Source organism: Haemorhous mexicanus, chromosome 10 (genome assembly GCF_027477595.1).
Source record: "Haemorhous mexicanus isolate bHaeMex1 chromosome 10, bHaeMex1.pri, whole genome shotgun sequence".
Lineage (NCBI taxonomy): Eukaryota > Metazoa > Chordata > Aves > Passeriformes > Fringillidae > Haemorhous > Haemorhous mexicanus.
Genome location: NC_082350.1, coordinates 19,628,446 through 19,743,572, shown reverse-complemented (window position 1 = coordinate 19,743,572; position 115,127 = coordinate 19,628,446). Strand labels below are relative to the sequence as shown.

The 115,127-nt window shown below is 39.8% G+C and overlaps 1 protein-coding gene across 8 annotated transcripts; it reads right to left on the bottom strand.

Moving 5' to 3' along the window:
• Positions 1 to 7,156: 7,156 nt before the first annotated feature.
• PEX5L (peroxisomal biogenesis factor 5 like) lies at positions 7,157 to 106,646 on the bottom strand. 8 transcript variants are annotated; one of them, XM_059855718.1, is made up of 16 exons: positions 106,279 to 106,646; positions 44,312 to 44,377; positions 42,387 to 42,491; positions 30,361 to 30,472; positions 28,346 to 28,555; positions 27,152 to 27,278; positions 26,546 to 26,642; positions 26,044 to 26,118; positions 20,409 to 20,504; positions 13,917 to 14,033; positions 12,853 to 12,996; positions 11,941 to 12,011; positions 10,953 to 11,150; positions 9,446 to 9,611; positions 8,904 to 9,061; positions 7,157 to 8,281 (listed from the first exon to the last, which is right to left on the bottom strand). In XM_059855718.1, the coding sequence occupies exons 1-16, from the start codon at positions 106,297 to 106,299 to the stop codon at positions 8,077 to 8,079; spliced, it is 1,968 nt and encodes a 655-aa protein (XP_059711701.1). In that variant the 5' UTR covers positions 106,300 to 106,646; the 3' UTR covers positions 7,157 to 8,076. The 8 variants fall into 8 exon arrangements, with proteins under 8 accessions (XP_059711701.1, XP_059711703.1, XP_059711706.1 ...); XM_059855720.1 differs by lacking the exon at positions 26,044 to 26,118; XM_059855723.1 differs by lacking the exon at positions 28,346 to 28,555.
• Positions 106,647 to 115,127: the final 8,481 nt, after the last annotated feature.

Below are 115,127 nucleotides of genomic sequence, written 5' to 3'. Positions count from 1 at the left end.
TGTGTGGAATAGTGCTGTCATTTCACTCCAAATTTCTGCTTTATCATGGTCTGTAATTCCTCATACTCAGAAATTTCTTCTGCTGCTCAGTAAAGGAGTCTGCTTTTCTCACATGTAAGGACTTTACATGGAAATGTGACTTTTGGGACTCTGGTAGATGCAATAGGCTGCAAAAGAAGACTGAGAGATGACGACTTTTTATAGGATCACGGGACCAGCAACTGGAGGAGAGGTAAGAGGTAAATCTGCTGCCCTCAGTGACACTTCTTGACACAGAAGTAGAGGACATGTGCCATGCTGAGTGATAAGAAATGTAGAGATAGTTCAGCTTCTGAAGTCTAAACTTAATGATCTGTTTTGGTTTCTCTTCTATCACAGATGTCCTTTGTGACCATGGCAACTCAAGCCACGCTGTTCACACCACTTGTGGCAACTGGAAGAGGTGGGAGAGTGGCTTTCTGTAGAAGCTAACCAGCTCTGTTCAGAGTTTCCAGGAATTTCCTGTATGGGATTTGTGCCTGCTAGCTGTTGCAGGCTGTTTGTGGGAGGCAGTGTTGGATACCTGGCAAGTTCCCACCCCCTGCTCCCCCTCACTGAAGTGGAAGTTGCACCTTTGTGTCCCTCAGGTGTACTACAAGCCTAATCCAAATAAGGGCAGCACTGACAGCCTGTAAAATTATTGAAATGCTGTAAAATTATTGAAAACAGTTACTGCATGCCTGACAGCTGTTTGGAGTGGGTGATTATGTTTTCAGATGTCTTTAGCAGTGATTTTTGAGCAGTTTTGTGCGAGGATTTGGTACTGATCCTTTTCTCCCACTGTCTTTGGCTTTAGGACAGCAGTGCTGTGTTCCTGATCTGGAGCACATTCCCAGAGGATTTTCCTGCTGCTGCTTTGTCAGTGCATTTGGGCAAAAAGAACTAAACTAGCCTTAACAACTCCCAGCAAAGCACACCAGTGTCAAGAGCCCGCAGTTAACTTCATCCTAACCTAAGGGTTAGTGTGGTTTTCGTGTCTGTTCCCTTTTGTTCCTTGATGGAAGGTTCTGGTCAAAGCCATAGGTTTTAGCCAGTTGTTTTTTTCTGACAGAGCTTTCCTCCTGCAGGCAAACCATGGCTGTGTGTTTTGTTTGTTTTTCTGGAGCAGCCCCCATGTCCATGGAGAGAGTCCTGCTTTTTCATGTGCTGTCACTGTCCCAGCCCCTCCTTGGCTGTCAGCTTTTCTGTCCACAGCAGCACACAGGAACTTCTATGCCTCGTGTCTGTGCTTATGTTGGTGTCTCACAGCAAAAGCACAGAGTGGGAATGACATCAGCCTTGTCAGCACTTTCACCTCAGCCCATGGAGGACAGAACTGCAAAATGCTGAGAGCCAGCTCCTATGGTGGTATGTGGGAAATTGCTTGAGTAGTGATTTCAGTCACTGCATGTTGGCTTTGCTTTTCATAAAGGTTGTTTTGGGATGCTATTACTTCTGTTTTAGTTATTGCACAGTCTTCAGGAAGAATTCTTATCTACTTTTTTCCCATTTTCCTCATATGGGCTGGATGTGCAGAACCCTTTGGGCCAGGCCTCAGCTGGTATAAATTCCAGTTGTAAGTATAATTGAGCAACATGTCCAAATAAAAATCAATTCTAAAAATAACTCTGCCTCAGAGAAACAATGAATTTAGGGAAAATGATAACAAAAGCATATTCTGGACTTAACTATTAAGCAGAAAAGCATGTCCAGTTGGTAAACAATAGAACAGAATACCTCATTGAAAAAATCCTTTCAGTTGGAGACTTAGATCCCTCCTTTCAGTTTAAGTAATTGAAGTCAAGACCCTTTCAAGTTGAAAAGACATTTTGAAATATTTGAAGCCACAGACAAAGTTTATTTTTAAAACATATTTAAAAATTGCACAGTTATAAATACAATTAATAAATACAATTTAATATGTGGAAAAGAACCCAAGGAAGGCATGCTTCCATTACAGTACAAAAATACTACATTAAGTGTGGTGCTTTGCAAATAGTCATCTATGACCTTAATAAATTGAACACATCCAGTATGCACATCATTCTTTTTTGAGGAAATAGATTATTTTAAACAGCAGTGCAGGGAAACACCAAATTAAAGCATCAGTAAACTATAGTCTGTGTTTAATACTGTACACAGCTGATAATGCACTAAGCATACAGAGGCAGAGTTACCTGTAGTAAGAAACTGACCTTGTACCCCGTGTGTTCTTACATTCAGATTCTGAATCTGGGTCAGTGTGAGCCTTTGTAAGGGAATGTAAACATTCAGGTGTGGGGCTGAGCTCCCACCTGGGCAGTGCTGCCAGCCCTGCCCTGCACTTCCCCACGGACACCAGGGAGCTCTGCAAGGCTGTGCAGCAGCAGGGCTCTTCAGATGGCCCAGGTGAAAGAATCTGCCAGCCCCAGAATCACTTCTTTCCTCTATGTTGGCTTAAAAATAAAGCCAAAAGAACTGATGCAAGATTGCAAAGGTTTTCAAACAGTTTACAGCATATAGAAGAAGCCACACAGAATGCCTCTCAAAACTATATAGTTTTATTTTGCCTTAGATATGTTATACTCTGATATATAAAATATATTTATAAATTTTTTTTATTTTTCTGAATTTACAATAGCTTACTGATATTAAAAAGGCTATTTAAATTAAAGGTTCAGCCAATGTCAATGGCATTCTGTAAATGTAGAAGGGGAAAAGAGATCAAAGCACATCAAGTCTTGACCATGCAAGCTTGCTCAATGGGCTGTCACATATTGCAAGCATTTGTAAAGTTACAGCATATTTTAGGAAAATTTAGATTCCTTCTGTCTCTTTACCTTGTCTAATGTCTGTTACTTTGTGGGCTGAGGCTCTGAAACTTCCCATGGATTCTCTGACATACCTGTTTTTCATTTTTCCTACCTTTGTCCAAAGTGTCAGTGATCTCTTCATGCATGGCACTCCTGTTCTCTGATTTATTCCACCAGTCCAAAAATCAGTAGAACCATAATGAAGGAATCTGATTCTAGCCTAGGTAAGGTTTGAATAGTAGATAATACTCTATTGCATATCCACCATTTTTTTTCACAACGTGCAGTGCATTTTGTCTTACCATTTTTGTGAATACTTGGAATATTATTAACATTTATTACATAGATTCACTGTACAGACTGCTAAGCTGACAACACTGGTGACCAGAAATCACATTTTTTCAACTGTGCAGGTAATTCATGCGAAAATAACTAATATGTCTCGTTTTGCAAATGCAAGTTTGGGCACAAGAGATCTACAACCAATTTATGCTCTGCTCCATTTCTCACTGGCTCCAGCAGACAGTGATTTAGGCCTCAGGCTCTGGCTGTGCCAGTGAGGACAGCAGCTGTTCTTTCTGCCATGGAGGCCCGTGCTCTGTGGCTATTCCTAGGATACCTGGCTGCTCTGTGGTTGAGACTAGAGATGAAAATGTGAAAATCCAAACAACCCAGCTGCACTGTGAAAGCTGTGCAGATTTAGCTCTTTAATTCTTGAGAGGGTCCTGCTCTCAGGACTGAAAAGCAGGACTAAAACATGTCTGCAAAAGCTGTTATACAGATGTCTGTTATTAATTAAACACTTGGAGCAAACATGAGACCCTCAACACAAAGTGAATTCTAAGGATGGGATTTTAAAAGGGCTCTGTGTTTGGTCTGGCCTGTTCCAGGTAATATGAACAGCTCAGATTTGAGTCTGGCAGATGCAAAGGACTTGTAAAATGTTCCACAGATGATATGAATCAATAGTTTAAGAATACCCTATGAGTGAGCCTTCTGCATGCATTCTCTAAACACATGCTCAGGTAGCATTGCTGCATGCTGGGGGTTAATATTGCATAGTGGTTACTGGTTAATGCAGTTGCATGCAATATTGTCACATGAGGTTTTGTGTCATTTGAACCTCCCCCTCAATATTTTTACAAGTGCTGTGATTTGTCACATCATAACACCACTAGCTGTAGGTATGTTTATGTGTGTGCCTAAAAGTCAGATTGGTTCTTCAAGCTGACAGAAAGCAGTCTGTGGCCACAAGGCTCCTGTGGTCATCCCAGCTTAAAGAGGTCAGCAGCCATGAGCCTTTTGCCTTCATGGCAAAGCCTCACTCCCTCCACAGTCCCTGGGATTGCAGTGCCTGTTCAGCACTGCAGTGCTACCAGAGCCAGCCCTCTCCTGCAACACCTGCATGTGAAGTGATCATGCAGAGTGCTGAGCACTCCTGTACAGACTCCAGCCTTACAGCTTCAGCTGCTTGATGGATCAGCCTTCTAGGTCATAACTATTCCTAAAGCTTTGCAGAGGACAAGGACAGTCCCCAGGTGGGGTCAGGAAAGCTTTTTTTTTAATTGCATGAAATATAAAATAGAAAAAAAAAAGGTTCAAAAACTTGGAATCAGTTGCCTGGCAGTGATAAATCACCTCTGGAAAAAGAGAGGAGTAACGAGAAAGGGAAACAGGAGTAGGACATGGTGATACACCATTGCAGCACTCTAATTGGGCCTCACCTCATAGATGCTCTACAGCATCCTGAAATGTCTGAGTCTTCCTCTGCTGAAATCAGTAGTTTCTGTGTGAAACTGCTTCCCTAGACCTGAGCAGCCTTGTGTTTGTGTCACCTTCCTGCCCAGGGGAGGGCTGACCTGGCCCCTGCAGTGTGAGGCAGTGATTCCCCCCTGCTCCCAGGAATGCTGTTCCCCATCTTCCTTCCTTCCCTGCACACCTGGGCAAGTCAGGGATGGCAGGAGGCTCTGACTTGGTCGAGCTCCCAGGGAGTGCTGAGAACAGGACCCAGATTTGCTGTCTCTCACTCTCAGGCTCAATCTGCTACTGTTCAGCACCCGCCTTATTTATCTTTATCCCACCTCATGCTTGCTTAGAAGCACAAGTAGATGAATTTTCTATTCAGGTTGTTAATATGCTGCAGCCTCCTCACATGTTTCCTCTTGCTGTTTCAGGCAAATATACAAACTTGTCCTGAATATTTAAGGAAAGCCAAGAGGAGGTCAGCTCAAAGCAGTATCTAATCCTGTCTGCTGCACTGACAGTGCTTGGCAGAGGGGGCTAAAAGAGAATGATAAAGCCCAGGATCCTTAGGAAGTGCCCAGAAGTCCCAAGAGTTGCTGGGCCTGACCTGTTAGAGTGAGGTGAGCTCAGTCTCCAGCCACTCCCCACACTGACCAGTCCAGAGCTGTGTGACACGTGCCCTGTCCTCTATCAGCTGCCCTGCTTTAGCCTCTGTCAGTGGCACATGGCTGAGTGGCCATAGGCTAGCTGCAGCAGGAGAGAGCAGCTGGGATCATCTCCAAGGCTGTGCAGCTCTCTGGACAGGCTCTGGAGCCATGTCCTGTACAGCAGAGCTGAGATGGGCTGGGGGCTGAGCCTGCCTGGGAGGGCAGAGTGCAGCCCTGGTGAGTTGTCTCAAGGTTACACACACAGCTCCTGCCAGTGCCATGGGTGTGGACATGTGTCAGCAGATAAATGTAGTTTTCAGCAGTGCATCCCAGGATAAACCAAAAGCTACCTGCTTAGTCTGTTCTTTTTGGAGAAGCTTGGACTTGCATAACAGTTTTCTAATGACTTCTGTGGTACTCATCCACAGGCTGGAGGAGATGTTTAGTGAACTGCCACAAGACTCAAATACCCCTTGTCATTCTGATTCTGAGAAACGCTTTTTTGTTGTTGTTGTTGTTAATTTCAAAGATACAAAAATAAAGTCCCTGAACGGCTAATTCCTCTGCATAAGCACTGATTATCCTACACCCCAGCACAAAGGATATCCTAGAAGAACTTGTGTGATGGCAGGGCATCAAGCAAAACCTAAGCACATATGCCTTTGCTTTACAGCCTCTTCTCAAAGCTGCCTCCCTTCTCTCTTATCACTTCCCAGATTCAATTGCACTGCACCTTCTGCTCTGCCTTATCAATAAAGAGCTGTCATCACACATCGCTGTCAAAGCAAAAGAGCAAACTGTTGTCAGCAGATATGCACACAGCAGCCCACTTAGCCAAAGTGACATTCCCAGGCAGTCCCATCCTTCGAGAAAGCTGCAGGAATCAGTTATGAAACACCTGATGGGTAAACAGGAATAGATGTGTAAACAAGGAATTAGTACAGCACTCTTAAACATTTTTGGTAGCTGTTTAGTCATCTCTGCTCAGTGGGACAGAGTGAGGGATAAGCCTTTTAATTTTCTAATGACAATTATTTTTATTTAACAACCTATAGATGGTGATTAGAGGCAGTGATTACACTGTTTTACATGGAATTTTCCCTTAAGTGGTGGCTCAAAATAACAGACAGCTGCAAGAAAGTTTAGGTTTCTACTGGTGAAACTGTCCAACTCCCACAGAGCATCTTTCTCTGTGATCTGTGCAGTTGGATTTCTTTTTTTATCCCTCTGAGCTGGATTTTTCATCGAATGTTGTTTATAGGAAATGTGCTATTTGTCCCACTTTAACACATTCCCATAGCTACTCTGCAAATTGAATTCCTGACCACAGATCAACACATCTAATAACACTTTTTATCTTTTGCTATTCAGGAAGAATATTTAAAATATCAGCAACTGAAAATCACCTCCTAAAAATTTCTCTTCCTTCTTTGATTGACACATTCACCCTGAGCTAAATGTGTTTGATTGTAGCTGAATCAATCCATTCATCAGGGATTGGTACTGCCCCAACCCTGCTCCCCATTCATCCAGCCAGGGAAAATGAAGAGTGTGTTTATACACACATTTGTGAGCAGCTACACATACTGGTGTTATCTAAGGATTTTCACTGGTATCATGGAGGTCGTGGAGAATTCTGCTGCTGTTTGCCATAACAGCAGGATCAAGCCTTGCTCTCAATCCTAAAGCATTGTACAGACCAATTTCTTTAGGGAAAGTTTTCCCTTGAGCATGGTCTGCAGGCAGTAACTCCTAAGAATATTTTTCTTCATTTGCAACGAAGGTCTGTAGCTTGTTATGTTCTGAAATGACATCATTTGCATACAACATGTATGTGCATGCACATGCATGTATATGTGCAGTACCTGATGGATGCATATAATAATCTTTCTAGCTGTTAATGCAGTTTATACTGTATTTGCATTTTTGAACATAAAAATATTGAAAACCCTCTCATTACATTTCAGGGAATTATATTTGGTCCTCTCTGCCAAGAAGGCCGTCCTGTACATTCCATTGTTGGTGACTAAAAGAAAAGCATAGCACTATTTTACAAAAAAAAGATTAAAGTGCATTAAGTACACAGAAAGGTGCAGACCCTGCCATGAGCTCCTTCAGGCTGCCCCAGATCAAGGACAGCTGGTTTGAACAGTAACAACTCCAGTGCAAATTGCCTCTTCTGCTGGCAACACCTGGCTTCCCCAATTGTACCTGGCCTCATCCCATAGCCCTGCATGGACTGTGTTCCTCCTGACATTGCACATGGCTTATGAGCCTGCAGAACTGGGCTCAAATTAATCCAGGTACCTTTGGAAGCAAAACATTGATTGCCAGCTAATAAATACATTCAAAACCAAACACATCCCTCTTACATGCATCTATTTTCAGAGCTGTGATAAAGATGGACCTTGGGAAGATTTTTCATCAAAGAAACCAAAGGATAAGGAATCCCCACTGTGGGGCAAAGTGGTGTCAGCATAGTGCAATGAGCTACTAAGCAGGTTCCTTGGATGCACTGCTTGCCATTCTAAGGTGCAATAACCATTATCTAGGTTTCTTCTTAAGATACTTTTCTTTTTTCAGCTGTATGTATATAGAGAGATATAGCTTGCATGGGATGGAGATTCTTCAGAAATTGCTATTTCATCTAGTTCAGGGCTTTGTCCGATTAGCCACAGCTCATTTCAACCCTTTGACTTCAAATTTATTTACACTACTTTTGTGCTTTTGAACTTTCCCTTTATGGATAATGTCTGAAGGAATTCCCCTACTGATCTACAGTCATGATCTTTCGGAAAATGTGGTCATTTGGGGATGAGTAATAAAAAAGTTCTCTGTTTCCTAATACAATTTCATCAATTTGTGAATCCTTTTTATTACGGCTCTAGATTAAAAGCTCTTAAGAGAATGTCTAGATCACCCACATTGGCAGCTTGAAATAGTTCTGGCTGGTCCATCATAGACAGAGCAATCCGAAGTGCTGCCCAAATATTGCCTGATAGGGCAGGGTGGGGAACGTGCTGCTGATTCCTGCTTTTTCTTTGCAAACTGAGAGCGGTGAGGAAGTTGCTGACAGCCTCTCTGTAGGGAAGAAGAAAAAGAAAAAAGAAACAAGCATTATAATTTGCTTAACAACTACAGGCAAACCTTCTGAAGTTCCATGCCAGGTTAAATACACAATTTTACAATGTAAAATAATACAATGTGTTGTTCTTGCTTGATTTTCATCAAGCTGGGGGGCATGGCTAGGAGTAACACAAAACTCAGTCTACCCAAACGTTTGGGGGTACTGTCTTCATTGCAGGAAAGCTCCCCTTCATCTTCCCTGTCTCAACCTGACAGTTAGGACCCTGGAGTATCACCTTCATTCCTGAAGGATGTTTTTGATGGCATGAGCTACTTGAAGCAGTTTAACTCAAGTTTCCCTTTAAAACAGGCTCTTACGTTTTCTTTTACAAAGGCTCTTAAGAGCAGGACTATTTTAAGTGCAAGAACAATCCCACTGATTGTAAGAGTACTTGCACTTAGAGCTACAAAACTGCTTTTTAGCCCTTTGCAAAAAGTTATGACAACATTTTACAATAGTTGGGATTATGTAGCTATATTCTGATTACTTTTTTTTTAGATGCCTCCAGCTTGAGAACGAATCTCCACACGGCAGTTGTGATGCCAGACTTTTTGTTCACACATCTTTTATGCTCACCTGTATGCCCCTAGGTTGATGCAGCTTATCCCCAGGTTGTACCTGGACCTGATGAAGCCAGGCTGGATTTCCAGAGCTCGTGTGTAGGCTTCCACAGCTTCTTCACTGCGGTCCCCGTTTGCCAAGGTTGCCCCGAGGCGGTTCCACAAGGTATAGTCCTGGGGAGAAAATGACTTTTCTACTGCAGGTGTCCAAAACCAGACATAATGTCTCATTTTTGCTTGCAAAGGAAAGAGGACTGCATAAAACAGTAGTATTGTATGTTAATTGACAAGGAATGTGAGGTTCTGACTCGTGATCAAAGGCAACTTTATCTATTTAATACCATTAATCAGCACACAGGTAGGAATTGGACATGCATAAATCTGCTTCTAAACAGAAAAATGACGATGTTAATTACGTCTTGTAATTAACATTTCTATTTTGGGTCTTAACATTTTAATGGCAGAAGTGGCATGTCATTAATAATAGCCTGATCCAGACAGGAAAGAGGAAATGGCCTGTAAAGCTAAATTTAAAAAATGTAAAAGTTTAAAATGTACCTCTGGTCGAACAGTTAAAGCAGCACTAAATGCATCTATTGCTCTGTTAAATTCTCCATTCAGGTGAAAAAGAACCCCAAGTCCTGTCTGCAGGTCGGGGTCTATCATATCACCATTCTGGTGAGCAGCCTCCAGGTACAAATCCTTTACTTCTTCAAGTAATGAGCTAGACAAGGGAGAAAAATAACTTAAAGATCCATCATTCAGTTATTTACAAATATTTCAATGTTGATTGCATAGCCTGAAATTAAAATCTTAGCCTGAAATTAAAATCTTTGTAGTAGATTTATCAGAAGTGTTATATTCCTAAAAATTGTGAATGAGCTTCTTCATCATGGCAAAGGTTTACTTCAGGGTAAACTGTTGTAAACTCAGGTCTGAAATAAAACAAGTTCATCTATGAAATGAGGTTGAAATACAGCTGCAAACCCAAGTGGAATGACAGGAAGGTTTATTAAAACTATTCAAATTAAATGAGTTTCTCAGACATAAAACAGTTCTTTACTGGCAAAAATAGTAGTATTTTTAAGAGGAATAGATAAGGGACTAGCCAAGACCCTTGAAGAAAGATGCCAAAACATGAGACTTCTGTGCCCACTGTAGCTTCCTAAAACCTTTGCACTGACAGCACCAGATGTCAGCAGGATGAAGCCAAAGTAGAATAACACACTTAGCAATCAAGCAGAACCTGCATATTTTATTTTTACTCATATGAAATTATCTTGTCAACCCAGGACTTGTAAGTGATGAGGGTAAAACATAAGGCTTGTCTTCAAAATGACAAGCAGTGAGATAGCCTGAGTGGTTTGGTTCTCTAAATCATGTTTATGCCTTTAATTACTTTATTATGCATCTCACAGTCCAGAGGTACTTGTTTATTGTCCTCATGAAATCATGATGAAGGGCTGCCAAATCATGATTTTTTTGTTATTTAAGATGGCCAAGATAAATCAAATGGTTGTGCTGTCTCTTGGTAAGAACCACAACAGCTTTTAAACAAGCAGGTGCCACCTCCCAGTATTCTCAGAGAACTCATGTTGCACTGCAAATGATTCATTCCTGGATTCTGTTGGGCTGGGATATGGGAAAACAGCAGGAACAGTGAACAGCAGGAAAAACACACACATATAGAGCTGGATAAAGGCTCAGTATGGATGTGGAAGCAGCGGAAGGATGAGGGTGCAGGATGTGGGAATAGAAAGGCAGGAGACAGGGATGGAGGAAAGGGATGGGAGTTGAGGAGAAACATCCTTTTTAAGCTCTTTTTTTTTTTTGGCTTTTTTGGGAATTTTTTGGCTTTTTTAACTTCCAGGAATGACATAAAAGATAAATCCTTCAGTCATTAAATCAAATGTTCTCTGTAAGCTTCCCTCTCCTGCTATTAGAGGCATGTTCTTCCATCACAGAGAACAGGCTGGACTTCTACAGAACAAGGGGACACAGCAGGAACCACCAGTTCTAGGGCTCTCATTAGTATTTCCACTGTGAGGATTTCCACTTCATTTACCTTTCATCTGCTGTCTTAGACATCCTCCTTGTAAGTGCTGGGGACCCTTTTTTGCTTCTCACTATGTACTTGTATTTTGGATTTTGCTTTATCCAGTTTCTCAAGGCTTGATAGGCCTCTTGTTGATGGCCAGTGTTGGTGTAACTCACTGCCAGGGCCATCAGAGCTTTCAGGTTGTTTGGCTGCAGTTCCAAACACCTAGGCAGAAAATAAAAAATATATTGAGCTATTTCTGCAGCCAAGCACAATGCTTGGATTGTTCCAAAGTAATCCATGTGAAGAAAATCACAATCATCACTGTTGCTCTTTTGAAAACTGGGGACGAGCAAGCTCCTAAATCAGGCAGCTCCTTGGGTTTCTATCCAGGTAAGCTAATAAGGGACATAAAAACAAGTTTGAGTGTCCTTTGGTGAAATAACTTCATGGTTATCAGTGCTGATGCAATTGAACTTTGCTTCAAATGGAAACATAAAAACCCATTCCAGAAAGATAATAATAATAATAACAATGCTGATATTTTGGAGCTCACATTTTATGTACAAGAGTTCTGTGATCTTCACATCTCCATCAACCTAAAAGTGTTGGCAGTTTTGCATTCAGCAGCTGAAGGGAGCTCAGCCCAATTAAGAAAACCTCTTCATTAGAGGACAGACTACAGAAAATATGCCAAGTGGCTGGAATGTGAAAAAGGCACTTCATTTGCATCATGCCTAACTCATATTTATTAGGCAATGTAACTTTTCTTTTGTGCATGTATGTAAATTAAATATTTCACTTATTTAATGAAATATTTCACTTATTTAATAAAGCAGAACTATTAATCACTAGTCATCCCTCTGAAGTCACTGGGAGTTTCTATAGCTGTGTCAATGCTCTACTTTGCTGAATAAATACTTCTCATTCCAAGGTAGGAATGGCATTAAACCTGCCCAGGTCTCCATTACCCAACACTCATCAGACCCCAGGTTTAGGACTGATTTCCCTCTACCTTTGGAGGGCCACGATGGCTGCCTGCTCATTTTCATTTTCTGCTTGTGTTATACCCAGGAACTGCCAGGCCTGCAAAAATAATAATCATTTAGTTTGTTACATCTATCCAACTGCAAACAGTTACAACCAATATCACTGTTAAACACAGGGGTGAGGAAAAGCAGCAGATATGACCAGCACTATGGGTATTCTGTCAGTGTATAATCACAGGCTGATTTCTTAAATTTGAGTTACTGTACATTTTAAATTTTGCTAATATTTTATGGAAAATAGAGAAGAAGAATTATCTAGATGTATATTATATATAGAATTATCTAGCTGTATATTATATATACATATAATATATATAATTATATGTATAATTATATGTATAATTATATGTATAATTATATATATATTATATGTATATTATATATTAGGGGTTTCTTGGGAGCTTGGGATTCTCTGATTTTTTGAAGTACGCTGTTTAATTTCATGTAGGAGGAGATTCAAAGAGCCCTAGATACAGCATAAATATTTTTAACATTTCACAAAAAACAGACTTTAAATATAAACCAGTCAAAAACAGCAACATTGAAGAAATTTATATAACTTTAAAAATTTTCCAACAGTCTTGTTAAATCAAAAATATTCATCTTTTGGTAGCAGTGTTTACAAGAAAGTTTGAAAAAATCAGGATTTGAGGGGAAGGTTTGAAATACTTCAAACAACAATATTTCAAAACCAGATTCTCATCCTGTGAAGAACTCATTGTTATCTATTTAAAGGCACACACTAATTCATAACCTTTGAAATCCAATGTTTCAGTCTGTCATGCCTGGCACAGGTTTGAGCCCAGAAACCATTCCCTCATTCCATGCTGCAGGGAGCTCCCTTTCCCTTTGCCAGGAGAAGGCACAGCAGTGAATACCTCAGCATCGTTGGGCTCTTGGAGAATTGCAGCCTCCAGGTATAAGATTGTAACAGGCAGGTCACCTTCTTTCATTTTTTTCAGTCCTTCCTCAAAAGCACCAGGCCAGTCTTTGAAGGGATTGTCAGTGTGGAAATAATAACCCTGGAGCAGAGAGATAATGGACCTGTGGTGAGTGACAAGTTGCAGGGAATGACAAGTCTAAAAAATGCAGTGACTCACTGTTTTCCAAATGGTGTAAACAACCTTTGCTCTGTGGAAATGGCACGAGCTCCCCCCGTGGAATTTCAATGACAAAAAGTGTCAAAAGTCACATCACCAGGCATTCATGTTTCTGCTCTTTATTTTTAATTTAGCTCTGAAGTTGTACCTACTGGCGCTTGTGCTGGGCTCTCCATCACAGGTAATGTCAACAACTCACAGTGCCAAAGAACAGAGCTGAACCTCTGAGCCCAGGACATCCAAAGTGGACATCCAAAGAACACACCAAGCAGCTGAATCCCTGCAGTGCTCATAACCTCACAGCTGCTCAGCTAAAATCCTGAAATCCTCAACTAACCTTCCAGAGACACAACAGTGATGAAAGCACCTGAGTTTATTTTAGTGTTCCTTTAAGTTTTGCCTTTTCCTCTTGTCACTGCAGTGTAAAGGGTGTGTGGTAATATCAGCTACATAATAGAAATCAAATTAAATATGGAGTGGAAGGAATGAAGAAAGGGGAAGGAATCTCCATAATTTCTGTCCACAACAGTGTTTGAACGTGCCAGCCCAGGTATTTTTATTTGGTGCTTTTCCTTAAGTGCCTGTCTTCAAAAGTGCCCATAAATCCAGGAGTTGCTTTGTGATCCTTTCAGCTGAATTTAGGCTGTGTGCAAGCCTAAACATATTCTCACTCTGGCAAGGTCTTCTAAATCTGCCCCACCCACAGGCAATTAAAGAGGATGAGCTCTTTGGGGCACAATTATCTTCCATGTCCAAAGAGTTTCCTTGGGTTCCCTGGAAGAGCTGAGGCTCATCTCAAAGCTGCACAGGGGGGATGTACTGCAATAAAAACCTGGTGTTACCTTCTCAATGGTTGAGATGGTGACTTGCCCTGGTGCTTCCTGGTTCTCTGAAATCCAGTTTCTGCGAGCCATTTCTTCCCACTCTGCTTGCATTTTATCCCAAAACTCTGTGTCAGACTAGAAGAAAAGGAGGAAAAGAGAAAATGAGCAAAAAAACCTTTAAAATAAAGGTGGTTTTAAAAAAAAAAACAAAAAAAACTTGAATTTCTTTCCACCAGTGGTCTGAGTGTCAGTTTTGCTGAGCAGTATTAGTTCTGTTAATAATCACATGGACTGAAATGCTACAGCTCCTGTTTGGAATTCCATATAATTAAATCTCATCTCTTATATTGGAATGCATTTTGTCAGCAGAGCACTCTTTATCTCAGAGGCAGTGTGTGTCCTGTTTGAAGCAGGATTTGCAGCAGCTTACACTGCATCTTATTGATGCTAACAGCAAACTGTTACATAAAATTTGAAGGCAATCAATGCTGCAAGTCTCTAGACAAAGGAAAGAAAGGAAAAAAAAAGAAAAATTAACAAAGTGCATATGCAAAAGAATAACAATAGATAAAACAGTTTGAAAGAGAGCAAGCATTGCTTACTTTGGTATATTCAGCATAATTTCAGCTGTGAGAAAGAGAAATGCCAAGCTTAGACAGAGGGTGTTTGTGCAAGGGATGTAATACAAATTGGGCTTTTTGACATAGTGGAGAAATCTTAATAGTGCATTGTATACTCTGCTGTGAGAGGAATCTACAAGAGATTATAGAATCATACAGTAAGATTAATATTCAGCTCAAGGATGAAGGGAAAATGCTCATACAAGGGAAGGAGAAATTATGAAAAACAGATGAGATTCAGGACAAGGAATGAGATTAGCAACGACCAGAAGGAGGGAACAACTGTGGCTACTAGAAAATGATGCCAAGAAACAGAAATAGAATTATAGAAGGGGAGAAGCCAGATTAAGGTGCTACTTTTTCAGCCTCCACACACTAGTCATGGGACTCTGAGAAGGAGATCCACAGCAGAGTATTTGCAGAGCACTGCCTTTCCAAAATTCTCCAGTTCCTACAAGGACATGGTCAGTGTTTCAGTGAGCTGACAGAACTGGGGGCACAGTTTCTCAGCTTGTTTATATCAAAGACAACAGCACAAATAAATCTATTGAGATTTAGACAGAACCATTTGAGAGCAAGGTGCTAATCAAAATTAATTAAAGGCTTTATGAGCTGGTCCAGATAGTTCTGTGTGAGTCTTTGTGGACAGCTGACAGCTTTGGTGCAGCTCCACAGCCAGGCATGATTGGAAAAATAGAGCTGAGACTGTGATTGCATGGCTTGCAGCAAACCTCCTTAGGTGCTGGGGAAAAGGAAAGCATACTGTCCTCCATTCAGGAGGAAATTCAGGGTTGTCTGAATCATGCAATTATTGGATCTGTGAAGGTATCTTCACAGAAGGTATCTGCTTTGTTCCTCTGTGGAAAAGGAAATAAATTGGGAGTCATTGACTCTTGGAGAGGAGATTTCACTCCAGGTAATAGCAGTGAACTGCCCCTGACCACTCTGTTACACCACTTCTGAATTTGCTCTCATTCCAGACTTGAAGAAAATCCTTTCATATCAAGAGTTGTGAGATTGCACTGAAATGTCCATTTAGGGTTTGAAAAGGCTGGGACCATGAATCAGATCACTCCCTCTTTAACTCATAGCAGCCATGACCAGAGGCAATTGAACCCCCAAAAAGATTCTGTTCAACAGATGCCTCCATCGACCTGAGATTTGTGCTTCTCATTCAGCACAAATCTGCCCAGCACTGAAATAAAAATTATGTGATCATGTTTTAACTAGCAGTAAATTTGAGATCCAGCATAAGGTAAAAATGTGGGAATTTCCCTTTTCTTCAGATTAAAACTAATGCAGCTACTGAAAACTAATTAGTAATGGTCCTATTTAGCCAGATTAATGTATAGAAATAATCATATATGTATATACATATATATGATATTTATTTTAGAATTTTTGCTTTCATTTTTCCCAGAAAATTTCCTTATGAATCAATGGTGTGGAAATATCAAATCATATTTCTGCAGATAGTAAGTGGATTTAGGTCTTAAATTAAAATTCTGCTGTTTAATTATATATTTATAATTCTCTCAGAAGTTCACTGTATTTGTACTCTATGTAAAAATCCAGTGAATTTCTGTGCCCTCAAGTAGCCACCTTGAATTTCCATGTACAGTCAAAGGAGGGGGGAAATGCAATGAGAGCAGCTTTTCTACAATCTCTCTCAGCTCATCCTGCACTCCTTGGACACAGGACCCAGAGTCACTTTGCAGTGATCAGGGGGGTTTGGGCCAGGCTGCAGAATTCTGAGGGTGCTCAGCACGAGGGGGTTCTGACCCTGCCACAGCAAAGCTGCCCTGAGCACCTGCACCAGGCTCTGCCCAATGCTGGTACCAATGTCAACAGCAGAGCAGTTCAGTGTCCTTGAGGAAGAGAATTGTGAATATTACACACATTTAAATATTGGAAATTTTACAGTCTTTGCTGGAGGCCTAAGTCTATTTCAGCTGCCATTAGTAGCAATTTTTTCATTGACTTCAGTGGCAGGAGGGTTAAATTAATATTGAGCCTTTCTGAAAACCTGGCTTTGGATCAAGGCTCTAATTTTAGCTCTATTTGCTACACCACCAGTGCCAATTAACCTCATTTCAATGTTTTTGCCACCTTAAGACTGGTGAAGTACTTTGGATAAACCAAGAGTTTTCAGCCCAGCTGAACACATTTAACACATTCTCAGATCATCTGCAGCAGTTAAGAGGAATGACAACCAGGAAAAATGTTCATACCATCTGACTTCTTCCAGGCAGAAAATTCTGCATTTTGTCAAAGAGGCTATTTTTACTCTTAGTATTTAAAAATATGCTGAAGCAGTTAAACAAATAGGAGGCAAAATATTCCCAGGCTCTTTATTTCCTATGATCCAATGAAAGGGGGCAGGGAAAGTATTTATAAATTTACCTATTGTCATAATTTCTAGAATTTTTCCCGTCCTGTATTGCCAAAAATTAATTTGAAACATTCCTCACTGACCAATGCAGGAGCAAGGTTCTGTCATTGTTCTCTGAATCACTGCATTACCATACCCTTTGCTATGAAAAACACAGTAAATTAAACTTGTGGGCTTAACTGGGTAAGATTTCCTTCGCTGATATCTTCTTGGAACAAAATCTGAAAATTTTACTGAGGTTTAAAGGTAAAAAATGTTTATCAAGGCAAAGATTCCCACTGTGTTTTGATAGAGTATCAAATGAAATGCATCTGAGTGACTCAAGTTCCTGGTTCCTAATTTAACATATGGTTTGGCCAGTTTTAGGCCCATCCAAAGAAATGTCTAAATAGTGAGACAGGAATATTGTAGGTACACAAAGGATCCAACAGTACTCATGGGAACCACAAAGCTGATGGTCCTGGAATACTTTTTCCTAGGCTAGAACAAATTAATCCCATCTTTTTCCTCCTATTGTCACATAATTTAGCTGTAATGTGCACTGATGCTTCAAAGCAGTACATTATACAGCAGATGGTTCATGTGACATTGTGTTGTAAATAAAATGATGCTGGGAAGGACAGCTCAAAATTTCTTATGCATAAGCTCACAAAACAGTGTGGCATCTGCAGTTTAATCAGAGAAATGTGGGAGAAGAAAATAGCAAAACAGCTTTTTTTCCATCTCTGAGACTTTTTATTTGGAAGTTTTTGCACCTTCTTGCTTTTATTTTTATTTATTTTAACTCATCACCAGTCGGATGGTGGTTGATAATACAATTGTTTTACTGGAATAGAAGTACAGGATGGATCTGAATCCCCATCCTGGCATTTTTAAAAAAATCAAAAGTAAATACTTTTGGTGAAACAGAACTAACTATCAGAAAGGTTGTGTTAAAACATAGTTCTTATGGGTCTTGGAAAATATTGAGACAAAAAATCATGAGGCAAAAATTAAATCCAATTTCCAAAATAACAGAAAAGGTAGCAAGGTCTGCAAGCACCCAAACACTGCAAGGGAATCTGCACCCTCTCTAGTACAAAAGCTGTTTTACTCACCACTTATTCTTAAAAGATTCCCCAATGGCATAGACAACTTTAAACCTTCTTAAGAAAGAATTACCTCACAAATCTTCATTAATCTCTAAGTTTGACATCTTAAAACCATTCCCAAAGCACTGAGGTGAATACTGGATGGAGGATAAAGTTTGGTGTCTTCATTTACTGAATTGTTAATTAATTCCTTTCAAACTAGGCCACCAAGAACCTCAGATTTACTTCCTTTTCTTGATCAGTTTTCTGGCTAATCTTCCCACTTGGAGCTTTCCCAATCGAAGAACATTACACAGAAACATCCAAAGCCTAAAAAATGAATTTTTGACCTGTATCTATTCTCTGCCTAAGAAAGCACTAATCTTTCTGAGATGGGCTCCAATTTATTTCAATCACTCCAGCTTTCTTAGTAGTTCATTTTAGCTAGGAGGAAAATTCAGCTCTTTTCATATGCAAATGGAAATAACTGCTCTGTAAGTTCTTGAAGAATCCTTTCCTTTACATTTTAACTACCTGGCCCAAGGTTCTATTTTAAGCAGAAAGAATAACTTAAGGCTGCCAGCTACAGCTGGGGAAACATTTAATTTGATTTTTTTTAATAGCCATTTTTGAGAGTATTTTAAAGCATTTTAACAACCTGTCTCTGTTGCCTCAGAATGACCTTTTAGTCATTCTGTAGTGTTTTGGGTTTTTTTAAAATATATTCTCCTCCTCACTTTACTCTGCACAGTAATTCAATAATGTCTTGTAATCTGATGTTGGACTCAAGTCACTTTTCTTACTGCTGAGTGTCTGGAAACTCCCCATCACACAAATTTCTGGCAATTGCAGGAGTTCTGTCATCATTTGCTTAACCAGCAGCACTGAGATGTTCAACATGAGATTCCCTGTGTTGCCTTCCCAAGTCTCAGCCCAGCACATCCCACCCTGAGGATCAGCAAGAAGGAACATCTATAGCATTTCCAGCAGTGGCAATTTGAAAGCAGTTCCCTCCTTTCCTGCCAGGGGCAAATGTGTGTGTGATGTGTGACACCAGAAACATCTCCTGTGCCTCGCCAGCAGCTGTTGATGAAGAATTTATTTGATCTGGAAAGAAAAAAATGCCTTCTGTGCTTGGTTTATGAAAGAGCTAATCTACTGATTTTGTCCATTTTAGCCTTGTGTGCTGAGACCAGATTTTTTTGTGTGTGCAATAAAATCCCAAAAAACCATGGTAGAAACCCTGCATTTTACCATAGCATATAATGAAAGAAACCCCTACAAATCAGATTAATTACTTCAACAAGAAATTCTCTTCCTAGCTAGAAGCCAGTATCAGACTTAGCCATAGTTTTTTTTTTCTCATCAGCCAATATTTATCTAGAAAAGTTCAGCTGTCAGCACTGGAAGTAGAATGGTCTATAACTTGAGTTAGAAGAGTATTAAAATACATGACTAAAATTTAAATCTAAACTCAAACATCCCTAAAGTGTTCTAGATGGTTTGGAGACTAATGAGCCTGCAGTGCTAAAAATGCTAAAAATAACCAGTTTTGAGGAACTAGTTTCACAGCTTCATCCTCTGCACCCTAAGAACTCATTTCAGTGGCTGTTACATAATTTAGCCTGAAATTCTGTCCTTGCTGGAATGGAGCTGTCTTGGCTCTTTGTGGGGATGGGATTTTGAAGGGCTGCCCATGGAATCCCGTGGAAGATAAAGAAGCTCCAGATCAATGCTTATATCTAATTTTTCAAGGGGTTTTGCTAAAAAACTTGTGTTCTACTTTGTGTCTAAGCAGGATCAGTTTGGACTAGTGGTACAGGACAACACTCAAGAGATGTTTTAGATGTTGGAAAAGCAGAAGTCAGTAAAAAACCCCAGAAGTGCAATAAGAGAACTATCCAAATACCTCTGTCTTTTCAAACCAAATAGATTTACCAGAAATCAGAATCCTCCTGTGCTAAGCATTCTGCCACTGGTTGTAAAAATGTGAAAATGGTGCATGGATGGTGCTTCTGCACAGCTCTGCTTTACAGCAGGTAATTGTGCTGTTCATCAGGGATTCTGAGTTCTGGTTTCACAGGGAGACTTGGTTTGTGTCTGGGTGTAAAGAACTGATGGCACACAATTCCCTCTTTTCCTTGTGGTTTGGAATTAGCTACATTTATGGGGCATTTACCCATTTGCTCTGGCAATAAAAATCCAGCTTAAAAACTTGGTTCTCTCTGATGGTTTTTTATAGCTAAGTGTTTTGGATTTCCTTTTTTTAAAGGGAGAAGCTGCTATTTTAAATTAATAGCTCCACAAATTGCATCTTTTCTCTGTTTTAAATAATCCAATTCCAACTCTCTCCTCTGCTGGTGCTGCAAGATAAAAAAGAAATCTGTAGAACATCAGCTGAAAATGAAAACAGTAAATTAAATAATACCTCAACAGCTGCCTTTGCTCTTTCAAATTCCTCCTCCAAAGAGTGATTTCTGGAGAGAAGAGGTGTTCCCCAACGCTGCTCCTTACTTGACCGTGCCTAAAAAATCAAAGAATAAATCAGAAAGGGATGATAGACCCTCTGTCACACTTCTGAGTTATTTCCTTAATTGTCTAGAGCCCCAAATGGCCTTTTTCTTGGGGAGAACTACTTCTTTCCCTGCATGAATTCCTCTGAATTCGCTTACAATGTAGCAGAGACCACTCCTCATGGGAAGCAGAGTAATTTATCTTTTCCAGATTTTTCATTTCACTCCAGATGTGTGAAAGATAAAGAGACATGCAGGAAAAGGCAATGCAAGGGTTGGGCTACCAAAGGAGAGAGCTGATTATTTTATATAAGACTTTTACCTTCCTTGTTTCTTCTGCACTATGACTGTGGCAATGCTTTCCACTCACTATGAGCCAGGAAGAAAAATTTTTTTTTTTCCCCTGCACATTTTGTGAGGTTTTTTTCAGGTTTTCTTTTGGGATCACATTGGAGAGCCAGGTTTGCCCTGGATACCACTGGAAGGGCAAATCCTTTTTACAGTCAGCATCTCTCTTATGTACCATACTATTGGTCAATCCCACTGGAAGCACATAATAACTTTTTCCCTGTTCTTTTTTTAAAAACAATGGGGTTTTTTTTTTGTTTTTTGGTTTTTTTTTTTACAAAAAGCACTGTACAAAACCAAACAGTATTTCAGGATGGCAGAAAAAGCACAAAGTGGCCTCATCTTGCTAAACAAGGCTCTGACTGCTAATCTCTTCCCTAGTGTTTGTCAAGAGGTTAAACTCATTAGCCACTTGTGTGCCTGTGCTTCCAATTGCATTAATTTCCCTGATTTTATTTCTGATGACTGTACTTGTAATATTAAATTTCTGTGAACCACACTGCTAAAAGACTAATTTTGATCACATCAGAATCATTGAGCTGTCTCTGCAAAAGTTGGAATGGGCTCTGCTGGGATGGAACATCTGACACTCAAATGTCACGTGGGATGTATAGTCAAACACATTTCTCTGTGGTTGTACACACATGGATTTTCTCCTAGAGAGATGACATTCATTTATCAAAGGAGCCCTGGGTTTTCTCTTTTGTTCCTGAGGCTTTGGTCTCTCAGTTAGAGAATGATGAGTGAAATGAACATTGAGTGGATGAAACACATAAGGTAAGAAAACAAGGATACAGCACAATTTCTGTGAGAAGCTCGTGGTGGTGGTGGGCACTGTGAGTGTTCTCCTGTGCTGGCCTCTGGACTCTGCTCTGACAGGAAACTCAGAGTGTGAGGGAATGTCCACACTGAGGATCTATTGCTCTGCTTTCACATCTTCTACCTCTACTCCATGTTTGGAAAATACTATTTTCCTTTGGTGAGGCCAGGAAGAGATTTCAGGTTGTCACTGAAAACAAATCAAAACCCAGTCCTATACATAAACCAGTTCTTTTACTGATTAATAGAACTTAGGGCAGAAGAGATAACTGGTTCAGATAATCCATTTGTCAGTGTATCACATGATGGCCTTTGTCTCTCAACACCCATGGAACCAAAATTATATTATTCAGAGAATAAACTGAGATTGTCTGGAATAAATTTCTTTGAGGAAGCTGCTTGGGTTTAATTTAAAGTTATTAAGAGACCCTGATGTCATCACTTTGTTTGCAATTTGTTTAACTGCCCTCCTTGTTTCTCTTATTAGTTTTAATTTCAGTTTCTCTCTATTACTTCTTTTTTTCATACTTTTTAATACTCCTTCTTTTCTCTGTAGAAAGATTCTGATGATTTTAATCAGGTTTTAATGATATAAAAGCATTAAAATATTAAATATTCTCAATATGAAACACTCAGATTTTAACCTTTTGTTGTCACTTTCACTCTCCCTCTTAATTTTCCGTAGCCATCCAGACAACCAAGTGAACCCTTTATTCCAGCACCTGTCTTGCTGCTTCTCTATGCAGAAATCAGGTGATCTCCTGTCTCCCACTAATTGTGTTTGCTTCTACAGACTCCTCTTCCCCCAATACTGCACAGAGAACACTCCTGGTGCTTCAAACTGCCTTCCAGCACAGTGCTGTGAGCAGAGCCTGTGTTCTTGCTCTGCAATGTGTGATTTTCCAAGGGGCTGTGTTGCAATATGTATTTATACAGTTGCCTTGATCACCAGCTCCTTTTTACATATCTCTTATTTTCTTTTTTTTTTTAATTCCACTGTTGCATCATATGGAAATTCTCTGAGGAATTTGCTTGCATGTGATTACAATTCCTAGTAAATAACTACTGCTCCTGAGACCTCAGGTGGGTCAGTTTTAATCTGTTTAACAACTGCTTTATTCACATTGGGTCGTGCCAATTTTACAAGCAGAATGTGCCATATTAATTCAAAACTCCTGTAGAATATCACACATCAACATTTATCAACTCGACCTGTAATCCGATCAAGGAATTCAATTTGTTTTTCTTGACACAGGACTCTGTTGATAGGCTCTAATTATGTTCCTGGCCTTTCCATTATTTATGACTTGGCTCCTGCAAACAGTTTGATTACTTCTGCTTTTTACCCATTTGTTTCCAGTGACTGCCATTCCTTGGGTCAAGGACAATGCTGTAAATGAGGATGTTCAGACTGAGCTGTACTGCAGAAGGGCAGAGTGAGCTTCTAGGGGCAGCACAGAGGGGAAAGACGACAAGAAGCACAGAGGTCCCCTCCTCTGGCACATGGCACTTTGTCCCCACATCATCCCCAGAGAAACAGACTTTCTCCTAATTAAATGAACATTAACAAAAGCCACATAAGCTGCATTTGCACATGGGACAATGCAGAGTTGTACAGTGGCTTGTGACACCCAGAAATGAAGAGCCCCTCAAAAAGCCCCAAATTTGCTGCTTTTTGCTGGTCAAGGGAGAAGGGATGGGAGTGGAGGGGTAGCCCTGGAGAGCTGCACAGCTCTAGCAGGTGATGGGATGGGGCAGCCCTGGAGAGCTCCAGAGCTCCAGTGGGTGATGGGGCAGCCCTGGAGAGCTGCACATCTCCAGCAGGCGATGGGGTGGGGCTCTGCAGCTGCCCTCCCCCAGGGAGCCCCCCAGGTGGGTCAGGCTGTGTCCAGGGCTGGACACTGCACACTGAGGTTTGACAATCTCACCTCTCTACAAGGCAAGTGCTGTAGCTGATCATGGCTTTTGTGTTCAGGGACAAACCCTCCCATTCCAATGCATTTCCACACACTTTCCTGCACTCGTATTCTCCTTATGTACTGTTGGACTTTAACTGTTGGTGAGAGGCTTGAATTAAAGTCCTAACTTTTGATCAAGTCTTCAAATAATGAGCTGAATCTGTCCCTTGTAACTCTTCATTTCCTTAGAGTAAGTGGCACATCCAATGGAAGAGCCCTTAGTCTTTCTGCAGCTATTTGGGAGAAGTGGGAAATTAATTTCACATTCTAAATACTGTTGCCTCAGACTGGAGATTTTTAAGTTTTACAAGATTTGCACTATACCTTTGCCTAAGAGCATCGACATATCAGAATAAGGTACAGATTTTTAGCATCTCAGAGGTTTTGTATACTCTGTGAGCAACGAAATATTTAAAATGCAGGAATATATTTAAAGAGTTAAAACATGAGCAGACTTTATGCATAGAAAATGGAGCATAATCTCTTCCTCTGCAGTTCATAATTTTAAGATTAAAAACCCTTCAAAATCCCCCTTTCCCCCCAAACCCTGTAGGACATCTCAGTACCAATAAAAGCATGACAAGGAACTTTTCAGAATGGCAGATAAAAGAAAGAACAAGGATACTATGGGCCAATGCAGCTTAAGAGTTAATAATATATAAAATATGATGTGAGTAAATGCTGAGCAGCCACATCCAGTGACAGCCACCAGTGGCCACGGCTACTGCCCTTTACAGCCTTCAAACACATTTCAGCCTTGTAGTTCAAAGCTTGTCTTTTGGATGTTGTATTGGCACAAGTGCTGGTAAATAAAGGATTTTCTTAAGAAGATTGCATAATTTTAATGAAAATATGACCTAGTTACTTAGCATTTCACTTTGAGGAGCTAAATCTAACATGTCAAAGATGAGTGATGAGGTGATTGGGAAACTGCTGATGGAAAACTGCAGCAAGTTTGACAAGATGAAATCTTTAGGGTATGGCAGAATGTGTTGCATTTGCAAAGGTTACCCTTAAATGAGATAGACAAGACCTATAGAGGACAAAGTATGGAAAACATATGCTTTGATAAAAGCCCTAACGTGATTTCTTCTGCAAGCAGATTAAGAACTCGGACAAGACAGATGAGCCTGAGTGCTGGGAGCTGACAACTCTGACAGCCCAAGTACGAGCAGGATGAAGCAGGCAGTGAACAAAACCACATTTCCCAGTAACCTACCTAGAATAAGAACACATCCTCACTTCAGGTCATTTCTCTGCATTATTAATTTAACATTTTGTTGCTCAAATGGACTACAGGTTTGAAACAAGCAGGTTACAACAAACCAAAACAAAACACAAAATGTACCAAGACAACAGACAAGAAATTTAGTCTCTGCTTCTTTTTTTCAAGTTGGTTTATTCAGCTTCATGTTTTTTTATTTTGAAATAACATTCATTTTACAAAATATTATGGAGTCTCAACTGACTAACTTAAACTGAATGAAAAAAATGTGGATTTTTGCTTCTGTAGTTATTCTAGTGGAAGATAAAAAGGAAATAGACCTTATAAAGTAGAGATACACTGCATTTGTAATTGCTTTTACAAAAGCCACAGCATTTAAATCCTGTGGCTGTCTACCTGGCTTACAAAAATCTTGGCTGAGCACAAATGTCCTGGAATTTAGATCTGCTGGGCTGAGGAACAGCTTCCTAAAAGAGGGTCAGAGGTGCTTCAATATGAGCTCAAAGCACATGAGAACACAGCATCCATTTCAAGTGGATGGCATTGTGTAATGGGTATTTTTCATAACTAAGATGTACAAATCTATTGTAGAGAAAGGAAAGATATTATGCATTACAACTAGTGTGAGGCTTTCCAGAGAGAAAAAAAAAATAATCCCTCTTTGTACTGTAGAGATGGCAGGGAAGTAAAAAACATGTTTTTACCTAAGAAAAACCCAAAAATGGATCTGATAACTGGGTCCTGTTTCTACTTTCTGGGAAAAAACCCAAAAAACCCAAAACGTGTATAATCTCAGGATACACATTTGGCAAGTACTGTCTCATTTTTTTTATTTTTTCCATTTTCAAAAGAGGCAATTATCTTTCATTAATTTCCAGATTTTCTATCTGACAGAAGGTTTTTGAAGTTCAGGCCTAAAAATAGCTGTGGGAGGTGAGAAAATTATTTTCAACTAAAAGCCAATCCACCAGAAAACTCTCTCTTCCCCCTTCCAGTGGCAATGGCTAAAGTCTTTCAGTTAAAAAGTAAGAAGCAGCAAAGAGGTTGTGTGAACAACCTGATCTACCAGAATACATATATAAATGTATTTGTATATATTTGTACCTGTGTGTGCATACATCCATGCAACCCTCAGTATTCATTTCCAACAAGACCTGTCCAAGACACAATACAACAGTGGAATTGGGCAAATCTACAAACCTTTAGCCCAGAGCCCTCCGTATTAGAGTTCCTTTTCCAGCAGGAAAAAGTCCTGTGACCACACTGCTCCCCCACCTGTGGAGATAAACTGCTAATGAACATTGGTGCAATGATTGCTTCCTGTTTTCCTCAGCAATTTCCCAGTTCTGGGGGGTCCTGCCTGACCAAGAGACCTAAAGGATAGAATTTAACATGGGTAGGGAACTACTACAGGCTGAATTCAGAGCTGGAGGGAGGGGAGAAAAGATGGTGCTGTAAATTGCAGTTTGAAGTTTTTCCCTCTGTACAGGAAGGTCACAGTTCACTGCAGTATTAAACTCTGGATGTTTCAGGTGCTGACATAATCACTTCATAACCTATTCATTTCAGAGGTGTGTGAAGATATTTTCCCTGATGATCCTGAAAATATCCCTTGAACAGTTCTCCCAGAGTGTCAGTGGTTAGCCAGTGGGAAGTTCCTCCTTGCCTTTTTATAGTTAATAAACCTACCAAACCCTCTTACCTGTATTGCAGGTGCAAGTTCTAATTCTGATGCTGAATCAGAGTCCAAGGCACTCTTGACATTAGTCAGCTCAGACTGTGATCTGTTTTCTGTGGACCTAGAAATAATGCATTTACACACTCAGCACTAGGACACACTGCCCTGTGTCTTCAGGTTCACAAGCACACAGTGATTAATCAGGTTCTTTCCTTCAACTGAATTGTTTAACTTGCTGTTATCAAAACTGCCTGGACCCTTCTTTGTGTTCTCACTCTTCTATTTCATAGACAGGGAAACTGAGGCTAGAAAAAGACACAAGTCTGTGCCTCAGTCAGTGCCTAAAAATCAACCACCACAATAAAGGATTTCTCTGCATGTCTCTGTAGAATTCTCACCACCATTTATTAAGTAATTGCACCTGCTACTTTCCACAACATTAAAAATTGCTGGCAAAATGGCATTTTATTGTGCACTTGCTTGTGATACCTTGTCCAAAATATGTCCTTGGACACATTTAATGTCATTATAACTGGTTTTAATAATATGATTTGTTATCAAGCAAGCATCTCTGTGAATTAAGAAACCTGAGCTGGAAATATTTTTTTTAAGGAAAGCAAAAAGTTGTACCATAAAATCTCTTTTGATGGAGCTCTGGATGATGATGATGTTCTCTCTGCAGAAGGGTGAGCCTTGCTACTCCTGTCTCCATGAAAACTGACATCATCCCATTTCTCTATCTGTGTCTGAATATCAACTGAAAAACAAGAATAAATATGAACCTTTTAAAGAAACTACTGCTGAGAATTTTATCTCCTCTGTAAAATGTGTGTTATAGAGAAAATAATGACACCAAAGCCTCTATTTTTATAAAGGTCCAACATAAAGAAATATTGTGCACCTTTCTAGTTGATATGGTGTGAAAATATTTGGAAATCCACAACATTTTTCTAAGTCTGTTAGCATTCATGGTCAGAATGTCAGTGTAATTCTTGACTTCAAATCAGTAATTTTTATGTCATTTAGACAAATTGCAAAAATGAAACTTCTTTTAGAGACTAACATGCAAAAATAACTATGTAGACAACTGATATTATTCAGTCATGTCAGACTCACTTTAAAAAGATCAGATGTTCAGCTTCTGTTTGAAGATAAAGGTCTCTAAAAGAATTTCTGTCATGATGAATGGAAAATTTGCTGCCTTGGTATAAATTACATTTACCTTGCAAATTTCTCAGTTGCACTGCAAGTAATTTAGTTTGGATGGAACTAAATCAAATTCACCTTTTCCAAAGCTTGTCAATAGATCAGGCTTGGCAGGAAATTGAGTTGTTTTGGGGATTTTTTTTTTTCAGTCTGTATAAATATATTTCTCTTGTCAAGAATGGATTTTTTTTCTCTTCTATGCATAGATAAAGCAGTATTTACAAACATAAATGTGCATTTCTGACACCTGCAGTTCTGAAAAGGACATCAATATGGGTGCCTCTCCTTTGTGTCCTTTACCAATTCCTCATCACACCCCTAAAGATTTTTCTACCATTTTACACACCCTAAATTCCTTTTTCTGAAGAAATTTCAAAGCTTTATTAGCACACTTAGTGTCAACCTAATAGGTATAATGGCATGGGCAAAATGTAAAGTGTGTTCACTGTGTTTAAGGTTTGGAGTGCTTCAGGTAGTTTATAATGGGGAGCAAAGGCTACTCTGCTGAAATGGGGTGCAGCAAAAATCCTGGGGTTGCTCATCATTTTGTGAAAGTAGCCAGGAGAAACTTGTGCTAAGCAGGGCAAGGGAGCACTGATAAAACAGCTACACTCTTACCTAAATCTAGAGAAGACTTGTCTGCAACTCTGGCAGCCTGGACTTTCTGCTCAGAATCCACACTGATCAGGTCAGGATTCTCTGTCTTCTTTCTGTGGGTTGAAGCTTTTATGCCTTCAGTTCTTGAAGGATTCTCTGATTTCTTTGCTTTGTTTTGGGTTTGTAAGACAGGTTCACTAAGATCCAAGAGATCCAGACCTGCTGATAATACTTAGAGACAAAATGTTAAAATTCAGTGCTGTTTGAATTCAAATAGCTCACTTTTTAAGATTTGTTTTAACTGGGGGAAAACCTACTGATATGTTTGCATTTGGCCAGAGTAAGTGTGAATTTCCTGGCTAAAGATGATGACCAGTATAATAAAATCTGCCTGGGGATTTCAAGTGCTTAACTGAATGCAGTTTAGTGGATTTGCAAAAAAGGCTTTTCCTCTGAAAATCTTAAAGACATCTGAGGTCTTATGGCTGGGGCCTTCACAGGTTTTCCTCTTTTGTGAGGGTTCCCTGTTCAGTTGAGCTTTTGGATAAGATTTGGTTTAATCTTAGGTTTTTTAAGCCCTGGTAACAGCTGCTTAGGGCAGTGCTGTTGTGCCACAATCCATTTGGGAACAGCCCCTGGGGTGGACCTGGGTCAAAAACGGAAGAAGATGCTTTTTAATGTATTCTACTGTTGTTGGTGTTTGTCCTTTTGGGCCATAAATACTGAATATAAAGTCTAATGCCATTTCCATTAAGGACTGTATCAGTATGAAAGAAATGTTCAATTTCAGCTCTTCTTTTAAAATTTGCCTTAAGAGTAACAGTCACAATTCTTTAGCATGTAAAAGGTAGAAAAACTTCTTCTTTATCATCATATTACAGGGCAGGTGTTTTTGACAAATCAATTTGCATTACCTCTTGCAGTGCTTTATCTGTGTTCTTGGAAATCACTGAATTTCATCAGTCTTCACAGAATTTTTTTAAATTTAATTATTCAATACATCTAATTGACACCCCCACCCCAATCTGATAGATATTTAAGGCGGGTTTAAAATTTAAAGGTAAATTTTAAAACAAACGCCATTCTTCAATCTGAAATATTTCTATTCATCCTTGTAATATCTTCAGCTATATTAGGACTGAAAAATTATTACTTACAATTGTTATGTAATTCAGTATTTTAGCATTTGTTACTACAGACACATTAATTAGATGTGCAGATAATCACTCAGCTGTCAATTATTCATTTAATAATTTGCATGGGTATAAATTTTAATTAAATGGTTTCCAACAAGCCAAGTCCTTTTCTGAGGCAGGAAGAGAGCCCAGCAGTGCTGTGCTGATATTATTGTCTCAGCTGATCTGCTCAACAGCATTGATTACCTCTGCACAGATACCAGCTAGGAGTGGGATGACTTCTAAAAATACTTCCAAATGACAATATACTTCAAACAGAATTCAGTATAATTCAGAAGGTTTTCAGGATTCACTCTTAGATGGTATTATCTTCTCTACTACCTCATTACAACACAAAGGAGGTAAGAAATGTATTAGATCCTTTCACTAATAAAGTGTCTGAGCTCAGCCTGGTTAAAGTGTTCTGATAGCTCCCCCCTTTTTTCTCTCTAACAACTCATCCAAGATTTCATTTAAAAAAAAATATTCCTAGAGTAAGGAATGAGTTTGATTAAAACCAGACTAAATGTGGGTTTTCCCACAGGTTAAAATTTTGCAAAACCAAATGCAGAGAATGGATTCAGACTCATATGTACATCCTGTGAGACTTAAACAAATTGCATTAATTTCAGCCTCAAAGATCTGCTGGAATTGATGTGATTTGAATCACATCAGATTTCCCCTAAAATGTAATGAACAAAGTTTTTCTTCTAACAGGTCAGGCAATTATAATTTAATACCAGCTTGTGATTTTGTGCACACAGTAACAAACTGAGATATCACGTGACAAAAATTTGCCACAATTAAGCTAAAACTAAAACTATTTTTCTCTAGTGAGGGATAATAAAAAATGTTGTTTACCTGCAGTATTTGATGTTACAGGCCTGGCAACAGCTTCTGGCTTAGTTTCACAGAGAAAGTCATCAATGGAGGGGCTCAGGAGGGGTCTGCTCTCCTGTTGCTCATTCACCAGCTAGCAACAAAGAACCCCAGGTCACAGAGCATTCTTGGGATGCAGAATTTACAGAAATAAAACATATTCTCACAATATCATGTGCTTTATTTTTAATTGTGAGAATAAGATATTGCAATTAGACAATGCACAAATAGCACTGGGATTAAAATAAAATAAGGTTTAGTTACTCTTTTGGGGCAAAATTATATTGCAGTTTAACAAATCACACAAAAAAAAAATAAAGCAGCAAGATGATTTTTCCTTAACAGTTATTGCATACTATTGCTTATAGGGCTAAAGTTACAGGGCCTGATGCAGCTCCCTTCAAATCCATGGTGAAGTTGCCCCTCTCTGTCACCAGGATGATAAGCAGGGTTTTTTTTCTCTTTTTTGAAGTGGCCTTTTATCTCCCACAAGTAACATGCTTCCCCACAGAACTCCCACAATAGCATTTCATCTTACAAATAAGCATTAGCCCACTAAACAATAACCTGCTGAGACAGGAAACACTTTTCTGCCATAAAATGATATGTGAATGACAGTGGATGGAGCCTGGTGAGTGCATGAACTTCCTGCATGAGTTCTGATGGTTGGAAGACTCATAAGATGCTTTTTATTTATGAGCAGTTTTCCATTTTTAATTGGATGAATGCACTGGTGTTCTGCTACCTGAGAGATATCTCTGTATTACAGGCTATTTAATGTATCAGAATTAAAAAGATAAATCTGTACAAATCTCAGAAATAAAAGTCTTCTCTTTGCCATCTATCTCTGATTAGAGGACTAAGACCTAAGCTGAGCTGGAGAGATGTCTGATGGTGTGCCCTTCACTTATATTGTCTAAGTATCTTAATTTCTTTATCTGAAAAAATGCTTTCCCACTGTTGCTTTTGTCTGGAGGTCTTTCAGCTTTATTTTATCCTCTCCATCTTCTTCTCGATCTGCTGTTCAAACTCTTTTTCCGTTGTTGAATTTTTAAAGTTTTCTCTCAGATATGTTAGAATTTTTAAATTGAGGATGCTAACATGGACTAAAACTGGCCAAAAATGGTATTTACTCACTATCATGTTTGTTAAATACTGGCTCTGAGCTACTCCAGCAGCAGGATTATCTCTAAAGTTATTACAGCAAACCAGATTAGATTCACTGCTGTTCAGTACTTGATTTCTGTATTGCAAAGCTGCAGCAAAATACTGGAGCTATTGCAATAACAAGCCCACTATTTCAATGGATCAAACAATTAAACTGATATTCAACACTGACTTGCTGTGCTGCAAGCCTTGCACAAATGCATCTGCCCACTGAAACACCATGGAAGTTTCCATGGAAGACAGAGGAGTGATTGCCTGCCCAGCTGAGTGCAGCACAACGTGCAGACGTGGCACCTGAATTTAGCAATGTGGCAGTGATGCTGTCCCAAACTCCAGATGTGCTGAACTCAGACTGCAGATGCACCTCACAGGGAATTAATCATGGGGGGGTTAACTCTGGGTGGCCTGTCTGGGTTGCTGTCTCATTCAATGCACAGAAGGCACCTGCTTAATTCGGTAAATATCAACACTTCTTTGGAAATTGCATTTATATCAACTGTTCACCTTTGATTTCCATTATCCCCTGGTCTACACATTTACCTAACGATTATATTTAGGAATTAAGCAGACCTACATTTTCTTTCTACAAATTGGTGACAATCCTTACTCATGAATATTTTGAAAAACATGTGGATGCCTTAAGAGTTGAGTCTTTTCCAAACTACTTCTATTATTTTAAAATTTTATCCCAATATCAGCAAAAGATGCTTGTATATATTTTTCTTTCTGCATTTAGACAGCATAAAGAAAAGTCCTAAACCATTTGGAGAGGGACAGAAGGAAAGAAAGAAGAGGTTCTGTAGGAATCATTGAAAATATAAAAACCTCATGGGAAATTCTCTGTTTCTGTCTGTAAGACTATCAATAGGGTACATTATCACACAAGAGTCAGATGCTTATCAAGCTTTCCATTACATTCCATGGAAATTTTCTTCAATAGGAAATAATGGGGGAAGGATGAAATGAATAAAGATTACAAGAACCAAAGTACCCAAGCTCACTCATTGCAGACAGTGAAGAATAGAAAATCTGAAGACAGCTGGAAGGCAGTTTATTGCCCAAACCTGCTGCAGAGGTCAGAGGGTAAACTCTGGGAAGACCAAAAATAATGTTAAGAATCACAGTCATGGAGGGGAAGGAGGTAACACTTAATAAAGAGCTGAATTTTACCAAGGTCTAACTGAAGTATGAGCTCTGAAATGTTTTTTTTTTTTTCCTTTTCAAAGATGGCTATTGTGTCCTTGGAATTTTCTTTGTTGTGTTCATTAGATTTATTACATTTTAAAGGAACACTATAAGAGTTTGACTTGCTTAGGCTAACAAAATGAAGATTGAGTAGGACTGCAGTAATTCTTCACGTACACATAAAGGGGGAGTGGTCAGATGACAGTGGAGGAGCAAAGTTATTTCAGCTATAGAGAAATGCTGGCCCAATAACAGAGTTCTAAACTGGGCATGAGAACATCTGGTCTGGGAATTAAAAGAGCTGAACTATCCTAGCAATGAACTGCATGAACAGTACTTTTTTCTTACTACAGGGGGACAAGATACCCACCTATTTAAAATGGCTTTTGCCAAGCCTTCTACATGGCTTTTTATGATGTGACTATGACCCAGTGGATCCCTCCTAGTCCTGGGTCCTATGCTCCCATGGCTAAGAACCAGAAGCTGTAGGAATGTCTTATTGAAATGTTTGTTCCTGTAAAAAATAATCTGCTTTCAACTCAACTATTTTTGTCAAAACAGATTGCAAAAACATGACCACATCTACTAATTCTCAATAAACCCAAACTACCTATGTATAGCAACAGAAAATATTAGAAAATTACTATTTTGACATGAAGCAGACATTTAATGATGAATTAAGACTTAAGAAGTTAGAGTGCCATTTTTTTCTGTAGAGAAGTGGGCAGTGGGATAGGTTTCTGACATTACTCTGTAAGAAATGCCACTTGTTAAGCCCTTGGTCTCACACTTGGAATTTCATTTTGCTGCCTCATATACTGTACCAAATTTATCCCTTGCTTAATACTGCACAAGTTATTAAGAGTTATATCAGACATGAATTTGGAGTAGTACATAAAAGATTTATGAGATGAAAACTATGATCTATATTAAACCAATAATTTATGGTTCTCAAGCACCTTTCAGGCTGAAAATCACAGAATGCCTTAAAACATTCATGAATCAAGCCTGGCACCACCACAGAGCTGAGGAGTATTATCTCTGTGTTGCAGATGAGGGGAGCAAAGTGAAATTAGGGAAGTGACCCAGCATCCCTGGGTGTTGGGGAAGCAGCACTGGGGGCAGGAGCTGATCCCACACTGGATTTATGTGCCCAGTATCTGCACACACACCAACTGGTGCAGACTCAGCCTGGGAAAATGGGGGTATCTCAGTACTAATTTAGCCAGTGGGTGCCATAAATTCTCATAATGGCTCTAGGAACTTAAATTCTCTCTGTAAGATTCACTTTAATTAAATAAGAAGCCCACACACTCCTTTAATTGAGGGATATGTGAAATCTGTGGAGGCTGATATTTCCTACTACCAACACATCTGAAGACACTCATCCATAGTACAAAATACTCCTAAATTCAAATGAGTCTTCTGGGAACAGCACAGCAGAAAAAGGTGGTTTTCCTATCCCAGTACTGCCACTGTAATTTTTCATTCCAAAAAGCATGAAAGTTCTTTTTGGAATGAAAGTAAGTGGGGCTTTTGGGTGCTTTGGGAGAGATACTGGGAGGTTCGACAGTGTCTGATATCAGCCCCATTGCTTCAAAAGCAAGGAGCATTTATATTTGCAAAATATGCAAAGCAAGGAGCAGTAACTAAGGTATGGTCCCTCCCTCCCATTTCATATTCTCTCTTACTGCATTCCTGATCTTGATCTGTTTGCAGTGCACAAAGCATGCTGGTTTGTTTCTTTTTTAAAATTTTACTAGGGCATAACATAATGCTCGTCTTTAAGATAAATTATTTAGACTCTAAATTGGGAGGGTTTCCAGTCAGGCTTGGGCAGCTAATTAGCACCTATGTTTTGAGCACAGAGTGAACTAGTTCTCTTAAATTAAGTGCCTAAATTCCCTCCATGTTCAATAGGGAGAGATACATGCCTAGAAAAGCTACTCCAGAGGGAGACTGTGCCTGCCCAATTTAGGCTGTCCCTCAGGAGGCTCTCAAAGGCACCTAGCTTTCCCCCTGCAATATATGGGATTTATTTTAGAAGGACTGGCTCAAAAAGCATCTAAAATTTAGATGTAATTTGCTACTGAAGTGAGTTGGATTGAATTTTGGATTGGATCCATTTTGTTGCCTGAGCCTGATTGAATTACTCATGGCACTAATTTAGGAAACCCCGAACTACTACTGGGTAATCCCCTGTGCAGTTCAGCATCAAAGCTGCTCCTGGGCACTGAGACTTTTTCCTGTACTGCCCCCTCAGTGTGTGAGAGGGTGGCAGGGCTGCCTCGTGATATGAGCTGCTCCAGAAGGCTCAGAGTGAAAATGAACCTGGGAGAAGGCAGGAAACATTGAACTCAGATTTTCTACTGAAAAAATGCTGTATTTGAACTTTGCTCTGAGAAACTTGTCTGCTCTTTGGGTGACACTGGAAAAACAGGTACAAGGGTCAGATTGATTCCAGCAGCTTGTAAGCGTTATGCTTAGGCAGAGACACCAGCTAATTTCAATCACTGATTATTTTTATGATACACAGCAATGGTTTTCTGACAGACAGGCTCCCTGCACACACCTGGCACTTTGGTGGCACTCACTGGGATAGGAGGAAACAAATCAATTGATTTCTACTACCTGGCTCTTTCTGAAAACTGATAAATAGGAACCTCAACTAAGAATGTAGGTTATTGTTTTCTAAAGCATAACTGAAGTATTGGCCTGACAGTCATGTCTGGGGATCATTATCTTGGCAGGATAGGAACTGGAAGAACTCCTTTCCTGGTTGCAGAGGGGTATTTGGAGAGGGAACTCCTGACAAACTGAGTAGTCTTGTGATAAAAGTTAAATTGAATTAGTTTTGTTTTTCTTATTTTCTCAGTTTTATAGTATGTTTATAAAGATTTCACAAACAAAATTACTGCTTCACACACTTCATTTACTCTTGTGTAGTAAGTGTGATTACTACATTATTATGACTACTATTATTCTTGGCTTTTTGCCCCATCCTTGTGCCAGAGTGATACATTTATTTTTCTCTGTCACTCTACTATGAATGTAGGTCCCAGTGAAGCTGACATGAGAACCAAATATCTGGTTTTCACCAGAAGAGAGAACAGATTCACATGGCACATGCTATAACTGGCTTCTGCCTCACCTGAAACTGTGGGTAGCCCTAAAACTGAGATGAGTTCTTTGCACCCTCCTCACAGAGCACTCAGGTGCTGCTGCCTCTCTGAAGGCCATCCCTGCTCCCCAGGTGATAACCAATGCTCTCTTGCCAGGCAGTAGGAGGTGTGTGGTGTGAGTCAGAGGTGACAGTTTCTTACCTGAAATCACACAAGCCACGTCACCCCACCTGTCAGGGTTTGTGTGAAGCCAGAGAAGCTGTGGGAGGGCTGCTGTAGACACTGCACTGGATATTTGAATTCATGTGCCAGCTGTGTTATTTAAAACCTTTCTTTATGGTGCATCTCCATAAAGAGCAGTTGACTTTCTGGGTGACAGTTCTTGTGATCTCTGTGTCACACCAACACCCTGCCTGTGCTCCTACGTGCTGACCTGTGCAAGTTATGGTGTGTTGTTGTAAAATTAAACATCTCACAGCTCAATAGCTCCTTCCCTCTGTTCAACCTGGTCTGCTGAACGGAGGTTTAACATGGCAGTTGTGTCTGGCTCCTGCATTTTGGCCTGGCTCCAGCTGAGCACTTAAACATGCCCTGCAAAACTCAAGGTTAAGCACGTGCTTAACTGTCCTGCTGGATCAGAGCCATGGGGGAAGAGAAGGAGGAGGAGGAAAGTCACTCTTGTCACATTTTAACTGTGACTGACAGTTTGGCCTTTACCCACACAGAAATGTGATTTATTGTAAATCTGCCAGTTGCATTCATGCCTGCATGCTCCATGCACTTCTTTAAGTTAAAGGAAGCTGTTATCAAAAAATGGAGTGCCTCTCCCTCCTGGGTGTTGGAAGATTTTATTTCTCACTTAGCCATGAGTTTTCTTTGTGATGTTACCTGTGATTTCTGTTTTAGCCTCTCCCCTGCCCCATATCATTATCTAGGCTGAAGATCTACAGCAGTGATCCAAGACTGTCATCACCATAGATAATTTGAGATCCCTGCCGTATTTTTGCATATGGGCTGTAACTGCTTGAAAACCACATGGATTTTTTTCTTGTCCTCTCTGTGGATTTTTCTTCTCCAAGTCCTGCAGTATATCTAGAGTTAGGCTGTGGTTTTGGATGTGTTACTGTGTCTGGTCATAGGAACTAAATCACAGGTTCCTGTTAAATGGTCTTTCCCTGTCATGGCATGTCTGGTTGCTTTGGGGTGTTTTCAGCAGATTGGACAGCTTGAAACTCATAAGCTGCTAGTGAGTTGCAATTCAGTAGAGCAGCTTCACTGAAAAAACAGCAAGTTCAGTGAATCTAGAACTGCAGCACATGGTTTGCAGCTCTCTAACAGACAGTGTATTCATACTTGGAGTATTAACGAATGAAGAGCCAAGAAGTTTCTGAAAAATAACTCTTATTAATAAATATAAAAACCAGACCTAAACTTACGTATTATATTAGTCACAAAAAAATTTTGGTCAATCTTTCTGTCCTTAAGGAATAGTAAGGAATTTTGCAGTTATGAAATGGTATGGTTAATTTTTTTACTTTATTTAAAAAATACACCATCAATTCCCATGGTAATTTCAAACTAAAATTGTAATTTTGTGAAAAATGTATTCAATTTATGTGACAGAGAGATCAACATAACTTCAGGAAAGCAGCCAATTTATGACTCTTAAGAATATTGTCAAGGCAATTTTATTGTACTCCTGAGAATATTTCTGCTGAAATTATGCATATGTCCCTAAAAGCAATAAATGTTGAGCAATATTTAACTTAGAGGTAAAGAATCAATTAATATTTGTACTGCTAAGCATGCATTTATTCATTTTTGTATTTCTTCTTTTGCTCTTCATGTATTTACCCAGTGCTAATAATAGATGAAAAAGAGTTATCAGAAGGACTGAGGATGTGTCCTCTGATAAAGTACTCAAAGCTCTTATAATAAATCAGATTTGAGATGTATAGAACATACTGCTAATAAATTTATCATTAATCCTTTAAAAATAATCCAAAAAACTAGGATCTCAAGCCTAGTTATCCTAAGATCAGTGAGGAAATTGCCACTGTTCTCAGAAGGCAGATTGGAATGAACAATGAATTCTTGCACTCCAGACTTTGATAATGGCAATAATTAAACCTGAACGTATTTCACTTAGTTATAACAGAGTGAAATGTGGTTTAGGTTGGTGTAAAAGAGAAGGGAAGCTAATTGCATCCACAGGAACCTCCCACCATTCTGTTTTAATCTTATTGAGAACACATTTCTGGAGTGGGCTGGAAGTCAGTGCAAGCCTAATGCTAAGAAGCTTAGAATGAACATGATTGATTCAAATGGGACTGTTAAGTTTTTATGGAAAACTGTGATTATGCAATCAAATCCATGTAGTGAGCCCTTGATACACACATCATAAAATCTACTAACAACATTGGGAGCTGAACATTAGTTATCTTTAATCTGTTTCCTTTATAAAATTGAATGGAAGCATTTAAAAATCCCTGTTAGAGACTTAAAAAACCCCAGACAACCCACCAAAACCCACAAAAAAGCCCCAGAACAAAACAAATATAAGAAAAGCCTAACAAAGCAAGCAAGAAAAAAACCGAAAACTAAACCTAAGCAGAAATATACCACCACCACCAAAAGAAGTAAATAAATACATACATACATATATACATACATACAAACATACAAAAAAGCAAATGAAAACCAAAACACCAGAACAGTGGAGTTTAGGCAGTGGAAATGTTGGAGTATTTTATTCACAAGCCCTTAAGCAAATATAAATGTGCTTAGATCAACTAAGTATTGGCATGCAAATGAAGTTCCCTTAAAAAAATAATAGTTCCTACTTTGAATACTTACTAATGCCTTATAGACCCTAAAAAAGACTTAAGCATCTGGTGGAGTTAATTGGGAGGTAGTCATGAAACATGTATCTTTTTCTGACATGTGCTATAGCCTGCATTTTTCACAGGGGAGGATGAATTTCAGCATGTTTCTTATAATGTAATTCCAGCTTTTTCAATTTCTTCTTTCCAATTCAAATTCTAAACCCTAAGTGTTTTGTGGGCTAACTTTTTAAATTAAAAGTGCTTTGAGATCAAAACTGTGCTCTGAGCAATGTCTGTGTGGGTCCCATAAGTTCTAAGCAGGCAACTCCAATATTTCTCAGTTAAAAGCAGGAGTGGGGAACGGCTTTCAAGATAAACTTTGCTTCTCTTTTTCCTGTTGAAGTTTTCATGGACTCCCATTTCTGTTCTGTATAATTCCAGAGTATATTTGCCACAGGACTTTCATGGACATGAATCCCTCCACTGCAGTTCTTCTTCCTTTCTGTTGGCTTTATAGGGATCCTACCATGAGTATCTTTCCAACCTGTGTACTCTAGTAAGGAACCTAAATTAGGTGTGATGGATCTGGGACAAATAACTCCAGTGACACTGTGAGATTTCTTTTGTTTCTGCTGGCAAAGCATTTAAGCATGAACTGTTTTACTGCTCAATAAACCAGTTAATCATATTTTGAAGTATAAGTCTGGGTCGAAGTATGTGATTGAATCAGATCCTTTGAAGTTCACTGACCTGTAGTAAATTGGGAATTTCATAACTGACTGCACAATTAAACTTTGACTTCAGGGCATATTTAGGTTTAAATTTCTCATTAGGAAGTAATTCTGAAGTAAGATTTTTTTCTCCTGACAAACGCAAAGAAGCTGCGAAGAGGTTAAACAAAAAATTTATTTTGCAATTAAAACCAAATTTATGCATGATTTTTCTTATTTATTTCTCTGCTTCTGGTAGAAGTAATTGGTTCATAGCTTAATATCCAGGTAATCTTTGAACCTTCAGCAAGCTTTCTTACATGTTTTCTAGGTTCAATTCATATGAAAAAATTACCTTTTTTTCATTTGTCTCAGTCTCTTATGAATTATCTTTTAAAAGATAAAGGGAGACAGCAACATGGATAGAGTTATATTCTACAAAATCCTGTTAGAACTGAAAGATCACTCTCTTGATGCTTAAAGTATTAAATTTGGCAACTACTGAATCCTTTTTCACAACAGTAAGTGTGAAGAAAATGACTTTTATAGAAGGTAATTGAGACAGGAAGACAGGATTACAAAAAATAGATACTGAAAGGTCCATTCAATTACCAGGAATACTCCTCTGCCTACTGTAGGACACTCATTACTGCTGGAATGGTGATTGAGATTCCCAGCTGCCATATACTGCCACAGCCCCACAGGAGTCTGCAGTACATTTCTGGTTCATGTTATTTGAAGATTTGCCTTCAGTTTTGATGACATAAAACCATATCTGATGGTATAAAATAATCTGTGAATTGGAAACATAATTTAAATTTAATTCACAGTACTTATTCAAAAAATAGGTGTCATATTTTAAAAGCTGGGCTTTTGCTAGGAGCATTACAATAAAATGGAGCTATTTATCTATCTTGTTCTGTGCTGGATGTGTTTTTACCACTTTCCAGAGGAAGAGAGCAAAGACACATTTTTTAAATTGCAAATTCAGGGGCGTATGTACATTATCAAAAAGCAGATTTAGAGATACTTCTTTGTGTATCAGATTCCAATTATGCTTCCTGTGGAGTCTGTCTCCACAGTCAGACATGATTAATCCTCCATTCATCAAGGATTTTGGAAATGGGAGATTTCACTTGTTTTTTCTCTTGGAAAAGACTGTGCTCTGTCTGGGCTTGATCTTTGCATTTCAGTTGCAGGTTTTTTGCTTAGGTAGCTGTAAGGTTGGAGCAGCATGGACTCTTAATGCATTAAATGACTCCCTAAGACATGGACCTGCCCGCCCTGGGTTGGGTGGCAGCGGGACCTTTGGAAAGACCAGGCTTCACTCTCCTGACCCATCTGGCTCGGGAAGTTTGCAGTCAGTCTGGAACTTGTTCCACCCCATGAGCAGCAACCACACCCATCTGTTTCACCATGTAGGGAGCAGAGACAGACACTGGGATGGGATGGCTGCACAGCAGAGCGTGTTCCTGCGCGGATGGTGGGGATGGGGCTCACAGGGACACACTGCAGGGACAGCATCTCAAACCAACACTGCAGCCACAGTCAGGGACAAACGATGGATGCAACGTGGTCGTACAACTGCACATCACACATACATGATGCAGAGATGGCTATGGAAAATACTCACTTTTTCACTTGATTCTGCTTCCTTTTGGCTTCTGCACCCCTTTGGTGCATAGCAGGGAAGTAGGTATTTGTGTTTAGTGGAAGAAATTACACTGACTAACAGACACAAGCATTTTTACTCATAAATTTATCATAGACTATTGCTGAGGAGACTGACAGCCACTACAAATGGTGTGTCAAACATTTAATGAACCCAGGCTGAACTCCTGGCCCTGTTGAAGCCAATGGAAGTTTTTGCATGTGTGCACCCCTTTTTTGGGGTGCAGTGAAGATTTAGAGGGGGCAGTATTTTATGTGTGTTTCTAATTGTTTGTTAATTACTTAATGGAAAATTAGAAATGATGCCTTAAGCAGAGCATCTTTTTCCTCTGTGCAATTTCTTCATAGACATTGGAGTTCACCATGAACAAAACCTGGTGTTCAACAGGGGCTGAGGAGGAGGTGCCAGACCTGGTTTCCAAATTAGTAGATGGTATTTCTAGAATGTGTATTAGTGCAGCATATCTGCGATGCTCTGCTAGAGAAGTACATGCTGGTGTGTGTGCATCTCGGAACTTTCTAAAGTACAGTAGCTGTTAACCTAAATCATGAGAGGAATAAAACAGGACTGTGGATTTCATTTAAGGCTCTCATGTAAAACCAGCTTCCAGCAATTTCCATTCCTGATGAGCTGGAAGCATTTACGTGCAGTAAATATCGCAGTAAACTAAATGAACTTGCCTGGGGAACAAATTCATGAGAGAAACATGAGGGAATAAAATCCACTAAAAAATCCACTCTGATAACAAGAGTGCTATGGTTTACAGCAATGTTCAGTCACTGTCTTTAAGAAACTAATGGAACCACCAAATGCTTGGTGGCTACTCCAAGGTACGTGTAAGGTTTAGTGTGGGAATGTACGTCCTTCCTTTGGCGGAAGGTGTAGAAATGAAAGCAATGAGATGTGCCAAGTCACATATTCTGATCCAGACCAGGAGCAGAACCGCAGTGAGAGCTTAGGAATGGGATCTGAGATATTGGAAATGACACTACTGTGAACGGGTTGTTTCTTATTTTACATATGCACCGAATGGGAATATTTTATATATGAATTGCAAATGAGCATTTATGGCATGACAATTGATGGCATGAATTAGGACTGAAATGTTAAACTAGCTTTAAACAACTTTCTGGTAACTGAACTGGGGGAAAAAAGGCATTTTTGTTTAACCTTTCACATCAAACCATCTAAACCCCCAATATTCACCCCAGGCTCTTTTCCCCCCTCAGGGAAGCAGCGGGACGCCACAGGCGCGGGATGGGTCACCCAGCGGGGCCGGGACCCGCGCGGCGCCCGCGGCCCCCTCAGAGCCCCGCGCTCTGCCCACCTGGGATGCCACAGTGAGGAGGGGCTTTTCTTCTGCAGACTCCTCCCTCGGAATCTCCTTCATCACCATGGCCACAGCCTTATCGGCCGCCCTAGCGCCTTTGCCCTACAACAGCGAAACCAACAACGGCGCCAGGTCAGCAGCGGGCTCCGACCGCCCCCGCGCGCGCTCCCGACCCGGCCCCGGGACGCCGCCCGCGCCTGCGCCTGGAAGCGAAGCTCGGTTGGAAGCAGAACACACACACACACACTGGTTAAAAGTAGTACAAATAATAATAATAATAATAATAATAATAATAATAATAATAATAATAATAATAATAATGTAACAAGTGGTCCGTCAACCCAATGGTTAAGGAGGCAGTTGGGGTCTAGCCGTGGTCTGGTGGCTCGTTCGAGTTGCCCCAATGAAGTCAACAGGGATCCGGTGCTTTCCTGCTGGGCCAAGGCCTGCTGGAAGTTCCCCCCTGCCAACCTACTGCAGGGTAGGATTCCCAGAGCAGTAGGGGTTGGAGGATCAGCCCCTTGATTTAATTTTAGTTATCCAAGTTTATACCCAAAGTACCTCTTCGTGGGTTTTTTCTGTTTTTTTTCTTAAAAATAGCGTCAGGCAGAGTTTTCAAATAAAGCACAGTTCCTTGTTGTTCACTGAGGCAAACTCTCCCTGAAATCTGAATGTATAATCTGGACCCACAGAGTTTATAGCTCTAGTAACATTTTAAAAAGCAATTTACATCATATAAACAGTCTGGGTTTTTGCTAACAGAACATACGGAGCCAAATTCTGCCACCGTAGGCATTGCTACAGCTTTCCCTAAAATGATCATTGTTGAAGAACTTGCTGTAAGGATTTTTTTTTAAGCTACACTTTTCTTAAACTTTTCTTAACACATTGTAAATATTCTGGAAAAGGTTAAGTGATTTTAACAATATTTAATATAAATTAGCCAAACAAAAAGTGCACCAATATTATGTGCCATGCTGTTTAATGCCATTCTTTTATTTAATGAGAGTCTTTATCATCTTGAGTTCTCATGGGTTTCTGTATCTTGATCTTTGGTCTTATTTTGATCTCTGCCTCTAGCAAGTGACAGAGAAGCTTGGAGCTTACACATAAAGCATCACAGCAGAGCTGCATTATGGCAGTGACCCTGGGAAGGTCCTTATTATTATACTTTAAAAGCTCCCATCGATTTCCATGGAAGTTTTAGCTGTGCAAAGACTGCAGGATCTGGCTCCATAAAAGAGGTATTTTACACTGGACTTAAATATATTTAAATCCTTAAAAGTCTATTAACAGAAGGGGTTCTTTGCTAAGACATCATATACAAGAATTGTCTTCACTAGTATATTCTGTGTCAAGTAAACCCCCACTATTGCTTATACCAAACTACAGATGGTTTCAGGAATATTTCATCAATTGCAGGTAAAACCATTACGTACTATTGCAGGTTTTAAACGGGTTTTATTACTGGTCAGGTCAATATTAGATTAGCTTGTTTGTGCAACACATCACAGATACCCTACAGAGAGTTCTTTGCATGCTGCAAGAAATTCTCAGAGCAGAAGTGTCATAAATGATAAGCATGCTGGACTTGTGGTGCCTTTGATATCCAAAGAACTGCAAAGTCATTGTAAAATTAAATAGATTAAATTCAATGAGAATTACATTTAATTGGTAAGCATATCAAAGGTTCTGGGCCAATTACATTTTTGTTCATGATTCACATGACATATTCCAGGTCTATGAAGCTTGTTTCCAGTATGACACATGAGCTATCATTAGCTAGCACTAAGAGCATGCTATTGGTCTTTATAAAATGTAGTCCTTTTGTGCTGAGTGCTAGAACAAAATCGTTTATCAGCTAGGAAGGATGCATTGGAAAGCATGCAGTGCTTTTTATTTCTTGCAGAGTAAAAACCCACCAAAGCAAAGGTCAGGTCACTTTTTTGAAGACAGAGCCACTTTTTCTTCAAGGTTTCACCTACTGCCTGAAAAGAGTCATGATACTCGTATTAGTGCCTGCTGTTCATCCTCCACACACGTAACTGCAAAGCCCTGGGAGTGGCTGACACCAAATATAAAATCTGTCTCACAGTTTAAAGTGGCCATGCTACAATGGACAAAAGCAACCCAAAGGATACCTCTATGCTGTTTTTAATGAGCAGATTTAGTTTATTTGCTGGGCAAAGCAAGTGGTTTGATGCTACCTTTTTTTCTAAAGTTAGATCTTTAATTTTCCTAAAGGAAAAACACACTTTCTTATGTGTAAGTCAGGTTGACATTTCTGGCTGTTTAGCCTATGCTATGTGAAGCATTTTGAAACTAGAAGTTGGTAACAATTTCCTGGATGTCAAAGAGAAAGCCAATGCAGTGAAATAGCTTAAATTGTCAGATTCTGCTGGAGAGGTACACAGGGGAGCAATTCACTGGAAAATGCAGCTTTTTATTCTGTTGACTAGAAATTAATATTCTTGTCCTATGTAAGGTAGGTAGCTTTAAAAATTTTGGTCTCTCTTCCCTGCAGGGACCACTGTGGAGCCAATTCTTGCCTATGAAGCCATTAGGCTGAAGAACTGGACAGAAATAAAACCAGTTTCTCTGTGGTCAGGATGACCTTGTTACTGTTGTCAACTGCAGCTGAAATTAAAATCCCCAGCACATTTATCACAATAACCATTGAAGAATTATTATTTTTGAAGGTGCTATTTACTTAGCCTCTTTTGATATTAAATGTTGTTTCTTAGCAAGCCAAAGTGCTATATAAATTTACCCTGCACAGCAGTTTATTGCTCAAACCCTGTAATTTTGTAACAACTAATTTTAGACATGCCAGAACTTCAAAACAAATAGTTTGTTGGTACTGGAGGTTTGCAAGGTAAGTTCCTTTCTCATGTAAACCACAGTTTGACAATTTAGTAAATAAATTTCATCATTCCCTATTTGTTTGCAATATAGAAATGGAAACAATTGTGATGTAGAACATGACAACCCATGTGCAAATTATGACAAATATGAATTGATGAAGGAAAAATGTGTTATTTGTTTTAGTGGAACATACTGCTTAAGAGAAACTGACAAACATGTCAGTGTTTCATTTTTTGATACTTTAAAAAATGCAGCAGTTCCTTTAGGTAATATCTCCAAACCAAAATAAGGAGTAGAGTTCAGAGTATTCCCCTGATGCTAAATATTTATAACAGCATCGGGTTCAAAACTTAATAACAATTTCTCTAAGCTTTTCCTTTGGGAACAGATAATGGGTAGTAATAGACATTTCCATAGGAGAATGCTGATTTAGCAGGATTTTGTAAGGAAATACTTTTATTCTGCTACTGTTTCTGAATAGTTCAAAATTCAATTTTGTACAAGTCACACTATTTAGATGTGGTACTTAATAATGAGTGTTTAATTAAATTACTGTAATAAATTAAATTACTATAAGAGCATATTAACATAAATTTCTAGTGCAGCATAAAGTTGATTTTTTTAAATAAGTGATGCATATACTTTGTAACCATACTCATCTAGGATAAAGCTTTAAGTACTTGGGACCAGCAGATCACCTTCAGGTCCTGATGGGCAGATCAGAATGAACACATGCTCACACTTGAAACATTACTATTTAGTGCAATACTCTATAATTCTGTAATTATTTTCTTCATTACAGTGATTTGCAAATTTGTTCTTGCATATGAAAAGCCAACAGACAGTGCTTTGTAAATGTTTAACATTTTGACAACAGTATTTAAACTATAATGATTAATTGCAGAAATTCTTTGTTGTCATCTGTACAATAAAAGGATTTTATCTACAACCATTTCATAATTATAAGTTTGCTTTTGACAAATATTTAAGGTTCTTGAGTCCTAAATTCACTTTTCAGGAATATTTATAGAATCTTTTCTTGTGAGAAAGTGAACAAAAAGAAATGATCAGATTTTCTTTTTTTTTAACATGCATACATGAAGAAAGCATTCCTTCATTACACAGACCTGTGTCTGTGTAATTTATTTTTCGAAGATCCTAACAAGCTGTTTCAGCTTTAATTGACACACTGCAATGCATCCCTGTTCACAGAAATCATCTCAGCACAGGCATGTTTAAATTTAAGCTTCTGTAAAATAGAAGATTAAGGACAGCTTTCCTTATAAAGAAGTTTGATAGATAAAAAATTTATCTTCAGGCAGTGCTGGTACAGGTATGGCAGGATTACTGGTTTCATGGCCATCTCCCTTTACAACTGAGGAGAAACAGAATAGCATTTATAAATGTAATGCCAAAAAATATGGCCAGGTGTCCTGACCTTTTCCACTGGGCTGTTGAACTGAAGTGTTTGAAAACAAACTAAAAACAAAACCCACCAGTTCAGGACATCTTGAAGTACTGGTCTGCACTTTAAATATCTTTAATAGGTTGAGAGGGCTTTTGTAAAGCAGACTTTAAGAAAAAAGCATTAGTGAGAATTTGGAGTTTGAGGAGCTGTTGTCCTCCTGTGCTGGGATAAAGAACAGGGAGAGCTGCTGAACGTGTTGGATCTGAGAGGCTTGGCTGCCCTCCAGGTCCCCCAGCAGCTGATGTATTAGAGTACCAGCTAAGCAGCCTATTCCAAATGGCTTTATGCTCCACAAATCTTCCTGTTTTGTACAACTTAAAAATAAAAATGAAGGGAAAAACTTGGCTTTATTTTTTTAAATCGTACAGCGCTAAGGTTTTTTACCTCTCAAAATGAGCACTCAGAGCTATGCAGTGGTACCATGGGAGTTCCAGGCTCCACAATACAACTGTGAGCTCTTGATTTACATAGGATCTGTTTATGACTTCAAATTTATCCCTTCTCAGGCTTTTTTGTTCATGTTTTTTGCATATGTCTTTCTTCTCATCTATACTTTTCTACTTTTTTCTAGTGATGTTTTGTCTTGCATTTTATATATAATTAAAAATAATGAGGAAACAATATGGTGAGGCAGTTTTATGGACGAATACAAGATTGATATTTAAACAGAAAATTCTGTTTCATCAAATCTCGTGGTCAATTTTTATTACAAGCCTAATACAGTCAAGTATATATCTAAGGTAAAGGAGAACACAATTCCTTTAGGCAGTGCCCAGTTGGCCGTGGTGAGGAAACCTGAACAAGCTCTCAGTCCTGAACTGGAAGCAGCATTGTCGGGGTTCAGACTAGATTTCAGAACCTGAGCTTCTATTTTGATATTGTATTTGGATCATTTGGGACCTCTTATCAAGCTCTCCGTTAGTGATTATCCAAACTCTTTTGACTCATGACCTTCAGTAGCTCATTCTTCCAAGATCATGATGAAATACAGACAGACATGGTTACAGACAAGGAAGCAGCTATAGGAAGACTTGCCCAAGAAGTAATTTATAGGAAAGCAGCTAAATCCATATTGGCTGAGTTCACAGTGTTCAACTCCTCTTTTATCCCTTTCCCCATCTTTTCATTCTTATGTTGATGGAATAACAGATTTCAGAGTTAATGTGGGAAGACTTTACTGCATTCAGGAAAAATGGCAAAAAAAGGCACAAAAGCTTATAAAAGGCAATCAGCATAAATATTCACATATACCCTCTCTGGGTTGTGCCTTATACCCATTTAAATGCCAATAGGGTGGTTAAATTGAGTTCCAGTTTGAGAAGTATTTGCATGGAAATGGCGCTGTAAGGTTTTCTGTTTATTGACTCTCAGTAACTGTTGCATCACGTGTGCTCCCTTGAGAAGCTGTCTCAGTCTGAAGCCTGTAGATTCATTCCCAATGCCAAGTGGGACAGCTTCCAAAGCAGCTCTGGTGGAAGCTCTGCAAGACCCATTTTGCTCTCAAGAACTTGTGCAAAGTCACTTGTCTTAACACATTTGAACACAAATTATGACTGGAAATTAATAAACAATTCTGCCAATCTAACTCATTCTCTATAAGCTGGTATGATTCCTGCAGGCTAAGAGGAGGAGGAGGATAAATAAGGTTTTTTCCTCTAAAATCAGAGTTTTATTTGGGGTATAATAGGGTATGCACAGTTTGAGATAACAACAAGATAACCACACTGTAATATTGGAACAAAAATGATGATTTAACTGTAAATGGTAAATCCAGCTGGGAATATAGGGCAGAGTTGCTAAGAAGAAGGAGGTCTGGGACAGAACCAATATTTAGAGGTTGTTTAAGGTTCTGCTCCTTTTACGAAGGAGTTATATAATAAATCTCCTTGTGATAGAAAGCTTGGATGAGACATGTTGCAGTCTTTTCTTTCTTTGCAATTGTCATCTTTTAATAAGACCATTTTGAATATGTAGAAACTATTTTTTAGCACTTATTTGAATGACTTCTTAATAATTTGAAATTGCATTACCAAAGGGATGAGTGCTTTGACTGCACAATGGTATATGACTTCAAAATCTTAGGGAATAGCTGCAGGGTTTCTTTCATCTCTGCTTAGTCTGTGTCATGGAACTTTGTGAAATCACTGGGTTTAGGAACTGGCAATTTTAAATTTGTTTCGTAGTCTTCAGCTGAGATTTAATACTGAGGTATTTTCTCTCCATAATTTGAGTTCCTTTTATGTTGACTTCAGTGTCATGATCCCCAGTCATAACATACACATAGCAACAGAATTACTTGCTATTATTTGCTATATTGCCATGATGATGCATGTGCTGAATTAGAATAAGAGATTCCTCTGGTACCAGTTCAAGTGAAATTCCAGGAGATCAGGTCACTTTCAAAATAAACGATTGTGACTAAAGTGCAGTCTGCTGTTTAAATGTTTACTGCATACATGATGTGTAAATGATGGATTTTGCTCCCTCATTTCCTCCCAGCACATGATGTATTGTTCTTTGAAGTGGTAGGGGTTCCTCACCTCCTGCTACGCAATTTTTATGGTTTTGTTTCATGAAACATTCAGAGAACTCAGACTAACTCTGCAGTCTGTTTAGGAAAAGCAATGAAATAAACTGAAAAGTGGTGGTGTTTTATGTGGAAAAATCAGCAGCTTACAGTGAGCACAAATACAGGATATCTTTGTAGGAAATGCAGAATATAAAACATTGTTCCAAGTTAACTGGAACAGGCAAGCTTTTAAAAAGCTGTTTATTTTACACTTTATGTGTAAAAGACAACTGGAAGTATAACCGTGTCTGGAATATGATACAAGATATTTTTAAAAGAAATTTATGCAGGTTCTGATGTTTAAATAGTATAATCTGCACTCTGCCAGCCTGGAACATAGAAGAAACATGCATTTTTTCCAGTGTTTGCAAATTTTGTTGTTCTTGTTCTAGATATCATTATTAAATCCTGCACTTCACAGTTGTAAACCTGTGTAGTCAGAAAATGAATTAAGTCCCATTAGCCCCATATTTTTGTTAGTGGAGACCTTTTCTAGATTGGGCAGACACTCATCAGACATTTAGAATGAGAAAAAACAGGCAAAGGAATAAACATAATTTAAAAGATAAAGAAACCTCTGACAGAGCTAGAAAAAATATCTGAATACATAATAATCTGTTCATATCCTACAGGTACAATTCCATGAGAGTTTTAAGATAATTTTCAAGTCCTGAAACTGATTTTCTGCAGAGAAGGGAACTGGTGCTCCTCTAAATAATAGAACAGAAATTTTTATCAAAACTGTTGGAGGGGCATAACAGTTGCCTGTTGTTTCCTCTTGTTTTACATTACCAGATTAAGAGTCCAAATTAGGAAGGTATTGTTTAGCAAAGGAGGAGTTCTGTTGAATGAGGATCACTGTTCAGATGACCTCTTAAAAATTCTGCATGCTCTTTTGAAAAATGAGGTATGTATTTAAATAAGTGAATTGGTATATGTCTCTTGCGAGGTACCTAATCTCAGAACCATTTAAAAATAGTATTAGTTCTTAAATTACTTATTTTGATTGTTCTGGTTTTGTTTATGAAGGATGACAGCTTGGGCACTGAAGACAGTTTGTAATGCATTGTCACCACTATTAACTCTTATTGAAGATTAAGATGAAAATCTCAGGATTTGAGTTCTATAAATATTTGGTAAACATTATGTGATCAAAATTCATGTTCTCAGTTTAATGTTTTCATACAGATTCTTTCATGGTTTGTGTACAGCCATACAAGATTTAATTCTGTTTAGGATTTTTGTTTTTCTTTGGCTTGCTTGTTAAACACCTTGCTCAAAGGCTATTAAAAACAATGAAAGCTTTTATAAACAGGAAAAGCTAAAATATATTTAATCCAAACATAACAATATATGTGATTCTACCATGTAAAAGGATAGAAAGATGATGAGGCAGAGAATTAATGGAACAAAAAAGTATCAAAGGGTAGCTGGAAGTTTGTGATTTGGTTTGTTTTGAAACAGATTGATGTTACTTTCTTATCATCTGTCATTAGACCTGTACATATTAAATAAGGAAAACACATACTGGATGGCAGGTTTGAAAACAACAGATCAGGATAGTTTATGATTGAAAAACAATTTTAAGACTTTTTTTCTGAAAAGAGTTCTTTCCAGCCATGGTTCTAAATGCTGCCAAGATAAATTTAGCCCTTCCTGTAATACAAACATTTGATTCCCACCATAGTATAAATTCTTGATACCCTTGAATTTATTATGTAATTTCTTTGCCACAGCCTTAAGATTTGAGTCCTTTCTACTGTGAATGGTGTCAAAGTAGAACTCTTTTAGCACTTTGGTCATAAAGGGTCTTTATGCAGTATCCTTGACCCAAAATTCATTTTGAGTCTTGTGCTGTGTGTTCTTTGCAACAAAGGGTTCAGAACCTGAGTGTACTTACCTCCAGAATAAAACCCTATTTTTAACCTGTATAGTAGAGTATATTTACCCCCTTATTTTTATTCCCTGAAAAGAGTAAATTGTCACTTATCAGACAGTTGCAACAGCAGATGAGGAATTTGAATAACTGTGGCTGCAAAATAACTTCATGTCCCTGACCTAGACATGGCCTCTGCATGCACTTTCAGCTTCAGAATGTTCTCATCTGATGTTCCAAAGTATGTTAATGCTGCAAATGCTGCAAATGCAGCATTAACAGCATCATATAAAAGCAGCATTAGCAGCATCATATAAACCTATTTAGAGAGGATTAAGCTACTGTCCCTTCATTTACACAGTTTGGAAACCTTCAGGGAGAAATTCTTAAAATTGAGGTGTTATGATTGTGCTCTTAAAAGATGTTCCTAATTCTCTGACGTGTACTGTTAGCGTGGAGAATGGATTTTTCTACTCTATTATTGCAAATACATTGTAATTACAGACATAAAAATGGAAAAAAAAAAAAGTAGGTGCATTAGTAGATAATTACTTTGAGACCTAATCATAAGTTCAGCTGCCTTGGACAACTAAAAGTTTGCTCTAAGCAAAGAATCATAGAATGATTTGAGTTGGAAGGGATCTTAAAGATCATCTCTTTCCAATTCCCTGCCATGGACAGGGACACCTTCTACTAGATCAGGTTGCTCAGAGTCCCATCTGGCCTGGTTATCTATCTTTACTGTTTTAAGATAGTATTTTAGCATAATGGGCCACATCAGTTACATTTGTATAAATCTGCTCTTTTGCATATATTTGCAAGTACTCTATATTCTTTTTGCTTTGGTGGATTTAATTTCATTTTCATATCAATGACAGTAATTAGCACCTGGCCTGCTCTACAAGGAGCTGAAAGCAACATCTCTATTTCTGATAGCCAGCACATCACTGATATCAGATATTCTCTGTACTGTTCTGCTTGAATAGGCATTTACCCTCTCCTATCGAATTTTTTTCACCAATTTTATTTATTTTTACATACTTATATGGTAAAACATATCTATTGAAGAAAAATCAAGAAAATTATGTATTTATTCACTCACTTTATACACACTTTTAAAATGTGTGTTAGAGTGTATAATGTTTATAAAGTGCAGTGTTTTCTGGTCCACTTGTGCTTAGGTTGGCAGGTTCCTCACTAGGGAAGCAAGTTCTCTGTTTTTGTTTCTGTAATTCAACAGTATCACAAAATTCAGTTGTTAGCTATCAGTTTGAGGATGTCTGCAGTGTAGTTAAAAAGGTGGTGAGTCCACACTTTTTACAGCAGCTTCGTTTGGCTGGTAGTGTAGCAATTTTGTTTAATAAAAACTCTGTGGGTATCTACAACATGATATCCATGACCAAGTAGTAAAAGCAGCTGGTAATAGCAAATGGCTCTTATGGAGAAATTCTTAATCCTCAAAACATCTTAATTAAGATTTCATATGCAAAACAATTGCTAAATCATCAGTTATATTTTCCAAGAAGCTCCCATTGCAATTACTTTCTTGGGATGTAAATGATGCTACTTGTATTTCAAAACCAGGTTCTGGCAGATACAAAACCCCGTGGAGGTACAGTTGCTCCAGTTAATGGATTGTGCCTCTTCAGCTGGGATGTCAAATCTAGCACCAGTCTGTCCTGTGCAGTTAAAGCTAAACTGAATCTCCCCTACACCCCAGGGCACAGTAACCTAACGCTGTGGAGGTTAAGCAGCCTGACAATAGCACGACAGCTATTGTCAGAAATATTTCTCCTCAGAGGTTCCATAAAAAAAATAAATCTGTCTCAATTGTGCAGTGCAGTCCCGTACTCTGCTGGTGTCTCCTTCCACAAGATCACATTCATTTACCACAGACCGTTCTTGAACATCAAAATCGATCTTGCTCAAAGTGAAAGAGCAGGGATGAGTTAACCATCTTCTGAATGGCTTGCAGGCATCTCAATAAATGTGCTTTTATCAGAGAATTAGCAGGCTTGTAGCTGAGGGAAAGGGGTGCAGCAGCTCACTCATGTCTCATTGTACCAGGGACCAGCCCAGGATGTGGCTGACAAACCCCTGGAGAGGGGTCGGGTGTTTCTGGCACCCCGGGGTGGGTGAGGTGTAGAGGATAAATTGTGGAGCTTCAAAAATACATATTTGTGTGAAATATGTTTTTTTATATATATATATTTGTATAAAATATGTTTATATCTATATATATATATTTGCTTTTTACTCACTGAAGAAAGCAACTGAGCCAGCAGAGGGAAAGAAAGGTCGTTTTGCTGTTGTAGTGCTGCAGTAATTCCTTACCCTGTCTCTTTTCGTGTTTAGGAACAGAGAGTGGCCTTAGATAGCTTCTCTAATGACAGTGTTATGACTGACTCAAATCAGTCTATCAGCCAGCACTCTGGATTTTGTATTCACTGAAACACTCTGCTGCTTCATTTCGCTCTGAAAATCTTGTAAATAACGAAGTTTTATCCCAACTTCACTCTTTCCCATTAAGCATGAGACACTTCATATTAATGAAACTGCTGTGAAATGATATGAAAGATGGCTTTGTCAACTCAGATAGTTAAAAATTGCTTGAATAAATACACAGGCATATGCTTAGACTGGCAAGGATTGGAAGTTTTTTTTCAGCCCAGATAGCACAAGCATAATTGAGGAATAAAAGAAGCTGCCGCAGATGGTGATAGCAGTGAGAGGCCCAGTGACATGTGCTACAACTCCAAGTTTGCTACAGGGGAGTTACTGAGGTAGGATAACACACCAGAGCTACTGCCAGAATCTTAGGCTCCAAGAAACATGCTTATTAGCTAATTAGAGTTGCATTTCATGAAGAGAGTGGATTGAATCCCTCCTTCCTCCGGGGAGGTTCAGGAGTTGAAAAGCGAAGTGAGAAACGTGTGTCTGTCCCAAGAGATCTGTGCCAGAGAGCATCTGGCAAAGATGAGGGGAGGAGGATTTCCAAGAGAGAGGCAACCTGTGGTACTGGCACTGTGTAGGCACTGCCTGGGCAGGGGGAGGAAGGATTACCTAAAATTGTGTCAGTTGCCCAGTAGGATCGGAAAATACCGGTGCTTCCCTGGAAGGGAGGGAGGGAGGGAGGGAGGGTGTCACCTGGGTCACAAGGTGGCCTTGTTTGAAACCCTGACAAGCTGTGGTTGGTCTAAAAGCTGAACTACGAGTGTCCACAGCAAGACCAGGTTGGGGTTTTTTTCCCCTCCTGCTCACACCTTAACTTAAAGTGCTTGTGAAGTCATTGGCAACTGAAAATAATTCCAGCAGCTGATTCCTGGTCAGTGAAGTGGAGAGGATAGCTTGGAGCAGCTTTCACACACTCCTTTCTGAATTGCACTCTCCACTCACCTGCTACACTTGTGTTTTTACACGTTTTGCCTCATTTCAGTAATAGAATAAGTTTTTTCGGTCAGTAACAGTGCCAGTGGTTGGAGAGAGTTTGGCTACGGTAGACTGAGAACTTTTATCTCAGTACATGAAAGACCATCCTCTTTCAAATATTACCATGTTATCCTGAAAAAACCCTCTCTTTTTCATGCTCCTGTTCCCTGATTAGTAGAGGAATACCTCCCCATATATCTGCTGAGGCTGTTTCTATTTTCTATTTAAAAAATAGAAAATATTGGTGTTGGTGTTTCTGTTAAATGCTGACCTTTTATTTCTCTATTGTCTGTGACCATATTGTTTAACTGTGCATTATTTCCATATAAAGGCTTTACATATCTTTTTTTCACTCTGAAATTATCCTTACATTACCAAAGGCTGTGAGTTTCTAGAAACTCACTTAAAAATCTGCTTGCAAATGTAAAAATATGCATGTTCCACACACAAAGATAGCTGGAAATCAATTGTTAATTAAAAGAAGGCATTGTCTTCTGTGCAAACGTGAGCTCTTTAAGAGTAAATGCAGACAAGAGACACAGACAATGAATGCATCAAGTGCTTGCATTTGAGTAAATTTGAAATTTCAGTCTGAATTTTGCTGGTTTATTTATGAACCCAAAGCTCTGTGCACAATTGGTTTTCTGTGCAAAGGAAAAGGTTCAAGAACAAAAGATGGTCTTTTGTTTATCTTGTAGCTGCCTAATTTAGAGCTCCTATTACTGAGCATGGCTTGTATAGACTATATCAAGTTATCCATTTAACTCTAATGAGGAGTATTACAGATATCACCAGATCAGAAAATTACAGCTGACATTTTAAATTGCTACAAATCCTGTGGGAGCCACAAGAAGGAGGACTTTCTTCCCAAGTTTTTTTTTTTTTTTTGTACTATTGAGAAAGTGGCTTTAAATTTATGTGCTGTGTGATACCATGTGATATAGTAATTCTTAGTAATTCCTAGCTTTTGAGGTTAGGATATGCTTTGTGCTCACCTTAGCTGGTCTCATATATTACAGGTAGAAAAATCCTTTCTTTGTTTTGTACATCACTTGTATCCTGCAGGGAATATCCTCTAAGATAGATATAGATAGATAGATAGATAGATAGATAGATAGATAGATAGATAGATAGATAGATAGATATAGATATATATATATATATAAAAATATAATTTTTGTGGCATTTGTGTTATTCTGCTTGTGAAGTGCTTCGGTGCAGCTCTTAAATCAGAGGAACATCTTTGTCTCTCTGACCTTTCAGCTTGGAGAAAACCAAGCTCAGATGGAGACACTGATTTGCTCCCTCCACCTTCCTCATGAGATACATCCCCAAAAACCATTCTGCTGTTCACATCAATGTGTCAGCACTTCACTTCTGCGCTGGGAGTAGATGGTGCTGAATACTCCCACAGGAAGGGATTTCAGCAGCCTGGAGAAAGGATCTCAACTGCTCTGGAGGAGAATGTTTTATTTTGGGAAACTGCTACATTTCTTCTCCTGGGTTCACACTTCAGGGCAGGTGTGATGTTGTGTTGAGAGCATTTCATGAATTTTCAGTTTGCATCTCCCTTCAGTGTCCTTAGGATTCTCTGCTGGACGTCCTCTTTTTTATTTTGCTGCTACTTTTCTGTCTTTGTAGTGCAGCCCAAAAGGCAGCAGAGCCCCTGCTATCACAGGAGTGTTCTGTTGAATGCAGTGGTTGAATTCCAGATAATCACTTGCTGTCTGCTTCAAGTATGATTTCTATAAATCCTCCTAGGAGATAATCTATAATATAGCAATGAAGACTGGGTTTTGATCCTTAATTTTACTTTGCAATAAATCTATCAACACTTGAAATTCATCCTCTGAGAATTACATGTTCAGTGAGTCAGAAATGCTGTTACAGAACTAAAATGAGATACTTCTGTTTCACTTTGTGACTACCAGGATGTTTGCCCTGATGTCTATTGCCCCTATTCTGTTTCTTATACAGAATATCATACCTAGAAACAAGAGGTACTCTTTGTACAGGGGGATGGGAAACATTCTCTATTGAAACTGCTGGGTTGGAGTTACACTGTGGACCAATCAATCTCAGCTGTGGCCTCTCAGGGACACATATCCTGTGCAGAAGCTATTGTACAGTGTTGACATTTCTCCTACCATGTTTACATATTGATTTAATATCATTATTTAGAAAAATATATGAGAGTGGTCTGGAATAATAATCACCTTGCAAGATGTTCTGAATAAAGCAGTGTTGAAACATGGATTTATCTGGAGAACTGCTGGAACTTCTGCTCATTTGGCACCAGCACCAGTGTAAATGCTATGACAATATCCTTGTAAATGTTCCTATCCAGACTGCATCTGCCTGTTCTGGCTTCTGAGTCTTTGGCTCATTGTCTGACTGGAAAAATCACAATGAAAAAATTGGGTTTTTGACCCAGAGCTAAAGTGACTATTGATGAAACACAAAATTATGAAAGCAGTTAGCTTTGAATCAAATGGGATGTTTTATTAAGTCCAAGTTATCCTGTTATAGAGGTGACAGAAAAATATATAGCTCAGAAAGAAATCAGTAACTGAACATTTGGAACTGATATTTCAAAATATTTTCCACAGAAGACTGTCACCAAAAGCTGGAGATGTTATAAACCTAATATGTGCTATATTTTTCTTGAAAAATCTCTGTACATCAAATGCTTATTAAAATTGTAGTCATGCTGAACAAGCCCTCTCAGTGAAATGAAATATGGACATTTAAAACAAACTTATATATATATTCAACCAAAAGGACTTTCTTGGTTTGTTGGGTTTTTTTTAACAATGCCACTTCAGTGTTTGCTGCATTAGATGCATCTTTCTTCCTTTGCTGGCTTGCTGTTTCTATGGATGATTTCCAAAAGAAAAACTTTTATATCCTTTCTCAGTTGCTCATTTTGTAAAAACGACCTAAAGCTGGCAGCAAGTGGCACAAAACCATCAGGACTAGATGGATGTAAAGGAATTTCTGAATTTTATGGCAACATTCAGAGCTCAACAGGAAATCTTTGCAATGCAGTTGTCATCTCTACAGTAGAACAGAACAACTTTTGAGAGCTTGATGTTTTCCTCCCTGGGGTCCTGATGGGGGATGGATGTGAGGAAACACATCTACAAAGGACTTTTAGCTTCTTGAAAGTTATTCAGAACAGTGAAGGTCAGAGCCAATACAGCAACATACTGCCTAAGAGGATTCCAATGTGAAAGACAAAATCAGGGAATGTGGCACAAAGAGTAATGAATAAGCACAGCTGTCCCTCACCACTTTAAAGAGAAAATATTTTTCCACAGCATTTTGTTTTTTAAACTAATTTCAGCCATTAATGTGAAATTAAGGATTAGACTGTCCTTTTTGCAATAACTGTGTCTGTACTTCTTTCATGTATAAAATGATTGAAAAAGGAGTGAAGAGCCACAAGCATCATAGAGATGCCATGTATCATCTAGGACGCTGGGAAATTATGATGTAAAATAATCTATTAAAAAAAAAATTTTTGCTCAGAGCAATCCAGAACAGTATCTGTTACTCTTTAGCATTCAGTTATCAACTAGCAATTATCAAAATGGCCAGAAGCCAGCTTAAAACACTACAGATTCTCCTATTGTGAGGTTTTATACTGCTGCCTATCTACAGCTGGTACTGCTGTTTTACAAGCCCCTGAGAACATGAATATGGTGTCTTCTGGAAGTATTTCCTAAGTCTGAGTAATGCAATTACAGAACCAGACACTATACCCTGGATTGCAGTTGTAGTTACATGTGACTCTCGCATAAAGATAAAAGCTTGTCTAAGATATAACAGCCTATTTTGATGTGTGTAAGGACTAAATCTCCTACATTTAAACCCTAAATATAACTCCCTGTCTGTAGCTAGGGATGGGACCCAGGCCAGCCTTGTTATCTGCCCTCAGAGCATTAACCTGTAGGCATTTAGGCAGTGGCTGTGGTTTGACACTGTAAGAAGTTAAATGCTCCCAATCCCATTGCCTCCTCTAGCTGTAAGGGGGGCTCACTAAATCCCCTAAGCAGGAATTACATTTAGCAAAATAAGTCCTCCTCCTCTTGTTTTAATCACTTGAGTTCCTGAATTAGTGGGAGCATTCAGAATCCATTAAAAGTAAACATTGAAAAGCAGCCTGAAGTTTGTATTCAGTCAGCACAGACCCATTTGTGACTGAAATTTCCAACTTTAGCCTTTGCTTGGTTCCCAGTGACAAATGAAGCTCATAATTGTATTGAGAATGATGGGGAAATATGCTAATGAAACATCTGGAATATTTAGGACTGGGAGAACCTGGAGGTAGCACCAGTCAGTGTGCACAGCTGCAGCAAGCCAGAGCTCCTGGGTGGTAAATACTCCTTATCAGTTCTTGGTACAGGTTTAAAAAAAAAAAAAGAGTTGTTGATGAAGTTCACAATCCTATTATCAGTTCCACCACATCTCCCTGTTCCAAATACCATCAGGGATTGTGTGTACTTACAGAGAAGTGCTTGTCTCCTAGTTTCAGGAGAACAGAGACATCTGTGAAAACTGCCAACGTCAGACAGAGGAAGAGAGAACAGAGATAATGGAAAATGTCAGAAGTGAAGAGGAGGAGAAGGCTGATGAGATCGTCAGCCCTCATGAAGTTTGTCATGTCAAAGGTGGTTGACATGCTGAAGTGAGATAACAGGTACACACCACACACTGAAGGTTTCTCTGCTTATATACTCACAAATCTGCAGCACAATTTTACTATTTTTTAAAGCATTTTTCATAGAATGGCTGGGGTTGGCAGGGACCTTAAGGATTATGTAATTCCAACCCTTCTGCCCTGAGCCAGCATGCCACCTACCAGCTCAGGTTAGCCAGGGTCCCATCCAGTCTGGCCTTCAGCACCTGCAAGGATGGGGCATCCACAGCTTCTCTGGGCAACCATTGTCTCACCACCCTCTGAGCAAAGAATTTCCAGCACTCCCAAGCCCTTCTCTGCAGGGCTGTCCCCGATGTTTGTGATTAAAGGCTCAGAGGGAAAAAACCACTTTTCCCATGGACTTTGTCAGTCTAAACTTTCCAAAGAGTCTGCCACAGAACTTGCAGCATAGAGAGTTTGAAAGGCATTGGTAGCAATCAGAACCTACAAGGGAAGGTCAGTAAATGTAGCTGTGTTATAGGGCATTCATCATGGCAGTGCATTTTTACTTTTATTTACAGTTACAGGTAATGATTAAAACCTGGTTGATTTCAGAACTCAGGGCAGACTGACAGCAGCTGTGAAATTGGAATACCAGCACAGCACGTTGCTCTAACTTAGCACCTCACACTTGCAACTTGTCCTATGGACTTAATTTGAGGGAAAGTGAAATAGAGCTGGACTAGTTCTGTGTGTAGCTGCATCTGCCTCTGTTTCCCTGGTGTGATCTGTTTGCCAATAATGTATTTTTAATAATTAGTAATTCTATTAAAGTGGATAGATAATTGACATATGCTTGGGCAATTTGTATTTTGTCTCCTGGTCCATGTGTTGTCTTTTTTAGTCTTTCTCATGTTATTTTTGATTGTATTTTTGTATTTTCAGGGAGGTAAATCTATGTTTGGCAGTCTTATGAGACATATGCAAGGATATGTAGTTGTGCTCCATCAAGACCCTGTCACAAGGGAAGAGGGATGGGGTTTGTTCCCAACCATCCAAGAATTACAATGGCTAAAAGTACCTTTGCAAGTTCTCCTATCTGTTCATTCTCAGCAGACGCTCTGCTGGGATTTGCTAAAGCTCAAAAACATCCTGTGTCCAGTCTTTGGCAGTTTCTGGACTACAAATGAACCTGAACTTCCACTTTGAGAAAGTTCAGATTAGTAGTAAACAGTGAAAACTGATTTTCCTAAACTCCAGAGCTATATAGAACAAATCAGGCCTGCAGTAATCCTACAGCTCTGCATCTCCATGCACTGCACGTGGTAAGAAAATATTGTTTCCAGCTGCTGCCTGCAAAAGACTTTCTATTCTGAGGCACAACATTTCTCTATAGGGATACATTAGCTGAATTTATATATATAGCCTGTCAGAAGTCATAATCTAGAGAATTAAGCTTTTAAACATTTGTGAACTACCTTGTATAATGAACTTCTTATCCTGCCTAAATTATTGAAAATATTCAGTGAAGTGAGACACTTAATTTTTGTAGAGTGAAATCTTTTTAAAAGACCAGTTAGGGAGAAAATTCAGCATCTGCAGAAACATGAATATCAGAGTTTCAAAGCTTCTGACTATTGCATGACTGTATTTCACATGCACACATTTGCAATAAGTCACATTATCCATCATGCTTTCCTAAATGTACACAGGGCTGTAAATAGGTATGAAAACTTCAACTGGTAAGTTCCATTATTTGCAAAATTTTGCAGGATTTGTGCTGCCATGTTATTTTAGCCATTGCACATGTAAATACCAAATAGAGACAAGTTGCACAGGGCAACCTCCCTTCTTGAGACTAAAGGTCTACACGTAATCAAACATAGCAGTAAAAATTCCAATAAGAACTGGAATTGAATTATTAACCTCTAGAGTTCTAAATCAGCCTTAAAAGTAGTCTGTGGAGGTTTAGTCTCTGCAATCCTCCCTTACAGTAGATTTCCAGCTCTCAGCATGCAGTCTGGCAGCAGTAAGTGCTCTATGGCTGGGAGCAGCTGTTCATGATGGTATCCAGCAGCTGAAGAAACCCCACTGAGAATGCCAAAAAACAAAGTTTTAAAATCTACTCTAGAAACATCTCTCCACCCCCCCTTCCTTCCCCTTAAAGGACAATTTATTCTCAAAAAGTAAAGTTAATTTTGGATGAAAAAGAGGTATATCAAAATGTAGAGAGTTTTCTGCTTGTTTTGGGGTTGGTTTCCCCATCTCCTCCCCCTTTTTTCTCCTATCTATATCTTTGCACCCTCTGAAACTAATCAGATGCCTTGGCACACCAGATTGTGTGACTCCTCAGCCTTACATATGTTATAAATTCAGGATCCTCTTTCTGAAAGGCTGGGGTGTGATGGGATGTCTCCTGTGAGTCTGCCACACCTGGAAGGCCAGGTGCATCCTTCCTCCCAATTCTGTCTTGGCAATTTTTCAACATGCCTCTCTTGGAGCTGGTAGCTCTCGGGTGCCAGATATATCTTTGTCAGGAAAATGTACTTGTGCTTTTGTTACAGTGTCTTTTAGACAAGTTTGGAGCACTTGTGATTCTGTATCCTCCTCTTGGAAAATGTAGGTGGACTTTGACATTCTTATGGAAGCCAGGGTTGTTGATGGATGGGTTGAAGTCAGAGTTTCTCGTAGGTGTATGCAGCCCCTGTGCCCATGAGTGACACTGAAAGACAACTGTGTGCTGTCCCCAGGCCACCCTGTCACTGTCACCACTGCCCAGGGTGGATTCTGGGAATGGCTGCAGCCTTGTCTTCTCCATCCCCTTCCTGGGGATGAGTTGGGAAAACTCCAGTTCCTAGGGCAAGAGGAACACAAATAATCTTTTTACTGTCCTCTGCTCTAAACCCATTTTCTGTAACTCTCACCTCCCTGCTAATGCTGTGATCAGGCACTGTGGTTAGTGGTAGTAAGGGGCACCACAGCATGGGGCTGGAATTGAGTCATTGGAAGAGCTACTCATAAGACTCTTTAGGAGCTTTCTTCAAAGCAGTTGCTAAATCTGCTTTGCCATAGGGAGCACTTTGGTGCCCAGATGCAGCTAAAGAGTTTAATCTCTTTTAAAGTGTGGCATTTGGTGTAGATCCATAGAAAACACAGCTGAAAAGGTGGCCCAGAGAGCTCTGTCAGGGTGCAGCTTTCCACTGTTCTCCCTCTGGGAGTGTTTGCAACCAATATTGCTGCTGGTATATAGCTATGGTTTGTGGGCACAAAAACTTCTTGTGGTTAACTCAAGTGCTGTACTCTGATCCTAATGTCTCCTTTGAGTCTGGTTTAACTCATTTGGACTAAAAGTAATAGATGACCTTTACCAGATCAGTACCTGACTATACCTGGCATTGGATCTTTGCATTTGGCTTATTGATTTCTTAGCATTTAATGAAAAATGTGTTCTAAGCTGTTGCAAAATTGTCACAGTAAATGATGGATCTATGGATTTTTAAAAATCATCTTGTCCATTTCTTTTTATTTTGACTTGGCTGTATTTCTGTCGTAAAAATAATTTTTAAATGGTATTTTTTAATAGAACACTAATGAAATCTGCAGGCAGCATCAGAAAGCCCGTTGATCCCTTGTCACTGGGTCCCACAATACTGGCTGATTATAATTTTCTTTTTATGTCAGAAAATGTATTTCAGTGGAAGCACTCCAAACTTAAACTAACTTGAGAGTTTTGATTAAATGTCATTTGCATTTGGCTGCTGCTGTCTGTGTGGGGAAGAGTGGGATGACACAGCTTCTTGGTTCCTTTAGCTGTGCTGTGGTGCTGCTGAATGAAGCTTCCTTTTTGCCTGCTTCAGGATGGAAGACAAAGCAAAATAGTTGTTCTTTTATTGTAACTGTTCATTCCTGCTGTCAGTGGGATACGTGGGACCTGCATCGTGTGAGAGGCAGGAAATCATTCATATTTAGGAAGAATGATGTTAATACTTATCCCAGGAGCCTGAATGCATTTCCCAGATAAAGCCTATGATTAGATCAGTCACCAGATATCAAAAATACAAAGGTTGTTAATGCTTTTTTGCACTTGTTAGAAGTTCCATTAATTTCTATGTCCTACAAGGGATAATATCACATGTGACTCTGTATAAGATTATCTCCTGCAGATTTATAGTCTTTGTATGACATAAATAAAAAATACCTACTTTGGTAGGGCTAAGGGGTTTGCACCAGGTGATTCCAGAGGCCTTTCCAAATCAAACTATTCTATGATTCTATTCCCTTATCCTGAATTTAATCTTTGTTTCCTTCTAAGTGAAGAACTTTTATATTTCAATAGCAGGCCCAAGGTGAGGGGGCACAGCCACCCATGGTGTGAGTCATGCAGTACCTGGGTGAGAACTCAGGGATGGTGTTTACCAAGCTGCCTGATGTTCCTGTTCTGCTGATGCCATCTGGCAAATTGCTTTCTTACAAATAGTGGGAGTATTTAATCTCCAGAGTGTCATATAAAGTATATACTGCATGATAATCCTGAAGACACTTGCTGCAGCACACGGGGTCCTGACTCAGGGAAAAGCAGCTGTGAGGGAATGTGAATGAGCTGGGAATTTGAAGACACTGGAACTGATAGAGTGAGTAATTACTGATCTGGAAGGGAAGGGTGTGAAATCCCATCCCTGCTGCTGAACTCCAATGCAAAAACCCAGCCTGGTAAGCACAGGCAGGTGCAAGTCCCTGCAGGATGTCAGGGTTTCACCTCTTCTTGCTCACCCTCCTGCTCTGGTCAGGGCCCTTTTGGTCCAGAGCAGGAAGAGGGACCCCAGGAACAGCCCTCCAGGAATGCTCTAATTGCAGATGGCACCGCTGGATCAGCTCCTCTTCCCTCTCTGTCACTTTGATTAATTTTTGCAAGGATGTTCTGCAGCCTCAAAGCTGATGATTTAAGATTAGCCTGGGTCAAAGAAACAAAAGTCTCTGATACATTTCAAGACTGATGGATAGGAGCAGTCCTCTGGTGCAGAGAATGCAGTGCCTCAGTAGGGCATTTCCAGAGGAAAGAAATGTTACTTTCTGTGTTTGTTACACAAGGCAATGATCTTTAAAATTATAAACTGTTTGTTTCAGTATGAAGAGAAAATGACTCTGCTTAATAGTTCCTCTCCACTGATATTCTCATTAAAAGAGGGATATCACCCTCCAAAGGGTAAAAAATGTCAGAATAATGAGGAATGTGCTGAAAGACAATGGGAGCTTTTTGCTGGCAAGGTACTGACTGGTGAAAATGTAAATGCCTGACCTTTAGGTTTCTGTTGGGAGTTTTGAAATGTGTCTTTGTTTTGAAAAGTGAAATTGTTACATGGTTTTGGATGGAATTGATAAACTATAATGGCTGTAGGGACAAAAACATGAGATCTGTGAAACAATAGTAAAAATTAGGCTGCTGAAGAAATACATTTGGTTTCTATGTTTTGTCAGAAGACTATAAACAAGAAATAATCATAAATGGTATTGGTCCCTCTCCAATAATTTCATTTTACTGATCTTTCAAAAGCTGTATTAAAGCTTTGGTTGTTATCCACCCATCAGAAACATTTAAAAGTGCAGGTAAACTCTGAATTCTTCCTCTAAAATAATTGAACCCTGCAGAATTGCTATGTTCAGGAGGATGATTCCACTGAAGATTATTGTCTCCTAGGAGATAATGATCATCTTCATTTTCACGCTTCTAGAAAATTCTCAGTACCCCACGGAATCACTGAACTAAGAAATTAATTTCTGTTGCTTGTATGAGAACAATAATGTCTCCAGACTCACTGTTTCAAATAGCCCTTTGAGTACTGATGTTTGTATCAATTTGATTTTTTCAGTGGTAAAATTCTAACAAGAAAAATGGCCAGATGCTTCCAGTTCTTGGTTTTCATCTCTTCTTGTGTTGTAGTTGATTTAGACCATAAATTCTTCATGTAGGTGCACATCATTTGGTGTAAGTTATCACAGAAATACTGGAACAGATCCATGCTCACCAAATTTTCTTGTTATAAGAATCCACCCAGATCCTCTATACATGGAGCAGCCAGGCTCTGTCTCTCCTCCTAAATTTCATGTTCATTCCACTCATGTTAACAGTGAAATAGGCACTGGCCCCTGTTTGCATCCCAGCTTGAAATCCATGGTGAGGCATAACATAAAAACAACCAAACCTCAATGTTAGGCTGCAAGTTTTGGATAATCTTTTCACTTAGTAGTTTTTCACTCACACAACCACTGAGGTGAAAGAAATCGTCAAATAAAGAAAGCATGCCTAAAAGGCTAACAGCTTGGAGTGTAAACCTTTCCCTCCAGTGGGTATTTGATATAAATAATGAATCATAAACTACTTTATAAGTGGTGCTAGAGATGGGCTGAGTATTCAGTCTGTCCTTCTTGAGAAGTCACATGTGAACTGTTCTTCATTTTCAATTCCAGCTTTTTTATTCAGAATTACTGAATGGATTCTCATGTAAACATATTTCAGTCTACTGAAGAATTACAAATGTGATTTCAGCATTCAGCTCCTGTGTGATTTGTTCCTCTCAGGATGTGGTGTTGGCTCTCTCTGTTTTGTGGCTGGATGAATGCAGCTCTAGCAAAGCCTGGAGAAATGTTATCAGAGCTATAAACATTTTTAAAAAGCTGATAGAGGAAGGCTGGCTGAGTAAGGGATCTTTACATATTCTCTTCTGGGTTTCCTGAGCTGAACTTTGCTAGAGGCACTGTTACCAGTGGAAAATATCCTGTATAATATTGAATGTGGTGAAATTTAAAGCATATGTCTGTGTATGCATTTCTGTGTCAGGACTTAAGCCTCAGGCATTGAGGACACTTCTTCAAGCCCTTCTGTTAAATCCATTAAGCATTAGCCTCTGCAGTGCTCTGCTAATCGTCACCAAGTTTTGTAAGCTAAAGGTGATAAAACATGAGGAGGAAAGAGTTTGCCAAGCAAATAAATTTAACTCTGTGCATGTAACTCACATTATTGTGTCACAGATGTTGGAATTGTTCTGGAATTGTGCTGCCTAAGCTCAGACACTTTGGGTATGAATGTTACTTTGTTTTGTCTTGGGACAAAATCTAGGGAGTAGGGAAATGATATTTTACAGGATATATTTAAAATTATATTAACAGGATAAGATATGGTGGATGATGTTGCCAAAAGCTGACAGAAAGAGATGTGCTAGGATGTACGTGGTGAAATTTACAATTTACTGTGAGAAACTAATTCTCCTTGCCTGTGTATACTATTAATCTCCCCTTGAATTTATCTCCTTAGAAAGTTTATTAAACAATTTGTTTACTGATTTACTTAATGCAAATTTCTACTGAGCTTTCATGGTTTTCCTTCCCTAAACTGGTGCAGTACTTAAAGGGTGAGTGGGGCTCAGGCTTGGTGCAACTGTTTGCATATGAGCACATGAACTCTTTTAAAACACCTTTTTTTCCCTTTCATTTCCAAGGATGGTTTTGTTTTTCCACCTGTGTAAAATATTTTGAGTATGTGCTACTGTCCAACCTGTAGAAGACTGAAATTTTATTGAAACTGAATATTTTGAACATATGATCTTCCCTTGGAGGCTTTCAGGGTCGCTTTTGTACACACAGCCAGCTTGTGCAGAATTGTTCTAAAACCAGTTATATTGGAAATCAGATATAGATTTTTTGGGGGGGGGAGGAAATGGCAAGAAAATAATACATGTTTCTTGAATTCTTCCTGCATTTCTTTTAACAAAGGTACTGAACTTTCATAAGCTCATTGTGAGGGAATTGCTGTATTAATTACTGAAATTTAGCAGACTCTGAAATGTGATTTCAGTCCTGGATTGCATTACAATGCAAGTGTTACTAGGTGGATTGGCATTCAAACAATTTCTAGCAATTTACTAGAAAACTTCTCGATCTTATTCCTTTGAAAGCTTCAAGTCAGAGAAGCTTTTGAGTTGTAGATGCCTTAAAAGTTTGAGAATTTTGAGAAAAATGTGCAGCCAAGTGTTTCTTTTGGTTTAAATACGAGTGTTGATTGACTACATGGGCAGTTTTAGGTGTGTGTTTCCATTTGCATGTGCCATGCCAAAAGCATTCATGCTTTGGTAGGCAAAATGAGATCCAGGTAAGCCCATGAAACCAGGCTGCACCATCCCCTTTGAGATGACAAAGTTGTTTGCAGATGCTTCATGAAGCAATGCATTGTTTATTACCTTCTGCTTTTATAGACCTTTTTATGTTCTTCCTGTTTTTCTGCTGAGAAAATGATGTTATTCCAAGACTTGTCATCCTCCTGAAGACTATTCAACCTATTTTGTATGACTTGAAATAGGACTGGAAATGAATAGCATTGCCCAAGATGCAGAAACCATTTTCTGAGAAATTTATCAGGGTCAGGGCACACTGTATTCAGAGATAAACCTCAGGAAACCTTCACTATAGAAGACCTGGATGGTTCTGCTTCAGAAATGTAGCCACCAAGCAAATGAGCAAATAAGATTGTTAGAGGAGGATTGTTAGACATAAAGCTGCTGAGTAAGCATGATTTACTGCAGTACTTTGTTTCTCAGATTTGAATGTTTTTAATTTTGTGTGTTTCATGGCATACCACTCACATATTTTTGTTCGAATAAATCAGGATAAGCCCTAGTGAGATTTTTATTGCTTCTAAAGATGTTTTATGAGTGAGGTTCTTCTTGTGATCACCTTTCTGTTAGTCGTGTTTATCACTGCAGTATGTGAATGCTTCACAAATATTTATCTTTGCATTCCCTTACCAGATCTGTCTGGGCCCTGACAAGGACAGCATTAACCCTGCCTGTGTCAGCACATGAATGCTGGCCCTGGAAGTCATCCTGCCTGGGCACTGGAAATCACACAAACTGAATTTTAATGCTCTGGCCTGCACTATCTAGCACCTCTGGAATCCAGTTCTGCCTGCTCAAACACAGATTTCTGAATTCACAGCATAGCCAAGGGGCAGAGACAGCCTGTACAAAGATATTTAGATAAATACTCAGGCCTTTAGCAGCCTGGGATGACTCAGTGAGTAGCTGCATTTTTGAAGCATCTGAGTTTACCAAAGCTGCCAGAATCCTCAGCATTATTTGATGCATTGCAAAGCATTTTACCTCATGTTACTTATTCTGCCCTTATTTAATGAATTTTTATGTTTTTATTTTTGTGCACTTGGTAGATGTATCTTGGGCATCTGGGAAAAAGAATCCTTGATTGTAACTATCTGAAATAACTCCACTGGCAACATCTTGCAATTTGTAGCCCTTTTTAGCTTGTATTTCCTTACTTACAGGTGAATGCAGAAAATAGGGGAGATCTTTTGATGCTTTGGGCATCAACATTTCTGCTGGAGGAGGAAATACAGAGTATCCTAGAATTGGCCATGCAGTGCTGTATGCCATGCATACTGGAGGCTTTGACTATCTTTGAACTTATAAATAGTTATGGAAAGCATTTTATTATCATACTTTAGTGTCTAGAAACAGTGAAGAAACAAGTTCCTGTAGAAGTACTGTCTTCCTTGCAAGTGCAAAATGAAATTCTTTTACGCTGTGACTGAGCATATCCCAAATAATTTTAAGCAACTGATTGATTTTCTCTTGCTTCCTGTAGGCTCTTTGGCTTAATAAAGGGTTTGAGCAGTGCAATGCAGAGCCACTGATTTATCCTGTGATTAATCTCCTAGATGACAGTTGAGGGATACTTCTGGCTTTTTCCCCCCATATTTTTCCCACAAAAACCTTTCATTTATTCATAGCTGTCTCATAAATGACTACACAGATGACTAGATGCTGTTTCTAATATTCCTTCTTCCAAAGTGTGGCCAATAAATCCACTGGTAATTACAGGCAGCTTCCTTAAGGAATGTTTCTAAAATCATTCCATCGACAGCTGTTCCTCCACCCTGAGACACCATTGACAACAATCCATTTCAGGTGCACACCTTCAGTGCCATTCACAAGGATCTGAAGAGACAGAGCAGTGCATGCCCTGTTCTGCAGGCACAGGCTGAGGAGCAGAGGGATTGATTTTCTAAAGGTCAAGTAAGTGCATGGCAAGGGGTTTGAATATTTTTCTCCAGCTCATGAGCTCGCTTTCTAAACAATGGATTGTTTCCCTGGGTGGTAAGTGTGGGCACTGTTTGTAAATAATTTTCACTTGTAGATGTGTGTGTGTCTTTCTAGTAGAGGTTGGAACCTTTGCAGAGGGAATTTAGGCCTAAACACTGTGACATTGCTTTTGTTAACTGCATCTCAAGTCTCTCTAGATATCATCCGTGGATTTTCCTTCATTGAGAATTTTCCCTCTCTCTGAGCCACAGGTAGAAAACCACTGGCGTGGACTGAGAAGTAAAGGTGGTGTTTCTGTCTCTGTTGTGTATTCTGCTACTGCTGCCTGGATGGCTCTGTAGTTGCTTGGACATTCTGGATCATTGCCCCTGGCTCATGTGGTCCATCACAATAAATGGTTACTTAAAACATTACCTTTACTACCCTTATGGTAGAGTTTAATTCCTTTATGCAGTTTTTAGTGAAATTTGACCACTACAGCAAGAAATGAGATGAGGTCTCCAGTCAAACGTCTGTCTTTGAGAATAACTATCTGCCATCTGATCAGAAACCACCCTGCTTCCTGTAACTTCACACTTACTCATCTTTGCAGAATCAACCCACTGAAAACTGACAGGAGAATTTGGGGTAGTTTTAATTAGTGATAGAAAAAACTTTCTTAGGATCTACTAAGACTGCATAATCTGGAGGTGTGCAACAGTCACCTGTCTTGCACACAAGAATTTCCACCAGTTCACCACTTTAAAGCCTGTCCTTCACTTACTTGCTTTTTGTGCTCTCAGAGGTCTTGATTGGGCTGAACTTCCTATCTGGAACCACATGAACTCAGCACCAAGCAAGTGAAAAACCAAGCAAATTTCTCCTGCTTTTCTGCTCACCTTCCTCTGATGGCTCCTTCTGTCACTCTCCTGCTCCAGGCTGTGGCAGACTTGTGAACCAGACATGGAGCAGGAGGACAGAGCTGGAGAAAATCAGCAGCAAGGAGATGTCCAAAGATGAAGTACAAACCTAATTTCAATCAAAAGCAAGCTGTCTGTTTCTTGTCACAAGAATGGATTTACATAATCTGCATAACCTTCATATATCTTCAGTCATTTACCTACAACTTAATTCTGAGAGGAACGATGCTTAAAGCAATGTGATTAGGTTCAGCTCCTGGCTCTGCTACAATCTTTTTCTGAAACTTTGCCCAGATTTTTATTGTTTCCATTTGTCACCACTAAATGCACAGTGGTAATTATTTGCCCATTTGCAAAGTAAGAATAAAAATTTCAAAAGTGGCAGACTTTCTGGCAGTGGACATTTCATTTAAAACACAATTCCTGTTAGATTTTTCCCAACATTTTCGTTACCAAAAGATGCAGATAAGAATTTTTTGATATTTTAAAAGTTATTTACAAAGATTAGGTTGCTGATCCTAAATAAAGTTTGGTGATTCTCTGACTACTGCAAACCCTTGTCGTTAGGCACTTAATGAAGTGGGACTAAGACTCAGACAAAAATAAATTGCTTGAGCTGTAGGAAAACAGTCCATGTCTGCTTGTCTACCCCAGGGATCAATAGTGGATGAACACTGTTAAACATCTCCCTTAATGACCTGCCTGATGGGCCACGGTGAGCCCAGCAGGGCTGCAGACACTAAACTGGAGTGGCTGGGTCACCAAATGGTTGTGCTGCTGTTTGGAGGGATCTCAGGGGGCTGGGAAAATGGGCTCCTGAGCTCAACAAAGTCCTGGGCCTGGTGGGGAATGACCCCCTGCACCAGGACAGGCCATGGGGCGTCTGGATAGAAAGGAGCTTGGCAGAAAAGAGCCTGGGGCTCCTGGTGGGCACCAAATTAAGTCCAGAAAAGGGCAGTGAAGGAGAATGATGACGACAACTGGAGAATCTTAAATATGGGGGATGTCAGAGAGGGCACCAGAACAGTTTGCCTAGAGAGGCTGTGGACTCTCCATCCTTGGAGATACTCAAAATCCCAATGGGGACTGTCCTTGGCAACTTGCTTTTTAACTCTTCTAGCAGAGATCTACACAATCTCTAGAGGTTCCTCCAACATCAACACTTACACAATCCTGTAGAAGTGATAAAAAAAGGCTGAAGCAACTGGGGCTGTTTTCTATTTGGTGAGTCTAGGAGAGTGAATCCTTGTAGCCTGGTGTGTTAACTCACTCATGGCAGTTTCATGTGTCTAAGCCCGCAGTGTCCTTAATTACACAGCTAATTTTGACAGATTTATGTAAAGTCTTTGATGTGAGAATGTGTTTTTTATTTGTGGGGAATATGGCTCTAAACCGTCCCTGAACCATTCATTGACACTTCCTCACAAACTCTCAGATCTTATTGTGATGAGCAGGTCCAAATCTCCATGTACTCTCACATTTATTTTGAAAATAGGCATGTTAGCTTAGAAAAGTTTAAGCTTCTATATTTTTATGTACAGTGTTAGCATATTTGTGTGTGAACAGTGGCAGACATGCAGAGCTTAATGTGTGAGTGTGACCTCTGGGGCGTTCTGCTTTGGCAAGATGCTTCTCCCTGCTGGAATGCTTAATCCAGCAATGTTTGCCAAGCCAGTCGAGGGGCTTGGATGGGAGGTGAAACAAAGGTGCAAAGTATTACAGTTACATGATATTTACTTTCAAGCTAAAGGGCTCTGAACAGGAGAACCCAAGGGATCTTTTTTTATGACAAAAGTAACGTTTCATTCCAGGGTTTTTGCTAAGCTCACACATCTCATATCTGAGCACTTTGCAGGCCTTGCTGGTATAATTGCATCTGCAGGTGATGAAAAGAAACAACTTTTCCTGCTGAGAATATCACAAACAGATGCTGAATTCACAGTAGATTACAATACATTGAGTCTTTGCAGTTTTTACCAAAGAGGACATGAAATTGTTGAGACTACACACTATTATGTTGGAGCAAGCAGAGTACAAATACATATTTTCCACAGTTGTGGAATTTATTATTCTAAGCCAGTTGAAGTCTACATACTAAAATATATCCACTCTGCTAAGAAAAAAAATTATATGTGTATATATATATATATATATATATATATATATGTGTGTATATATATATATATATATATATATATATATACATATATAAAAATATACCAAACTTTCTAATTAACATTAATTTTCAGCCAAATGATTGTTCATGTGAATTCTCCTAATGCATATAGTGCAAAGTTTGGTCATACAGCATGGTCCATGAGGATTTAGCTTGGAGGAGTTGAAACTGAGAGAAGAGTTTGGCAACAAAAGAGAAAACTTTGTACTCCAGTCCTAATTAAAGCTGCCGATGTCAAATTCAAGTGCTGCTTTTTTTTGATTCACATTAAGGGTAGTTATTGATTTCAGCACAATGAAAGAGAAGCACAGCAAAGGCAACATTAAAGGAAATATCTGCTGCACACGTGCAGGTGTCTGGTCAGGAATTGAACCGTGTAGGGGCTGGAAACTTTGGATCTTGCTACCATGGGCAGGGTCAGAAAAGCACAGGATGAAGCTGAAAGACAGTGGGTGATTATGATGAGACACTAATGGCTGGGAAATGTTTAAAGAAAAATATCCAAAAGCCACACTGATTTATCTGTGCTCAGCCTGTACTAGTAGAAATTGTTCTGCATATTACATACAAATCTCAACATACATGCTTCCTGTATTACAATAAATCTGATACACCTTTCCACAGCATGGTAATTTGCATTTATTGGCATTCCTGTCCCCTTCAACAAGGGGTGCCTTGCTTTATGCACCCATCACAAGGAAGAGGTGAGAACTTGAAAGACTGTTCTAGATTAAAGCCCAGTATAAATTAACTTGCTCAAAGACACCACCAGTCACCTGCTTCTTGCAGCTTTCATTTAGAAGCAGATCCCTCTTTGGAATGCAGATTTGGTAACAGCTAATTAGTTTATGTAGCTAATATTTTACACAGTCTTTCAGGTTATGAAGATAACTAAACAGGATGAATAGGAAAAAGCATCTACATCTCGCTGATAATAATCAGTCCCTAGATATTTTCCCAGCTTAATGTACATTGAGACATCTTTCAAAGCCAAATGCTGTTGGAACAGCTGAGGGAAGCTGCAGAAAAGCCTTGAACAGTGATTCACATCTGACTGCTTTGGACTTAAGAACAGAAGGGCTGCCCACTGTAAGGTGCTTTTCAGTGCTGGAACTGGGGGCTAGGAGAGATCAGTGGGAGAGAATGATCCAGGCAATTCCAGGGAGGGAAGAGGAAACCTGATTAATCTGTCCTGTTGGGTCAGGGCAGCAATGAATGCTGTATTCACCTCTGTGAAGGCAATTTTCAGCTGAGTGAGATGTGGATATGGAAAAGCCCATTTACAGTGAAAGAGATCAGAAGGGATTTTTTCAGCTTGCTGTTACTTGGATTTATGTGGCACCAGTCAGGTTTCCGTGAACATTCTCACTATCAAAATATTTTGTTCCTTTGGTAACTCTCTCTTCAGTCATTGAGTTTAAAGGTACTTCCACTCTTGGTTTTAAAAGAAATTCTGTTTTTCAGTGGGCTTTATTTGTAGTTCCATGTGAAGCAAAATCAAATCAGCTTAAACATGGCTCTTTTTTTTTAGCATACGTGGGAACAAATAAATAATTCTTTGTATGTGCTCAAGCACTCTAGGAGTATGTTTGTGGTTCCCTTTGCACACACAATTATTTTCAATATGAGGAGTTTTATACTTTCAAATTCCTGAGCTATTCCTATTTGCAGGTCTGTATCTTCTGAAAATTTGCTCTCTGAAAAGAACACTGCAGATTTAGATTCAGTGTTGTCCTAAAGAGGCACTGAAAATCAAGAATTCCTGAATTCTTTAGGAATACAAACAAACTCATTAAAAATAATGAGATAGTAAAAATAAAACTGTCAATTATTCTGCTTGCTTTGTGACGTGTTAAGTCTACATTTTAAAGTTCCTCTCCACAACCAAGAAAAGCTAAACACATTTTTCCAGAATCAAAAGACTTGTGACTCTAGAGGCTGGCTGTTTTAAAAAGAAGAGAATTAGACCAAAAAGCAAATTGGTGAAAATGAAAAAGGATGCAATGACATTAAAAATGAAATTTATGGAAGAAAGCTCCTTTGTGTGGCACACAGTTGTGGATGGAAGTCAGCTGGCAGTCATTGTATGTGGATATTTTGTTTATTAAGCCAGGAGCACATGTACAGGAAGGGGACAGCTGATGCAGATGAGGAAGTGACAGTTGTGTGTAAAAATGTGCATTGAATTTGTGTTTTATTGAATGCTGTCAGTAGATGGCTTGGTGAATGGCAAAGCATCTGTCTTTTTAAACATAATTAAATTCTCACTCAGATTTCCATCTCAGATTTGTTCTGTTGATAATAAGCTGTTCTGGGGATGTGACATCATCCATTGAAACTGCTCAGAACATCACACAATTATTAATATTTGATCACTAAATTGATAGTGAATGGTTTTCCAAGTCATAAAATGAAGGACCAGATCCTTTCACATTAAAAAAGATGTAAAATAGCTAATTACTTGGACTGAATTGGCAAAATGATTTTGTTCTGCACTTTGTGTGTTAAACACTGACAAATGAGGGCAATTAATACAGTACTAAAGCCCAGAGTGTGCAACTTACAGCACACAGTGCTAAGAGAAGTTCTTCTCCTTGGTACAGTTGCTTTTCTTTCACTCTCAGGAATTAGGACCCACCTGTTTGCATTTCAGCCAAGATTCCAACAGTATACAAGCTGCCATGATTTTATTGTGTCTGTACTGGCCCATGTGGGCTGGATGTGGGCGACATCCATAAGTGGTTTGTGCTGCAAAGCTCGTGAGATCTTTCTTGTTACATGGCTGTGAAACAAGACACTCCATATCCCTTAAGCTTTACAGTCTCCAAAAGAGATTGGCTGTTTTTTTCAAATGTATTAAATATTAATTATATATTGTATGCATGTCCTCTTCTATGCACCTCTTTTCTTTTGCCGTGACAATTTCCTTAGGTGGGCAGATTTTAGATAGAAAATTTCTACTCAAGTCATGTAAGTTCTAATTTTGATTTCTCTTAACAAATGCTGTCTTGCCCAAAGAGCTCCTAAATGAGATAAAGGCTCTTTGTTTCAGGGGGTTTGGGGTTTTTTTGATGGAGAAAGGAGGTCCTACACTAAAATTAATTATTTTGCAGTTCCTCGATTACCTAGGTTTTACATCTGGACATTCCCATCTTGATAGTTCTCATCCTGCATCTGTAAAATTAACAAATAAATGTTCCTGTGTCTCTTTTGCCCGCTTGGTTTAATCTGGGAGGCCTTTGGGGAGCATATAATGTTCACACAACATCCTTCTATTTCACCCAGGAGTGCCATGGTTAGAGTAATCATCCTCTGCCCAATTCTGTCCATTTTCCAAAATTATTTAATCTTCCTCACTCCATCAGAGTGCTCACAGGCCAAACTGTGGGACACCCTGGTGTAGTGGAAGCCATTCTTACTACTTTTTTATTGTAGCAGCTCTACTTTGTATAGAATAAATGTTTTTCAGTGGACTGTAGAAAGCCCTGTTTATGAGTATAGAGAAAACCTAGTGGGAGAAAAACTAAGAGGAGAGGGTTTCAGACCCTTGCTTTCCTGAACACTTCATTTTTTATTTTCAAATAATCAGCAAAAGAAAGACTAAAACTGAGGTGGTTTTCTGCCCAGCATAACTACTTTGGCCTCTGGGTTATATCCAAGTTTGCTTTTATCCCTCTTCTGACTGGTGCTATGAATATTTCATCAGCTCCATGCAGTGGAGCAGATTCGGCAGGAAGGAATGAAAATTCCATTAATACAGCAGATTGTCCTACATCTGCTGGCTTGGGGACACCTTGAAGGAGGCAGATGTTGTTGTGGATTCCACAGACACCCTCTGGAAGAGGGGAGCTCTCTCCTAGAGCCTGAGGGGCTGGGGAGGGGGACTTGGGCCACCTCAATTTAACAGGGACATGTTGGATTCCCAGGAAGGGGGTCAGAAGAAATCTCAGTAATAAGGCAAACCTGCCTTTTCTGAGCAGTGGATTTCCTGAATGGTGATTTCAGGCATGCATTCACCTCAGGTGTCTGGGGCACAGCTTGAGCTGAGGATTTCAGGGCACAGTGCAGCACTCGTGTGTTAGATGATGCTCTGTTCAGCACCACTGTGCCTCTGTGCTTCTCTTGCCCTGTCCAGGTGCTTCATGGAAAGATTGGAATCCTAATCAGCTAGTGTTTTCCAAAGATTTAATCCCTTTCCTTTTTTCTTTCCCTTTTTTTTTTTCCCCAGCTTAAAGCATTGTTTTATCCACAATAATTTTCAGAATATTCACAACAATAAAATAAAATGGTTGCTCAAATGATCAAAATCACTGCCAATGGTACATGGAGCAAACAAGCTGTGCTTTTAATGATGCAATTTGAAAAGCACCTGCCAAAACACCAATGAAATGCCTTAGTAAAGATCACACCAGTCAGGGTAGCAGAGCACAGCACTGCTGGATGAAAGGCTGTAAATAAAGAGCTCCGACTTCTGTCTTGTTAAGCAGCACTTCACGTGACCTTCTGCAGGGCTGGAGCTGCACAGCCACAGCAACACTTGCAGGTACACTAAAGAACTATTTTGGTCCTCTTTTACAGAGGAGATAATTCAAAGCAAAGAGAAGTAAAAGTACAAAAGCAGAGGAGGTACAGAGAGATCCTTTGTTTCTTTTAGCTCAGAGGCAAACCATGAATCCCACCAGGTGTACAACAGCAAGGGCAGAGAAGAGCTGGGGTGTGTGGCCACACCCATTGCTGATCCTGATTTATAGAAAACCCAGATAAGACCAGACCTATGTGAGCTGAGTGAACCTGCCTCTGCTCCCATCTGGATGCAATGTTGTTCTTTCTCCTTGGAAGCCTCTGGAGGCACTTGGGATGCACTGCCTCCTCCCTCAGCACTTGAGGCAGTGTCTCATTACAAGGTGATAAATAACTCGCCTGCGGTTTCTGCAGCTCGCTAATACCAGGGACAGAAATAAAACCAGCCAGAATTCTTCTCCCTATTCATTTTCAACTTAATGAATAGTGAATGGAAATCTTTCCTATTAATGAACTTTGATGGAAGCTGGAGCCTGGACAGGATGGAAAGAAAATAGAGAACAGTGTCCCCCTCTGTACACAGTGACACATCCTCCCATGTAGTCCTGAAATTGTCAGCTTTGATGCTCCTTTGGATCCTGCCTTTCACCTGCATCATGTTCTTCTTCTGCAGCCTTCTGTGCTTAGGATGATCTTTGTGAGATAGGTTGCAAAATTTCTTGCCTTTCTCAGCCTAAATGCCACTTTCATGGTCCTGCTCTCAGGAAGGAGTTATCTGGCAGCAGAGTCAGAAAGAATTAGAAGACAGCAAAGTCTTGTGCTTGATGGAGATGAATGAAAACATTGTGCTGGTGCAATAATCAGTGCTGCACTTAATTTGCTTGCTGTAGTTTGTCTAATAAATACCTGGTTCCTTGACTCTCACATCTAGTAAGATGTAAATTAATTAGGATAATTTTGACTGGCACTGCTGCCTTGTTTTTCTGCTGACTTCTAAAAAATTGTTAATTTTTGCTTGGATGTTCAGTTATGTTTTGCTGTGGGAAAATCTAATTGTCAGCCATAAGTGGCACAGCCAGGAATCACCATGGAGGCTGGTCTCCACTTATTAATGGGATTGCTATCTGGTATTTTCTCTACTCTCATCATTTTCCTCTCCTCTCATCAATTTAGAAGTCTTTCTTTAGTCTCTCTTAGCTTTCAGGCAATCTGCCTTTATTCCTCTCCTGACCTTTCCCTACTGGCCTCAGCAGTTTCTCTCTGTTCTCCCTCAGCTCCTTCTCCTTCTCCTCATTTTAAGTGCAGGCTCTCTGTCACTATTTGATCTCTCAATAGTGATGGTCTTTTATTCCCTATACTTTGTTTCTCAGTCTGGCACAGTCACACCAGCAATCCAGGCTTGGGTATCTCCCACCTGCTGTTCCCACAGCCTTTTCCTAACAGGATCTGCAAGAGGAGCAGGACCATGCAAGGCAATGGGATTTCACTGGTTATTTTTTGTGTTTAGTAAAAACACATACTGGCAACAGAATCTTTGCTGTTGCGTGGAAACTTTACAGTAAATATTGCTTTTCTAAGAGTTACCACTCCCAGCAACAGCCACAGCCAGCTCTTGGAAGAGAGGAGAATGGGAGGGGCTGGAACAAATCTCGATCTTTTCCTCCCATTATCTTAACCAAGGAATTTCATTTGCCTTTACATGGAAGATTGTAATTTCAGAATAAATAAAAAAAACCTTCAAAATTCCCCTCTTCTTACTCATTTCCACACTTGCATCATGACAGCATTGCTATCAATGGAATAAGATTAAACTGAAATTGCTTGTATTGACTTGGATTTTGCTGAAGAAAGCAGCTTGTACCCAAAAGCATATTTGCTTTTTTCAAGCTGTATCAGCTAATCTAATAAAAGATTCCATTTTCAAAAAACTCTCTTTGCTTATGCCCATTCCTCATATCCTCCTAAATCAATAAATAAAGTTAAGGGTATCTAAAAATAAACCAGGCTTGTTTTGTGGCAGGTTCCCAGGCACACCATGCAAAAAACCTTAAGAATCTGGCTATACATCTGCTCAGCACTATTTCATCTGGCAGAAAACTGCTAGGAACAAAACCAAGGCAGAGTCAAGGACCTGCCTGTATTTTTTTTTTTTCTCAGAATGTAATTCTCTCACTTTGCATAAAAGACTTATTTATGTACAGACAGTGAATCCTAGAGCCATGTGAAATGGCATGGTAAATTGTTTACTGATTCCTTCCCTAAGAGCATAACTGTTTAGAGCAGTACAATTTCACACACCACCTGATACTGCAGATGTAATTCATTCCTGTAGGCTTGATTGGTACTGAACATTTCAGTATTGCTGTAAATAAATGAAATACATGGCAGGTAAAGAGATTACAAGCACATTTCTTCAGTGTAAGCTGGAGGCTTTCAAGCAAACATCTCTTAATGATGTGTTGACTAATCCACAGTCCTGCAGTTAGTAAGGCACTATTCCCTTGAATTTCATACAATGTAATGAAAATATTCACACTTTTATCTAACCCTTCACTCCTCATCTGAACATGTAGGATTCTGAGATGTGGATATAACCTTACAAATGCTTATTCTGTAATTATTAGCATGGAAAAGAAATCACAAATTCACAATATTTTACTCTTTTCCCTCTCCCTTCTTCAGCTTTGTTAAGTGGAACCTTCTAAGGGAATGTCAGAAATTTTGTAAGTCCTCAAAATGGTTCATCCCAAACTGTTAATTTAGTGCCCATTATTTGAAATCAAAGCACTTCCAGGTTACCACAGTAAATGTGAGCCCAGTGTGATATTGGGGATGCTCCTAAACACCAGGAACTGCAAAGTGCTTCAGAAACCTGAAATGTCTTTGGGTCAGGTACTGACTGCCTTGTGGAGCATGAGAAATGCCCATCAAATCACACTGACAGATATTTGGCAGGACATATCTTAGAAGGTATTGTTTTATTGAACTTCCCTAGCATGCATTGTCCTGTTCCAGAGATGTTGATTGTTACACAGATGGAGAATTGTCCTTACATGCAGTGTTTGACGTTCTGAAATTCTTACTTTTTCTTCACTAGCTGGTGCTTAGAACTCACAACTAGATTTATTATTTCAGTGCAGTTGGTCAGGATTTAAACAAGGACTTTCTCATTTTGCATTGACCACTGGAGCCACGTGGTTACTATGAATTAAAAAAGAAATCTACCTTTATCCTCAAAAAAATACTGAAACACTCTTTCCCCTAACAATAAGTCAGCTAAAAGACAAAAATCCTTTTACAAAACAGTCTGCTTCTTGAAGTTGCTTGTGCTTTTTTTCCTTTGCACAGTTCTGAGATAACCAAACCCCTCTGAGAAGGCAGGTTATCAACTCCCCACATGAAGAGAAATCTTACATCTTTAATCCTCCTCGCCTATGTGAAAAGTAGGCAACCTGGAGGGAAAACAATATGCCTCTACTGGTGTCAGCACCAATCATTTACATTAGTGCTTGAAGATTGGGCTGCATTTTCAGTTTTCTCCACCAGCATTCAGACTCCTGTGAAGCAGAATGAGCTCAGTTGGGGAAAACATATGTTTAGAGAGTGTCAACTGAACCTTTTTTCTTTCAAATCTGTCTCAGTGTACAGTAGGAGGAGAAACTTTTCCCGAAAATGAGATAAAAAGAGTGTTTACATTGATATTGTAATTAAAATTATAGCTCTCCCGATTTCTCTGTGAGAAACTATCTGGAACCCTCTGGAAAGTGTTCCCCTACATATAAAATATGAAGCTGATGCAAATCAAGCATTATATGAATATGAAGCGAGCATTTGATAACTCCTCTGTGAGAGCTTTCAGTGCTATTGCTCTCAGATTGTGCTTAACTTTAATACAAATGATGGCAAAGTGCTGTCGTGGGTTTACCCAGTGTCTTCAGAAACTAGGATATCACCATAAAAGAAATGTGTATAATCTGTTTTCTGTGTTAATAATAAGCTACATGAACCAAAGGAGTTGTTGAGAATTTTGACTGATTTGGGTCTGACCTATACCCAGCAGCTGGACTGAGGTCACTGCACTTTACCTGTTTTGTGGGATTTCTGCCAGATTAGGGAGCAAAAATCTCTGATAGTTCTTCCCTGGCACACGAAACCTGTTGTGCTGTGGAATATAACAGGCCCAGTTTGTGGAGGGGAAAGCCCAAACTCCCAGTGCCTCTACTCGAGTTTCCTCTCTGCTCCCTGCCCTTGGGTCCAGCAAGCACAAGGCAAGAAGGAAAATCATGGGAGATCATGGAAAGCCATGACCAGGAGCAGCCCTTGTGCTGCAAAGCCCCTGTTCTCATTCTGTCATTGGCAGCAGTGAGCAGTGGTCAGAGCTCAGCATCCTCATTAATTCACCCTTTGTCCTGCTCACCCCTCTGTGATTTGCACTCACCAGCCCCTGCTGCACATCCAAAATCTGATCTTCCCATTGAACCAGCAAGGCAAATGGGCTTCTTTGCATAAACATTGTTAGGTGCTTGTATGCACTTACAAGGCAATAATCTGACTGCAGCTATTATCCAATTAAACTGACAGAACATGACAGGAATAATAATATTAGTGTAATAACTCCGAGGGAGAAGGTGTTAGTTAAACACTGTCTGTATCCCAAATACTTTCAAAACTTCAAGAGTTAAGGAGATTTTAATTTTATGTTTATTTCAGGAATTACTTGGTACTGGAAGGTGTAAGTCAGACACCACTGTTAGAGTTTGCAAACACAGATGAAGTCTCATAATCAAAATGATGCAAAATAAGTCCTCATCAAAGTGAATATTTTTACTTTTATCTTTTTTTTTGCTTTTCCAAAAGTCAGTTTTGATCAAAACCAACTGAGCAAACAGCTCAGTTGCTGATCCACTCCTATGGCATGAGCTGATACTAATTATGGCATTTGTGACATTTATGTAAGAGTGGAGCTCACAGTTGTGTAAGGGCCAGGTTGATTGACAGTGTGGCATCTGAGATTTTGTTTTTATTGCTGTGGTGAGCAGGCCAATTTGAAAGGCAATTGGGTTTGTCCTGGGCATCCAGTTTAGAAATTGTGGAGAGGAAACTGTAATTGAGAAACCACAGTTGGGTGACTGTTTGGGAAGAATGGGAAAGGACTTCCCTCTGATTTCTCTGGTCCTCTGTAACACAGCACATCTGGTCCACAGGCTCTAGATCTGTGGATCAATCCTGATCTTAGCTGGGAGCTCCCACCTCCTTCACAGCCTCTGTCTGTGCCTGTGGTGCTGCTGCACAGCCCTGCTCCCGTAATGAACCACCCAAACCCCTCCTGATCTACAAAGATTGGTCTGTTTGTAGATCCTCCTGATCTACAACTGCTTTTGTCCTTGTGTGGGACCCTTCCTCCTCAGGACCTCAAGCCCATCCCTGACTCTGAATCCCAGGATTTGGAGCACTATATGCCAGTCTAGACAGTAAAAAGGGTGGTGCAGGCTTTCCAAAGTATCACTCTTGGAGCTCTCAAAAGCAGCCATGCACTCCAGATGGACTTGTGACTAAAGATACAAGTGCTCCTTTATGTATTTAGGACTTCCCTCACCCTAGATGAGTTGCCTGGGCACAGATTGTCTCTGCTACATGGTCCAGTACAATGCCTTGAAAAATTTGCATAAATATTAAATAAGCAGCTCGATGATATGTAGTAAATGACTATTTGAGGGAACAAAGCCTCAATGTGATGGATTTTCTGGCTTGCAGTGACAGATCTGATGTCATGCTCTGTGCTAGAGTGGTTACATTACTTCATGCTGCTGGCACTGAGAGATCCCAAGCACTTCCATCCGTAGGGAAGACAGGAATAGCTTTGAGAGTAGCAATGTTCCCTACAATGTTAAATTAGATTGGACCCTTGGACAGCTGTTTCTGTTGTTTGTCTATTTGTTTTTAGGAGACAGCTGGGTAGATCTTATGATTATCTAATTATTAAGAGTGAGATTCAGTCTTGCAGGGAGGTAATCTTAAAGAAGTTTTGTTTGTTGGTAACAGGAGTTGGGCACAGAAAGCAGAAGCTGATGCTGACTAGTAGCAGTAAGTGTCTCTAGTTGACTGGTATAACTTAAGCAGATATTTTGAGACATAAAATCACTATTGTGTCAGTGTTTTTGTAGGGAATATCAATATCAATCATATCAATACTATGTAGGGAATAAACCCTCCCTGTGTCCTAGTCTGAGGAAAAGGTATGTCAAATAAATTCTTAGTGACAAATCTGCAACAAGCACTAAACTGCCTCTGATTTTTCCAGACAGCATCACTTATTTTTTTTGACAAAAGAAACTGCTGAGAATGGCTAAGACAGCAAAACAAACATATCACCCAGAGACATCAGCACAGTCTACCTGCCCTCTGCTGACTGCTTGTTTTCACATAATTCTGCATATTTTTGCATAATGGGCATGCCATAATTTCTATGAGTACATTTTCAGTTTAGAGATTTTAAAGCAAACCTTCTCTCTCTCAGCTACGAAAAGCTTCTTCCAAAGTTGTCATTACCATGAAGTTAGGGCTGGGTTATACAATTAGGAATAACTAATTAGGCAAAGCAGGTGACAGTGCTAAAACCACCCCAGCCATGTGCATTTGAAGTGAATGATGCATCCTGCTTAGCTGGGAATGCACTGGGAAATGCAGCAGCTTGGCTGTCCCTTGTTTCTGTCAAGATTGCTTGGCTTTCTGAAAGATGGATTCTGAACAGATTCCCTTGGTCTCAGCCCAGAGTCTCATTCTTTGCTTTGTGCTGCTGCCACTGGGAGTGGTCACTGTCCTCTGCCACCTTCTGAATCCTGCCTGGGAATTGCATGGAAGACTGCAAGCTAACAGGGGGTGAAAGCCTGTCAGGGACCATTATGGCAGCCCAGCAGAGATTATTGCAGTCCAGCATCCAGGCCCTTCCCCTGACCTTTTATCAGCATAAATAAAACCTGCAGGGCAACAGCATTTAGCCTAATTTCTCAGACTTTGTGCTCAGGATTACTGCCTGGAGGTTGTTAGCCATGTATGAGTTATTATTTTAAAAAGAGGCTAGATTTTGAAAAATGGAGCTTGAAAGCTCTTTGAGGCTACTTTAATATAACTGCTTCCTAAACCTGAGAGGTGGGAAAGCACTGCATGTCATGCTGCCTTCTCTGCTCACAGCTCAGCTTTGCTCTCCATGACTTGGTGGTTTTGAACCCCTTTTAAAGCAGACAGACAATGTGTTTCAGGAAGATTTATGGTGCAATTGCAGAATGCTGGAGCATCAGAATGAGGAGACAGCAATGTTGGGATTTGCAATGGAAAATGTAACTTGTGCATTTGATCAAATTGCTGACCACAAACTGGTTTTTGTTCCAGAAGCATGAATTTGTCAGGTAGTTTCCTCATGGGGGACTGCTGGAGATTTCAGCCTCATTGACACATGGAATTGCAAATGCCATGTTTCCTTCAGGCACTGGTGCTTGGAAGAGGGAAGGAACAGACTGAAGGAGAAAGGCAGGATCACTGAGTGGGGTTCTGGAGCCAGTGGTGGCTGTTTGTAGAGCCCAGCAACAGGCACTTCCCTGGGGCAGTAAGGGGAATAGTCTGCACTGGCTCTCACAGGGAGCCTGCTGATTTCCAAGGCACCTAGGGAGCTAATTTAGGTACTGAGAGTTAGGTCTACAAGTTCTGATGTGTTTTACCTCTCAGTGTGCTGTGTAGAACTGAAAAGTGACTTCCTTCTGCAGCTTTTACCATTTACAAGATGGAGATAAAACTACTGACCTGATTTCCAAAGACCTTCTGGAAAAAAGTGAGAATTGTTTAAGAAACTCTACTGAGAAAGCCTCACGTGTGTCAGGAGGGCAGCAGGTACAACACCTGTCTCTGCAGCACCTCAGTGACCCTGGTGATTGCACACCAGCCTGTGCCCAGCCCTGGGCTCCCCTCTGCCACTCCTTACTCCCATCAGCCTTTGAAGGCAGAACTCTTCCACCACTCTCACACCTGCCCTTCTCTGCCTGTGGATGAGTGAGAAGCTGTGTGTATTCAGTGAGTATTTTTGGATTTTTTTTCTAAGTTATCATGGTGATAAATAGAAGAATTAAAGGCACTCATATTTATAACATACCCACAGACCAACAAAACCAGAGAGCTCTTTCTTTTTTCTCCTGATCCAAGGGCCTGAGTCCCAGAACACCTTGGAGGAGACCACAGGGGAGTGTAGAGAGGCCATCTGTCTACAAATCTATCAGCTGTGCTGAAATAATGCAATAATTTTCCTGTTAGGTGCAATGTAGCTTGAGGCTCCCCATGTATTTTTCAAAAGACACTAAATCTTTGGTGATTTTAGTTTTTGTTGCATGTATGTGTGGAAAACAAGCAAGTCCACTGGTGAGTGCCTGCAAACCTGGGAATAATGGAGTTAGAGACATTCCCTCTGCAGCTTCCTCAAGCCAATGCCTCACCCCAACTTTCATTTTGTTTTTCTCTCTCAGTATCTCTTTGCTCACTACTGCCAGCCAGAAAAACAGGCTGAAGCTCACTAAGATGAAGTAGCTGGGTCACTGCAGAAAGTGCTGATGTGAGCTGTTTCTTAACAGGTTGAGCTGTTATTTTCCCACATAACCCTCTGAATGTGCTGAAACAATAGATTTTTTTTAGTCTAGGGATGTATGTGCATCTTGGACTAAAACTATGAATGTGCCAAATAACTTTTAATGGTGCAGGATTTAGTATTTCCTGTCCTATGCCTTAAAAACTAAATAACTTGCTATTTTGTAGTATCTATGCTATATTGTAGTATCTAATTCCCACTATTTTGAGATATTATTTCAGATTATATCAAAGGATCTAAGAGAAGAACTTGGCAGGCATCAGTGAATTTAAGCACATGATTGATCTCTCTCAGGTGGGTTGGTTCTGTCCCTGAGGTGTTTTTACAAAGAGAGGAACTAAGGCACAGAGAACAGGGGATTGTATTTACAGGCACAATGAACCTTGTGTCCAGTGAGACTCACTCTTCAAACACCTTGGGATCCCAATAAAAGATCTTTGGTGTTTGCCAAGCTGACAACACACCAATAAATATTGGTATGAAATGTGGATTTACTGTTCATTTGCCAGGTCTGTAGTCTGTACAGGGTAACTTCCAGCACGACACCAAAGGTTCATGTTCAAGGCAGAGGGGTTGATAGGAAAATTAATTAAAGTCCACACACAGAGAAGAATAACTTTCAGAATTGTTTTGGAGATGATATTCTGGTGTTTGCTGGTAGTTTTGGACTGATATCATAGATCTTCTTTAATTTTACATATATAAATATAAGCTTCCTTTTCCAAAATGCACTTTGAATTTTAGCCTTAGTGATTACCTCTAGTGAAGATACAGCTATTGATTTTCTGGGGACAAGAGTACTCTTATTATGTAGAGGTTACAGTCCTACAAATTTTCATAACAACACAAAATATTTTTCCATTATAGGTCTGGTAGGAAGGGAGAATGGAAATTTTTTTGCAGTCTCTTTCTGCGACCTTCCAAACGATTCTGTTTAATCCTGCATTTATCTGCCTGAAGCATTAGTCATACAGGTAGCCTATTTAGAAAAGTTCTTTAGTTCTTCTATATACAAATGACCTAAACTTCATGTGGAAACAGACTTTGATCGATTTCTCTAGTTCATTCTTAAATCTACCATTGCAGCTTAGTCACAAAGTTAAAGCCACATTTCCCAAGCACCTATGGCTATAGAGCTGAGCTCAGAAGCACTCAGGCTGGAAAAGGTTCCTTACACAAACAGCTTTATTTCCCACAAGGCTCACATTATCTTCCCAGCTCTACACAAAAACTTTATTAAATTATTTATCTTTAAATACATTTCATATTTTATATAAAGTCAGAAAAATTTCAAGGCTCTTGCACTTCAGATTGCTGCACTGATAAAATAGATGGGGATTTATAGTAAGAAGTTTCAGAAGGGTGCAGCCTCTGCAGTGTGAACTGCAGCAGTTGTGGCCTTGCCCACTCATTGCCACCAGCTTGATGTGCAGACGGATGCCAAGGAGCAGAAAGTTCCCCCAGCTGCAGGCTGGCACAGAGAGCTCAGGGCTGGAATGTTTCACCAAATGGTTGTCTTCCTTCTGGCAACCACCCATTCTAATTTTTCTTTAGTGCTTAGAGCACAATATATACAGGATCCACAGCTTCAAGTGAAAAGATAAAAGGTTGTGTCTCATAGCAGGGTGTTCAAGCTATTTTGTGGGAGCTGTTGGAAATTTGTTATTTCATTCCACGGCGTGGTTGCTGTTTGATGTATTGGTAAGTCTCAGGCACTGAACTCCAGCTCACAGCCACTCCATACAGAAAGCACTTCAGACACTATTTTTTGTGGAGGTGATGGACTGAAAGTGGAGTCAGTGTTTAAAAGAACATGTGCTATTGCTCAGTGAAGTGATTTTTTTAAAGCGCATCTGTGTTTTGCTAACTCGCACACAGCCATGAGCAGTTAGCTCTGAGTGACACGGGGCAGCCTGGCAGAATCCAACAAGTCTGACATACTGGGAGTCACAATCACCTCACAGGCTGTCTGGGTTATTAACATGTCCCATTCCCTCCTGTGAAAACTCTTCAGTATAACCTGCTATGCTGAGTTGTCAAAATGTTATTTAAATAACACTGATGGATGGCATGTGGGAGACAGGCCTCCCTTAAGCAAAACACCTGGCACTCAGTAGCTATTGATAAAGCTTTTATTTTATCATCTAGTATTTTCAAACTGTAATTTCACCACTAATTGTATTAAAATTCAGCTTTAAAAGATTATCTTTCCCTGGGAATTTCCAGGTAACAAGTGACACTGCTCTCCACATGGAACTGTTCCTGTGACCCCCAGCTGGAGCTGGTCACAGGGCAGGACACAGACTGACCCACACTGTGCCCAGTGGGACACTCTGGGAAGAGCTCTGCTGCCAAAGCAAAGGGTCAAGCACTGAGGAGCTCCTCCACCAGCTGCCAACAACAGCTCAACAGGCACAGAAGGAACAACATTTCTGCTGAGTACTCAGGGCACCCAGGTGAATCTCAAGTCAGCTCATGGGGCATTAATGCCACATCCCAGTGGGTCCAGTCTGCCCTGTCAGAGAACTGTCCAGAATTCCTGCCTGGGGCTTCACTGCTGGCATTCCCAGCTGAGGGGATCGGGGTGGATTTGCTCACACAGTGAGCAGAACCATGTGCCTTGATTAAGGCTCATTTGAATAGCCTTGTTTTGAGTAAATACAGCTGCAAGGGAAAGGTGCAGGCACACAATCTTGTCGGTGGATTATTAAGCACCAACTTTTGCTGCTGGATAAATACAAATAAAATACTTGGGAGAAAAAAAAAGTTGTTGGTAAAAATGTTAGAAATTCAAGGAGGGGCACAGATTTAGCCAAGTCAGGCTGACAGCATCCAGAAGAGATTCATTTCACTCTGCTGAGCCTGTTCTAAGTAAAACAAGTAGGCTTTGCTTCATAAACAAGTGGATTCATCTACTGAGTCTCTGAAAAGGAATTTTTTTTTTTGCCTTTATATTGTCATGAAGATAGAATAAAAACATCCCTTAAGTCCTAATCCAGCATTTAAAATATATGGTAGATGTATTTCAGTTTGAATTAATACTGAATAATTTCTGTGAAAGGAAGTAGCTATCATACTGTCAGAAATATATAAGCTGCTGAAATTCAGTATTTTTTAGCTTATTTGTCCAGATAAATATTCAACATTTAGTAATGTACTTTTCAGGCAAGGTCACTCTATTTCTGTTTTATGTGTACACAAAACATTTCCAAATCAGTGCACTGCATTTTGGTATTAGTTTCACAGAAATTACTACTATTTATGCCAAGAAATGAGAAGGGAATTAACCCAAGAAACTGGTGTCTTGATGGAGTTAACAAGATAGAAATGACTCCAGAGAATGCAACTGGAAAGCATGAAATATTAAGTGCTGGGAGTATTGGCTTGGTTATCATAAATGAAGCAGGGCAGTGGGTGATATTGCATGTAATTTCCACAGAACAGGGAAATGATAACTTGGTGGTGGAGTCAATGCTTCTGCTGTTCTGACCTGTGTTTATCATTACCTTGATTTACCAGCACAGTGCAATTTCCCCTTTCAGTCTCCCTCTGGTCTTTTCTTGCCTTCTAGCATTCTCCTGGAGAGAGGATTGTCTCCAACTGTACTCTGCTCGGTGTCTTTAAATATTGATTATTCTTCTTCCCAAATCAGGACACATGCTAACCTATTTCTTTCACTGACAAGTACAAACTTTCTTGTCTTTTTCTTCCATTCTTAGTGTGGGTAAAAATGGTTCTTCCATGTTTTGCAACTGGTTGAATAACCTTATTACCTTTCCATGCATAAGAGAGGAGTTTCTTATCTGCAGCCTTGTCCACATCACTGTGAGAACTGTTTCCAGGCTTAGAGACTGTCACTCCCTGTTGTGTTAATTGGACTGTAAAACCCCTCATTGGCAAGAACTTTCTGAGAAAATGCTAAAATAGATGGATGATCAAACACTTCAGAGAAGGTAAGACTACCTTTTGCCTACTGCAATATAGAGACACACACTCCTGACACAGGTGTGAATAGATTTTCTATTTTCTCTGCAGAGCAGCTCTCCTGTTTCATGACCCAGCTGTTTTCTAAGAGCTGATCAGAATTCCCTCCCACAAGACTAGAGGTGAAATCCTGGTTCCTCCAGAGGCAATGGACACTTATACACTGTGAGATCACTTTGTGCCATGTACAGCAAGAGGCTGCTGATGCCTTGAGGGTTTTTCCTCCAACTCCTCCAAGAGCCACTTTGAACCACTGTAAGTGAACTGGAAAACTGAGTGGGAACAAGAAGACTCTTCTGACTGACTCTTGGTGTGCTTGTTTACACAGCTCCTGAGTCAGCTGCACGCTTCATGGCTATAAATGTAATTTCAAGCCTTTTCATTCCAATACAGCTTACCTGAGAATTCTAAAACTATTATCTGCTTTATTATTTAACTCTAAGGTAGTTTCTAATGTATTTTGTGTGTGTACGAAACAAATGTTTTGTTGATGCTGAGAATATTTTGAAGAGTCTGGAGAATGACTGCAGGAGTAACCTGAGCAAGTGATAGTGGATTTTTGCATCACTTAAATCTTTAAGCTTAAAATAAATGCTTTTCCAGAGCATGTGCTGCTCCCATTCAAATGATGATCTTGAAGATCAATTGTGTCAAGTGTGTGAAGTCCATCAGCCTGTGTTATGTTACAGTTCACATGACAGGTCAATAAATGGATCCTCCCAGCCTCAAAATCTGTCAAGGTGTTGGAACACAATTTTTTTTTTTTTGTAACTTCAAGTGTGGTTCAAATGTCAAAAACATTTGCTGGTTTTGCTATTAGTTATGCACCTCAGTGTATGTTTATAGTCTTTTGATCAGTACAGTGTCATAGTTCAATGGAGCTTCTGCCTAGTTCTATCTGCAGCTGCCCACTATACAATTGTATATAGGTGAAAACTTAAACTAATAAAAATTTTGGGATGATCAGCTTCATGTTTTGTTTTTCCAGGAGGCTGAGGTTCTAGAGTAGCTAGTATGTCTTCATTTCCCTTACAGCTGTTGTTAAATTGGATTAGAATTTAATTTGGAACTCTTTTGTGTTTTCTCCTTTGGGACCAACCATATGGAAAATCATAAAATAAAATACCTTGCTTGCAGCACTGAAATAACTTTCAATAAAAAGGAAAGTATTGAAGCAACGTTACTAAGTGACTAGGACTGTTCAAATTAATTACAAATGATATCTAAATGAAATTTTAGAAGTGGCTGTCTAGACCTGTGAAAAAGAACATGTTAACGAAGCTCTATCTCTCAGCAGAGTAAAGCAGAGTACCACTTTAATCAAAGAACAGTTAATTCATTCATTCTTCTACATGTCAAATGATTGACTAGAAAAGAAAACCCTCCATGAGGATGAATGGTATGAAAAGGAAAATACTAAGCAAGAATCTTTTTTTTTTTTTTTTTTTTGTAACAAGCAGAAATTTGCAGTGAGAGAAACTGGGGTTTGCTCTAGAGAATAAACCACAAGTAAACAGGAAGTGGTGGCTGAGGGTTGGTTTATGGCACGCTTACTCCAAGAAAAATCTTACTCCATTAGCAGCACCATTAAATCCAGCAGTGCTACTTGTACAAAAAGCTCATTTTTGTTCCTTCAAGTTGTCACAATCTGACGCTACAGGAATAGTTTGTAAGACAGCCATGAAATGCTTTTCCATCGCTGCTCATCTGCACATTCATAATACATCAGAAATACCTTTTTTTTTTAGCTCTGTATCTATTTTTGGCTATGAGAGTTTGATAAAGAATTCACACAACATCCTGCATCCCTGATGTTTTGTTCCTACTGCTCCCCAGCTCTATCTGTCTGCAGGTACCATTTCGTTATGACCATCTAAGCACCGACGTGGTCAAAAGGTTAATACGTTGCAGGGGAGGAGGAAAGGGTTCCCAAAAGGTTATGAGCCTCCCTATGGACCTCCCAGCAGCCATGATACTTCTATTCCTTTTAGATGGTACTATCTGGCAACACACTGGCATGCTTAAATTATGATATATGCAATTTATATTCCCCTAGTTCGCTCTCAAAGCCTCGCTGTTCTGAAGCAATCTACTGCTTGGTGACAGAAGATCCAGATCTCGCTGCTCAGCCTCTGAGTGTTTGGAAATGACCCTCTTTTTTCAAAGGTGAGAAAACATTCTGATTCCTGCCCCTTGCGCTCTCTCCTGCGAGCCGCCCGTTTCTGACTGCCTTTCGCATTCAGTCTCTTCACCACAAAACACAAAATCCTCTTAACAATTTCTTCCCCCCCAAACTTACCTTGCAGTATTTTGGCAGCATATTAGCTTGCACTGGACTTTCTTCCCTGGAGCCTGGCATCAGAGTCCAAATGAGGTCATTAACCTAAAGGAGTGGAGCGGTCTCATGCTAGCCCTGGTTCCGGAGGGCTCGGTCCTGTTCCAGGGAGCTCTGCAGCCCGGGCTGAGCCAGGCTCAGGCTCCCACAGCAGGACTGCTAATGGTCAGGAGTGCACAGCTTGAGCACTGCTGTGTCAGTAGCAGGAAGCTTTTACCGTGCCCGGGTTCCTGTCAGTGCTACTAATTCAATCACTTACATATGCAATAAATTCACATGAAAAATTAACAAACACCTAGCCAGCAGCAGTGCCCTCTGTTCATTCTCTTTTTCCTAAAAAAGCAATTTAGCTTTCTCTTAAAATGATTGGATTTAATGGTTTCTTTATTTCAGCATTTTGTGAAAAAAATTCCTTCATTCCTAAATAGCTTCTCAATATTAATCCATGACATTATTTTATTTAGCTTTTATTATTAATATCTTCCATCAGGTTCTCTTCTAATCACATCTGTATCATCCCTTGAACTAAAAGGGACTGTGTAGATGTCAGGGTGGGGCATAGCTCAGCAGCTTGCAGTGATCTATTCCACTCAAGATCTATTTGATTTGATTCTATTTTCCATCTCCAAGATCCACTACAGATAATTTTTGGTATCATTAGTAGCAATAGCTCTAAGGGCAGTGCAGCCTAAAGAAGAAGAAGGAACTCGGAATTCCTTTCTCCTCCGAAACAAGAATCCCTAGGGAATTGAGGTCCAGGTATCACATCTTTGCTTATTACCTTTTTTGAGAGATTGTTGATGCTCCCTGGAGAGCTGGTCTGGGATTCTACAAGCAGTAGCCTACAGCTCACACAGTCTAATGACAAAGAACTGTGTTCAGAACTGAGACCAACTTAAAGCAAAAACCATGGTCTTTAACAGCAGGTTTTGTTGAAACTGTCATTCCTAACACAGCTTGAGCAAAGAGGGTGAAGTGAATGTACACATCCCCTGCCCATGGGGCAGGCTGAGATTTACACCAGCTGTTAAAGCAGCTGGTGACCACAGTGATGTTCAGGATGCCTTTGGCAGATTCCTCCTCCCATAGAAGAGCTCCAGCACCTGGGGCCATGTGTGTCAACTGCCTGGCCCCTCTCACAGCTGCTTTCTGACACTGCAATAAACTGAGAATCACACGGACAAGGATGTGGCCCAAGTAATATAAAGGAATTAATCTTAAATTCCAGTGTGCACTAAAGTGTTTCCTCTGAATGTAGATATGGAGATTAAAATATCTTAATTCTCTAGAAAATGCCTCTTTCTGAGGCCTTTAACTCCTTCATCAGGTCAGTCTTTGACAAGGTTGTCTCACGATGTTCTTCAGTTTCCAGTTGATATGTGTGCTAGTGACCATGCTAGGATCCCTTCCATGCTCCAAGTGGTGTGCTCTGTTTCCCCTGACATTCCCCCCTTTCTGGCCTTTTTCTTAGAGTTACTCAAACTGGCTCTACTGCTTTGCATGAACTCTTCTGCCTCATATCTTTTCACAACTCTGTATCTTGAAAAAACACTTTGAATATCTAGATCAGTACAGCAGTTGTTTTTTTGCAATATATCAATACCAGCCTGTTCCTTGTCCTCTTATAATTATCATATTATGTGTTATTAGACTTAGAAAGCCACCCTGAAACCAAATCACCTTATTTTGGAAATGCTAGGGGCAATACATTGTAATTTTTTCTGCATTATATATGAAAAACAGAGAAACCAGAATAATATTTCACTGTAACCAACAGCAAATCCAGCAGGGTCAGCTTGTTCCTGAAGACTCTGCTGGTGTGGCCCAGTGTGGCAAACTGATCTGTGATATTTTGTAAAGTATTTGCAGTTCTTTCATATGTGAGTATTTAATTGCCAGGTAAGTGGGAATGAGAATCCAGACATCTTCTCTATGGTTTCAAAATGAAACATACACTAGAATGTTTTATACAAGTTTTTAGCTGTAGATGAATGTAAATGTTTCTATTGCACACCTTGCAGACTGCTCTCCAAAAGAATGTGCAGTTGATAGCAACTACCTTCTTGTCTGAAATGCTAGATGGGATTTAAATTTTCAGAACTGTTGTTTTAGCAAGAAAGACCAGAAAACAAAGACAGCCTGTTGGCAGTGATATACCGAAAGCACCATGCAGACACCATAGTTGAAAAAAAAGTTGGTTGTTTATTTTGTTTTAGTGTAAGCCAAGAATTCTATTTCCTTGTGAACAGAGCTGTATAAAAGTCACAAAACCCCCTATTAGTCCTGTGTTTTGTATTTGCAGATTTGGGAACACTTTGTACATAGGTTTCAGCCATTTGCTAAATTCAGGTTTGATATTTGTGGTCTCTCTAGCCTGTGCCTATCGTGTCTGGTTGGCCACATCAGTAATATTTGCTCTCTAATTCTCCAAATGACACACAGGATGGAACTCAAGCATGTCTGTGTGCATCAAGGAACAGTAAATACTTGCTTGTAAATCTGCATAAAATTGCCTTGCTTGGTGCTTAGCAAATGCACTGAATCTATATGCAACAACCTGAATATACATTTTTTTCTGTGATGATTAATGAGTCTGAGTTAATTATTTGAAGTTTTATTTGAATTTTTATTTCTGGTATTTGTCAGCGACTACTTGAGAAAAAGGCAGTGAAATTTGCTTTCTCTTTGACAACTATAAAACACTTTGGAAAGAAACATTCTTTTTTTTTGTGTAATGGCAGGAAAAAGTACTTATTCCCCTGCTCAGTAAATTTAGTGCTATGCTTTTGCAAATCTTTGTCTAGCCAATATCCAGTGATCTCACCTATTTGGAAACTCTTTTGCTGGTGTGAGTCTTGAAATTCTAAAAGATCTGAGTAGCAGTGATGCTCAGTACAGATCAGAACTGATAATGACCAAGAGCTGCAAGGCTGCAGTGATATTATCAGATTGTGATGGAGTGTTCAGGGACATCTGTCTCCCTGATACATTGTGGGATGCAAATCACAGATATGAGATGGGACAGGAACTCCAGAAATCAGATCCTGAGATACTTTTATGAGCCTGAATCAATCCAGAAGTAATTTTCTGACTCACTACAGGGATGGAGCACTGACTCTAAGATGTGTCTTTGTGATCCTTTCCAAAAGAACAGTCCAAAGTGAGTTCAGCAGATTTTCCTGACTAGGACTGCAAAACAGAAAACAGAGTTCCCTTATTTAAGACCACATGCTCTAAATAATAACCAATGCATTTGTTTCTGGAGCTCAGGAGAGAAAAGTGAGCTGTGGTAGTAGAGAAAAAGAGCTTAGTCCTGACTCAGCCAACGTCAGGGAAAATATCCCTGCTGGTTCTGATGGGTTCCAGTTTATATCCTCATGCACACAAAATTTGGTTATTATTGAAATACATTTAAGCTTCCTGTTACACAATGTTGACACAGCTGGTGATTTCCAGTCCTCAGTGCCCACATGAATACGAGGAGGTGAAAGGCTTCAATGTCTCTAACGTGAGCCATTGAGTTTAGCTGTATGGGGGAAATACATTTCCTCTGATTGTAAAGGTTTCAGATGAAGCAAACACATGAGTTCAGCAGAGTGGGAGACTTGATAAGAAAGCTGGCAGAGAGAATATTCAAACTTTAGAGCTCAGCTCTACTCAAAATAATGTTTTGGACTTGGCAAAGTGGTACAAATTTGTCACCGCCTGTGTGGGTCTCTTAGCAGGAGGTTACTCAAACTGTGAATACAGTCAAACCTTCCACAGCTGTAACTGGAAGACTTTTGACTTCTTGATGTTGACTATTTTGGTTTTCCTGAACCAGACTCGGGGTGTGTTTCTGCTGAAGTCACAGAAATTTGAGAATGCAATTTCTGAAAGACTTCTGAAGAGGACTTCAGGGGGGCAATGGAGAGGGGACCTCATTCATTTGTATAAATATCTAAAGGGAGGGGGTCAAGAGGATGCACCAGGCTCTTCTGATGGTGCCAAACAACAGAACAAGAGGCAATGAGCAGAAATGGATGCACAGGAAGTTCCACCTGAACATGAGAAAGAAATTTCCTGTGCATCGGAACAGATTGCCCAGAGAGGATGAGGAGTCTCCCTCACTGGAGACACCCCAGAACCACCTGCACACAATCCTGTACCACGTGCTCTGGACGACCCTGCTGGAGGAGCTGGGAAGTGGGACCAGGTGATCCACCTGAACCATTCTGTGATTCTGTTAAGACAAGGAAGGTGCTGTTCCTTCCTGGGAGCTTCAATCTTCTGGTCTCATAGGCAGGATGTCATACCAAATCTCTCAGAAACTGACTGTGTTTCATCTTAAAAGTAATTAGCTTTTTTGCTTCCACCATTCCACTTGGAAGGCTACTGGAAGTCTTGATTGCTCTAATGATCAGAAACTTTCTTCTAATTTTCAACCTAAATTTATTCACAGCTGGTTAATATCCATTTGTTTCTGTGCCAGTTTTGTTCTTAGCTAATTTAGTTTTTTCCATATCTGGTGTTTATCTCCCTGATGCATTTACATGCTGTGATTATGGTCCTGCTGAGCTGTCATTCTGCTCAATGAAATAAGCCAAAATCTTTTGGTGTCTTCTTGCAAGACAGACTTTCCCTTCTCCTTGCTCATCCTTCTTTGGAGCTGTTTCCATGCCTCTCTTCTGTACAACATTCTCAACTGAAAATCTGCTGCTGGCATTGTCAACTGGCACTGGTATTTTCCTGACTATTCTGGAAAAAACTCTTCTAAAACTAGATCTGCATCTGTCTTTTTTATGGATGTATTTTATCGACAACTTGCAGTCATTATGTGTGTGCAAGTCATTCTTCTCAGTAATTTCTAAATGATAGCCCATGGCTTAGGGTAGGCTTTCTGTTATTGATGATAGTGTAAAATTAAATTGTATTTTTACTGCTGAAGTACAGACAGGTCCCTCTGTGTGGTGACTGGAGCTCAGCAGTAGTGAATGTTTCCCAATATTGACAATGTTTTCCAGCACTGAGTAATCAACAAATGCAGTCACCATCTTCCTGCCTCTTGCGTGTTTGAGGAGGAAACATCAGAAACAACCACTTCCAACAGTGATCCACAAAATCCTTCCCTCTTAAACTTTCCTCATTCTGACAGTCCTTCCTTTAGTGCTCTATTTTTCATTTCCCCATGAATGAGTTTCCTGCTTTCTTTACAGATTTACTGCTGTTCTTTATTTTCTCACACTTCAATAATAATTTCTTTTGTAACACTGTAACAAATGCTTACCAAAGACCATACAGATCATGCCAGTTATACTTCCCTAGCCTAAAACCCCAGGTATGATAATAGAAAATGCTGTCGGGTTAGTCTGACATTATGTCTTCCTGACAAATTCAATTTTTTTTTTTTTTTTTGTCTAGGTTTGTTTAGTTTTCCTTGGAATCTGTTCCCTAAAACCTTGAAGATTACAGATAGCCATATGGGTATCTGGGCTGTTGTCTTACCATTCTTCTCACCTTATCTTAAATCTGGTATACTTTCTGTTGTTCTGTTCACATTTGTAACTAGACTATAACATATTTTCTACCAAGTCTGCAATTGAATATAACACATTTGTAATAGCTGAAGAATTCATACCCTCTTAAACATTTTGGTTTTGCACCATAAATTAGGTTATCCATAATACAGATGCCACTTTGAGTATGTTTACTTCTCCTCCCCCTTTTTCATGAGATAACCAAAAAACTTCCAATGATTGTTTTAATATACTTTAATGTATTTCTAAGATGTCATCTAAATAAGCTTTACTTTAGGCAATTTGTACTTTTTCCTTCTGCCTCTGAGGGACTATCTTCATCCTCTGTGTGCTCTTCATACTCTGTGTTAAGGCATAACCTCAACAATATAAAAATTGAAAATATTAGTTGTGAAGCTTCTTAAAAAATTTTTGCTCATTTTCTGGTCCAGGTTCTTAATATAACCAACACCTTTGTTTTTCTGCCTTTCCTGAACAGCACGTAATCCTTTTTTGTGAGTATTACATGGATTATTGTTCTTTCACTATTTCCATGTAGTATCTACCTGTGTTCTAATAATTATGATTTCTCTTCTTTGCACAGGTTCAGGCAATCCTATGCATCTCTTCCAGCTATATAGACCTTGGCATGTTGTGTGCATTACCTGGATTGGGCAGAGTAGTAATATCAACTGTGTAGAACAAAACCACCAGTCACTTATTTCCTGGTTTCCATACTTTTGCATTGTTTTCTCCGTTGTTCATCATAATTTCCCCCCTTTCTTTTATTACACATTCTTTCTTGTGTTCCTTTTTCAAAGCCTTCTTAAAATTGTCCTGGTTCTTAAAAGGAGTGTTAGACAACAAATAGCAAAAATGAAAGATGTCATCTACATCTCAAGCCTGCAACTGGAAAACTGTATTCCTTGTTAAACTTCCATGAACGACAGCAGAAATAACCTGTCACTTTGATGAGACACATGTCAAGTTGTATTTTTTATTTTATTAAGAATTTCTGTCACATTTCTGTCATTACTCCTATAACAATGGTGTCCAAGGCAATATTGAGGACTAAGGCCATCTCCTACCTAGCATAAATAATATGAAAATGTTCTTCTGTTTAAAATATGATTTTTTAAAAAATATAAGCTTTAAGAGGTTCTGAAAGATTACTAACATATCAAAATGTGATGTTTACTCTCAGTTTTACATAATAGTCAGAAATACTCAAAAAGCTTTGATTTATTGTAGTCCTTGTTTATTCCTACATTAATATTAGCAAAATTGACCACAGTTTAACTGTGAAGTGAAACTCTAACATTCAGCCTGGCTTATTGAGAACCATATTTCTGTATTTCAGGCTAAGCTTAAGTGGGCAAGTATTTCCCCTCAATTGATTTTTAATTAACAGTGAATAAGAGTTCCTGATACATCTATTGATACATCTTTTATATCAATAAAAGTCAGAAAATGCTGAATTTGAAAAGGCATTTTGTGACAGCTTTCCTACCCCTATCCAGGAAATGCTGTATTCACTACTTGACACAGCTTTGGAACCTGACTGGTGACATTGGGAAGACAGAAATTAACATGAAAAAGACATGGAAGCAAACTACTGCATTTTTTACAACAGTGTAATTTCAAATTAGATCCACTGATATCAAGGTTAAGATACAGCTGGCTCTAACGTTGGTGAGGCAAATTTTAAAGTTTGTTTCCTCAGCTTCTGAAAACTATTAAAGTCTATAAAGCCATATGATTGATAGTAAATGCATGTCAAAATAATTCTGAAGGTCTCATTTTTAAATGTCAATGGACAAGAGCATCTGAATTTCTTTTATATATCTCATAACAGCAAACAAAGTCCTAATGTAATCAGGGAAGGTAATTTGCCTAAATTCATTGCACTGCACTTTCCTTATCACACATGCTTTTGTTGTTGCTCTAAATGCATAGATGTTATTCTGTTCTAAATGCATATTTTATTGAAAATTGCTGTCCAAAAGGGTTGGCAACTTGTATTCAACATCCATATTGGGGCAAGAGGTGTAAAAGGGAAAGGATATGAAATGAACATGAACACAAATGAACCAGAAGACAGCAGGCTGCTCTAAGACAAGTGAACATGAAGCAGGAGAGTGTTTCACGTTTTTCACAGAAACTCACAAACACTTTATTTTGCGTGGCTCTTTTCCCCTAAGGATTGCCAAAATAGAGAAGCATGTGAGAAAAGTGAGTTTATGTGAACAGATCTACCCTGCAAACGTTGTAGATAAAATTCAGGTGGTTTTTTTTGAGCTGGCTACTTCCCTTCTCGTGGCATTCCCCCATTGCTTCCTAATCCTCACACAGTTTGTGAAGAGGGAGCTCTGCTGGTGAGAAATTTTCTACCACCAGTTCACCTCCCTGTACTCATGGGAGTGAACCACTGCCCAGTGAGCAGAACTTGGCTGTGGAACACTTCTGTTTTGTGCCCAAGTGGTGCTGAGAGGGGACTCAGCCCCTGCTGCAGGCAGCAGCCAGGGGTGGGTGAGCTGGCTGCCCTGCCCTGGGCAGCAGGAGGGAAAACACCACAAAGGTGGCAGGAGGCAAAACACCTCATGAAAGCCTTCAAACTCCAGCAAGGAGGAGAAAATCAGCAAACAGGGCAGTGAGAGGAGCAGCAGTGGCAAATCTGAGTGTCGTGACAGGCAATGGAGAAGCAGAGGAAGAAAAATTAATGCTTACATCGATATACCAACCTGCAGAATTTTGGCTCAAAATGGTTTTTTTGAGAGGAACTGCAGCAATGCTGATACATGATTAATTGTGCAAACTTTGGGAAAATCACATTCAGGGGCTAACATTAAACTTTGGGTTGTGATTTGTAATTTTGGGCATGGCTAAACTGATGAGACATGGATTTTTTTTTTCCATTGCGTATAATGAGTTTCACTTACTTGATATTTTAGAATTTACTTTATTTATATGCAAATAAACCACTGGAAGTAAAACTAACATACCAATGACTCAGAACTTCAAAAGCCTGAGAGCAGACCAATGAAATGTTAGACTGTTTATAATAATTCTAACCTGGCAGAAAAATTTGCTGAATTTGGTCTTTATGATCCTTAGGCATTTTATTAGAAATATTACTGGACAACGATGAAAATCCATAGCTACAGAAAGTCACCTCCTAGTTTACATGCCATTACTCTAATTTGGAAGACAAGTGTTTCTCTCAGTTTTGCATCACCTATTTCTGAAACAGACTGTGCAAAATTAGATTCTGTGATACAAACAACTAGTATGTACATTGTGTGCTGGGTAGATTAATTCTAAGCACTATTTCAATGCTTTTGCCTTTTTCATTTTCAACATTTGCAAAAAGAGTAGCAAATTACCCTGGATAGAGGATTTTAAATGGACCTGGTTTTTACATCAACGCCCTTGTTTTTAAAGCTTGCTTAGAAACAAGATTATTATAAATTACAAAATAATCTAAAGCTGAGGTATGAGACTGCATTTTCTGAAGTCTAAATTTCTGCATGAATTATTTTTTTCCATCCTTTCATGCCCATTGTTCTTCATGAACAATTCATCCTGATACAGCTGGTGGACTTTATCCCAACTTTTTATCCTCCTCCTTTGCATAGTAAATTGTGACAGTAGTGGTAGATTAAAAAAATAAACTACAGCATGGTTCTTGAGTAAACAGTGCCTCTTTGGTGAAAGTTATACACTGGGTTTAGACTAACATTTATATTAATATATGACAGGGACTATGTAGGGGCTGTTGTTTTTCTATTTTTTGAATGAATTTAATTCCAGAATAGAAGAGTGGATCCTTAGTTAGTAAAAGTTCTTCCTAATTTACATCCAGTAAAAATACAGCATGAGCCAAGAATTTCTGAGCCTTTTCAAGATTAGGCTCTTGTAAAACTGCTCAACAGCTTCAAAGAATGCTTCCTCTACCAGCATTGCAAATGCTCACAATTTTTACAGTTTCGGTCTGTGCCTTTGCCAAATGCAATTTATCATCTACTTTCTTTGAATTAACTTCATTCTATGAAAGTGAGCTCATTAGTTTTACCTTTTTTCAATTTACAAGCAGCTTGTAATCTGCTGTTCAAAACCTGGTAGGGCTGCTACTGAAATACTGGAAAATATCAAGGCAAAATGGAAAACATAAAGACTACCCCAGTGTTGTGAGTACTTTTAGAAAAGAGTTGTAATAATAAAATATTATCAGTTTATCATAATGTAATTTTACCTAGGAGAGGAGTTATGATTCATAGACACCACTAGAGATCAGTTAAGATTCCAGCCATGTGCCCAGATTTTTAAAATTTTGTAGCTTAAAGTTATTAAGTTTATGTTGGTATTAACAACCAAGCAGAGATTCAACTTAGCATTGAATTGAATTTTACATTGTGCATATTCTTTATGGGCCGTTTTATTCATGTCAAAATGCACTTTACTTATTTTTTTTTTATTCACAACTGTTTAAAAGCTTGGGGTTTATTTATTTTAGGTAGCAGTGTCACCAATACTGTTAAAATATTTTTAATAAGTATCTAAGTAAACCAAAATGGGATTTGCATCTGCAGTTCATACTGAGATTGTTCTGCTTTCCTTTCCTCAGTGACTTAGCTGTGTCTTAAATGCTGAGAAATCAGTGCAAAAATGCCTTTTATAAAATATTTAGCAATACTTTTCATGCCCACTAAAACATGTGAAGCCCTTGAGGATCCAACTTGCAAGAATTTTCATGTACACATACTTATTTTTTTGTAGACCCTCTACGATCCTAGAGGTGTGTGTTTGACAAATTGAAATGAAATGGGAATGATTAATATGGATCATTTTGTGTAAATAGGAAATGCCAATGGCACACTGTTAAACATCACAACACAAGAATTAAGGGCATGAAGCTGATTGCCTATGCAATTAAAAGTTTAGGAGACAAACTATCTGATCTGGAACTTGGCCAAGGCATCTTGACTAACAAGCCTGCTCCTGCAAAAAAGTGCCAGAGGAACTCTGATACCCCTGTGTGGTCAAGATTTCTGCTTTGACTAAATTAAGCCATCTCAAAACATAACTCTGCCATATATATAATCCCATGCCAACATTTGGCAAAGCACTACTTCTGTTCAAGCATTTGTGCCGGGGAAGGCTGACTAAATACAGCATCAGGGCAAACAGTTTTGAAAGCACATATTTTGAGTTTCATAGGAAGCCAAATGCTGTGCAAATCCCGTTCTGTGACTGAAATTTGCCCCCCGTTCATTTATAGTACTTTCATAGAAGTCAACAGGAGGACTGGTACCAGGGCTATAATATGCTGTAAAGACTTTAAAACATCTCACAGTTGGTTGTTAAAATGACAGCAATTTGAGAGCAGTGATTGGGGGCTGAACTCAGCTCATGTTCTGCTCCCATCTGGTCTGCTACTGTTCTGTTGAAGATGGAAAACCACACACACAGGATTGCACGCATTATCCCTAGAGACAAATACTCTCTTCCACCTGTACAGCTTAGCATTTAGACTTGCTCTTCTGCCTTATCTGTGAATCCCAGGGTGTGCTCCTGTATCCATCAGGTTCCATCCTGTCAGAGCCTACATCTACTGAATTAAACAGGACTCCTTACATAACTGAGGTTGTACATTTGTGGACAAACAACCCATGCATCTCATCTGAAGTTCTCTTTCTCATGCAGAAGCGTCATCCCCGGGGCCCAGGAGGAGCAGCTGCTGCCCCAGGACCCCTGGCAGTCCCTGCGGTCACTGGGCAAACCCAACCAGCAAACTCTGGGAAATCAAAGGCTTAATTTCATGAGGATGGTGAGACAGCTTTGAAAGAGCTCCCGTGGCACTGCACTTCTCTGCATCCTAGTGCTGCTCGTGGTGCTGGCTCTGTGGAAGGCCACTTCACCTCTCTCCTGGTGTTTCACCTGAAAGCATGTGCTGCACAAGTGATGGCAAAAGCAAATCCTACAGAAAGACACCTGGAAATACGAAGGCAGGACATACCTTCCTGTTAGATGTTTTAAATTGCCTTTGGAATTTTAGCTTAGGACCTCTTTAGTATTCCTGTGTTGTGAGGCTTCACTTGGAAACCAGTAAGAAGTAAATCTAAACCTATGTCTTTGGAATAAACAAAGTGATCTTCTGCCTTTTGGAGGAAAAAAACCAAACAACAAACCTAATCTGTACTATAAACAAAAAATTAAGAAGAGATACAGACATTATGGCCTGATGTGGTAAAGTACTTTCGGGGGCGGACTTCAGCAGAGCTTAAATGCAAAGTATATTTCATCTACACTTGCACAATTTACTGAGCTTAGTCAGAAACTCCCCACTGAAGCTGATAATGATTGATTGAGGCCTCTCCAAAATGGGTAAAATCCCAATCTCTGTAATTAAGCTTATTACCTTGTTAGGGTTATTAAGGTTCTCCCCTTTTAGAAGTATTCCAAGAATTAGCTGAGTTACAGCAGGTTATTAGTTAAACATGGGCTCTGCAAGCATCTTTGAAAATAAGGGGACTATGGGATTAATTCTGCAGATTTTACTTTTATGTCTGAGAACAGGACAGCAGGAAAAAAGGAAATGATTACTGGAATTCGAAATCAGATCCTACATTGGACCCCGATAAGTTCAGAAGAGCGATTGCTCTAAGGCATGAAGGATCAGGTGTCAGATATTGGCCCATCAGTTTGCATTTGGATGTACCCAGTGCAGTTTCCCCAGCTAAACACCACCTTCTCTTCCAGAAGTGTAAGTTCTATTAAGGGCTCAGTGCTTTAAAAACCAGATCATTTTTGTTTCGGAGTCCAGAGTGCTGACCTATGTGTCTGACTTGATCCACCCATACTGGGATGGGTTTATGGTTCACCTTATTTTAGATTAAAAGGTAATTGCAAATAGCTCTTCCTAAGTTAGTAAAAGTCTTAGAAGAAGTCTTGGGTAATAAGAAAGAACCTATAATGCTTAAAATGTGCTGGAATTTTTCTTTTTTTTTTTTTTACATGTATTTGTATGGTAACATGGTTTAATCAATGTTACAGTAGATCATCTCATTGCAAGGAAATTAGCTTTTTATTGTCTTTGCCTGACTCACTTAAAGGCTCTAATTAAGGATAAAGTAAACATGAAAATCTCTCCTAAGGCTTTAAGCTTTGTAGATGTTATCTGAAGCTCATTAATGCTTCCTGTTAGGACAAAAATATATTCAAAAGTTTGGATGATGAACTGAGGTGGGCTTTTGTTTTTAAAAATTATAAGTATATTCAACAGGAATAGAATTTTTACTTCAGCATGCCTTTTAAGAGAATTTGGTTATTATTTATTTATATTTGAGCTAGAAAAATACAAGTATTTTGAAAGAAAAAATTAAAGAAGTACACCGGTCACAACATATTTGCATGTTTTGACCTTATTTCCTATTGCAAGTTTGACTTCAGTCTTTGAATGACTCAGAAAGTGTACAGTGCTGTGAGAAACCTCAAGATTCCATTGGATTCCCTTTTATAAGGTGCTGTATGTCAGTTGAAATCTTGCAAGATGTCACTCCCAGCCAAGAACTTCTGCTTTCTTAACGATGTAAACACCTACTTGGCAACGTCCCATTCAGCAGCATTATTTATAGGGTTGGTTTTGTGCTTTAACCTTATTATCAGAAATAAATGGTAACACGCACACTCCCTGCATTGATTACATCTCCTGGTAAAACCTGTTTGCTCTCCTGTTATGAGCAGTGTTATGTCACATTATGTATCACTGCTGCGACCAGATAACACAAACATGAAAGAGTAACCGGTGTCACTCAGCTCTGGAAGGCAGTGCTGGATCAGAGTCCTGCCTTAACTCATCTCTATCGTGCACGACCCGGGCTCTGACACTCCTGCTGTCCCCCATGAGCACCCAGCCGGGGTTTAAACGCTGTGCAAACCAAACACAAGTGGTCAGCTCACACCTCCTGAGGCTGCAGTTCCCCTCCGAACAGCCTCGGTGCTAACACCGCGCACAAGGCTGGTGTGTGATAAAAGCATTTGATTGCTCCTGGCAGTGAACACCAAGCCAGATTGGGTCAAAGCAAAAGAACGAATTTGGGAGATCAATGAAAACCTTTACTCCACTTTGACACTTCCTCCTTCAAAACAGACTTGGCTTTCCAAGGAAGAGCCATGTGAAGGAGAGCGGGAGTCAAGGTTAAAGCCATCAGGTCCAAGGCAGTGGAATGTTTTTATCAGGGAGGGGTGTATCCTGCCAAGGCAACGTAGATCAGTAGGATCATCAGACAAGATTTCTGCCTAAAATCTTGAAGTCTCATTGCCATGTGTTTGAATTCATTCTACAAAGTCATCCCGTGGCTTAGCAAAATTAATCCTCATCCCGTGTCGGGAGGGAGGAACAGAAATCCATCCCCTTTAAACACAACACACTGAGCAAATTGACAGTTTGAGTGTGTTGTGAAACCTTTGCAGATTTTGCAAAGCAAGTGCTCTGTCTTTTCCCTTATTGTTTGCCCTTCACTTGACATACAGGAAGAGATGCATCAAGAGGATGGCAGGAGACATGTGTCACTTAAAGCATGCCATAACAATGTTTGCCCTGGAATACTCCCTTGAATCTGTTTGAACAAGCAGGCATCACAAAAGGAAAAATACACGGAGAACTTCACCTAGTTACAAAGTTGACAGAACCCCGTGCCATCCTCCCCGCCGAGCAGCGCCAGCCCCGGGCACGCCGCTCCCTTCGGCCCTGAGCAGGAGTGCCAGGGTCACACCGCACCAGGTCACTTGTTGCACAGTGCCAGGGTGGCATCTCCCCTCCGCTCAGCCCACCGAAAGTTCCCGGAGCCGCGTTTCCCGGAGCCCGCCCGGAGCTGCCCGTGCGCGGCCGCTTACCTGCATGTGTCCCTGGTACATCCTGCCGCGGCCGCTCGGCTGCCCTCAGGCCGGCAGGTCGGCTCCGCGCTGCGCGGGGGGCACTGCTCCGGCCGCTCGGCTACGAGAAAGAAAAAAAAAAAGGGGGAAAAAAAAAGCAAAAAGGAAAAAAAAAAAAAAAGCCTAACCCTGAACGAGCTATTTTTGGCTAAATAGCAAAATTTGTCCTGGCAGCTCCTGTACTGGTTTCAGTAACCCAGAGCTGTTCGGCGCCCCCCTCTCGCCTCGCTGCCCGTGTTTCCCCCACGAGGCGGTGCCGGCGCTGCCCAGGGCAGTGCTCGGGGGCGCTGGGCAGGCGGGCGGACCCGGGCAGGGCTGCGGGCGGCCGGGCGGGGAGAGCCGCGGGGCGGAGCGGGGCCGCCGCTGCTGCCGGGCCTCGCCCGCCCGCCCGCGCGGCGCCTCGTCCCGCTGCAGCCGCCCCGGCCTGGCGGCCCCGGCCGCCCTCCCCCGCCTCCCGCCGGCAGCCCCGGCCTCCTTCCCGCCCCCCTTCCCTCCTCCTCCTTCCTTCTCTCCTCCCTTCTTCCCTCCCTCTCTCCCTCCGCAGGGGGAGCGCGCAGCATCCAGGGAACGCGGGGAGCCCCGCGGCCATCGGGCGGAGCCCGCCGGGGTCCCGCTGGAGCCGCGCTGCCCCGGCCCCACCGCCCCGCCAGGGCTGGCGGCTCCCGCTGCAGTCATTAAAAGAAAAAAAAAATACAAAACAACGCGAAAAAAAAAAAACCCACAAAAAGCCTGCTAAGCATAACAGCAAAAATTGGAGCGTCCCGGAGGCAGGACCCGGCAAAACCCGGCTGTGGCACACGGAGCCCCGCAGGTCGCAGTGTCGCTCCCCGTATGGGAGCGGAGGGGGCGCGCAGGGAGCGGCTCCGGCGCGGGCGCATCCCGGGAATGTCGCTGCCCGCGGAGCGGGAGCGGCAGCGCCGCGCTCCCGGCCGCAATTAACCGGGTTTCAGCAAAAGGAGCGGGCCCTACCTTGTGCTCTGCGTATGAAGAGCGAACGTGATCTCTTGTGATTCCCAGAAAATGTCAGGAGACTCTTGTTCTGCCTTGGTAGTATCGCTTAGTAGCGTTTTTCAACGCTTGGCCAAGACGCTGTTATATAGGCAAAAATCTGGCACCGGCCCGTACGTGCAAAATTCTGACCTTGTAAACTGGCACAACAGGCCTGGCTAAATCCTGAAGGAGACACCTGCATCATCTTGGATCCAGCTTTTTTCTCTACTTCGCCACCTCAAACCTGAAACTCCCCATCTGCTAAAAGGAGCAGCTGCTTCAATTTCATCGTAAATTTCTGTCCTACCCAGTGTGTCTATATTCAGTAGCACAGAAAACCTCCAGCGCCTGGAATTTGCTAGATTGTGTAATTTCTTGGCTCTGAGCTCTCAAGTTTCACTATTAAACTACACAGAACTTTGTGATGTTTTTGATAGACCAGAGCAATCCAACCTTAAATGTGCTCCTGTACTAGAGCAATGCAAAATAGATTTCTTATTCCTGAAAGCAGCACATTTGTATCATCACAGCTCTCATTTCAGCTGACTAAAAAAGCCTTTTTGAAGTGTTCCCATTCAGCTGAAAAAATGGGTTTTGCAGAACATGAGTTTGTAAAGTCTTCAGTGATGGCATAAGCAAAATCTATCCAATTATTTTTTTCACTTAGGCTTAAGAGTTTTCTCTTTTAGATAAATAGCGAAGTGACAGTTCTCTTACATCCAGTGGATACGTATCCAGCTCACTGAGATTTTCAGAGCAGCCGAGGAGTTTAGCCATGTATTGGTGACAAAAGGAAAGAAGAAATGAATATTTTTTTGTCTAAATCCCTTAAGCTGCTTTGAAAACCTCAATTAAGAGCTGATGGGCTTAAAATACGTCTTTGGGATTGTCCATACATGTTAGACATATATTACTGTAAAATTTCACAAAGGGTGACTGCACCTAGATAGGTGAAAATATCAGATTTGAATTACCATGGTTTCACTTAAAATACATGATGTGGAGAACAGATTTTCCAGATGTAAATATTTGGGAGCCTTTGTGCTCAATTTATAAGTTTAGATCCAGGTGAAAACAACCAAGTCCTGTTTAAACTTGGAGCCTTGATGTCTTTGCTGTTTGTTGAGATTTATTAGACTCTTTAGCTTTTAGTAATCTTGGAGGTGCACTTTTTCCCTCTGACTACAGTAGATCCAGAGTGTCCATTCCTGTGTCAGTGTGCAGGTTTACTGTAGTAGCTGAATGTTTCTAAGGCACTTGAAAATATCTTTATCTTACTGTTTGGGTTTGGGTTTTTTTTTTAAATTGTTATTGTTGTTTTAAGTCTGAGACTCTTGTGTTTTTCTCAGGGGTATAACTGGGGGAAATTTGTCAATGCCAGTGTTTTAGCAATATCTCTTTTATCTAAATCTAAGTATATGCATTGTGATTTAAATTTTTTCTACAGGGTATGAAAATCACACTTATAGTAGAAGAGTTGTTAATTTAGCAGTGGTTATTCATGCTGTGTTATTTGTGAGTACAGGACAAACATTGGTAGAATTTGTCAAGATCCAAATGCTAGAGATTAATAGTGTAGTGTGTTACAGGCATTTTTCCTAATGCATCTGAAGCAGAATTTGTTGCACAATTTGTTGATGCAATGGCATGTTGATGTCACATTTTGGCAGGATTTGAGTGATCCAGCAAAGCCAGATAGATCCAGCTTTTGCCTTTTTTCTTAGCAGGGGCTAAATCACTTGGCACTGGTCAGGGAGGAAGCTGGCAGAGCAGCAGTCGGTGCAGAGCAGAGATGGAGGGAGAGCTGTGCAGGGGCAGAGGGGCTGCAGGGGCTCCTCCTGCTTCAGGAGCTGTTATTCAGATATGGTTCAGCCCAAGTGCTCTGCTTCCACAGGTGTAAACTCTGCCTCTGCTCCCACTCTTCACAAGAAGCTTCAGTGAGATTGTTTCTCTCTCCATCTAGTCCTAACCTGCAATCAATGTGTGATCCTTATTGCTCTATTACGCTGCAACTTAAAAAAATGCAGTGCTGGGTGCCACAGAAAGCATTAGTCTGTAATTCTGTACCATGCTCATAAAGGCAAGTTCTTTTCAGCATGGAAACAGGTGAGTGCCAGGATCCATAATTTTCTCTGACTCTGCTCTGTTTATGGATGTGAAAATCTGTTTTGTTGCAGGGCATAGATAATCGCACAAGGTTCACTTGCTTCAAATGCTTTGAAAACATTTTTCTTTTCTGTTCCCTTTTGGTCTGTCTCTGTGGCTGCATTAATATTTGAACCAGTGATGTCTGTGTGCTATGATCTCTCTAAGCTTTGTTGTTTGTTATGGCAAAAATGGAAAAAATCATGGTAGAGAATATGAAAGTCATAATGTTTGTTAAGAAAAAGAAAAGTCACCATATGGCTCAACAGATTTTAATTAATATTAAATTGCCAGGGGAAATTTTGAGAGAAGTCAAATAAAAATCCTTTATTTTACAAATAAATGCTCAGATTTTGTTTTGGAATACATTGCTGGGGCAATTGGGACTATTGGGAAGCCTGGAGACATTAATAGGAGGGCATTCTCAGAAATACAAAGTACACAAGGTGATTTTGGAGAGGCTGGCAGCTACCTAGTTACTGTCAAAACCCTGACACGTTTAACTGCCCCTGGGAGGTGGTAGAGATTTCATTCCTTTAGACCTTACTGATATTTCTGTCATCCTGTACACTTAAAATACTCTTAAATCACTGATGTGAAACTGCACACAACCATTTCTATAGATCCCAAGTTAAGAACACTTATTCTAACATTCTTCATTAACTGAGAGATGGGAATGGCAGGGGCTGGGATTTCCACTCCAAGAAACCACATGGCAAGGGTAAGTCCTGAATTTTATTAGGGAAATCTTAAACATGAACAGATAAACAGGCCTGCACACTTCATGTAGAAAAGTGAAAACATCCTCCATGTGTTGTGTGCAAAGAAATGTTCGATGGGAGAGTTTGAAATGCAAATTGAGGGGGATGAGCTGTAGCACTGGAGACTTGGAAGGGCCACTTTGGGGAATTTGTGCCTCTGGATGCCCAGCAGGCTGCTGTACCCATCACTCAAGGGTGCTTCTCAGATCCCTCTCAATCTCTGGTGTTTCTCAGGTGTGACAACAGGCTGTGTTGCCAGCATCCAACAATAGCACATGTTTGGTCATAAAGACACAGATTTGCAGCTTTTTTGAATAATAGATTAATGTTCTGGTGCATATATGTTGTATAAAACATCAGTCTATTAGCTCATGTAACCATGGAGATAAGTAATTTGCACGCATGGAAACTCTTTGGGTTAATTTATGCCTAGTGTCTATATCTTATTAAGAAATAGATCTTTACAAACATTATTATTAATAAATATTTTTGTTAATGCTGTTCTCTGCTAACTGAGAATAATTGGCCTAATTTGTGAAAACATGGAGCTGATTAAAAATAAACTACTGAAAATAACCTAGCTTATTCTTAGACTCGAGTGAGGTTGCAAAAAACTGTCAAAATTAATGTATTAATAGTGTTAAACTTTATCAAAAACATACAATTAGGATTTGTGATAGTGTTAGTTCTGACAGATTATAATTACACTTTATACTCTGTTTTCTAGTGGCAGTTATAAGGTATGAAAGGTACAACCACACATTAGTGAAAGTGCTAATTATATTATGTATATTTACACATTCCCTTCCTGTGCTAATGTGTTTATATATGTTTAGGGAATACATGTAAAAAGGTTTTTGAGATCCTTTATGTGCTTTAATGAATAATAAATGTGAACAAGACGCAATCCAAAATTAATTTTAAAGTTCTAAAAGTTTTGCTAATGATGCATATACAATGTTTAATTAATAAGACTCAGTGTAGAAACCACCAGCCACAGTAACAAATGGCAATTAGGGTGTAGACAGTGCAAGTAGAATACTAACAGTATAATTCTTCTTTATGTTGGAGTCACACCACTTTTATTCACCTACAGCTCTGGATCTGTTAGTAAACACCAGCCTAGAACTTGTCAGCAGAAGGAAGAAAAATATCACATTATTGCAGGTTGTAACCAGCATAATTCCAAGTTCCCAGTCCCGTTTCAGTGGGAGTTTCTGTTGCTGTGTTGATGTGTGGCACGTCCCTTGGTGCCCCAGTCTGATGTGCAGGGTGGGTGCTGTGAGTGGCCCTGGGGGAGCAGCCCAGCTCTGTCCTGGCCAGCTGTCCTTGTGGCACGTGTTGGAGCAAGGTTATTGCTTCACAGAATCACAGAATCATGCTGGTTGGAAGGGATCTCTGGAGGTTATCCAGTCCACCCTCATGCCAAGGCATGGTCACCTGAAGCAGGCGACACAGAGATGTGTCCAGGAGGGTTTGGGATGTCCCCAAACAGGGAGACTCAAGGTGAAGTTCTTCCTCATGTGAAGGTGAAAGTTCTTGTGATTTAGTTCATACTTAGTCTGTGCTCTCCTGCCCATATCTGAAACAAGTGTGGAGAAATTATGACTTCCTTGGCAGAGGTGAGCTCTGAGTGGGTTTGCACTGAGCTCACCTTTCCCACTTGTAATGAGCTCAGCAGGAGCTGGTGCTGCAATGAGCAGCCACTGAGAGAGGATACAAGCCATGGTCAGAGAGCACCACATCATCCACATCAAATCATCAAAGCAGGAGAACAGGAAATTGCCTCCCAGTGGGTCTGTCCTGCCTTTACCCCGCATGGTTGTGTTTCTTAGCACCATAGTTACTGTTTGTGCAGTCATGCAGCCAGCTCCTGGCACAGGAGGTTTTCTTTGTTTGCAGAGGAGCTGGTTTGGATGTGTGGTGATGCTGTTCTCCACACAGAAATGCCTCATGCAGAAAGGATCATCCAGTGTAGACAAAGAACAGAGGAGAAAGCCTGGCTTTCCACTCTCACCGTGTACCTGATTGCAGATCCCAAGAAAGCTCCATGCCAATGGTCAAATAGCCATTGCTCTTCAGTTCTCCTGAATTTGGACCCCAGTGTGTGTCTGCTGAAGTCAACACAAACCTTTCACTGACTCCACCAAACAGACTGCATGGACAGGGGCCTCATCTACACAAGTGCTGCAGACTTGTAACCCCAGCAATCCTCATTTCTGAAGCAGGAAATGGTTTCATGGAAGACTTAGAACCTGCAGAGATACTCTGGTCCTGCAGCTGCTGTGACTGCTGTGTAGCACAAATGGGTTGGGGTTGATTCTGCAACCCCATTAAAAGTCTTACAATGTGGGAAGTCCAGAACCCTACAGCTAATCAGCTCCAGTTCTTAACTATCCTACTGTCTGAATTTTTGCTATTGACCTTATTTAAACATGCATTGATGAAGTTAATGCCCTTTGTTCTGTTTGCTTTAGACAAAATTGATGTGAAGAAGGATATATTCCATTTTCTTTTGTGGCTGCTCTGTACACATTTTAAGAAAATTATTGCCTCTTCCTGCAATTTTCTCTTTTCTAAAAGAGTAAGCAATACCAGGTTTTTAAACCATTCCACACAGGTTGGGTTTTCTTGATCTTGATCATCTCTTTTGTTACTTCTCTTGGACTGGTTTTCTTTAGTAATGACCCAAACTGGACAAGGACCAGAAGAAATTCTTCATGTGTGTTACATGAACTATTTGTGTCTCTACATCTCTCTGTGGTGTTGCAACACCAGGATCCTGTTGAGTGGTGTTAAGCTTGTGATCCTGTTGCCTCTGGTGATTTTACTGAATCATTTTCTTAGCCACTGTGGTTTTTGTAGCTGATTAGTCCTACCTAACTTTAGAATTTTGATGCTATACTTAACCGCTTGTATTCTGCCTCTTCAGAACCATTTTTCCATCTTTATTTAGATGTTTTTAAATTTTGAACACATTCTTGTCTTATTCACTTAAGCCTTTTCTAGATTTATGTTCTTGAAAATGTAACTAATTTGCCTTCCATTCCTTTAGCCAAATCATTAATTAAAATACTGGATTACATGCTGGAATGCCACTCAGGAAAACCCTCTAGTTTGACAGTGAATCATCTGGAACTATTTTCTGAGCAAAGCTAAGCAATCATGTAAGTGGGATTTTTCTAGACTATGTTTTTCCCCCAGCTCTTTATGACTAGATTGTAAAGTCCTTATTAAATATACCTACTGTGTTTTGCCTGCCTGTAATACCTGTGGCAGTACTGTAGAGAAAAATCAGTCTGCAATGCTGATTACTCCTCATTTTCATCTAGGTATTAAAACAATTTATTTGTTACAGTATTTCTGCTGTAACTAGAAATAAGCTTCCTAGCTCTTTTTGCCCTAGTTTTAATGATAAGCACTGTGTTTGTACCTCTTTATAAGTTCTGTTTAATGCTTCTGTGATTGCTTCTATTTATGCTCAGAGTATCTGAGGGCAATTTTCATCAGGAGGAGTATTCTGAAGACAAATAACTTGCCTAAATACTTTCAAGTCTGTGTTTTCCCATCACTACTGTTGGGTCTGTTGTGCTTCCCTTTACACCTGACCATCTTAGGTAATTGAAATCTGTCTTTTTTTCAGATACCAGTAGGATTTTAGTTTCATATAGCTCACTGGAAGCTCCAAAGCATGTTTTGGAAGCTGCATAAGTATGCAGGCATTTATCTACTCCAGGCTCCTGGTGTCTGCTGGATGGGTGACAGGATCCAGCCTGGCTGTGTGTACACCTAGCTTTGGTATACCTGCACTTCATTGCCATTACATAAATGAGTGCAATTTAAACACATAAGTTTACCCTAAATTAGGAAAAATTGCTTAGGCAGAAAACTTGCTTATAGAGTTCATGAAAGTCTGGCTTAAATTGTTGAGTATTGCTAAAAATGTTTCTGCTGTACTAGTACCTAAAACGTGCTGGCCCTGAAAGGAAAGGAGGATTTGAAAGGATTTTCTTCTGATCATTTTTTTCTTGAGTACAAAAACTCTCTTCAGATCTCAAAGTGAAAATTTGGGTCTAATTAGATTTTATCCACTAGTGATTGCTGGTGATATAGTTGAGACTTACTATATTAAACTGCTTTTCTGTTTGTTGTACTTAAAAAACCCTCAGAAATTACTGGATTCATCAGAGCATCCCTTTAGAGCAACCTCACATGGTTACTGACATAAGGGACTTCCTGGCAGCAAAAGGTTTAATGTTGCCATATAAATTCATGGTAGGCAGCATGAAAAAGATATGAGGGTACTTTGTTCCTCAGATCCTGCTCCATATAAAAGAAGGAAATGTTTTTATTGAAGTAGGAATATTCTTACTCACTGGAGAGGTACTGCAACACAGAGGAGTTGGAAAACCCAAATACCTGGGTCTTGAGAATTGTCTTTAAACCACAGATCTCCAGGCATTTTGGGTGTAAGTGCTGTTATCAGCATTTTGTGCAGGCAGAGAAAGAGATTGGGAAGTTCCATCACTGACTGAGGAGGTTGTTAAACAGCTCAGAAAGTTGAGACATTTTATGATCAGCAGTTCCAAAAACATTCATCAGGGAGTATTCAAGGAACTGCTTAAGAATGTCTCTGGACTGTTAATGTTGGTTTTTATTAATTGATACAGCACTGGGAAGGCAAATACTGTGCCAGAATTTTAAATAGGATGGCTTCATAATTACAGGCCTTTCAGCCTGGTGCCAATCTCTGGCAAAATAATGGAAGACTGATATGGGATTTTATTAGCAGAATAATCAGGAATAATGTAATATATGGCAGTTCTTATTGGTTTATGGAAAATATATCTTGTTGGACTAACTCAATAACTTTCTTCTGATATATGAGGTTTGGTTGATGAATGTTCTGGTGCT

What these genes read in the sequence shown, in the direction of transcription:
- PEX5L (XM_059855718.1), bottom strand. Translation starts at nt 106,299, where the DNA reads ATGTACCAGGGACACATGCAG. An exon ending in CCATCAAAAGAGATTTTATG is followed by an intron (nt 26,643 to 27,151) that starts GTACAACTTTTT and finishes CATTATTTCTAG; the next exon opens with GTCCACAGAAAACAGATCAC. An exon ending in CCATCTCAACCATTGAGAAG is followed by an intron (nt 12,997 to 13,916) that starts GTAACACCAGGT and finishes TCTCTGCTCCAG; the next exon opens with GGTTATTATTTCCACACTGA.